The sequence below is a fragment of the Rhinopithecus roxellana genome, chromosome 2 (genome assembly GCF_007565055.1).
Source record: "Rhinopithecus roxellana isolate Shanxi Qingling chromosome 2, ASM756505v1, whole genome shotgun sequence".
In the NCBI taxonomy this organism is placed as follows: Eukaryota; Metazoa; Chordata; class Mammalia; order Primates; family Cercopithecidae; genus Rhinopithecus; species Rhinopithecus roxellana.
The window spans coordinates 80068954-80213132 of NC_044550.1; the positions used below are offsets into that span (position 1 = coordinate 80068954).

The following is a 144179-nucleotide window of genomic DNA, read 5'->3' on the forward strand; positions in this document are numbered from 1 at the left end:
GTTGAAATATTCATAGAATAACCTTATAAAGTAATACATAATTCCAAGCTGATAGAAGTCTGAGTAATTTTTTCTTTTTTCTTTTTCTTTTCTTTTCTTTTTTTTTTTTTTTTTTTTTTTTTTGAGACAGAGTCTTGCTCTGTCGCTCAGGCTGGAGTGCGGTGGCTCAATCTCGGCTCACTGGCAGCCTCCCTGGTTTAAGCAAGTCCCCTGCCTCAGTCTCCCAAATAGCTGGGATTTCAGGTGCATGCCACCACACCTAGCTAATTTTTTTGTATTTTTAGATGAGACGGGGTTTCATCCTATTGGCCAGATTGGTCTCAAACTCCTGACCTCAGGTAATCTGCCTGCCTCAGCCTCCCAAAGTCCTGGGATTACAGGCATGACCACCATGCCCGGCCCTGAGTAACATATTTTAAGAACATTCTTATTTGTCTGGCAAATAGTTTGCCAGATTCCCAAATGTCTGCCCCTCGCATTCAACTCTGGTCCTTGTAAATGCATGCGTAATATGTATGTGGTTTGAGAACGCAAATATATAAATGCTTTCTAAGCATCTACTTCCAGTTCTGAGTAAATAAGATATAGAATAAAGAGCATAACAGATTGTTATCCTGTTGTATTATTCTTTTTCCTCCTGGCTCAGCTGCTGATGAGCTATGTTGTCTTGGACAAGAAACTTGGCCTCTTAGTGATTTCAAAAGTTTCTTCCAGACTTTTATGGTGCCATGACCTTGTTTTAGCCTTCACTTAAAATTTCTGGAAATCAATTCTACTTTCTAATTCAAGTTCTCTGAGTGACTTTGTTGGCTGTGTACCTCTCAGTCACCAGATGTTTTCTTAACCATACTTGGCTCTGTTAGTATGATATAAAATAACCTCTGCTTTTTTGTATTAAATAATTCTGAAGCATTCCATTGTTCCCCTTGACAACAGTTTTTTTCTTAATGTTATTCCATGAAAATTTTAACTCACATGCTTATATTTATATATTTATTTGTTAAAATTAAACCATGTTGTTTTCAAGTTTTCTGTGTTCAGCATTTCATTTAAATTTTTTTAAAATTGTTTTTGAGTTATTTTCAAGATTTTCTTAGGAAAATACAATGGTTATGGTTCTAGGGAAGTACATCAGAATATAAAGAATACAGACTCTGGAATCTCTCAGACATCAGTTCACTCCAGCTTCACTAATCTCTAGCTGTAGGTCTTCAGCAAGTGATTGTCATTTAACCTGTAGCCTGAGGCTCAATTTTCTCACAATAAATGAGAGAAATTCTAGTATGTATCCCTGGGTTGTTATGAAATTTAAATACGGTTATGTGAGTAAAGGGAGTTTAACACAGCATCAAGCCCAAAATAAACATTTCGTAAGTGTTAGCTATTATTATTTAAATTGAAGTTATTATTTATTTTCCTCATTCTACCTCAGTTAATACCATGAAACAAAAATGATAGGTTTTAACAGATAATCTCTACTTTCTCTACAAAAAAGCAAGTAGTTCTTAAAGACTCACAGGTCAGATTAAATTCTAATTTTCTTGTAAGAAATAAGACTCAGTTTCATCAAAAAAAGAGTTTTCAATTCAGTAAAAACTGAGATGTACTTTGAGGATTGTAGCTTAACTAAAAGAGGCATAAAGCTTTCAGAAGATAATAGAGAGTGAATACAAGCTAAAAGAAAACCTGGGAAATTATTTAATAGAGACTTCTCAGGGATCTGAACAAACAGGAGCTTGGAGAGTAAAAGACAGGAAGAAGTGTTCAGAGTGTAATGCTGCAAAACAAGTTTCCTGAGAAGACTTCACTACCTCACCCATTCATTCACACATAAGTACACTCATCTATTTATTCACCTTACATTTATTAACAGAGCCTACTATGCACCATATTCCCAGCACTGGGAATACACAAATGAACGAGATAATAATAATATTTCTATGATAGCTAACGGAATGGGTTGCAATCATGGCATATTTTAAATGTTTTCCAGAGCTCACAATATTTACTCTAGCTAGCTATCTGATTTCCTGGGGTAGATAAGAATTTATTGTAGAAAGAATGGAAAGAGAAAGACTGAGTTAATATTTCAGTAACTGACCTTCAAAAATATGATTTTGGCAGGGCATGGCGGCATGCATCTATAGTCCCAGCTACTCAGGAGGCTGAGGCGGGATGACCACTTGAGCCCAGACGTTTGAGTCCAGCCTGGGAAACATAGTAAGACCCTAAAAAATAAAAAATAAAAATTTTTAAATTAAAATTAAAAAATATAATTACGCACTTGAACCTTGATTTAAAAGAGAGACTACTGGATTATAGCCCTCTGAGAGCCTAACAAAAGAAGCCAGCTAAGCCCTGCCCAGATTCTTGTCCCAAGAAATTGTGAGATAAATTGGTGTTGTTTTAAACTGCTAAGTTTGAGGTAATTTGTTATACAACAATAGATAACTAATACAGAGAAGTATTCCTATTTTTCACTGAATGTGTACTAATACCTAAATATCACTGATGTTATTTTTTTCGGTAGGTATTGTAAGATTTATGCATGTGTGACTAGTCACACTTAATACCTGCTAGCCAAACATATATTATGAACTTATGATTGCTTATCTATATATAGCTTGCATACTCAATATCTGTAAGAAAGCATTTTGTATTACACTGAAGACTTGCCTGAAAGGGTGATTGAGTTTTGCTACTTACTACAATGGAAGGAAACATGCAAAAAGTGAACGTTACCTATATAAAATTTAAAATCCCAAGATAAATTATTGGGATTTTACTTTTTACAGGAAGTTTACTTTAAAGTCTGGTTCATGTTTAGCTTTACTGAACACAGTATTTCAAGTTTGAATAAATTAGGTGATCAGATTATAACCAAAATAAAATTATGGGGTGTAGGTAAAATAAAACAAAATATTTTGTTGCCATAGCAAGCCAGGTGTATTTTTATAGAAAGGTATTAGAGTAAAAACACTAGCTGGCAAATGCACAGTAATTTCATGTTCAACAGCTTGCAGTAACATTAATTCTTGGTAATCCCTAGTAATTAAGATAACTGTTTTTTCCAGTCCTATCCATTCACAATATGAAAAACAAACTATTTCAACATCACTTTATATTTGTACTTAAGAACTGGCTAGAACAATCTTTAGATTAGAAAGTATTTACTGAGAACCATTTGTTTTGTTCAACTAATGCTTAATGAGTGTAAAGCCAGGTACTAGAGGTGGGGAATAAAATGGTAAAAGATGCAGTCCCTGCCCCAAAGAAGCTTTGACTCTAATTTGGCTCCTTTAATATCCTTTTATGTCCTCAGCTCTATACCAAGCCCTGCTGGTAATCTGTACTAGTGATATGCCAGGTTCTTTACCTAAAGAAATTTGACTGTTGATGGGGAAATGGAAATAAATATTCTTAATACTACTGATAACTCTGTTGAAACAGACTGTTCATGACATAAGATTTCAGAGAGAGAGACAGAGAGGTCAGTGATGGATGGAATAATCCAAAAAGTCTTATACAAGGACTCAAGCTGAGCCTGAAAGGATAGCTAGAGTTTAGAAAATCTGAAGAGGGACTATAGGAAATTCTGGGCAAGGAAAATGTTCCTGAGAAAATGAGTGGAGGTAGAAATGGAATTTGAATAGACTTTGTATGTTGGAGAAACACAAAGAAAATGGGTCAATGCAGAGAAGCAGGGTTTTTTTCTGATTAGAGTGGAGAATGTGGAAAATAAGAATGATGAAGGTACAGATTTCAGCTATAGATAATGTGTTTTTATTCTGAGTTTTCTCATTTAAAAGTTATGCTTGGAATGAGTATCATTTTCAGCAGAATCACTTGGCAATTTTAGTAATATGTAGAAGCAATAAAATTCTTCTCTATGTAGCGAAATATGTAAAATTATATTCTCTTCATAGCTGGTTCAACAAGTCTTATACAGATATTGTGAAAAGCAGATTGGAGAGAGAGATGAGACCCACAAAGGATGTGTTCATTTAAGAATAAATGGTTGTAATCAGTTTGTTGTTGTTGTTGTTGTTCGGTTGGTTGGTCAGTTGGTTGGTCATTCGGTCGGTTGGTGGGTTGGTTGGTTGGTAGGGTTGGTTTGGTTTTGTTTTGCTGTTTGCTTTTGTTTTTGTAAGCACTAAGATGTTAGATTATGCTAGATTGAGATATCATTGGATGACTACAGAGTCATCTCAGTCAAAAGTATCTGAGGTAATTACACTCAAAGTATCATAAAACAATTTAATGCATTAAAATAAAATACATTTAACACATTAAAATAATTTAATACGTTAAAATCATGTATGATACTTCAAGAAATGCACAATCCCATCATGATATAAAAGAAGTTACCTGCATCCTTGGTAGGTGTGCTGACTTCTCCCTTTTCAAATAAAAAAAAAAAAGAATTGAATAAGGGTATAACTTTGGCACAGGAATAATAGTTTGTGAAATCTAAAATGTGTGGACTCAGACGGCCCTGTTTTCATACAGGATAATGTAGCTGTTGCTAAGGGAGACACACGTACATCTGCAAAAGCAGATTTCATGTTCCACCCTCAAACGTCTGGCCTAAAATAGTCACAATAGCATGAACATGAATTGATGATGTAACCTCAACCTGTTTGAGATGACAAAATTGTTCTCTTAGTGGGAAGTGACTTTTATACCCCAAAATGGTTTTAGAAGAAAGAAATAATGAAGTAAATGAAATCATAGCATTAATACTTTGGATATAATGAATAAAGTTCTGAAATTAATGTTTAAATGAATTAGTGCATTGGAGAATGTAACATTGGCTTTGTGATTCTAATAAAAAGTGTATAATTGATTTTAGATTTGTGATTGTTAAGTTGAAAGGCATGAGACTTTACTTGGGTCAAAGGATTTTACTCCTCATTCAGTGATTGTATCTCTGGACAGTATAAAGAAATCAGATTTTAAAGTCTCTTAAAGGATCTCTGCTTTGATTAGCTTATAGAGATAGATAAGCACTCAGATAAATCAAATATTTCTAATATCCTGAGAAAATAAGGAAATTGAACTTTGCGTATTTTAAATGTGCTAGACTTCTCCTACCAGAATAATTTTCTGTGCTTTATTTTTGCTTTATTGTGTCTCTGATTATTTAAGAGGAAAGGAAACAACAACAACAAAAGCTACAGGTCTTCTTTGACAAAAAAGAAGAGTCTCAGAGGCTCATGGGAAGACTCTAACAGGTACTTTAAACTATTGACACTTCAAAGAATTGACTCTCTTAAGTACAAGTTTCTGGGTTGATGTTGCTTAGACAGCTACAAGTCAACTCAGTCAGGATTTCCAGGACTTGTTTTCATGATTACCAATTATTAAAAAATGAAGTCAAAGAGACACGTGCACACTTAGGTTTACTGCAGCACTATTTACAATAGCAAAGACTTGGAACAAACCCAAATGCCCATCAATGATAGACTAGATAAAGAAAATGTGGAACAAATACACCAGGGAATACTATGCAGCCATAAAAAAAGAATGAGTTCATGTCCTTTGCAGGGACATGGATGAAGCTGGAAATCATCATTCTCAGCAAACTAACACAGGAACAGAAAACCAACCACCACATGTCCTCACTCATAAGTGGAAGCTGAATAGTGAGAACACATGGACACAGGGAGGGGAACATCACACACCAGGGCCTGTTGGGGGGTGGGGGACAAGTGGAGGGAGGGCATTAGGACAAATATCTAATGAACACAGGGCTTAAAGCCTAGATGACGGGTTGATAGGTGCAGCAAACCACAATGGCACACATGTACCTATGTAACAAACCTGTACGTTATGCACATGCATCCTGGAACTTAGAGAAAAAAAAATAAAACTTATCCACACAGATTTGGTTACACATTTGGTGTAACCAAAAACTACCTGTTCCCCAAAAACTATTGAAATAAAATTCTAAAAAGAGGACTTATGTAAAATAAATGAAGTCTACCAGTGAGTATTTTTGCAAATATGAGATTCCTTGTGATTTTTCTGAAGAACTAAAACATAAGGCAAAAGATGTTGTATCTTATTACCTAACACTATGAATTAGCACATTTGCAATTATAACCCATATCGTATAGGATTACTTTTCATTTCACTTCTCAGGAAAATGCTCCATAAATGTCCCCTTCTCCCACACAAATATATATTCTTTACCATAAAAATGTACTCCCCACATTTAACAGACTCATCATACATGGTGTTTACCTGGTTTAATGGGTCAAATAGTGCCCCCTAAAATTCATGTCCACCCAGAACCTCAGAATGTGTGTGACTTTATTTGGAAATAGGTTATTTGCTGAGGTAATTAAAAGGATGGAGATGAGATCATACTGGATTAGGGTGTGCTCTAAATCCAATAAAAGTGTCCTTATAAAAGACAGAAAAGGATATCCAGAGGTACAGGAAAGAAAGCCGTATTAAGGCAGAGACAGAGATTGAAGTGATGCAGCCACAAACCAAGGAATGCCAGGAGCCGTCAGAAACTAGAAGAGGTAAGGAAGGATTCTCCCCTACAGATTCTGGGGGGAGAATGACCCTGCTAACAGCTACCCTTCAGAACAGTAAGAGAACACATTTCTGTTGTTTTAAGCCACCAGGTTTGTGGTAATCTGTTAGAGTAGTCCTAGGAATCTAATGCACCTGTTATTAATCATTACTAGTCCTTAGATGATGAGGCCCTGTTACATATACTTCAGTCAAATAATCATTTTGCCTTCTGAAGCTCTACTTGAGTGCATTTACTTATATTTAGAAATAAAATCATCTCAGAGATCAAATGACAAAATGCCCAAGACCTAATAGGATGTTTAATTTTATTACGCAACAACTCTGAAGAGAAACAAAAATCATTATGTGGATTATATCCAATATCTTTAATATGTCAAAACTTTAACTGGAAAGGGTGCTTTAATATGTGTTTTAGCAGTAATTTTCTTTTTGAAAAATTAAATTATGTATTTCTAGAATTCAGTTGGATTGTTATTAAATTTGTTATGTATTTGCTTCCAAATTGTTGTTTATATTTTGAACTTGTTTGAACTGAATCCTTTGACTTTTGCCACTTCAATTATTTTTAGCTTGTTAGCCTTTAATTACTTTCAACCTTTCTTGCAAATTAGAAAAACCAATGGAGCTTTCGAAAAAAATCTATGCCTAGTCCCTATGCCTAGAGATTCTGCTTTAATTATTTTAAATGGGGCCTAGGCAGCAATATATTTTTCAAATTCATTTTTTTCAGACTCCCTATGATTCCCATGTACACATAAAATTGAATGCTATTTGCTAAAACTACTAGCCTGCCAGATTAGCAGTGATTTTGTAGTAGATTGCATGAATTTGTATGCCAAGAGCTAATCTGACGGGCTAGCAGTTTGCTTTTATTAACACTACGTACTATTTAGAGATTTTATAAGACTTTTCATTAACGATAGGCAATGATTTCACACAGTGAGATTTTTTTTAAATGCAGGTAAAATAAATTATTGCAAATGCCACACAATTATAGTTTTTAAATTACAGAGCAGAAAGGAACTTAATGGACTATGGACCCCAACTCTTCTAATTCATAAATAAGATTTTCTAGAAATGTATGAGATCTGTTCAAAGTTAAACAGCTAGAAATTCACAGCATTAGACATTAAACCTGGTTTTCTAATAACCTATCCACTATATAGAGTTGTAATGATTTTTAAAAGCCCTACATTTGTCGTCATAAAAGCTAAGAAATAGAGAGGATGTAGTGTTTCACAGGTGGGTGAACAATTTTTTTTTTCTAAACCTTAAACTTCACTGGGTCTTTGTGTCTCATAGATAACTATTTCCTAGGTCAAAGGCAGAAGCATTATAAAAGTTCACTTAACAAAAAAGAATGACTGATTATTTAAGATTTGTATAAGAGTAAGTGGGTTTTGACCCCATTAAATTTAAATTACACTTTTCAATATGACAAATTAGCATGGGTTGCTGGCTCTCTCACCTCAAATCAACCCTGGAGAAACTGTAAAAGCAAGGGGGAAACATGGGTTTTAGGTATTAACAGCAATTAAAAAAGCCACAGGAGACATCCGTGGAGAAACTGAACACCATGTCTTGAACAGGTGTAAGGGTTATGGAAACCTCTGATTTGTAGTCAAGTTGAACAGAAGTGTGGGAAGCTGGGGATCCACTACTTGCAATTGGCATCTGAAGTGGAAGCCAGTCTGGTTAGACTGATCCTTTAACCTATGAGGTCTGCACTAACTCTAGGAAGTTAGTGTCAGAATTAATTAAAGTTAAATTGTAGAACACTCAGTTGGTGTCCACAGAGAACTGGAAAATTGCAGTGTGTGAAAACCCCACACATTTGGTGTCACAAGTACTGTTAGTACAGAAACATGTATTTTGCTTTTAGTGACAAATATAATTTAGGCAAAATATATGTATATATGAGTATATTGATGTATATGTATATACATATATAATACATGTGTGTATTATACACATGCCTACATATACCCAGTATGAATATATACCTACATAATAAGGAAAGAAGGATATAATATGCTGAAAAAAGAGTGATAAAAAAGAAGATACATTTATCATAAATGTCAATGTACCTAACATCCTCAGATATAGGTGGTAGCCAAGCGGTTAGGAACAAAGAAGCACTTGAATTTGGGATATATTTTGAAGGTAGAGCTGATGGGACTTGCTGGTGGACTAGATTTGGGAGATGAGGAAAAGAAAAGAATCAAGAATTCATTGAGATGGGGAAGAGGATGGGAAGAGCCAGTTGGCAAGGGATGGTAGATGCTGGAAATTAAGTATTCAGTTCTGGACTTGTTAAATTTGAGATGCTCATTTGACATCCAATCTGAGGCAACAAGCAGGCAGTTGGATACACAAGTCTGTAGTTCTTGGAGATGGCAGGAATGTAGGTAAAAATTTGGAAGCCATTAACATATAGATAACATTGAAAGTGATGGGACTGGATTAGATTGCCTAAGCACAGCATAAATAGAGAAGAAAACCAGGCTGGGGACGGAACCCCAAACACCTCAAAATATATAGATGGAGCAGAGAATACATGCAAGTGACGGAGCCTGAAGAAAAACCAGGGAGCTCTGAAGAAAACCAAGGGAATGTAGTGCCCCGAAAGCCAAGTACGGTAAGTTTCAAGAAGTGGGCAATCAGGTGAGTCAGATATTGCTGAGAATGTGAATCACATAAGAAGAGAAAATTAACATTAGATTTGGCAAAAGGGAGGTAGTGGCTGATATCAGTAAAAGCAGTTTCAGTGAAGTCGTGGAGAAATAAATCTCTTTTAAGCTGGGTCAGTGTAAGACTTATCACCTCCAGGTCAATAAATCAAATTCAGTTTTTGGACCAGCAAAACTGAGTGTGATTAGAACTACTGAGAGATGATTCCAGCTGGTGACATGCCACTGAGAGAATCAGTTGCCAACCCTTATGTATGCTATGTCATCTTTTGAAAACTCAGAGTAAAAACAGAAGTTTTAATATTATATTTTAAGTACACTGTGAGACTTTATGCTTACAGTAGACTTTATGGTTATCGTAATCTAATGGTAAAGTCCTTTGCCAAGTGAAGAATCTGCTTAAAACCAGTAATTCCTATTTTTTAAATAAGCGAAAAATCTTAAATACATCTTTTATATGTTATTTTTATGAATTATGCACTTGGGAAGCAAAAAGGTGGCCCAAAACACAGGGCAGTTGAAGGGCAGCTCCAGGCCTATAATAGAGGATAGAAAAAACAGAAGATGTGAGAGCAGAGAAAGTCAGGCTCTCCTTTCATACTCTCCATGGAATGATTTATTCAAGATTAAAACCTATGCACAGACATGTGATCACAAAGAAACACACATTCTATTTCCTGGGGTGCTGAATCAAATGGGTCAGGAAACAGGAATGCTCACTATAATCCATTAAAAGCCCTTCCTCTCTCTATGTCTCTTGATCCCTAATAAGGAAAAAATAAAAGAAAAAAGGAAATAAGAAAAAGTATCTAACTCACATATTCAAAATTTTTGGTCTTTCTCCATGATCTTCTGTAGCCCCCAACACATTCCCCATTCCTCAAACATATACATATTCTTTGCTTTTCTCATTCTTCTTTTCTGACCTGGACACAACTCTGAGAAAAGACTGAAAAAAGGCTCCCAATATGACCAGTGTGGGTGAAAAGACAAAGTTCAGTCATAATGAAAACAAACCTATAAACTGTGTCATCTTCGACAGTCCCTTAAGCCCCCTGAGCCTGTTCGCTCAACTATTTAAAACAGAAAAAAAAAAAAAAAAAAAAAAAAAAAACATTGATATGATTAACTCAATGGTCTCCTCTAACTTTTAATTTCTATGACTTTAATAAGTAGGTCTGACATTTCAGCAGTTTACAAAACAATTGGAATAATTTCTAACTTTATCATAATTCATGTATGCCAAACTATCACATCATTTTTTCATGTACTTAACAAAAATATTAAATGTCTACTATGTGTGAAGCACTGTGTTAGATCCAGAGAATGGAAAGATAGGCCCCTGCTCTTTAGAAGGCCATAACTGAATGAAGTTATATTTTCCAAACAAATACTTCCCAACATGCTGTCCATGCCATATCAGAGTTTTATGCCAGTTGTGGTCCATAAAGAGAGAGCAACTAACTCTTGAAAAAGGGGAGGGGATGGTCAGGGAATCCTTTGAAGGAAATTATGAAACTGGAGCCCTTTTAATTGATACAACTTTTTTTTTAATCTCACCCCCTGAAACAAAGCAAATAAACCCAAAGACTTTTTTTTTTTTTTGAGAAAAATCTTTGTTTTCTCTTTATTAATATATATGATCTGAAACCAAGCAATTCTAAAAATGAAGTTAGAAAAAATCATTCACAAGAAAGCATTGTTCATCTTGACATTTCATTCAGTTTTATTCGCTTGATTGAATCATAAGTTATAAGCTTTTCACAATGATAAAGCTATTTAAACTCAAGAAAGTAAAAACCCTATGGATTGCTCAGAATTTTGTAATTTTAGAATAACTTAATAATGTTATCAATTTCCAAAGTATGGATCTTTGCATCTCCAAACGTTGTCACAATGCCTGACGCATATTAGGTACCCCATAAATATTTGTTGAATTTAATTGAATAAGTAAAGAATGAATGAAGGAGGCCAGGTGCAGTAGTTCAAGCCTGTAATCTCAGCACTTTGGGAGGCCAAGGTGGGTGGATCACCTGACGTCAGGAGTTCCAGACCAGCCTGGCCAACATGGTGAAACCCTGTCTCCACTAAAAATACAAAAATCAGCCAGGCATGGTGCCATGAACCTGTAATCCCTGCTACTCAGGAGGCTGAGACAGGAGAATCTCTTGAACCTGGGAGGCAGGGGTTGCAGTGAGTTGAGATCACGCCAATGCACTCCAGCCTGGGCAACAGAGCAAGACTCTGTCTCAAAAAAAAAAAAGAAAGAAAGAAAGAAAAAGAAAAAGAAAAAGAATGGATGAATATGAGAGACATTGTCTGGAGAAGATATCAAAAGAGAGTTAACCAAAAGAGAACTTGTATTTAGTATTTTTAAAAGCAAAGGTTAAATTTGGCCACAGATTATTTTAAATCTCTCTCATCAAGAAGTAAAGTCTATTTTCCAACCACTTGAGTCAGGGGGCTGGATTGTGACTTACTTTGACCAACAGAATTTGCCAAATTAATGTTAAGTGATTTATAAGTGTTGGTCTCAACCTTTAGAATTCTATTCTCATCCTTGAACTCCTGCCACCACTGCATATGATATGGTTTGTCGCTATGTCCCCACCCAAATCTCATCTCAAATTGTCACCCCCACGTGTCAAGGGAGGAAGGTGATTGGATCACGAGGGTGGTTTCCTCCACGCTATTCTCTTGATAATGAGTGAGCTCTCACAAGATCTGATGGTTTTACAAGTGCTTGGAAATTCCTCCTTTGTTCTTTCTCCTGCTACCTTGTGAAGAAGGTGCTTGCTTCCCCTTCACTTCCTGCCATGATTGTAAGTTTCCTGAGGCCTCCCTAGACATGCAGACCTGTGAGTCAATTAAATCTCCTTTCTTTATAAATTACCCAGTCTCAGGTATTTCTTATAGCAGTGTGAAAATAAACTAATACAGCAAAAGAAACCCAAATTATCCTGCAAGAGATGACCTGTAGATAAGCAAAAGTATCCAGTCAACAGCCCCAGCTAACAACCAGACATACTCTCAGTGGAGTAGCCAGATTACTGCAGCCACACAAGTGACCCCAAGAAAAATCAGTAGAAGAACACAGATGAATCCAACCAAACTGCATAATCATAAGTAAGTAAATGGGTTGTTGTTTTAAGCCATGTCTGGGGGTGCTCTGTTATGCAGCAAAATAACTGATACAGAAATTTGAACACAGAATTGGGATGCTGACTTAACAAAATATAAAATAGGCATCATTGGATTTTGTACCAAGTCGTGAGCGGTGGCCAAAAACGCAGCAAGAATGAATGGAGAAGTGGTGAACAAACTGTTAGAGGTTCTGTGAGGCAGTGATTTTTTTTTTTATTGGAGTCTAGAAAAATGAAACTCATGGTATGTAGTGAGGGTATAATTGGTGAAACTGCTACCTGAAATAACTTGAAAGCTACATCATGTATCTAATGAATTGTGGGATCCAGTTAATGGGTTGTTATACAGAATATTGAAACTGTCAATTCTCTTCTTTGGGCTATCCATAATAAGGTATGAGACATAAGAGATTACATAAAGAAGGAGTTTTTCAGTTTGAAAATAGAATATACAGAAAACTTAGAGGGCCCAGAACTTAATGACTTAGCATATAAAATTGCTCCCCATGCCAACCCTCTTCAGCAAAAAATTCTTAAAGCAAGAAATGACCTTCCTTAGAGTAAAGATTATCTCAAGAGTGTGGCTGTAAGACTCACGGGTGTTAGCTAAGACCTCAGAAAGATTTAAGATTCTGCCTAGTAGACTCTCTCAATTAGAAAAATGCTTACTAAGAATTGTTAGGCTGTTTTTCTCCAGTAACTGTTGCTTAATTCTGAGAGAGCTCTGTTTCAAACCAAATCATGGATTTGAACTAAAAGTAACTAAGATTATTCAAATTGAAAAAAAGGACTTCAATTTTCTACAGTGATGGACACTGTATTGCATCATCCAGATCCCACTTCAGGAATAAAGGATTTATCATTTAATATTTGGAAATGTTGCTCTGGCAGACAGTCCTATGCTACAGCCCCCTTTGGGAATTGCCATAACTAAAGAGAGTACTTTGACCAAAGTCACGCCTCTCTTAAAGAGTCCCATATCCAATAACTGACAATTTTGTGTGTATAAAGGCCCAGCTCTTTCTCCCCAACTCAATCCAGCTTTATAACTACCCATACAGTTAGCTGAGTTCTCCATTCAGACTTCATTATAGCAGCTTATCATTTCCTTCTGCCCAATCTGGCTTTTTTTTTTTAATCCCTACCTCTCCACAGGCATTGATCCAACAAGCATTCCTAGCAAGTCTCCCACACACTAATTTCCGCCTAAGATTCTACTTTCTGGAGAACCCAACCTGCAAAATTTGGTACCAAGAGTGGGGAAAAGGGAAGTAGAGGTATGTGAATGTACATATATAAAAGTAGTCATGAAATGAGAAAGTCTTTGTTTTACATGTCAATTAATGCCTACTGCAAAGCAAGCATCACAGAAGAGTCAATAAGCAATCAGGTAAACAAAGTGATTCGGTAACGTGATGGCAACTATTCTGTCATCAGCCATCTAGTTCTGGTACAATGGACACCTGAACAGAGTAGTTTTGGTGTCAGGGATAAAGGACATACATGAGTGCAGTAGCATAAACTCCCATTTACCAAGGCTTATCTAGCTACTACCACTTCTGCATGTACAACCTGCCAATAATAAAGACCAGTGCTGAGTCTTCAACATAGTACCATCTCTTGAAGAGGCCAACCTGCCATAAGCTGGCAAGTTGACTGCATTAGACCACTTTTACCCAGTGGACCACTGTTACCTTTTAGATGAGAATGAAAACAAATTCTCGATATTGGTTTTTCTTTCCTGCTTTCAGCACCTTAATCTGCACCCCTCCCAAAGCGTTCACTGAATGATCTACCAGCATGTTATTACATATAATATTGCATCAGACTAAAGGACACACTTTCCAGCAAAGAAGGTGTGGGTACAGGTATATGACAATGAGATTCACTGGTCATATCACATATTACACCATCCTGAAGCGACTAGTTTAATAAAGCAATGGGATAGCCTGTTGAAGGCATAGCTGAAGCATGTTTGAATGAGATTCTTTTTTAATATAGAGCTCCAGGACACAGTGCACACTTCAAATCAGAAAGTTTTATCTGGTGCCAGGTCCCTAGTAGAAAGAATATTTTTCTCTGGGAGCCAAGGTGCTCTTGCTTCCTATTCTTCCCAGTGATCCATCTCAGGAATGTATACTTCTTATACCTTCAAGTCTAGGCTTTGTGGATTTAGAGGCACTGTTTCCCAAGGGAGAAAGTTTATACTAGAGTTTACAGCAAAAGTCCCATTGAACTATAAAATATGAGTGTCTAGGTATTTTGGTCAACTGTATTAAAGGACCAGTAAGCAACAAGTCATAATTTTGGCAAGGATAATTGTTCCTGATCAACAGGGAGAGGTAGGAGTGCTATTACACAATAGGGACAGGAATAACATATGTGATAACAAGTGGTACACTTGGGTATATTGTTATACCCCTTTGCCCAATTTTGATGGTAAATAGACAAGTGCAGTGACTCTGACCCCAGAAGGGCATGGTAGTCAGGGACTCAAACCCCTCAGGAATGAGAGTCTTGTTGGACCATGCTACCAACTATGCCACTGAGAACCACAAGTTCTAATTGAGGGTCAAAGCAATATAAAATGAATAATAAAGGAGGTAGAGAATGAGAATCAATTGCAAGACCAGTTGTAGTAATAGGGGTTGTAGTTCATTCCGATAATCTTTCTCTTCTAAGTTTGACCCACCAGAATGCTGGTGAAGTTATTTCCAAAACTTTTAGGAAGAAGTAGATACGAGCAATGTATGGAGTGGACTATGGTGGATCCTATGATTCACCACCCAGATTCTCCTTCGGGAATGAATAATTTATTATTCCAGCTTTTGAGAGTGTTGCTGATAGATAGTCTTCAGCTCTCAACCTCCTTAGATTGCTACATCTGAAGAGAACCACCTCATCCAAAGGCATACCCCTTCCTAGAGTGGCCTACACGTAATGACTGATCAACACTATGGTTTAAAGGTTCAGGCCTCTTGCCCCATCTTAAACAGTTTTGAGGAGTCATCTCATCTTTAGAATACTCTGTAGGGACAGTGGAGTCTTCTATTAAAACTGCATCACAGCTCAATTTCTCCCTTACCCAGTCCTACTCTCTTCCCTTCCCTTCAACAACTGTTGGTCCCGTGAGTACTCCCTAATAAACATCCTACACAATAATCTCCATCAAGGAGTTCATTGCCTATGAAAGCCAACCTAGAGGCAGACAGGAATCAGCTTCTAGGTTGAGAAAGCTATTTATCTGCAAGCATAGGTTATATATTATGGACAGTATTCCATTTCTTTCTTTCTTTGTTTTTTGTTTTTGAGACAGTGTCTCATTCTGTCACTCAGGCTAGAGTGCAGCCGGATTATCACGGCTCACTGTAGCCTCGACCTCCTGGGCTCAAGAGCTCTTCTCATGTCTGCCTCCTGAGTAGCTGGAACTACAGGCATGCACCACTACACCTGGCTAATTTTTTAAAAACTTTTTGGAGAGATGGGGTCTGGATTAGGACATTGATTGAGTCATCGGCCATGTGAGTAAACTCAATCTCCAGCCCACTCCCCTCCCTAGAGATTAGGCTGCCTCAAAGTCCTAACCCTCTGATCACATAACTGGTCTTTCTCCCTCTGTTGCTCAGGCTGGTCTCAGACTCCTGGGCTTGAGGGATCCTTCCTACTCCGCCTACCAAAGTGTTGGGATTAGAGGCATGAGCCACTGCACCAGGCCCACTATTCCATTTCAATTCAAACTACATACACTGCAACTCAAATCTAGCTCTAACCACCCAGAGTTAGTGCAGACCCCACAGTTAAGGATTCAGTCCTCCACAAGATTGTCTCACTTTAAATGCCAGCCACAAGTCCAGAGAGTCCCCAGGTAACACATCCCTCTGACTTGCTGGCTACAAATTTAGGGGTTTCCACATCCCCCTCAGGTTCAATAATCCACTGGAACAATTCACACAACTCAGGAAAGCACTATACTTAAAATTTTGTTTCATGATAAGGAATACAACTCAGAAACAGCCAATGGAGACACAGATAGGCCAAGGTCTGGGATGGCTCTAGACACACAGAGTTCATGCCCTCTCCTTGTGAAATCAGATTGTATCACATTCTTAGTACATCTGTGTATCACCAACCAGGAAATTCCACTGAGCTTCAGTGTCTAGAGTTTTTATATAGGGTTTCATTACACAGACATGATTAACAGGGTAGGTAATGGCCTACCCTATTATGGCCATGTAGGTAAACTCAATCTCCAGCCCACTCCACTCCCTGGAGTTTAGGCTGCCTCAAAGTCCTAACCCTCTGATCATGTAATTGGTCTTTCTAGTGAGTAGTCCACATCTTGAAGTTATCTAGGGCCTCCCATGAGCCACTTCATTAGCATAAATTCAGGTATTATGCAAGGGGCTCATGAACAACAAAGACATTTCTATCCTTTGGGAAATTCCAAGAGTTTAGATTCTCATTCCAAGACACCAGGGACAAAGGCCAGTCAAACATGTTATTATATAACAGACAAGGAAGAACCCCTTAGAGTACAACAAAAGCTCAGGGGGTAGAGGCAAAAATCATAGAAAACAATGGCTTAGGGAACCACTGCGATGGACAAAACTAGGCCCTAATCAAGCAACATTTCCTACATCTGAGTACAGGCCCTGACAACATGTGCTTAGCTTGACTCCACAATTTCATATACCGGTAACAATGGCAACTTTTAATTCACCATTCTCTGAAACCAGAAAATTACTTCAAGAAGCCACATCTGTTTTCAGGCTTGATGAAGATCATAAACTCGTATGTCAAACTTGATACAAAAATTGAATAAGACTTTGGGGGTTTTGGGAAGTGATAAACATAATTTACATGTAGGAGAAATACACTTACAGTTGATCTATGGGTAACACAGAGGTTAGGGATACAAAATCCCCCTCCCTACAGAGCCAAACAAAATGTATAATTTTTACTTCCCCAAAACTTAACAATTAATAGCCTCCTGTTGACTGGAAGCCTTACCAATAATATATACTGCTGAGTAACACATATTTTGTGTGCATTATATAATTATATATGTGATTAAGGTAAACTAGAGAAAGAAAATGCTATTAAGAAAGTCATAATTAGGAGAAAATATATTTACTATTCATTAAGTGGAAGTGGGTCATCATAAAGGTCTTCAACCTCATTATCTTCCCGTTGAGTAGAAGGAAGAGGAGGAGGAAGTGGAGGGTTGGTCTTGCTGTCTCAGAGGTGGCAGAGGTGAAAGAAAATTCTCATGGAAGTGAACCCGTGCAGTTCAAACTCATGTTGTTCATGGGTCAACTGTAATCGTGGCCAGGGGGTGGACTATAGTAGATGAAATGTGGCTAGTAATTTATTTTGGCTCCTCCCATCAAGAGGTAAAGTCTATTTCTCAACCCCTTAAATCTGAGCTGGCCTTCTGACTTTCTTCGACCCATAGAATGTGCTAAAAAGGATGAGAATAAAAGTCTAAAGTACCTTCACTTAGGGAGTGGCCTACTTCCCTATTTTCTCATCCACTAAGCAAGAACTGTCAGATTAATCAGAATTATCAGATTATCCCAAATTAATTACATTATCTTCTCCAACAAACAGAATAGGGAGAGGGATAAAAGCTTCCCTGCCAACCTGTCCCTCTAGGGAAAGGGTCTGCAAACACAGCCTTTGGGTCAAATCTTCCCAACCTTCTGTTTTTGTATGGTTGTATGGGAAAATAGCCATGTCCGTTTGTTTACTTATTGTCTATGGCTGCTTTCATACTACAATGGCAGAGCTGAACAGTTGTGACAAAGACCATATGGCCTGCAAAATGGAATATATTTACTATGTTGCTCTTTACAGAAAAGATTTGCCAACCCTTGCTCTAGAGATACTGGCTTGGCAAAACTTTATGACCATATCCACAATAAAAAAAGTCTTTGTAATGTGACCCTCTTCACATAATCATATATATTTTATATAATGTAATCTGAAACAAATGTTTCATGAAATAATACCTCATACTATATGTGATGCACTCTGACATTTTCTCTTCCGTTTTATACCACTTTTAAAGCTGATCAAAATTCACTAAATTGACTTCATAACTCACTAATGAATTGCAACCTGCACCTTCTCTGAGGCAAGCATATAGGGAGAATGGCTTTTCTCCGAGCTGCAGTACATAAGAAATGCTGAAAAGATGATAGCAGCTGTTTGCTTTTTAATTAATTTTCTATTAAAATATTCTACTGCAGTAAGACAGAAAACATATATTTAGATTTTCCTGTGCTCAATATTCATTTATTCAACAAAATTTCAACAATTATTTACATAATACCTATATTCCAAGTCTTTGCTAGGTTCTGTGGGTATAAAGGTGAAGAAAACAAACATGGAGATTAGACTTCAGTGGGGAAAACAAACTTGAAACAAATACAAAAACATGTAAGTACCAACTGTGATATGAAAAAAAAGTACTGAGTCCCATGCATTTACAGTGTGAGATGTGGATAGAAACTTACCTAGTTCAGAGCAGGATGAGGTTTTGTCTAGTTGGAATGGCTTTACTGGAGGAGTGAAAGTGGACCTGATAACTTCACAACTGAGGTGTTAACTAGGCAAACAAGGTGGGAAAGAGGAAGAGCAGAACCCAAAAGAAAGGACTAGCCAAATCAATTTTAATAATTACACAGCAAACATTATACAGCACCTACTATACTTCTCTAAGCACTTTACACATATTAATTCATAATTTGCCAGAACGAGGCAGATATAAAACAAAAATTCATGCCCCAAAGCATGACTAAACCAAACAATTGGAAGGCAACCTTACAGAACAGGAGAAATATGAGCTTTAGTATCAACTATACTTGTATTTAAATTTCTACTTATCTGAGTGATCACAAGCAAATTACCTAACTTTTCTGAGCCCCAGTTGCTTTACTATAAAATTAAATGTCATGAAAAATTAAATCAGTAATATATTGTACTATTGCCTGACATAAGTTAAACATCAAACACTAATTTTTTTATTTCTAAATCTTCCCCTATAGACTTGAAGCTCCTTGAAAGCATGTGGCTAAATCTAAGTTCATTATTAATTCAGAAAAAAAAAATTGTGGAGGGAAATTATACATATTGAACTGAAAAGACAAAAAGTAATTCCTTCAAAACACTAAGGGAAAATTTTTTTCTACATAAATGCTGAAACCAACCTCTTTATTATGAAAGAATGAGGGTAGAAAAGGTATTTTATGACATGCAAGGTCTCAACAATTGACCTCCAATTCACCATTTTTAAGTAGCTACTGTAGAACGTGCCGCACAAAATTAAGGGAATAAACCAAGAAAGAGGAAGACATGAAAAGTAGGGCACAGAAGAATCTACACAGGGTAGAGTCACAGAGGATTCCCATATGATGGTGACGGGGAGTCCCCCCAGACCTAGAGACGCATCAATCCCAACTGGGGAACAGCACAAGCTCTGAGAGGAATGTCTTCATAAAAACTGACAAACTATCAATGTATTGACTACCCTGAGAAGAATTTCAGGCTTCTGTAGAAAACTTGGTGGAGGATGAATTAATGAAATGAATATAGAAAACAAAGCAAATTTTAAAATGAAGCAATTGTTAACTCCATGAAAAACAAAAATTGTACACAAAAGGAAATATAAACATGGCTTAACTATGAACAATATTTACATATTTAAAACTATGTATACAATTACTATTCATTGAACCAAAAATTATGATTCAAGTGTATGGAAAGCATAGAGGGAAAGGCTATGTGTATTTCTGTGGAGACAAGAGAGCTGTAGCCTCATCTTCCATATTAGGAAGTCAACAGGAAGTCTAAAATTTAAAAAGCAAGAAAAGGTAGTACATAGAAATATAGCAGAAACAACAGAAGAAACAAGCTAAAAAGAATTGAAAGTGGTTGGGAGAGGGCTGGGGGTAGGGAGGATGGAGGACAGAACTGCTGCTTGTGTTATAAGCCTTACAGTAGTACATGTGCATTTGTGTGTGATAAATAAAAACTGAACTTTAAAATAATATTCAAAGTGCATGTTCACAGAACCCCTGAAACACCTCTGAAGAGTCCAGGAAAAATATTTGAAAACAATTTAAAGCTCAGTGGGAATTTCTTAGAATACTGGACACAGTACTGGATCACTCATTGTTGATAACAAAGCTTAAATGATTTTATATAAATGTTTAGTGGGGGGTCACTTGAATTACACTTATGTTAACACTATAAGGTATCATTTTCCCATGTTACAGATTAGAAAATAATGTTAAACAACTTACTCAAGAGCACACTGCCAGTACAAAGATTTGCATGTGGTTTCTATTCCCACACAGTACCAAAGAACACACTCAATTTTTCTTGAGTATGAAAAATACAATTCCAGGAGTCAAAATTTTTGCTCAAATGTGTAATATAAATTTCTTTTTCTGAAACTTATCCCTATCCAAAAACAAATTTTAAAAGTTACTCGTTAAACTATCTCTTAGTAGCATATTTTTCTTTGGTATTCATTCCACAGACACATTTTTATTTATTACTGTGCTATAATTTATTGTCAACCATAAGATTGATTACAAACTCACAACATAAGAAAAGTTAGCAGCAACAAAAGGATGCAAGAGCTGTAAAACTATACAAGATCATGAAAAATTATTTATGGGAAATGTCAGACAACAAATGATAATTGCATACTGATGATCTGATCTGAATAGAACACGTCCTGGGGTCAGATTCTATTTTTGATAAGCTAATTATTTAAGTCTGAAATTATGGACAATTCTTATAGTACATTAGCACTCACAAATTTACTTCGGGAAATGTCCTTAATAATGTGAGCAATCTATGATGAAGAATCTAGCTGAGAATTAAGACTTCATTTAGCATTTAAATAACTCCAAATAAATCAAACATTAATTTTGCCTTCTGACAATCTTTAACTTAAAAATTCTTACAAGGCTTTTTTTAAAAAAAATAAATAAATACAATGGGACAGGTGCGGTGGCTCATGCCTGTAATACCATCACTTTGGGAGGGTGAGGTGGGCAGATCGCTTGAGGTCGGGAGTTGGAGACCAGTCTGGCCAACACAGTGAAACGCCATCTCTACTAAAAATACAAACATTGGCCAGACATAGTGGTGCGCATCTGTAATACCAGCTACTCGGGAGGCTGAGGCAGGAAAATAACTTGAATCCAGGAGGCGGATGTTGCAGCGAGCTGAGATCCCGCCACTACACTCCAGACAGAGGAAGACTCTGTCTCTAGATAGATAGATAGATAGATAGATAGATAGATAGATAGATAGATAGATAGACAGACAGACAAAATACAATGAAACTTGCCTCAAAAACTATTTTTCCCACCTAACTAAAAAGCAACATGGTGGCTAATGCCTGTAATCCCAGCACTTTGGGAGGCCGAGTTGGGTGGATCTCGAGTGCAGGAGTTCAAGACCAGCCTGGCCAACATGACGAAATCCCATATCTACTAAAAATACAAAAATTAGCCAGGCATGGTGGCACAGCACCTGTAGTCCCAGCTACTCGAAGGCTGAAATGGAAGAATCACTTGAGCTCAGGAGGTAGAGATTGCAGTGAGCCAGGATTGCACCACTGCACTCCAGCCTGAGAAACACAGCCAGACCCAGCTTCAAAAAAAAAAAAAAAAGAATTCAAAAAAGTTTGTATAACTATTTTTGAAGAGTTGTCTCCTTACTCCCTACATTCCATGTTGTATAGTAGTTGGGAATAATAGAAACAACAAGAGGGAAAAAGCAATTACAAATGAAGGCAATGATTTCCTGGTCAGTAGGGCCTCCATATTGGTAGGAGATCATTTTCTCTGTCTCTGTTTGGGTCTTGTTTTTGTTTTTCCATCAGGGGTAACTCAGAGTTCTAAACTCTTTACTCCATGCCACATTCCTCGTGTTCCCTCAAGAGACTATTAAAGATAGAACAGTTGCTACAAGCAATTTAAGCAAAAGAGATTATTGAAATGAAAAAGATTTACTAGCACTCATAGGACTAAAGAAAAATCTGAACACACAGAATCTTAGCAAAGGTGAAAGTCCAATGAGTTCAAAACAGCATTACCACCAAATGATTCAGCTCCAATCACCTCTTGCCTCTAAGTATCTACACAAATTTAAAAGACTAAGAACTGGTTGGACTCATTTTGGTCACATGGAGGACAGCGAACAAAATCTAATTATTAGAGAGAACCTCAAAATTCAAAGAGTGAAGTACAGTGGGAATAGCTCCAACAAAAGGATAGTTGCTCAGAAAAAAACAAAAAAACAAAAAAAAAAAAACACAAGTACAGTTTTGTACCACATAACGATGTTTGTCAATGACAAACTACTTATACAATAGTAGTCCAAGGAGATTATAATGAAGCTAAAAAAATTCCTATCACCTAGTATTTACTATACTATACCTTTTACTGTTATTTTAGGGTATACTCCTTCTACTTGTAGGAAAAAAAAAAATTTAACTGTAAAACAGCCTCTCGCAGATCTTTTAGGAAGATACTCCAGAAGAAGAAAATGATAGCTCCATGCACTCTATTTCTCCTGAACAGCTTTCAGTGGGACAAGATGTGGAGATGAAAGGAAATAATATAGATGGTCCTGACCCTGTGTAGACCTCTTCTAATGTGGGTGTTTGTGTCTTAGTTTTTAGCAAAAGTTTGAAAGATAAAACTAAAAATAATTTTTAAAATAGAACAAAGTTTATAGAATAAGAATATAAAGAAAGAAAATATTTTTGTATGATTACACAATGTGTTTGTGTTTTAAACTAAGTGTTACTTAGCAAAAGAGTTTTTAAAAAGTTAAAAATATTTAAAGGTTTATAAAGTAAAAATGTACAGTAAGCAATGGTTTATTATTAAAGAAAAATTTTTTTTTATAAATTTAGTGTAGCCTACGTGTAGGGTGTTTATAAAGTCTACAGTTGTGTACAGTAATGTGCTAGGCCTTCACACTCACTCACTGACTCGCCCACAGAAACTTCCAGTACTGCAAGCTCCATTGATGGTAAGTGTCCTATACAGCTGTACCTTCTTTTTTATCTTTTAAACCATATTTTTACTATATGTGGGTTCCCTTCTCATTTCACACAGATGAAAAATTAGATCCAGAGAGAGATTAAAAACTTAGGTTTAATGTTATGTAGTCAACAAGTGGTATAGCTGAGATTTGGCTCCAGAGTCTGGGCACTCAACCATTACACAAAAGGCAAAAAAAATTGAAGAGGTAGAATTTAGCACTTAACTAGAAGCAGGGGTGAGGATGAGGAAGAGCTCAGGTATGACTCCTAGGATTCTGGATTCTGGATTTTACGTAATTTACTATACCTTTTCTATGTTTATATATGTTTAGGTAAACACAAATATTTACCATTGTGTTACAACTGCCTACTGTAATCAGCCCAGTGACATGCTGTATAGGTTTGTAGCTTAGGAACAATAGGCCATATAGCTTAGGTGTGTAATAGGCTATACTATCTGGGTTTGTGTAGGTACATTCTATAATGTTCACACACACTGATGAAATTGCCTAACAATGCATTTCTCAAATGTATCCCCATTGTTAAGTGACTGTAATCTTCATAGAGAAAACAGAAAAATTAAGCATAAACTCCATGAACATAACACTCATTCAATGAAAAAACTCATATGTATGTCTACCCACCCATTAGCCTTTCTCCTTTTGTAAAATAGGTGCTCACCTCTCCTGTCCAGACTGAATATCTCCTAATGCACCTTAAACCTCACATTTGCCAATCTCTTCATTTACCAAGTCTCTCCAGTAATTTCCACCTCTCTCTAAGAACTCCTTATATCACATATAAACATGCCAAAATCTTTCCCATGCTAAAAATCATTCCTTCCACTCTGATATCCCTTTGGCAAACCCTTTCTTCTCTCCTTTATGAACAAGCTTCTAGGAAGACAAGCCTACTACACTCTTGACTTCCTCATCTGCCGCAGGGCTCTGCTTCAGTTTGCACTACCCCACTGAAATTGCACTCTCGGGGCCATAAACAACCTCTTCACTGCCACATGTAATAAATACATTTGGCCTTTGTTTTTGTGAGCAAGCATACCATAGTCACTTAAGAGCATGAACTTTGTAGTCACTCTCAGAGTTCACAATCCTCGCTCTGACACTTACCTTAGACAAACTATTTTAGCTCTGTTTTCTTATCCATAAAGCATGGTGATAAAAATACCTTGTATCACAGACTCGTCTTGAAGAACTAACACATACAAAGTACTTAAAGCATTGCCTGAGATATGTCAAGTACTGTATGTGTTAGCTATATGTTATCATCATTTTATTAGATCTCTTCCTATGACATTTAATATTGTTAAGAATGTCTCCCTTGAAATCCTCAATTCCCTTGGCTTCTGTGATATTATTATCTTAAGGTTCTTGTACTTCTCTATTGCCTCTTCAAGTTCCTCTTCCTTTATCTGACTATTAAGTACTAATGCACCCGAGAATTATTCTTGGTTCTCATTCCTTTTCATTTAGCACATTACCCCTGGAAATTTCATCTACTCCCTTAACCCCAATTACCAATTCTGTCCTGTTTCTCTTTCCTTCTTTCTTTCTCTCCATCTATTATTTTATCTAACAAATATTCATTGAGTTATTCTGTGCCAGGCATCATGCCAAGCACTCTGGCCCAGGTTCCTGCTGGAGCTCCAGATCCACATAATCTATTTGACTTCTCCATCCATGTGCCTCAAAGGTACCTCAAATTCAAGATATCCAGAACTAAATTTATCACTCCCTCATCCTCCAAACATGTTCCTCCTTCTGTATTCTCTGACCCAGAGACAAGCACTGTCATGCACCAAGGTGGCCAATCCAGAATCCTAGGAGTCATGTCTGAGCTCTTCATCATTCACATCCGTGCTTCTAGGTAAGTGCTAAATTCTACCTCTTCAATATTTTTGCCTGTTGTGTAATGGTTGAGTAGCCAGACTTTGGAGCCAAATCCAGCTATACTTCTTGCTGACTACATAACACTAAACATAAGCTGTTTAACTTCTCTGAACTTCATTGTTCTCCTATGTAAAATGAGGAATGAACCCAGTTTACAGGACGTGATGAGTATTAAATGGAACAATTCACATATAATACATAGTGTCGATGGCTGTTGTGATACCTTGGTTCTTCTTAGTTTAAAAGAATTTAAACAAGAGACACACAGCAAAGAAGATGGAGCATAGAGTAATTTACTGCAAAAGAAAAAGTATATTTTGAAAGTTAGATGCAGAACAGACAGTACGCCATGAGATTGTGAGAATTCGGGGTGGGCTGCTTTTAAGGGTGAGAGGGCAATGACAGGAACTAGGGATACTCCGTTTATGAGACTCTTACATGATTATTCATAAGGGGGTGGGAAGAGGTGTTACTAGTAAGCATGTTCTGGGTGGTCTTCTGGGTGCACACACACAGTAGCTGTACATACTTGTTCATACATTGCATGTCTCATTAGCATCTTAAATCTCCACCCACGGGTGTGTTTTTTTACTATTATAATGAACAAAGGGTCAGTCTAAGAACAGGTAAAATCCAAATGTCCATGCTCTGTAGAGGGGAAATTCCCCGCTGCAGATATCTTTGTTTGACTGAGCTCAATTACAGTGCAAATGCTGAGGCTTATTGTGGTGACTGTACAGTCACTGTAGTTGCTGCATTGCAAGAACATGGTTACTTCCTTGACTACCTGTCCTGCCTCAATATCACTGTGTCTAACACAAAGTAAGTACTGAATAAATACAGATTATTTCATTTACATCTTCCCTACTGACATTATATTAAGTTCAAGCCTCTGTTCTTTCTTAGTTATCATTCTAACTGGTGTCCTTGTGTTCAGTCTCGATCTTCATGAACCCATTAGTCATACTATTGCCCAAAAATCTGATCTGAAACTCATTACCATAAAATAGAAATGCAACAAACTTGGAAGAGAACAGTATAGACTCTTAATTAATCACACATAGAGGGAAAATGATCCACAAGCTGGATCCATCTGAAAATTAGTATCAGGTTAATAGTAAAAACAAAGACTTGGAATCAACTTTCAGACAAAAATCATATTTCCCACCTATTGGCAAACTTCCTCCATAGCAAATGCTATTCATATCTATTCAGCTTGGCTTAACCAAAGCAAGCAAGTGGTTAAGATCATTTATTACAAGATGCCAGTTCTTGATTCTTTTTTGATCATGCACAACATAAAGGAGAATTAATGTTTATAACTATCTTCAATACTGAAGGAAGTCTATTACTGAAGTCAGTATTATTCCTTTCAGTAATCAAAAATTACTGAATTTTTATGGGAGTCTTACATGATTATTCATAAGGGGGTAGGCAGAGGTGTTACTGAAATTACTTAATTTTTGATAGGTGTATTTAAAATTCTGAATTGTCAACAACCTGGAGAACTTTGAGTCCTGAAAGGAATGCAGCATGAAAAGAAGATTTAGTTGATAATTTATTAATTTAACATAATAATTCAAGCATAAAAAGTTTGAGTAAGGTTAAACCATATTGATTAATAGTTATCATTTGATATATTATGGAAAACTTTTTGAAAAGAAAAGTTATACCACTGAATATTATGTTCCTATTCTAAAGGGGAAAAAAACTTGCAGCATGAGTTGAGAAAGAATACTTCTAAACCAGATAGTCTGGAACAAACCAATTTTATTTATCTACATAAACACTGATCTATTAGATATTAGCCTACCTTTTTATTTTCTACTGCCAGTAACAGTTTTTCTCATCTTGATTGAAATTTGATCAACCTGCGTCTCTCTAAATCACTCAGACTGGAAAAATACTACCCAAGAAAAGTATGACTTAGTTTGACCAAGTAAAAGAATTAACTTGAAAATGTGCAAATAGCTGGGAAATTTTCTGTTAAAAATTTAACCATGTTCTGGAAAAAAAGAAACACAACTGCATAAAGCAGCATTTTCTCTGTCATTAATTGAATCACACTTTCAGTCAAAAATACACACTAAAATTAATATCATTCACTCCTTAAAAACAAACAAGCAATATAGCTTTATTGATTATCAATGCAAAAGAGCTAGAGGAAATAGTCAGAACACCTTATTTTTCATAGTTGAATCAGATCTGCACTGAAATGAATCTGCAGTACAACACACATTATGGAATAACTAATATCTTCACTGCTGTTTTCTTTGGAAGTAATGTCATCTGTCATATAATCTCATCTTGGGCTATGTTATTAAGCTATAGAAGATAGACATTGGAAGATCAAGATTAGTTTTTTCACAGATGAAACCACAAAATCAATGAAGCATCGTTATTCATACAGAAATAGAAGGAAATATACAACTTTTACTGCTATCATACCCCAAAAAATGATGTAGGCCAAAAGGCAGTTTCCATATCATCATACAATAAATCCTAGTCACAAATTTATGTCATTGTGTGAAGGCATTTGAAAGGTTGATAATGGAACTTGTTCAGATTTTTTTAAGGGCAAAAGATTAGAGCCAACTCTAAAAAGAAAGGTAATTTTCAAAATTCTGTCTCCCTCTAAAATAAAATCTTATTTCAAAAATAATTTGTTCATACATAATTGGATTCACTGTACAATACTTGGAGCCCAAATCTCAGTAGATTTTATGGGTGGATTATTTGATGTGTATTGTAGGATAAGTGAAACAAGAAATTATGTTTACATTGTTGATCACAGAGATTTTTAGGATCTTTGAAAGGAGACAAGCAGATTCCTGATCAATGAGATTAAGTAACTATGTAGTCCTGAATTTGGATTGGAAATATAAATGTGAACTCATTATAATTTTATTTTTAAACATCTATCAAGACAGAGAGAGAGACAGAGAGAGAGAGAGATCATAAATCCCTCAGAAACAATAGAAATCACTCAGAAACAACAAAAATAAGGCAAATTTAGTAGCATCCAGAATAGAGTCATTAAATACTCCTTCTCACAAAGAGGAACAAGGATAATTTGGAGAAGTAGCTACTTTCAGAGATGGGACAGGAAATGTTCAAGATAAGCCTGTAACATCTTGTCATACTAGAGGTCCAGGAAGGCAATAGGGACTACTAGGATCATGTCATGAAGATTCAGGACTCAACCTGAATAAGCTCCTCCTGTACAAATATAGTACACTTTGAGCATCAATACGATTAATATTAAATTATGTTTATACCCATTAATTCTTAATAATATGAAAAAAGCTTATTTATTTTCTTTGAAGGATATTCCACCTTCCTTAGCTCTGTCTGAAATAAAGAAGTACACAAATCTAAAGATGTGTATATGTTTATTTTTTGTAGCAGCCAGGCTTTTAGCACAATATGAAAAAATATCATATTCAACTAAAAATAAATTTAAATCATGAATATGCTTACTGATGTATTTAACTTTTAATCCAACAAAAGCATTTTCCATAGGTGGCAACAGCAGAAAAAAATAGTGAGCACAATGTGATTAAAGAAATTTACATAAATTCATTCCTGTTGCTTCTATAAAAGTTAATAAAGTTAACAATTCTCTACAAGGTCAATCAAGAACTGCTGATGAAGTTTTCTGAAAAACTGCCTGAATCCTTTTAAATCTTTTAGATTTGGTCTATATCTATTACATTCTTTAGAAAAATTTTTAGCAATAATCAACATTTCATCTTATCGAGGAAAGAAACTTTGCAAGAAGCAGTAGTTTATCTTTCATTTGATACATTAAATCCCTTTCAAGTATACGTTGAATCTTTGGAGGTAAATTCAGTGGGGTGTTCCCAAGGGCAGCCTCTCAGTCAGTCCTATTTTCAAACCAAAGATGCCTGTTGTTGCCAATATATTGCTGTTATGTTTTGGCAGATGACTGTGGTAACATATTACTCCATCTAGTTAAGCAGGCTCTATTCAGCAGAGGCATGTAACTATTTCCTTTTGCATCATTCACCAACATTCATTTCTTAGCACAAACTTTGCTTCTCTTCACATTCCGTGCAATATGTGCTTGAGATCAAACATCCAGTTTTCAACACTATCATTATTGTCCCTACCATTTAAAATATCCTACAAGAGCAGTATAGTGCAGTAAAAATTACATGGGCTTTGCAATAAGACAAATCTTGGTTAGAAACACAAAATAACTTACTATATATATGACCTTGGGGAAATTACACACCCTGAGTCCATTTCATTGCCTGTAAAGTAGGAAAAATAATGCCTACTTTGCAAATTTGTTGTGAAGATTGATGTAGTACACACAGAAAGTACCTCCTCCCCACCCAATGATAAATACGAAGGCTTACAATAAAGCAGTAACTTCTCATTTTCGCTCTCTGAGCTCTATCTTTCTACACAGTAAGATCATGCTTTGTATTACTATTTTAATAATACCAACATGTCCTCCATGAGCTATTTAATCTCATACTCCACTCAATATAGTGATTGCTGATATTTTTCCTGACTCTTTGCTTTCATTCTCTTTCTGGCGATCCTAGGAGAACTGGTGTCAGCACAGAATTTCTGTATAGAATTAACCTGAAGCAACAATCTGGTGAGGAGACATTCAGAAAATTGTAAAGCTGGATGCATTAGCAACGTCTTGCTTCTTTACCTTGCTAATTTTGAGCCCCTGCCTTCTTGCTCATTTTGTACCTGTTCATTGGCTTTCTTTCATTCAGATCCTTGTATGCTCCTTCCTGATCTAGGACCTTTGCACAAGCTGTTTGACTGCTCCCTGGAAATCTTAAATTTCCTAACCCTGCTCAACCTTCTGTCTTTAGCTTAAATGATGCATTCTCAGGGAAACCTTCCTTATGTTTCCAGACTAGTTTAAGTTTTTTTCTACTACATTCATATTTTTTTCATAACATTTACCTCAAATTTTTTAATTAAGTAAAAATATTTCTGTAGGTGGCTGGCAAGATGGGTGAATACGAATAGCTCCAGTCTGCAGCTCCCAGCAAGATCAACGGAGATGCTGGGTGATTTCTGCATTTCCAACTGATGCACCTGGCTCATCTCATTGGGACTGGTTAGACAGTGGGTGCAGCCCATGGAGGGCAAGCCAAAGCAGAGTGGGCATTGCCTCACCCGGGAAATGCAAGGGGTCAGGGAACTGCTTCCCTGAGCCCAGGGAAGCCCTGAGGGACTATGCTGTGAAACACGGTGCACTCCAGCCCAGATACTACGTTTTTCCCATGGTCTTTGCAAATCACAGACCATGAGATTCCTTTGGGTGCCTACACCATCAAGGCCCTGGGTTTCAAGCACAAAACTGGGTGGCCGTTTGGGCAGACACTGAGCCAGCTGCGGGAGTTTTCATACCCCTGTGGCACCTGGAACACCAACAAGACAGAACCGTTCACTCCCCTGAAAAGGAGGCTGAAGCAAGGGAGCCAAGTTGTCTAGCTCAGTGGATCCTACCCTATGAAGCCCAGCAAGCTAAGATCCACTGGCTTAAAATTCTCACTGCCAGCACAGCAGTCTGAAGTCAACCTGAGACACTGGAGCTTTAAGGGGGAGGGGTGTCCACCATTACTGAGGCTTGAATAGGTGGTTTTCCCCTCACAGTGTAAACAAAGCCACGGGGAAGTTCGAACTGGGCAGAGCCCACTGCAGCTCAGCAAAGCCACTGTAGCCAGACTGCCTCTCTAGATTCCTCCTCTCTGGGAAAGGCATCTCTGAAAGAAAGACAGCAGCCCCAGTCAGGGGCTTATAGATAAAACTCCCATCTCCCTGGAACAGAGCACCTGGGAGAAGGGGTGGCTGGGAAGGCAGCTTCAGCAACTTAAACATTCCTGCCTGCTGGCTCTGAGGACAGCAGTGGATCTTCCAGCACAGCACTCGAGCTCTGCTAAGGGACAGACTGTCTCCTCAACTGAGTCCCTGACCCTCATGCCTCCTGATGGGGAGACACTTCCCAACAGGGGTCGATAGACATCTCATACAGGAGCACTCCGGCTGGCATCTGGTGGGTACCCCTCCGGGACTAAGTTTCAGAGGAAGGGACAGGCAGCAATCCTTGCTGTTCTGCAGCCTCCACTGGTGACACCCAGGCAAACAGGGTCTGAAGTGGACCTCCAGCAAATTCCAGCAGACCTACGGCAGAGGGGCCTGATTGTTAGAAGATTAAAATCCTCAATAAAATACTGGCAAACCAAATCCAGTAGCACATCAAAACGCTTATCCACCATAATCAACTCAGCTTTATCCTTGGGATACAATACTCATTCAACATATGCAAATCTATAAACGTAATCCATCACATAAGCAGAACCAATGACAAAAAACAAATGATGATCTCAATAGATGCAAAAAAAAGGCCTCTGATAACATTCAACACCACTTCATGCTAAAAACTCTCCATAAACTAGGTGTCCATGGAACATGTCTCAAAATAATAAAAGCTATTTATGACAAACCCACAATCAATATCATACCGAATGGGCAAAACCTGGAAGCATTCCCTTTGAAAACCAGCACAAGACAAGGATGCCCTCTCGCGCCATTCCCATTCAACATAGTATTGGAAGTTCTGGCCAAGGCAATCAGGCAAGAGAATGAAATAAAGAGTATTCAAATAGGAAGAGAGGAAGTCAAATTGTCTCTGTTTGCAGATGACATGACTGCATATTTAGAGAACCCCATCATCTCAGCCCAAAATCTCCTTAAGCTGATAAACCACTTCAGCAGAGTCTCAGGATACAAAATCAATGTGCAAAATTCACAAGCATTCCTATACACCAATAATAGACAAACAGAGAGCCAAATCATGAGTGAACCCCCATTCACAATTGCTACAAAGAGAATAAAATACCTAGGAATACAACTTACAAGGGATGCAAAGGACTTCTTCAAGGAGAACTACAAACCACTGCTCAAGGAAATAAGAGAGGACACAAACAAATAGAAAAACATTCCATGCTCATGGATAGGAAGAATCAATATCAAGAAAATGGCCATACTGCCCAAAGTAATTTACAGATTCAATGCTATCCCCATCAAGCTACCATTGACTTTCTTCACAGAATTAGAAAAAAATTACTTTAAATTTCATATAGAACCAAAAAGGAGCGCGTAGAGCCAAGACAATCCTAAGCAAAAAGAACAAAGCTGGAGGCATCACACTACCTGCCTTCAAACTATACTACAAGGCTACAGTAACCAAAACAGCATGGTACTGGTACCAAAACAGATATATAAACCAATGGAATAGAACAGAGGCCTCAGAAATAACCCCACACATCTAAAACCATATGATCATTGACAAATCTGACAAAAACAAGCAATGGGGAAAGGATTCCCTATTTAATAAATGGTGTTAGGAAAACTGGCTAGCCATATGCAGAAAACTGAAACTGGACCCCTTCTTACACCTTATACAAAAATGATCTCAAGATGGATTAAAGACTTAAATGTAAGACCTAAAACCATAAAAACCCTAGAAGATAACCTAGGCAATACCATTCAGGACATAGGCATGGGCAAAGACTTCATGACAAAAACACCAAAAGCAATGGCAACAAAAGCCAAAATTAACAAATAGGGTATAAACTAACGAGCTTCTGCACAGCAAAAGAAACTATCATCAGAGTGAACAGGCAACCTACATAATGGGAGAAAAGTTTTGCAATCTATCCATCTGACAAAAGCCTAATATCCAGAATCTACAATGAAATTAAACAAATTTACAAGAAAAAATCAAAAAGTGGGCAAAAGATATGAACAGGCACTTCTCAAAAGACATTTATGTGGCCAACAAACATATGAAAAAAAGGTCATCATCACTGCTCATTAGAGAAATGCAAATCAAAACCACAATGAGATACCATCTCATGCTAGTTAGAAAGGTGGCCATTAAAAAGTCAGGAAACAACAGATGCTGGAGAGGATTTGGAGAAACAGGAACGCTTTTACACTGGTGGTGGGAGTATAAATTAGTTCAACCATTGTGGAAGACAGCATGGTGATTTCTCAAAGATCTAGAACCAGAAAGACCATTTGACCCAGCAATCCCATTACTGGGTATATACCCAAAGGACTACAAATCATTCTATTATAAAGACATATGCACACGTATGTTTACTGCAGCACTGTTCACAATAGCAAAGACTTGGAACCGACCCAAATGCCCATCAATGAGAGACTAGATTTAAGAAAATGTGGCACATATATAGCATGGAATTCTATACAGCCACAAAAAAGGATGGGTTCATGCCCTTTGCAGGGACATGGAGGAAGCTGGAATCCTTCATTCTCAGCAAACTAACACAAGAACAGAAAACCAAACACCACATGTTCTCACTCATAAGTGGGAGTTGAACAATGAGAACACATGAACAAGAGAGGGGAGCATCACACACCGGGATCTGTCAGGGGGTGGAGGCCTAGGGGAGGGATAGCATTAAGAGAAATACCTAATGTAGATGATGGGTTGATGGATGCAGCCAACCACCATGGCACATGTATGCCTATGTAACAAACCTGCATGTTCTGCACGTGTATCCCAGAACTTAAAGTATAATTCAAAAAAAAAGAAAGAGAGAGAGAGAGACAGAGAGAAAGAAAGAAAGAGAGAGAGAGAAAGAAAAGGGAAGGGAAGGGAAGGGAAGGGAAGGGAGGGGAGGGGAGGGGAGGGGAGGGGAGGGGAGGGGAGGGGAGGGGAGGGGAGGGGAGGGGAGGGGAGGGGAGGGGAGGGGAGGGGAAGGGAAGGGAAGGGAAGGGAAGGGAAGGGAAGGGAAGGGAAGGGAAGGGAAGGGAAGGGAAGGGAAGGGAAGGGAAGGGAAGGGAAGGAAAAGAAAGGAAAAGAAAGAATTGTAAAGTTGAATTTGCAAAGCAGAGATGCTGTTTTTAGTTCTATCGTAGATGATAGGGACAGAAGGCAGGGAAATTCTGGGGAGAGGAGAGGGGGTTCCCATCCTCAAGCTGAAAAGCCTAGAACTGCAGCCCCAAGTGAGAAAATACATCCTGGTTTTCCCATTCAAATATTGCCTTTTCCAAAACTATCAGTGGCCTGCCCTGCCCCCATCCTGTGCCTTTAAAATCCCCAAAACTCAGACTGGAGAGAGAAGAAGAAACTGGATGTCAGAGACTACAGTTGGATGTCAGAGACTACAGTTGGATGTCAGAGAGAAGTGGCTTGACTTCAGAGGGACAGCTTGATGGCATGGCTTCAGAGAGGAGTTTGGCCAGGGACAGCCAGACTCCAGGGGAAGATTACCTTCCTGCTCCATCTCTTTTTCAGCTCCCCTTCCTTCCTGCTGAGAGCCACTTTCATCAACAATAAAAATCTCCTGCACTTACCATGTCCAATTCATTCATGTGACCGCATTACTCCTGGACACTGGACAAGAACTTGGGTGCCATGACTGCAGAGGTAAAACGTTGTTACATTGATCCTCCACTGAGCTGTTAACACTTAAGTCACCCATGGATTGCAAAACTAAAAGGCCACTGTAACACTTCTTCTGTGACTTCAGGGATCACAGACATCCCCCGCCCCCCGCCCCAGACACTTCCACAAGGCCCACAGGGAATTCTGCTCCTGCCAGAGCCCAAAAGCACTCACCCCAGCTCCTGCACTTGCTCACCTGTGCTCCGCCTCCTGCGAGGGGTGGAATGCAGTGGGACCAAGGGATTAGAGTCCACCCCTGCTGGCACCAAAGCAGTCAGTTAGTTCTAGCACCCGCGCACTTCAGTTCCCACACACGAAGGGGTCAGAGAAATATCCTGCTTCATAAATACAGGAACTTTTGTGTTGATGCTGTGCTTGCAAAGCAAATACCCCTTTTTTACATATATTGTATTGTTTGGAAATAGCTCTTCAGGAGGCTGATGAAGATATAAAGGACCTTAAAAACCCCCTTCTCCCATCACCTCCAGCCATCTTTTAGGCCATTGATCATTATCCTCTGTGACACTGCATTCTTAGACTACGTTATTATCTATATTGATATCCTTCTTTCCTCATAACCTATTTCTTCTTCCTCCATAATGTTTACCCTAAGAGAAATTACAAGTTATAAACTGTTCATTCCCCACCAACTAATTTTGACCAAAACGCAATTTTCTTTAATCAAGAGAGCCACATATATTGGTTAACGCTGGAGCCAGACTGCCTGTGTTCAGGCAGTTGCATGACATTGGGCAAATTCGTTTTATCCCATTTGTGCCTCTGCTTCTTCAGTTACAAAATGAGGATAAGAGTAGTCATCTACCTCCAAGTATTAGTGTAAAAATTAAATGAGTTAATAACTGGCCTAAACTAAGTGATATACAAAGGTTCGCTACTATAGCTGAAGTTTAAATGGTATCATCTTATACATATGCAGCATTTACATAGGCTACTTTTCTATAAGCAACTGCCTCACCATCGAGTCCTCTAGATATTCGGTAATCAAGTCCCATTTAGGTATTCCCCAAATCCATTGTTATTCAATTTGGATCAGTTGTATAGTGTTATTTTATCATTCATTCTATAAATATTTACTGACTACTTACTATGTGCCAGACATTGTGCTAGGAGTTGAGAATATAATGGTGAGCAAAAACAGGTATTACCCAACCTTTTGCAATGCTTGCATACAGTGGGAGAGAGCACCACAAATCCAATAATCATAAACAGAAAACATTAACTATAAAAAATGCTAAATGCTACAAGGTGAGGCACATGATACCATAAGAAAACCAACTTACCAAAAGCCAATTTTCAGAAAGCTAACTTGCCAAACGTCAGTTTTCCAAATGACTGATTCACTGAATTCCTAACGGAAAATTCACTGAAAGTTAGTTTGCCAAAAGCCAATTTCTAGAAAATCAATCTGATAAAGAGTAGTCTGCCAAATCATCATTTCACCAAATGAGCAATTCACTGAATTCCTGAGGATTTTTTGAAGTCTTAATTTCACAGAAGTTTTAATGCATCTTTTCATGATAGCTCTTTAACCCTGAATTTGACTGTCTGTCTGGGCTGAATGTCAATTCCATGTTCTCACATTTCAAATGCCAATCCCTTTGCTAATGCTCAGCGATCCAGTACTCCAATGTAAGCAAATGGTGAGCTTCTCACAATTACTGTCTTCAGAATTAGGCTTCTGCTTATCCCTGTCACTGCCAGAAAGACAGTTGCAAAGAACCATCCTAGACTAGGATGATGAATGGATTTTCTGCAAATTGTCTACTGCCAAATTTTCTTTCAGCAAATTGGTCATTTATGGAATTAACTCTCACTTAACTGTTTCTCAGTGAAATTGCCTAGAGCCAATGTGTTGAGAGCCTACAACTGGGGAATCTGGCCTTGTCAAACAGATAAAAGAAGGCATCACTGAGGAAAAAAAATAACTGAACTAAGGTCAGAAGGATAAATAAACCAGGCAAAAGAGAAAGGAAAGAATGTCTAAGCAAAGAGAAGAAAACATGCAAAGGCCACTTAGAGAGGAAGCAGTGGAATTATTGGAGTTGCAAAAAGGCCAGCGTGGCTGAAGTACAGAGAACAAGGCAGAGAATAGTGTGAATCGAGACTAGAAATAAAGTTAGGGGCTAGACCATACTGTGCCTTACAGACCATAATAAAGACTGCTGTTATCATTTTAAGAATTGAAATTCTTAATATATTTTAAGTAAGATATAAAATAATTAACTTGCATTTTGTCTTTTTTTAATTTTTGTGGGTACATAATAGGTGTATATATTTATAGGGTACATGAGATGTTTCAATATGGGCATGCAATGGATCACAATCATCATGTAAAATAGGGTATCCCTCCCTGTCAAGCACTCATCGTTTGTGTTACAAACAACCCAATTATACTATTTTAGTTATTTTTCAGTCTATGATTAAATTATTATTGACCATAATCACTTTGTTGTGCTATCAAATACTAGGTCTTATTTATTTATTTATTTATTTATTTATTTATTTATTATCCATTAACCATCCCCACCTTCCCCCAACCCTTCCACTATCCTTTCCAGCCTCTGGTAACCATCCTTTTACTTTCTATCTCATGAGTTCAATTCTTCTGATTTTTAGATCCCACAAACAAGTGAGAACATGTCATGTTTATCTTTCTGTACCTGGTTTATTTCACTTAGCATAATGACCTCCAGTTCCATACATGCTGCTGGAAATGACAGATTGTCATTCTTTAATATGGCTAAATAGTACTCCATTGTATGTAAATACCACATTTTCTTTATCCACTCATCTGTTCACAGACACTTAGGATGCTTCCAATTTTTGGCTATTGCAAATAGTGTTGCAACAAACATGAGAGTACAGATATCTCTTTGATATACTGATTTCCTTTCTTTTGGGTATGTACCCAGCAGTGGGATTGCTGGATCATATGGTAGCTCTATTTTTAGGTTTTTGAGGAGCCTCTATACTGTTCTCCATAGTGGTTGCACTAATTTACATTCCCACCAACAGTATATGAGGGTTCCCTTTCCTCCACATAATCATCAGTATGTTATTGCCTGTCTTTGTATAAAAGCCATTTTAAATGGGGTAAAAGGATATTTCATTATGGTTTTGATTTGTATTTCTCTGATGCTCAATGATATTGAGCACTTTTTCATATGCCTGCTTGTCATTTGTGTGTCCTCTTTTGAGAAATGTTTTTGCCCATTTTTTAAATCAGATTATTAGCTCTTTTCCTGTAGAGTTGTCTGAGCTGCTTATATATTCTGGTTATTAAGTCTTTGTCAAATGGGTAGTTTGCAAATATTTTCTCCTATTCTGTGGGTTGTCTCTTCACTCTGTTGATTTTTTCCTTTGCTGTGCAGAAGCTTTTTAACTGGATGTGATTTCATACGTCCATTTTTGCTTTGGTTGCCTTTGCTAATCAGGTATTACTGAAGAGATCTTTGCCCAGACCAGTGTCCTGGAGAGTTTCTTCAATGTCTTCTTGTAGTACTTTGATAGTTTCAGGTATTACATGTAAGTCTTTAATACATTTTGATTTTATTTTTGTGTATGGTGAGAGATAGGGGTCTAGTTTCATTCTTCTACATATGGATATCCAGTTTTCCCAGCATCATTTGTTGCAAAGACTGGCTTTTCCCCAGTGTATGTACTTGGCACCTTTGTCAAAATGAGTTCACCGTAGATGTGCAGATTTGTTTCTGTGTTCTCTATTCTGCTTTATTGATCTACATGTCTATTTTTATGACAGTACCATGCTCTTTTGGTTACTATAGCTCTGTAGTATAATTTGAAGTAAGGTAATGTAATTCCTCATTTTGTTTTTTTCCTTAGGAAGGTTTTGGTTATTCTAGGTCCTTTTTATTTCCATATAAATTTTAGAGCTGTTTTTTCTATTTCTGTGAAGAATGTCATTTGTATTTTGATAAGATTGCATTGAATCTGTAGATTTCTTTTGGTAGTATGCACATTTTAACAATAGTGATTCTTCCAATTCATGAACTTGGATATTTTCATTTTTTGGTCCCCTTCAATTTCTTTCATCATAGTTTTATGGTTTTCATTATAAAGATCTTTCACTTCTTTGGTGAATTCCCAGGTATTTTATTCTATTTGTGGCTATTGTAAATGAGATTTTTTTAATTTCTTTTTCAGATTGTTCATTGTTGGCATACAGAAATGCTATGATTTATGTATGTTGATTTTTGTATCCTGCAACTTTACTGAATTTATCAGTTCTAATCGATTTTTGGTGGTTTTTAGGTTTTTCCAAATATAAAATCATGTCATCTGCAAACAAGGATAATTTGACTTCTTCTTTTCCAATTTGGATGCCCTTTATTTCTTTCTCTTGTCTGACTGCTGTAGCTAGGACTTCCAATAACATGTTTAATAACAGTGATGAAAGTGGGCATCCTTGCCATATTCCAGATCTTAGAGGAAAGGCTTTCAGATTTTGCCTATTCAGTATAATACTAGCTGTGCATATGTTATATATGGCTTTTATTATGACATACTTATTTTATTATGGTGAGGTATGTTCCTTACATACCCAGTTTTTGAGGGTTTTTATCATGAAGAGATGTTAAATTTTATCAAATGCCCTCTCAGCATCAACTGAAATGATCATACTCTTTTGTCCTTCATTCTGTTGATATACTGCACTGATTGATTTACATATGTTGAACCATCCTTGCATCTCTGGGATAAATCCCACTTGGTCGTGATGAATGATCTTTTTAATGTATTGTTGAATTCAGTCAGCTATTTTATTGAGAATTTCTGCATCAATATACATCAGCAATATTAGCCTGCAGTTCTCACTCTCTTTTTTTTTTTTTTTTTTTTTTTTGTGATGTATTTTCTTCTCTATTATTTGGAATAGTTTGAGTAGGATTGGTATTAGCTCTTCTTTAAATATTTGGTAGAATTCAGCAATGAAGCCATCTGACCTGGGCTTTGCTTTACTGGAAGATTTTTGATTATGGCTTCAATCTCCTTACTTGTTATTGATCTGTTCAGGTTTGGGATTTTTTTTAATGGCTCTATATTTGTAGGTTGTATGTGTCAAATGTAGAATTTGACCATTTCTTCTGGATTTGGCAATTTATTGGCAAATAGTTATTCAAATAATTTTGAATATCCAGTTTGGTAGTATGCACATTTTAACAACACTGATTTTAACAATATTTAACTACTCATAGTAGCTATTAATAATCCTTTGAATTTCTGCAGTATCAGTTGTAATGGTCCTTTTACATCTCTGATTTTATTTATTTGGGTCTTCTCTCTTATTTTTTAGTTAATCTGACTAAAACTTTGTGAATTTGGTTAAATTTTCAAAAAACAACTTTTTTATTGATCTTTTGTGTTATTTTCTTCATTTCAATGTTATTTATCTGTTCTGATCTTTATTTATTTTTTCTACTAATTTTGAGTTTGATTTGCTCTTTGTTTTTCTAGTTCTTTAAGATGCATCATTAGGGTGTTTACTTGAAGTTTTTCTTCTTTTTTATTATATGCATTTATAGCAATAAGCCTTCCCTGTTAGTATTGCTTGTGCTGTATCCCATAGGTTTTGGTATGTTGTGTTTTCATTATCATTTTCTTCCACAAATGTTTCAATTTCCTTCTTAATTTCTTCATTGACCCACTGGTCATTCAGGAGCATATTGTTCAATTTCCATGTATATATACAGTTTCTTAAATTCTTCCTGTTACTGATTTCTATTTTTCTTCGTTCGTGATCAGAGAAGATGCTTGATGTCATTTCAATTTTTCTGAAAGTTTTAAGACTTGCTTTGGGACCTAACATAGAGTATTCCCTTGAAAATGATCCATGTGCTGAGAAGAGGAATCTATATTCTGAAGTCATTAGATTAAATATTCTGTAAATACCTATTAGGTCAATTTGGTCTATAGTGCAGAGTAAGTCCAATGTTTCTATGTTGATTTTCTGTCTGAAAGATCTGTCCAGTGCTGAAAGTGGGGTGTTGATGTCTCCAGCTATTTTTGTATTGGGGCCTATCTCTCTCTTTAACTCTAATAATATTTGATTTATATATCTGGGTGCTGGAATATTGGGTGCATATACATTTTAAATTATTAGATCCTCTTTATCTTTATGTCTGACCTTTTTTCTTCTTACAGTTTGCATCTTGAAATCTATTTTGTCTGATATAAACATAGCTACTCCTGCTCTTTTTTTGGGGGGGGGGGTTCCATTAGAGTGGAGTATCTTTTTTCATCCCCTTATTTTCAGTCTGTGTGTCTTCAACAGTGAAGTGTGTTTCCCCTTATTTTCAGTCTGTGTGTCTTCAAAGGTGAAGTGTGTTTCTTGTAGGCAATAGATCATTGAGTCATGGTTTCTTATTCTTTTTTTAGCCTCTCTGTGTCTTTGATTAAAGAGTTTTGTCCATTTACATTCAATGTTATTATTGATAAGTAGGGACTTACTCTTGCCATTTGGTTATTTGTTCTCTGGTTGTTTTGTGGTCTTCTCTTCCTTCTTTCCCTCCAGGCATGGTTTGGCTATGTCCCCACCCAAATTTCATCTTGAATTGTAACTCCCACAATTCTCACATGTTGTGGGAGGGACCCAGTGGGAGGTAACCGAATCATGGGGTAGATCTTTCTCGTGCTGTTCTCTCAATAGTGAGTAAGTGTCACAAGATCTGATGGTTTTAAAAAGAGGAGTTCCTTCCTATCCATGAGCATGGTATGTTCTTCCATTTGTTTGTGTCCTCTTTGATTTCACTGAGCAGTGGTTTGTAGTTCTCCTTGAAGAGGTCCTTTACATCCCTTGTAAGCTGGATTCCTAGGTATTTTATTCTCTTTGAAGCAATTGTGAATGGAAGTTCATTCCTGATTTGGCTCTCTGCTTGTCTGTTGCTGGTGTATAAGAATGCTTGTGATTTTTGCACATTAATTTTGTATCCTGAGACTTTGCTGAAGTTGCTTATCAGCTTAAGGAGATTTTGGGCTGAGACGATGGGGTTTTCTAAATATACAATCATGTCATCTGCAAACAGGGACAATTTGACTTCTTCTTTTCCTAACTGGATACCCTTGATTTCTTTCTCTTGCCTGATTGCCCTAGCCAGAACTTCCAACACTATGTTGAATAGGAGTGGTGAGAGAGGGCATCCCTGTCTTGTGCCAGTTTTCAAAGGGAATTTTTCCAGTTTTTGCCCATTCAGTATGATATTAGCTGTGGGTTTGTCATAAATAGCTCTTATTATTTTGAGGTACGTTCCATCAATACCGAATTTATTGAGCGTTTTTAGCATGAAGGGCTGTTGAATTTTGTCAAAAGCCTTTTCTGCATCTATTGAGACAATCATCACGCTACCTGACTTCAAACTATACTACAAGGCTACAGTAACCAAAACAGCATGGTACTGGTACCAAAACAGAGATATAGACCAATGGAACAGAACAGAGTCCTCAGAAATAATACCGCACATCTACAGCCATCTGATCTTTGACAAACCTGAGAGAAACAAGAAATGGGGAAAGGATTCCCTATTTAATAAATGGTGCTGGGAAAATTGGCTAGCCATAAGTAGAAAGCTGAAACTGGATCCTTTCCTTACCCCTTATACGAAGATTAATTCAAGATGGATTAGAGACTTAAATGTTAGACCTAATACCATAAAAACCCTAGAAGAAAATCTAGGTAGTACCATTCAGGACATAGGCATGGGCAAGGACTTCATGTCTAAAACACCAAAAGCAACGGCAGCAAAAGCCATAATTGACAAATGGGATCTAATTAAACTAAAGAGCTTTTGCACAGCAAAAGAAACTACCATCAGAGTGAACAGGCAACCTACAGAATGGGAGAAAATTTTTGCAACCTACTCATCTGACAAAGGGCTAATATCCAGAATCTACAAAGAACTCAAACAAATATACGAGAAAAAAACAAACAACCCCATCAAAAAGTGGGGAAAGGATATGAACAGACATTTCTCAAAAGAAGATATTCATACAGCCAACAGACACATGAAAAAATGCTCATCATCACTGGCCATCAGAGAAATGCAAATCAAAACCACAATGAGATACCATCTCACACCAGTTAGAATGGCAATCATTAAGAAGTCAGGAAACAACAGGTGTTGGAGAGGATGTGGAGAAATAGGAACACTTTTACACTGTTGGTGGGATTGTAAACTAGTTCAACCATTATGGAAAACAGTATGGCAATTCCTCAAGGATCTAGAACTAGATGTACCATATGACCCAGCCATCCCACTACTGGGTATATACCCAAAGGATTATAAATTAGTCTACTACAAAGACACATGTACACGTATGTTTATTGCGGCACTATTCACAATAGCAAAGACTTGGAATCAACCCAAATGTCCATCTGTGACAGACTGGATTAAGAAAATGTGGCACATATACACCATGGAATACTATGCAGCCATAAAAAAGGATGAGTTTGCGTCCTTTGTAGGGACATGGATGCAGCTGGAAACCATCATTCTTAGCAAACTATCACAAGAAGAGAAAACCAAACACCGCATGTTCTCACTCATAGGTGGGAACTGAACAATGAGATCACTTGGACTCGGGAAGGGGAACATCACACACTGGGGTCTATCATGGGGAGGGGGGAGGGGGGAGGAGGGAGGGATTGCATTGGGGAGTTATACATGATATAAATGATGAATTGATGGGTGCTGACGAGTTGATGGGTGCAGCACACCAACATGGCATAAGTATACATATGTAACAAACCTGCACGTTATGCACATGTACCCTAGAACTTAAAGTATAATAAAAAAAAATAAAAAAATAAAAAAAAAAAAAAAAAAAAAAAAAATAAAAAGAGGAGTTCCCCTGCACAAACTCACTCTTTGCCTGTCATCATCCATGTAAGACATGACTTGCTCCTTCTTGCCTTCTGCCATGATTGTGAGGTCTCCCCAGCCATGTGGAACTGTAAGTCTATCAATCCTCTTTTTCTTTCCAGTCTGGGGCATGTCTTTATCAGAAAATGGACTAATACTCCTCCTGTCTTCTTTTTAGTGAAGAAGATTTTCTCTGGTGATAAATTCAGTTTCTTGCTTTTTAGTTTTTTTTTGTATCCATTATATGTTTTTGGTTTGAGGTTACCATGAGCCTTGCAAATACTATCTTATAACCCATTGCTTTAAGCTGACAACTTAACACTGATTGCATAAACAAACAAATGAGCAAAAAGACAACTAATAAAGACTCCATGCCTTAATTTTATCGCCCTGCTTTTTAACTTTTTGTGGTTTCTACTTATATCTTTTTGCACTAGATCTTGAAAAGTTGTCATTATTATTTTTGATTGGTTCATAATTTAGTCTTTCTACTTAAAATAAAAATAGTTTATACACCACAGTTACAGTGTTAGAATACTCAGTGTGTTTCTGTGTACTTACTATTACCTTTTTATTTACCTTACTATTGCTTTTTACCTTCAGATGATTTCTTATTGCTCATTAACATCCTTTTCTTTCTGATTGAAGTGCTTCCTTTAGCCTTTTTTGTAAGACGGGTTTGGTGTTGATGAAATCCATCAGCTTTTCTTTGTCTGGGAAAGTATTTTTTTCTCCAAGTTTGAAGGACATTTTCACTAGACATATTATTTCACAGTAAAAGTTTATTTTCTCCAGCACTTTAAATATATCACACCACTCTCTCCTGGCCTGTAAGGTTTCCACTGAAAAGTCTGCTGCCAGACATATTGGAGCTCCATTGTATGTTGTTTCTTTTCTCTTGCTCTGTTGAGGATCCTTTCTTTATCCTTGACTTTTGGTAGTCTGATTATTAAATGCCTCGAGGGAGTCTTCTTTGGGTTAAATCTCCTTAGTCTTCCGTAACTTTCTTGTACTTGCATGTTGATATCTTTCTCTAGGTTTGAGAAGTCCTCTGTTATTATTCCTCTGAATAAACTTAATATCCCTTTCTTTTTTTCTACCTCCTCTTTAAAGCCAATAATTCTTATTTTTGCCCTTTTGAGGCTATTTTCTAGATCCTGTAGGCATGCTCAAATGTTTTTTGTTTTTTTGATTTTTTTATATTTTATTTTTGAGACGGAGTCTTGCTCTGTCACCCAGGCTGGAGTGCAATGGCCCAAACTTGGCTCATCGCAAGCTCCACCTCCTGGGTTCATGCGATTCTCCTGCTTCAGCCTCCCGAGTAACTGGGACTACAGGCACCTGCCATCTCGCCTGGCTAATTTTTGGGTTTTTTTTTTTTTTTTAGTAGAGACGGGGTTCACTGTGTTAGCCGGGATGGTCTCAATCTCCTGACCTCATGATCTGCCCACCTCGGCCTCCCAAAGTGCTGGTATTACAGGCGTGAGCCACCGCACCCAGCCTATTCTCTTTCTTTTGTCTCCTCTGACTGTGTTTTCAAACACCCTGTCTTCTTCTGCTTGATCAATTCTATTAAAAGACTCTAGTGCACTCTTCAGCATGCCAGTTGCATTTTTCAGCTCCAGAATTTCTGCTTGATGTTTTAATTATTTCAACGTCTTTGTTAAATTTATCTGATAAAATTATGAATTCCTCTTCTGTATTATCTTGAATTTTAGTTTCCTCAAAACGGCTATTTTGAATTATCTGTCTGAAAGGGTACATATCTCTGTTTCTCCAGGATTGATTCCTGGTGGTTTATTTTGTTCATTTGGTGAGGCTATGTTTTCCTGGATGGTGTTGATGCAAGTAGATTTTCTTCTGTGTCTGGGCACTGAAGACTTAGGTATTTATTGTAGTCTTCTCAGTCTGAGCTTGTTTGTACTCATTCTTCTTGGGAACACTTTCAGATAGTTGAAAGAACTTGGATGTTGTGATCTAAACTGCATCTGCTTTAGAGGGCACCCCAAGTCCAGTAACACTGGTTCTTGCAGACTCATAGGAGTAGCACCTTAATGATCTTGGATAAAATCCAGGGAAATTCTCTGGATTACCAGGCAGACTTTTGTTATCTTCCCTAAAGCCAGCACAGCAGTGAGTCTTGGCAAAGTCTTGCAGTAACAACTCCCTGACTATGGCTTATGTTCACTCAAGGTCCTGGGGCTCTACAATCAGCAGGTGGCAAAGCCAGCCAGGCCCTTGTCTTTCCTTTTGGGGTGGTGAGTTCCCCCAGGCCCTGGGCATGTCCAGAGGTGCCATACAGGAGCCAGGGACTACAGTCAAAAATCTTAGATGTCTATCTGGTGTTCTATTGTATTGCAACTGGGCTGCCCCTCAAACAACAAGATGTAGTCCCTCCCCTTTCTAAAGGCAGATAAGCTTCACCCTGTGCCCAACACCACCACAAGCCCATGAGGTGTACTTCCACATTGCCACCAATGTTTTCTTAAGGCCCAAGGGCTATTTAGTCAGCTTGCAGTGAATGCCACCAGGCCTAGGACTCCCCCTTCAGGGCAGTGGACTCACCTCTGACCCAGGGCAGGTCATGCCACCTAAGGAATGCCACCTAAGGACCAAGTCCTGGAATTGTTGACCCCAAGAGCCTACTTGGTGCTCCACCCTCTTGTGACTGTGCTGATACCTAAGATGCAAGACAAAGTCTCCTTTACTTTTCCTCTGATTTTCTCAATAGGAGTTTTGACCCATAACCACCAGAGCTGGGAATGTGCTGAGTCTCACCTGAAGCCAGCACATCCCAGAGTGTCACCCAAGGCCCCTGATGTAGTACTTGCGTATCACTGCTGGTTATTCAGGGTCCAAGGGCTCTTCAGTTAGCAGGTAATTAATTCTGCCAGAACTGGATTCTTCCCTTCAAGGCAATGGATTCCCTTCTGGCCCTGGGTATGTCTAGAAATGTCATCCATGAGCTAGAACCTAGAAAGGGGACCTCAAGACTCTGACAGTGCCCTATCCTACTATGGCTGACCTAGTATCCAAGACGCAAGAAAAAGTCCTCCCCGTTCTTTCCTCTCCTCTCCTCAAGTAGAGGTAAGGGGTCTCTTTTGGAGCTATGAGCTGTGCAGCCTGGAGTTAGTGGAGAGATGAGGCCAGCACTCCTTTAGTCACCCAACCTGGTGTTTTAGTAGGTCACATGTCCCTCCATTCCCCCGTCTTTGGGTCCAGTTTAGCATTAGGACTTGCCTAGGAGTTGCAGTCCTTGTGGCCTAGACTGCCCTTCAAGTGTATTTGGAGCCCCAGAGCACTTCATCCAGTGGTCGTGAGGCTTGCAGGAACTCAAGTTCAGACTGCTGGCTTTGGAAACTCCCTTCTGCCTAGGGTTGGTTTAAACACCCCCTCCTTGGGTGAGCATAAGCTGAGTTTTTTCCAGTTTTGTCTTCTGTTATAATAGGGCAGTACTCAGTTCAATGGCCCACAATTGCCCAGACTCCCTCTTCACAGCACACAGCAGTGCTCTCCACACCATACCGCCACTGCCAGGAGATGGAAAAGGGTGGCATTGCTGATTCAAGACTTGTTCCCACATCTTCTTACCCATTTCAGCCATACGAAGTTAAAACCAGGTACTGTGAGTGTTCACCTGATTTTTGGTTCTTATGAGGATGATTTTTGTGTTTAGTTGTTAAATTGGTGTCCTCATGGAGGCAACAATCAGTGGAGCCTTCTATTCCACCATCTTACTTTGCCCAGGACCCAAACTGGCATTTTGAAAAGATTTTGTAAGTGTTGTGGAGACTGAATTTTAAGTGTGTGCTAATTTAGGGTATTTTCTCAACTGGAAATATATTATTTCAGTAGCTCAGGAGAGATAATATAGTACTTGGATGAAGGGATAAGGGAAAAGTGAAGCAAAATAAGTCACTTACAGAGTTATTTAGGAAGTAGAAACAATATTTGTTATGCGGGTATTGGATATGCAGGTGAAGAAGAGAAAAGTGTTAGGCTAACTCCTATATTTCTGGTTTGTATAACTAAACAGTGGTGCTATTCCTGAAAAAGAGAACACAAGAATAATTGTATAATATTCTCTCTCAATATATTGAGGTATTTATATCTTCTTTCAAATTTTAAGTTATTGAGATATTAATATGAATTCAAGAATATTTTACACAATTTACTGCCTTGTATGTATGGATATGCAACTATAATATTTTTTATATTGCTCCATCATTTACTACTTAGTTTTCTTTATGCAACTAACTTAACCTTCCTGTGCTGTGCTCCAATGTTTTCAACCTTAAAATGGAAATTGTATTAGTACCTGCCTAGGAAGAACTACTTAGCAACATGCCTGCAATCTATCCTCTCTCTTTGCTAGAGGGAATGCTTTAGCAAAGAAAAAAGGTGACGTAGTTAAATCTTCTTATGAACATTCTGAAGACAAACATCCTGGAAAGCACATTAATTTTATTTGCTAGATAGTCCTAATCTGTGGAATGCCATTAGCAGGATTTACTTGGTATGTATTGATTGGTTACCATAAGTACACCTGGAATATAGGGATTTATGCTTCATTGTCCTGGGAAGTGTCATGTAAACTAGTAACTGAGTATAAAATGGAAAAGTGACATTCAGTTTTTTAAAAAACTGCCTTTTGTGTAAGTAATGTAGCCACCTGTATTAAGTCTTTAAGGACCTCATACATTCATCTATGCCAGAGTGAATCCTGACTCATCAAGAAATGACATGAAGAGCAGTGTTAGTGGTCCTGGGACTCTTAATGCTAAGTGTATATCTTGTAATTCCTTGTAAAAAATATTAGTGAAGAATGATGCAGGGTAAAGTTTTTAACTTTTGCGTGTCTGATTTGAGAATACGGTTTATTATGTTAAGATCACTGCTTCAGAAGGTTGTATGGGGATTAAATGATTTAATATTTGGGAAAGAGCCTAAAACAGTGCCAAACTCATTAGCTATTGTTATTATTAATATATTATTATAATTCTAAGGAACAATAAGAGCTATAGCTTATAAAGTGAATATCATGTGACAGGCATTTATGCTAAGTGCGTCCATGGATTGTCTCATTAATAATCCAAAACTCCCTATGTTGTATTTTTATTACCATTTTATATATGAGAAGCCTGAAGCTATAGAATATTTAATTTTCCCAAGGTCATATAGTCGATTTTGGCATCAACTTTTAAACCCAGGTGATCTAACTCCCCAGTAGAGCTCTTTTCCCTAATTCCAAGTAACACTGCCTTGCTATACTCTCCTGTCTCTGAAAGTCCATTGGAATGGCCATTCAGGTACTATTTTAGTACGATGAAAGTATAATTTATTGACTAGCACCACAATGACCTTAATATGTTAATGCAATTTCTAAATATATGGGACTTCCACCAAGAGAGTTACTAATGTCAGGAGAAATGAGAAATAAAGAAAACTACCTATTATTTTTATTCCGTTTCTCAGACTGTTATGATCCTCTGATACTCCACTGAGCATAACCCTCTATGCTCCCCCAAAAAGGGATATAAACTGTTATGTTATAAAACAATTAAATAAATGAAACTAAAGTTTCCAGAAAAATATCAATAGGCTTGGTGGGTTTCCTTTTCTCTCTGTGCTCCCAGATTATGCAAGCTATTTAATCTCCTTGTTTTCTTATAAATAACAATAAGGATAAACAAAGAGAAAAGAAGTACAAGGCAACTGTATAAACTTTGCCAACAGCACTAATTAGATGAACATATATGACCAAAATATTATTTTGGAATGTAAAAGAGGATTGATTTGATTTGATATTTAGGAATGACATAGGCATGCCACCCCCATATTACACAAATGAGCATTATAAGTTATAGGTACTCAAATTAGTCTTATTCTATTTTATTCATTTAAGAAATCATTTTAAAAACCTATAGATTGTATATTAAATAATATTCCCATGAAATTTTACAACCTACATAATATTGAGAATAAAGTGATTAAACAGGCTGGGTGCAGTGACTCATACCTGTAATCCCAGCACTTTGGGAGGCTAGGGCAGGTGGATCACCTGAGGTCAGGAGTTCGAGACCAGCCTGGCCAACATGGTGAAACCCTGTCTCTACAAAAAATACAAAAATTAGCCAGGCATGGTGGCCCATGTCTGAAATCCCAACTACTCAGGAGGCTGAGGCAGGAGAATCACTTGAGCCAGGGAGCTGGAGGTTGCAATGAGCTGAGATTCACACCACTGCACTCCAGCCTGGGCAACAGAGGGAGACTCCATGAAATATATATATATATATATATATATACACACACACACACACACACACACACACACACATACATACATACATAAAACAATATCCCTGAAGGTAATGCAGGCAAATGGAAGAAGATCATCTAATAATGTTACTCAGAAAGCACTATAGTGGCCATGTTTCTGCCTATTATAATTGCTTTTAGTCTAGATGTCAATCATGAACAATTTTTCCTGCCAAAGGGAGTAGATAGCCTCTGCCATTGCAGAAAACGAGTGCACAGCAGCCATATTAGAAAAATACTACACTTCAGTTCTAAGGCTATAGGTGTGCAGAGGTAATGACATTTCTGGAAATAATAAGGTCTTTGATATAAAACACCACCATTCCATGGCAGATTTGGAAGTGATAAGAACCCTCCAGTGGAATATTAGGAGGACATGGTAGAAAAGAAATCTAAATTGGACCAGAACGAAGATAAATACTTGCTAAAGAAGAAATGGAAATTGACATCATTACCTCATTTGTGAAGAACTTACATTTAATTTTATATATCTATACATAACTTTATATGAAAATACATGTTTGTTGTTTTTAAAAATCCTGATGTGAAGAATTTCTTTCCCTAAGTACTGTTAGAAAGAGATCCCAGAACTGAAAGGACCTATTCAGAGGGGCCATCTGCCATTGGCCCTTAGCATCTTGCACATTCTTATAGGGTATGCCAAGAATGCAAGGCCCTGACCACTTCTGGCCCAGACCATTTCTCAAGGTTGAGATTGTAGTAAGCAACCTTGAGTGAAAAAGTAATGCCTCCACCCAGAAAAAGAGCAGTCTTGCTTATTATTTGCTATAAGAGCTGTGGAACCCCAAGTTCAGTGTTGCTGTCTTATAACACGGCTCACCGCATGGCTTCCAGCTGGTCCTCTGTGTCGCCTGTATGAGAATGAGAAACAAGGCGAACCAATGCAAACATACTGATGCTCCTGCTTCTTACTATAATAAGTAATAATGTACTTCCTCTCTGACCCAGGAAACACATGTCTTCCATCAGCATGGATGAAACAGTAACAAGCTAACTTTTTAGCTTATGGGCATGGTAAAATCAAATGCCAGAACAGACAAACCCTGCCTGACTCTATAATAAAGATCCCATGACCCACAATAAACAGCATGAGGTAAAGAGCATATCTCACATGATCTGTTTCTAGCATTTAATAATTTTTACTGATTTGTTTCAAAAAAAAAGTCTCCAACAATAATACAAATTCCATTTAAAAATTTCACTGAGGCTCACTAAGGCATGACTCCTGAGCTATCAGAGGCAAGTAAACATTATTTTTCATGCTATTTAGGTGGTATAAGGTACGTGTCACTACATAAATTGTTGTTAAAATACTGTGAACTCCTAAAGGGCAAAGAGATAAGATGATAACAAGTTTGAGGAAAGGAAGATGTCTGTATGTTGAGGGAAAGCCAGGATGGTAGAGAGAGATTGTTGATACAAAGATATGATTGATGAATCAAGATATCACAGAAGGTGGGGAGGGATGGAAAGTAAAAAAAAAAAAAAAAAAAAAAAAAGCATCAGGATTAAGAAAAGGAAGAAAAACATTATACAAAACCTTTTTTTTCTATTGGAGAGGAGACAAATTAAGAGAGTTGTTATTACAATCCTCAATCTTTTCAATGAAGTAAGAATGAAGGCTGCTATAAAGAAATAGAGGCAGGTGTGGCATGCTTAGGCATTGGGGAAATATGAAATATTTAGAAATAAATATAAAACTTTGTTAATAGCAGTGAGGGCACACCTGAGTTTGGATAGCATGAATTAACAGTGTAACCACTTAGTCTTGTTTAGACTTATTCTTAACAAAATTTGAATAGTCTGGGAACTGAAGTAGGAGAGTTGTAATGTAGGGTTGACCTGTCATCGAACTATAAAAATCTAACCAAATTAGATAATGTCTGTGGCCTTTAACTACTAATTAGTTGAAATTCTGTTATTTGTCTAAGAAGGTCTTTTATTAATCTTATAATAATCTATACGAAGTTAAAGCTACTGTGAGACATATCATTGGTATCAAAAAAACTTGAAGTAGAACAAATGAGTCATTTAAATAACTAAAATATGCATCTTCAGTAAGCTAAGATTAATAAAGCAATTTATCCTTGAGATCTATCACTTCCAGATGACTTTATCAATAGCACAATATGAAACCTAATTATGAGATATATTAAGACAGATAATTTTTGACTAGACAAAAAAAATAGTACTGATATTGTCTATAAGTTCCACTAAAAGAGGACAGACTTTCTTTAGCTTTGCAATAATATACTTGTAGATTATATTTGAAGTTTCCATCACAAACCTTTAAAAAAAGTCTCATTATCTTTTTCTCTCAAACAATCCAATAAACAAACAGAATCCAATTTTTAGCTTTTCCACAAATCCCACCACTTTCTTCTCTTGGGCCCCTTTGTAATAGAGAAATTCTGTAATTAGCACTTATAATTTCATTATTCAGTCAAGAACAATAAGTACTTTCAATTTAATAATGCTTTAGTATCTTCAATGCGTTCATTAGAAATTTTATTTCCAAGAAACTCTCCACAAGTTTCTTACAACAGATGTGATAGTCTGTTAAAAGCACCAATGTAAAGGAAAATATTAATAGTTTAGAAAAATGCTGCTCAAGTCAGCTTCAGCTATAAAGCACTTTCATGTGAAAAGCAGTTCCAAGTGTTTATCACAAGTTTTCCGAGCTTTCTAAATGAGTCTAAGATGCAAACATGGGTAGTTAAACATCCATTCTCCTTATACCCGGATGAACTTCCTCGTAATTACAAATGACAATCCAAACTTCAAACTTTACCATTTCACAAAGGAAGAAAAAAGAAGATTAAGAAGGGAGAGAGGGGTTTGAAGTATCAAAGGATATGGTTCAATAAAATCCTACGTTGCTCATTTTTCTTTGCAAAACCACCAACTGATTAAAGATGAAGAAGACATTATTGTTTTGTGTCCATTATGCATCACATATATTATGTACACTAGAGTTTTTACTCTAAAGAACATCTCTGAGAAGAAGGTAGTACTGTCATTGTTTTGCAGATGAGTAGACTGAGGTCCCTGTAACTGACCCAGAACCACAGATAAAAGAGAAAGTAGAGTCAATCCAGTTTGGTTTGTATCAAAAATCAAGGCGATTACTTTACTAATCTGCAACTAAAAATGAAAGAGTACACAACATATAAAAACACGGAAAGATAATTGGCCTGCTTTGTTCCCAGTTCTTGGGTTCTTTGTTTGCCGCCACCACCGCCTACATTTTAGAGCTAAAAAGAATACTGCAGGTGGCTGGCAAGATGGCTGAATAGAAACATCTCTGGTCCGCAGCTCCCAGTGAGATCAGTGCAGAAGGCAGTTGATTTCTGCACTTCCAACTGAGGTACCTGGCTCATCTCACTGGGACTGGTTAGACAGTGGGTGTAGCCCATGGAGGGCAAGCTGAAGCAGGATGGGGCATCGCCTAACCTGGGAAGTGCTAGGGGTCAGGGAACTCCCTCCTCTAGCCAAGGAAAGCCGTGAGGGACTGTGCTGTAAAAAAACCGCATTCCAGCCCAGACACTACGCTTTGCCCACATTCTTCCCAACCCACAGACCAGGAGATTCCCTCGGGTGCCTACACCACCAGGGCCCTGAGTTTCAAGCAAAAAACTGGGTGGCCATTTGGGCAGACACTGAGCTAGCTGCAGTTGTTGTTTTTCATATCCCAGTGGTACATGAAATGCCAGTGAGACAGGACCATTCCTTCCCTTGGAAAGGGGGCTTAAAGCCAGAGCCAAGTGGTCTAGTTCAGCAGATCCCATCCCCATGGAGCCCAGCAAGCTAAGATCCACTGACTCGAAAGTCTTGCTGCCAGCACAGCAGTCTGAAGTCAACCTGGGATGCTCAAGCTTGGTGCGGGGAGGGGGTTCCGCCATTACTGAGGCTTGAGTAGGCGGTTTTCCCCTCACAGTGTAAACAAGTTGTCATAAAGTTTGTACTGCACAGACCCCACCACAGCACCACAAAGGCAGACCGCTTCTCTAGATTCCTCTTCTCTGGGCAGGTCACCTCTGAAAAAAAGGCAGCAGCCCCAGTCAGGGGCTTATAGATAAAACTCCCAACTCCCTCCGAAAAAGCACCTGGGAGAAGGGGCGGCTGTGGGCGCAGTTTCAGCAAACTTTCATGTTCCGACCTGTGGACTCTGAAGAGAGCAGTGGTTCTCCCAGCACAGCCCTCAAGCTCTGCTAAGGGACAGACTGCCTCCTCAAGTGAGTCCTGATTTCCATGCCTCCTGACAGAGAAACCTCTCAGAAGGGGTCGACAGACATCTCATACAGGAGAGCTCCGGCTGGCATCTGGCAGGTGCCCCTCTGGGACTAAGCTTCCAGAGGAAGGAACAAGCAACAAGCCTCCACTGGTGATATCCAGGCAAACAGGGTCTGAAGCGGACCTCCACCAAACTGCAGCAGACATGCAGTAGAGGGGTCTGTTAGAAGGAAAACTAACAAACAGAAAGGAATAGCATCAACATCAACAGAAAGGACATCCACAGAAAAACCCCACCCAAAGGTCACCACCATCAGAGACCAAAGATAGACAAATCCACGAAGATGGGGAAAAAACAGGACAAAAAGAGGCTGAAAATTCCAAAAACCAGAATGCCTCTTCTACTCCAAAGGATTACAACTCCTCACAAGCAAGGGAATAAAACTGGATGGAGAATGGGTATGACAAATTGACAGAAGTAGGCTTCAGAAGGTGGGTGATAACAAACTCCTCCAAGCTAAAGGAGCATATTCTAACCCAATGCAAGGAAGCTAAGAACCTTGATAAAAGGCTAGAGGAATTGCTAACTAGAATAACAAGTTTAGTGAAGAACATAAATGACCTGATGGAGCTGAAAACACAGCACGAAAACTTCAGGAAGCATACACAAGTATCAACAGCTGAATTGATCAAGCAGAAGAAAGGATATCAGAGATTAAAGATCAACTTAATAAAATAATGCATGAAGATTAGAGAAAAAAGAATGAAAAGCAACAAACAAAGTCTCCAAGAAATATGAAACTAGGTGAAAAGACAAAACCTATGTTTGACTAGTATACCTGAAAGTGACATGAAGAATGGAACCAAGTTGGAAAACACTCTTCAGGATATTATCCAGGAGAATTTAACCAACCTAGCAAGACAGGCCAACATTCAAATTCAGGAAATACAAAGAACACCACAAAGACATTCCTCAAGAAGAGCAACCCCCAGACACATAATCATCAGATTCACTAAAGTTGAAATGAAGAAAAAAATGTTAAGGGCAGCCAGAGAGGAAGGTTGGTTACCCACAAAGGGAAGCCCATCACACTAACAGCAGATCTCTCTGCAGAAACCCTACAAGCCAAAAGAGAGTGGGGACGAATTCAACATTCTTAAAGAAAAGAATTTTCAACTGAGAATTTCATATCCCACCAAACTAAGTTTCATAAGAGAAGGAGAAATAAAATCCTTTACAGAGAAGAAAATGCTGAGAGATTTTGTCACAACCAGGCCGGTCTTACAAGAGCTCCTGAAACAAGGACGAAAATGGAAGTGAAAAACTGATAGCAGCCACTGCAAAATCATACCAAATTGTAAAGACTATCAACACCATGAAGAAAATGCATCAATTAATGAGCAAAATAACCAGCTAGCATCATAATGACAGGATCAAATTCACACATAACAATATTAACCTTAAATATAAATGGGCTAAATGCCCCAATTAAAAAACACAGACTAGCAAACTGGATGAAGAGTAAAGACCTATCCATGTGCTGTATACGGAAGACCCATCTCATCTGCAGAGACACACATAGGCTCAAAATAAAGGGATGGAGGAATATTTACCAAGCAAATGGAGAGCAAAAAAAAGCAGGGGTTGCAATCCTAGTCTCTGATATAACAGACTTTAAACCAACAAAAATCAAAAAAGACAAAGAAGGGCACATCACAATGGTAAAGGGGTCAATGCAACAAGAGGAGCTAACTATCCTAACGATATATGCATTTAATACAGGAGCACCCGGATTCGTAAAGCAAGTTCTTAGAGAACAACAAAATAACTTAGACCCCCACACAATAATAGTAGGAGACTTTAACACCCCACTGTCAATATGACACAGATCAATGAGACAGAAAATTAACAGCTCTTGACCAAGCAGACCTAACAGACATCTACAAAACTCTCCACCCTAAATCAACAGAATATACATTCTTCTCAGCACCACATCACACTTATTCTAAAATTGACCACGTAATTGGAAGTAAAACACATCCTGTTTTAACTAAAAAGTACATATCCCTGGTTATACATCTTTGAGAAAGAATATGTACAAAGCCTCAGAAACAAGGCAGCAAAATATTATTTGAAATATTTGGTTGGCAATGTTCACATCAATTTAATAAAACTCTTCAACATATGTGTATATGTGTGTATGTGTATATATGTGTGTGTATCCAATTATGATAAAGGAAGTTAAAATGTGTAATTCCTAAGGCTTTATGACACACAAAAAACTTACCGCCTGTCAAATCTCTCCTTAAAATATAGATATATGTCAAATGAACATATATCTCTAAAACTTTTCATAATTATTGAGTTCTGAGTACTATAAGATATCATACTGGATTCCGGGTGAGGAGCAAGAGGGATGACACACATTATCCCTGTCCTCAAAGAACTTATATCCTAGTGCAGAATAAAGATATTTAAGAATTACAGAAAAAATATAATTATGATAAGTGCTAGAGAGAAATTAAGGATGGTATAAGGATACCTTGCAGAATAAGATCTATTTTGTGAAGTTAGGTAAAGCTTCTCCTGAAGATGGGATATTTGAGCTGAGACCTGAAAGCATGTGTTAGTGAGGCTACAGGAAAGGGACTGTGACAGGAAACATCTAGTGTGATTTTTAAAGCAGGAAAAAAAAAAAAAAAAAAAAAAGATGCATGTAGCTAGCACAACATTAAAGAATTTATCTAAATAGCTAGAGAGGTTCATTGCCGCCAGAAGCGATTCCTTTATTTCTATAAGACATTCCAAAAACTAATAGGATAATTTCTCAAAAAGAACTTTGAGGAAGGAAAATGCAATGTAAGCCAAGCATTGAGCTATGCACCTTGTGTGTTTTCTTTAATTTATTCTTACAACAAATCAAGGAAGTAGCTATTTACACACCCTAGTTTTATTCTCTCTATAATCTGCTATGCTAAAAAGTGTCTTGTGCACCAATTGTCACAGCAGACTTAAGAAAATAAGCTAAACATTATATAAACTCTCCGTCCTGCCTGCCCTTTAAATCTTCAAAACCTCTACATAAGCATTACACTATTATCCAGTTCCAGCCCCTTCCTTTTGGTTTAGCAAACATGAATTTTCAGACTGTGCAAACACCTTAATCACATGAAAATTAAAACTGTAACCATGCCATAGTGACCTCTTTTCTTGCTCTATACCCACATTACTGAAGTAACATTCTCCTCTCCCAGCCAGTCAATGCCTTGATTTTCTCCAACCAGAAAATTGTTCACCTCTCAACATTCAGCAATAGATATGATAATTCTAAGTTCCTGTTATAAATAAGTGAACAGGAGACACACAAGTCCAGGCTTATAGGTAGAAGGTAAGCGGATTGACCAAAACAAGAATGAAACAAAAAGTAATATTCTCACCTACTGTTTTCTCCTGTATCACATGTCGATAATTTTAGGCAGCATAGGGGGAACCATTACAGTTTTTATATGCCTATAAACATTTATGTCATTTTTTAGGTTTGGAGTCAGACCACCATTTCTTTATTCTGAATTCATGTTCAGCCAGTTATGACTGCGTTGGTGTTTTGAAACTTTTCAAAATCAAAATTCAAAACTCAAATTTTATTTGAATGTAACAAACAATAGGTAAAATATGTATAAAACAAAAAGATGCTTCAAACTCTTGTCAGGCAAGAAGGTAGAAACTTTTTGCCTAGATTTTGATCCATAAGAGGATCATGAAAATCTCTGAAATAGCAGCAATAATTGCTGCATGATGTCAATTAAGATAATGAATGATAAGCCTTGATTATCTTCAAGGTCTTCATAACCTCACATACTACTTTGTGGCCTTCACATGGCAGACATTTTGCCAAAAGGCATTTCACTCATGACTAATTTAAACCCAAGTTTGTCCTTGAATCTGCATTGACGTTGCACGTTTGTTTCATTATAGCTTCAATTATGAATTTAAAGCTTTTATCAAAGACTTTCATCAAGATTAACTTTATTATGCCCTTTATGCCTTTTGATTTTAGTTGTCACAAAAAGTCAAAATCAACTCATCCTCGCGACTCTAATCCCCAAACGGCTCTGAACATACCCTTATTTAACTCCATTTCTTATCTCTGCCCAACTCCTGAAATCTTTCCACTATGCTGAGACTCAGACAGTCATCAGCAAAATCACCTCAACATTCACTTAATTTTTACTTGATCAACCCTGTAGTCCTCTTGTCTGCAGCTTACTCAAAAGGTAGATGTTCTTTCCCTCAAATTCTACTGCTATTGGGTCTAGAGATTAAGAAGGTGACATTCTTGCTACTTGTTACTCCTTCCAGACTATTCTGTCTCCCTCCTCCCTAGAGATATCCATTTAGATTTTATTACATCAAACTATAGCACTAATAATCTTTCCCTGTTGCAGTGCTCAAACAATCCCCATGCCACTCTCCCTCTACCTCATCCCTTTAAGATTGTAGCTCCTGACTCACTGATACTGTCTCAAACCCTATTCCTGTCATAATTCTCAGTTGACTTCAATGTCCACATAAATTACCTTTCCAGTATGTTGTCACTCAGTTCTTTGACTTGATCTCCTTTAATGATTTTGCCCTCCACCCTATTCCAGCCACTTACTCTCATGGTCATAACTAAATGTCATTCCCAATAACTATAGCCCCTCCATCATTTCAATTTAAAGCATTCAGTTTTCTGAGCACCAACTCCTATCTTTCCAGCTCACTACCTCTAGTTGGAATTTAGAGAATTCCAACAACACTCTGACCTACCAGAACCTATAATTCGTTGATCCTAACATCTTTTTATTGTCCCTCACACCTTATATTATTTATTCACTTCATTTTTATTCAGCTTAAATTCCATGGTCCATCATAATCCCTCCCTTGCATACAGCCTAACTTTCCTGCCCTTGTCTTGCTTCTTTGTACTTGGCTAAAACACAACCCTGGTTCTGTCCAACTCTCTACCTATTCCATGCTTACACCTGTACATGTGAATGTGGCTGGAGGAAAACAAAATGAACAAATTGACTGGTCTCATTAACTTCAAAAGGGCCCTTAATGCTGGCTAGGAATTATACTTATTTCCAGTGTCCTAAACAACTATTAGGACTTATTTCCAGTGTCCTAAACAACTATCACTTCACCTCTCTCTTAAAACCTCCATCTCTTCCTCTGTCAGTCTCATTCTCAACTGATGATCTTGCTTTTCATTATACTGAGAAAATAGAAGCAATCACCACAGGCACATTCACTCACCTACAGTGAGTGAGTTTTGTTAATCCTCCTAGCAAAGGAAAACCACTCATTTGCATGCTAGATTCTTTCTTGCCTACTCAAGGGCATTGTCTCAGCAACTTTTCTTTCTTCCTCTAGTATCAATAATGTCTTCCTCTTCTAAGTTTTTTATCCATTAGCCCAACAAACATACCTTTTCTCTATTCTTAAAATAAAACTTTTGCTTGATCCTACTTCACTCTGTAGCTACCACTCCCATTTTTTCCTTTCCTTTGGCAAGTCTCCTTGAAATGATTGTTTACATTTGCTGTCACTACTTTCCCATTTTCTCCTGAGCTTACCATTAGGCTTTAACCCTCACCACTCCATCCAACTGTTAACCTTTGTTGTTAAACTCAGTGATCTATTCTCAATCCTCATTAGACTATTTAGCAATAGGTGACACAGCTAATCATCTTATTAGACTATTTAGCAATAGGTGACACAGCTAATTATCTTCCTTCCATGGCTTCCAGGATACCACACTCTCTTGGTTTTCCTCCAACCTCACTGGTTACTCCTTCAAAGCTTCCTTTGTTCCCTCCTTGCTATGGTCTGAATGTATGTGTCTTCCTGAAAATTTACAGTTGAAATCTAACTCCAAGAAGATGGTATTAAAAGGTGGGGTCTTTGGGAGGTGACTAAGTAATGAGGACACTGTCCTCATGAGTGGGATTAGTGCTCCTATAAAAGCAGCTCAAGGGAGCCCCCAGCTCTTTCCATGTGACCATGTGAGGACTCCACAACAAGGCACTGACATTAAAGAAGAGAGCTGTCACCAGACTTCGAATCTGCTGATGCCTTGATCTTGGATTTGCCCACCTCCAGAACAATGAGAAATAAATTTATATTGTTGATAAATTACTCAGTCTAAGGTATTTTGTTATAGCAGCTCAGATGAACTATGACACCCCTTTTCTCTCAAATATCTTAATGCTGGAGTTCTTAACTTAGAGCTAGTTCTCTTCTGCTATCTAATTTCTTTAGTGATCTCAATTACATCACGCCTGAAATACCATCATGTGTAACTTGAATTTTATCTCTAGCTTTAGAACTTTCCCTAAACTCAGGATTCATATATTCAACTAATTAACATCTTCACTTAGTGGTTTAGTAGACATCTCAAATATAATATAAGCCAAATGAAGTTCATCTCTCCTAAACCTGCTTCTTTGGCAGTCTTCACCATCTTGCTTATTGGTCACTCCATCTTCCAAAATGCTCAGATGAAAAACCTTGGAGTCATTCTTGACCTCTCTTTTCTCTCACCCTCCTTATTCAATCTAACAAATATTAAGACTGCTACCTTTAAACTATATTCGGAATCATAACACTTCTCTCCACCTCCACTGTTAATAGCCCTGGTCCAAGCCACAACCGACTATATCTCCTAGATTACTCCAATAGTGATTTAACTAATCTCCCTGCTTCTACTGTAATCTTCCATGCCTTCCTTAAGTCTCCTCTCAGAAAGAGATCTAGAATATTCTTTGTGGGTTTTTTTAACTTTTTATACCTATCACCTATTTTCAACAATTATCATGGGCAATTGTTTCTCAGTGAAACCCACAACCCTACTCCTACATCATTCTGGAGCAAATCTATAATATTTTATCTGTGAGTATTTCAGTATGTATCTCCAGATGATAAGGATTCTTTTAAAACATAATCACAATGCCATTATTAAACCTTTAAAAATTCCTTTATATTATCAAATATCCATCCAGGGTTCACTTTTCCTCAAGTGTCTCATGTTAATTTTTGTGTGGTTTTAAATTGAGATTCAAATAAGGTCTATACATTTTGATGGTTAAGGTTTTTTATTTTTTTTGAGACAGGATCTCATTCTATCACTCAGGATACAGAATACTGGTGTGAACACGGCTCACTGCAGCCTCAACCTCCTGGGCTCAAGGGATACTCTTGTGTCAGCAACCCTTGTAGCTGAGACAACAGGTCCACACCTGGCTACTTTTAAATTTTTTTTTTTTTTTTTTTTTTGAGACGGAGTCTCGCTCTCTCGCCCAGGCTGGAGTGCAGTGGCCGGATCTCAGCTCACTGCAAGCTCTGCCTCCTGGGTTTATGCCATTCTCCTGCCTCAGCCTCCCGAGTAGCTGGGACTACAGGCACCCACCACCTCGCCCAGCTAATTTTTTTTTTTTTTTTTTTTTTGGTATTTTTTAGTAGAGATGGGGTTTCACCGTGTTAGCCAGGATGGTCTCGATCTCCTGACCTCATGATCCGCCCATCTCGGCCTCCCAAAGTGCTGGGATTACAGGCTTGAGCCACCGCGCCCGGCCTTTTTAAATTTTTAAAAACGGAAATGGAGCCCCACTATTGCCCCGGCTAGTCTCAAACTGCTGGGCTCAAGCAATATTCCCACCTCACTTGAGGCCAGGAGTTCGAGACCAGCCTGGTCAACATGGTAAAACCCCAACTCTATTAAAAATACAAAAGTTAGCCAGGCATGGTGACATGCATCTGGAATCACAGCTACTTGGGAGCTGAGGCAGGAGAATTGCTTGAACCCAGGAGGTAGAAATTCCAGTGAGTCAAATGATCCATGCCAGTGCACTTTAGTCTAGGCAAGAGAGTGAGACTGTCTCAAAAAAAAAAAAAAAAATCAATAGGAATATTTCCTTTTTGTGTGGTATGAACCAAAGTACTATATTACACAAGTAAGTTTGTTTCATTTCATTTCATATTTTAGAGATTTCTTCTTTTTCCTTTATTGTGTTCTATAATTACGTAAAATATTTACATGGTCCTAAAATCAAACATGCAAAACAAGAAATTTTCAAAGAAAGTCATATGTTTTTCTTCCCTTATGTGTATCCTTTTTAGGGCTTATTCTTTCATTTTAAAAAATAAGCAAATACGTGTGTGTGTGTGTGTCTGTGTGTGTGTGTGTGTGTGTGTGTATTTCCACCCCCATGCCTTTGGAGATAAAAGATAGCTTCTTATAAATATCAACAGAGCTTCTTTTCCTACCATACTTTTTAAAATTAATAATATATTCTGAAGATCGCTCTCTCTTTTTTTTTTTTTTTTTTAAGGGACACAATTGTGTAAGTTTGCTTTATCAGCCATTCCCCTACTCATGGAAACTTCATTTACTTACAGTAGTCTTTGGTTACTACAAAGACTGTTATCATAAGAAGACTTGCACACATATAGTATATGTGTTTTCATATTTTTATCAGTATATTTTAAGGATAGATTCCCTCAGGTAACATAGCTGGATCACATGGTAAATGTATGTAATTTTATTATTGCCAGATTCACCTCTATATGAGTTATATCATTTTACATTCCCATCAGCAATGTATGAGAATGCCTGTTTCTCCACAGCCTCAGCAACAAAGCATGTGGTCAAACTTTGAAGTTTTTGTCTGATACATGAGAAATACATTTAAGCATAATTTTAATTTATTTATTTTATTAAAAGTGATGTGTATCTCTTCACATGGCCTGTGGCCATCTCTTTGTAAACTGTTCTAGCCCATTTTTCTATGGAGTTGCTGGCCTTTGGCCAATCTATTTTCAGGAGTTCTTTATATAGCAGGCATATCGAACTCCTTTCTTTCCTATGACTAACCTGCAAATATTTTTTCCTAACTTGTAATTTATCTTCTATTTTTCTTCTTTCCTCCCATACCAATTATTTTTATATAATAAAACTTTTCCATTTTTTTCCTTATTTTATCTGGATTTTAAGTAATAGCAAGGTTTCCTCACTTCTAGATTAAAATTAATTCATCTAGGTTTTCTAGTACTTGTACAGTTTTATTTCATTTAAATTTAAATTAACTTAAACACATTTAATTTTTCCAATTAAATTGTATATTGAACACAGGTTTAACTCCATGACAAAAACTACCTGGTGGCACTGTAGTTGTGATTGCATTAAATTTCCAAAAAAAAACAATAACTTATGAAATAATTGACTTCTATAATATTGCAGACTGATAATTTTAAAACATCAAGTCAAATCATGCCATCTCGCTGCTTAAAACCCTCCAATGTCTCTCTACCTCACTTGAAGTACAAGCCAAGGTGTTTGCAATACCCCATGCTATTTGACTTCTGTTCCTAATAGCCTTCCCTTGAAATCACTCCAGCCACACCAGCCACAGCAGTTGCTGGTTCTTCTGTGGGACTACTCTTTCCCCCAAATGTTTGCAGGGTCCTTTGGAGCTTTGCTCAAATGTCACCACTCTTAACAAGCATTTCTTGATCGTACTACTTAAAACTGTAATTACTATCACTCCTTTCCCTGAATTACTTTTCCTCATAGCACTTTATACCAACTAGCACACTATATGTTTTACTTATCATGCATCTTTGGATCATATTGAATGTAAATTCCATGTCCCCACAGAGAATTAAATTGCCAACAACTGTATTTTTTTAATTTAAAAAACAATTTAGTATTCTAACAAACTTTGTTTAGACCAACTCTATCTGAAGCAGATCTTGTAAGTATTATCACTACCTAAATTGCCCTTCCTTATAATATCAAGTCTCAGGTTACTAATCTAGTTAAGATGAAATATTTAGCATCAGAGAGATGCAGGCTCACAGAGGTTCACAACGCTTGAATTTAAATCCTAGTCTCCTTGCTTCTTCAGTTCTGGCTTTTGCCAGCAGTCTAAGATGCCTTCAATATTTAAGTCTCTCAAAGCAAGTTTCTTTTTATACCATCCCTCCAAAGTCTTTAGTGAAATCCACTATACACTGAGAAATTCATAACCTAGTCGAGGTACAGCTGTGTCAATAAGATGCCTAACTTTTCTCCACCTAGTTTCTCACCCGTAATTTAATGTGGGGAGAGGGTTTGCTTAATGTACTCAAACGTGGTAATGCAGAAGAATCAACTGGGGTCTACTAACAACACAGATTTCTGTGCCCTATCCCAATTAAAATTTTAATTAATAGATCTGGTAACAACTCAAAAAAGTCACCTCAACTTTAGGAGTTTCATTGAGAAAAACTAGCTTAAAGTCTATTAGATAATAGCAAGAATGCAATCCACAGGAAAAAAAAAATTGGTTTCTGTTATGTACTGAATTTTTTCCTCCCTCCCCCTACCAAAAAATGAAGCCCTAAGCCTCAATGGGCATTTGAAGATAGAACCTTTAAGGAGGTAACTGAGGTTAAATCAGGTCATGAAGGTGGGGCCTAATCCAATTGAACCACTGTTCTTATAAAAAGAGAAACCTGAGATCCTTCTCTCTCCTCTCATGCAGAGGAGTGGCCATGTGAAAACATAGCAAGAAGACAGCCATCTGCAATTTAGTAAAAGAGCACTCACCAGAAACCAACCCTACTGGCATCTTGATCTTGGACTTCCAGCCTCCAGAACAGTTAGAAGGTAAATTTCTGCTGTTTAAGCCATCCAGTCTATGGTATTTTGTTATGGCAGCCTGTGCAGACTGAGATAATTACTCTCTAGATTATTTTTCATAAAGAATCTGTCATAGCAATTCCAGTTGATAAAGGGCCCATGTTGGAATTTTTATTACACAGAATTCAAATAGATATATAAATAATCCTTACTTTTTAATCTTATTTAATAAATACTAGAACTAAAACCGTTATTTCTAGCAACCATGATTTATTAATAACTTGTTTCCCATTTACATCTAGTTAGTTAAGAGCAAGAATTAACGTGTAGTAGGCCTCACAGGCTGCACAGGCCACTGTCTATGCATAGTCATGAATCCATTTGCCTCTTAAAACATAATCCTGGCTGGGCACAGTGGCTCACACCTGTAATCCCAACACTTTGGGAGGCTGATGCAGGCGGATCACCTGAGGCCAGAAGTTCCAAGGCCAACCTGGCTAACTTCAAGAACAGCCTGTTGAAACCCCATCTCCACTAAAAATACAAAAATTAGCCAGGCATGGCGGTGCATGCCTGTAATCCCAGCTACTTGGGAGGCTGAGGGAGGAGAATTTATTGAACCCAGAAGGTGGAGGTTGCAGTGAACCAAGATCATGCCACTTCATTCCAGCCTGGGCAACAGAGTGAGACTCTGTCTCAAAAATAAATAAATAAATAAATAAATAAACAACATGATCCTGGAAGTTTTAATCTCTTAGTTCCTAAATATTATGGAGTTTGGGGTTTGTTTTGGTGGGGAAGATCAAACAGGGCAGACTAAAGTCACCTAATTGAAAGTACAGGCCACTCATGGCCAGGGTTGGTTTTTTAAGGGGTGTTTTGTTTTAAACTTTTTAATTTTGAAATCATTATAGATTCACAGGAAGTTGCAAAGATAATACAGAGAAATCCTCTGTACTCTTCACTCAGTTACACCTCAACATTACCTCTTATATAACTATAGCATAGTATCAAAATCAGGAAATTGATATCGATACAAAGTATGTATAGTTCCATGCCATTTTACTACATGTGTGGAGTCATGCAACAGTCGCAATCAAGGTACACAACTATTCTATCACCACAAGGATTACCCTCATGCTACCCCTTTATTAAAAGTTCTACTCATCCCTCTGCCTCTTCTATCTATACCTAGCCGTGGCAACCACTAATCTGTCCTTCATCTCTAAAATTTCCTCATGTTGAGAATGTCATACAAATGGAATCACATAGTGAGTTTTGAGATTAGTTTTTTTCACTTGGCATAATGCCCTTGAAATCCATCCAAGTTGTGTCCATCAATAGTTTCTTTTTATTGCTAAGTAATATTCCACAGTAAGAATGTACCAGTTTGTTTAGCCATTCAACCTTCTGATGACCACAGTTTGTTTAGCCATTCACCTACTGATGACCATTTTGAATGTTTTTGGTTGTTGGCTATTGCAATAATGCTGCTTTGGACATTTGCGTATATGTATTTGTGTGAACATAAATTTTCATTTTTCTGGAATAAATACCCAGTAGTTCAACAGTTTGATCATATGATAGCTGCATGTTTAATTTTTAAGAAACTGTCAAACAATTCTCCAGAGTGATTACACCATTTTGCATTTCCACTTGCAATGTATGAGAAATCAGTCTGTCTGCATCTCTGCCAGCATTAATGTTGTCACCATTTTTTATTTTAGCAGTTCTCTAATAAGTGTGTAATAATATCTCATGGTCTTAATTTGCATTTCCCTATTAGCTAGTAATGTTGAACAACTTTTCATTTGTTTGCCATCTGTATATCCTCTTCATTGAAATGTATCTTGAAGTCTTTTGCCCATTTTTAATTGGATTGACTTTTTTACTGTTGATTTTAATTTTTTATTGTGGTAAAATATAACCCAAAATTTACCATTCTGAAGTGTACAGTTCAGTGGCATTAAGTCCATTCACACTGTTGTGCAATCATCACCACTATCCATTTACAGAACTTTTCATCCTTTGAAACAGAAACTCTGTACCTATTAAACAATAACGCCCCATTTATTTTCTCTCTAGGCCCTAGAAACCTCTAATTTGACTATTCTAAGCAGCTCATATGAAGTGGATATTTATCCACATGTGAGCACTATCTCTGATTTTCCAAATTCTCACAAGGTAAAACCTGGCAGTCATCAAATCTTATAGTCTTGGGTGCCATCATCTTGGTTACATTAATTACCAACCTGAGTGGGTAGAGAGGAGTCTCCTGTCAGTTTCTACTTTGACCTTCTTCTCTTCGTATAGTAGCCCATCCCAGCCATATTAGCTTCCAGAAAAGGGACCAGCCCATGTTTTCTTTTTAGATTCATCTCAGAGTTAACTTTAAGGGTTCCTCAAGTGACCCATGTACTTTCCGCTGGTCTTTTCCCCATCCTTCCAGGGTCTCTTTTACCAGTCCCTTGACAAGTATAGTGAGTCCACCCCCATTCAGCTGTACACATGGCCATCTCCGGGGTCAGCAGCACTTGATAGGGACCTTCTCAGCTTGGATGGAGCTTGTCTTCTTTCCAAGTCTTAATCAGCACCTAGTTGCCAGGCTGGAAGCAGTGAACTGCTAACTCAAGAGGCGGAGTTTGAGTCGGAAGTCCTTTTAACCTAAGGGATTACAGGGTGGAGGATAATGCCTGTATATAATTTCTTAAGAATTGATCCTTGGTTTCCATAGTAGGAATATCCATAGCTCTGCCTGAATACAGGAGCCCATATAATAAATCGTAGGGAGACAATCTCAAGTCTTTTCTTGGGACTGTCCTAATCCTAAGGAGTGCTATTGGGAGACATTTGGTCCAAGGCATTTTAGTTTATTAGTTTGGTGAAATGCTTTTTGAGAGTTTGATTCATTCTTTCTACCTTTTCAGAGGAAGGGGGATGCCAAGGGGTATAATAATCCCATCTAATTTGTAAACCTTCCATAATTCCCCTTAACACCCTGGAGGTGAAGTGGCTGTCATTGTCTGAATCAATGTTTTTCACCAGGCCATATCTAGGTAAAGTCTGTTATAATATTATATTTTATATTAAATATATATATAATATATATATTTTTTAAAGTTATAATATTATTTTGACCACATTCCTGGGGGTGGCTGTCGGAAGGGGAAAGGCTTCCACCCAGCTGGAAAGGTGATCCACGATTACCAGTAAATAAATACTTCAGTCTTCCTACTTTGGGTATGTATGTGAAATCTACTTGAATGCTCTGAAGTGGTCTTAGTCCAAGAGGTCTTCCTCCTGTGAACTGTTTTCTAATCACCTCTTTGTTTATCCTTTGACAAGTTACACAACTTCCACATACTTGTTTAACGAGGGTATAAATCCCTATACACCCATAATTCTTAAGTATTGCATCATGCAGACTCTGGGGTCCCCAATGACTCCCTTTGGGGAGTAATACAGACATCAGTTCTCTCATCAGGGGTTTACTTATCATTTCTCTCCCATCAGGAAGTACCCATTTCCCCTCTTCACTTTGAGTGACCTCTATCCTGTCTAATTCTTCCTTCTCCTCTCTGGTAAACTAAGACCTTAATACTACCTTAGGGATGTCTGGTATCAGACTAAATAGTCTATAATTTCTTCCCCCAGGGAGGCTTGCCTAGCAGCTTCATCTGCAAACCTGTTTCCTACAGCTTCTCTAGTGTTCTCTTTCTGATGATCATTTACATGAACTATGGCTACCTCTGCTGGAAGCAGGAGACTTTCTAAAACCTGTTTCACCAGTTCCTCATGTACCAATTATTTTCTCCTGCTATTTATTAGGCCCCGCTCTGTCCAGATTTTTCCAAAAGTGTGTACCACCCCATAGGCACATTTAGAATCAGTATATATAGTCCCTTCTTGGCCTTCAAGGAGCTTTAGGGGTCAAGAGCATGTAATTCACAGGTTTGGGCTGACCAGCCATTAGGTAATTTACCTTTCTCATATAATGAGTGCTTATTTCCATCAAAGACAGCATAACCATTATGTCCCTTGCCATCTATCACTCCGGATGACCATCCACAAACAGTCTAATCCCATCACGTAGTGGAGCTTCCCTAAGGTCTGGTCTAACTTTGGCTTGGTATTCTATATCTAAGCAGTTACAGTCTGATGTCTCTTTGTTCTTGTCTCCTTTCCATAGGAAACTGGCTGGATTAAGGTAAGTAACAGGTGTTACCAAACAATCTTTTTCTAGTAATATGGCTTCATATTTTAGAATCTGAGAATCCAACAACCATCTCCCAGCTTTTTGATTTAATATATTCCTGACCTGGTGTAGGGTGTTTACTATTAGGGCCCCACCAAAGGGTAGCTTTCAACTCTCCTCTACCACCTGGGCTACTGCTTGCACACATTCAGATCACCCCTGAAAGACAGGATTGAGAAGCTTGGAGACAAAAGCAACAGGTTGCCTCTTCACTCCCCAGGTTTGAGTGAGCACCCCAAGAGCCATGCCCCAGTCTACTGTTACAAACAGATGGAATGGTTTCTCTAAAGATGGGAGGGCCAGGACCAGGGCTGTAGTGAGGGCCTGCTTTAGCTCTTTCACTGCCTGAATTTCCTCTGGGGGCCATTGCAAGGGATCAGGCTCCTCTTCCAGTAACTTGAGATACAGAATTTTGTCTTTTAAGCATATGAGTCAATCCATAACCTAAATAGCCGGTTAAACCTAAAAATTGTTGGAGTCTTCTCTTTGTCTTAGGCAAAGGCAAACCCACTATTCCCAATATTCTCTCTGGGTTTAATATCCACTTCCCTTCACTAATCAGGTGTCCTAAATATTTAACTTCTTTTTCTACAAACTGCAATTTGTTCTTAGAGACTCACAATCCCCTTTCTCAAAGAAAATACGGCAGGATTTTGGTGGTGTCTGATACCTCGGCCTTCCTTTTGCCAGAAATTAAAAGTTCATCCACATATTCTAACAACTGGGCCCTGGAAAGTTGGAATTCCTCCAGGACTAAGATTTGACAAAATAAGTTTAGGACTTCTGTGAAATCTTGTAGCAGAACAGTCCAGTGATACTGTTGTTTTCTCATTTCTTTCTTGCCTATGAACATCCAATTACTCTAGCACCATTTGTTGAAAACACTATCCTTCCTCCATTGAATGGCTTTTGAATCTCTGTCAAAAATCAGTTGGGTGTATTTGTGTAGGTCTAAGTTATTGTTGTCCATTTCACTGATCTATGTGTCCATCTCTCTGCCATCACCATACTGTCTTAATTACCCTGGCATATAATGAGTATTATATTTGATTAGTGCTATCGTTTGGCTGTGTCCCCACCCAAATCTCATCTTGAATTGTAGTGCCCATAATCCCCACGTATTGAGGGAAGAAACAGGTGGAAATAATTGAATCATGGGAGCAGGTTCTCCCATCCTGTTCTCATGATATAAGTTCTCACAAGATCTGGTGATTTCGTAACAGGCTTCCCCCTTTAGTTCAGCTCTCATTCTTCTCCTTCCTGCTGCCATGTGAAGAAGGATATGTTTGCTTCCCCTTCCACCATGAGTGTAAGTTTCCTGAGGCCTGCCAGCCATGCTGAACTGTGAGTCAATTAAACCTTTCCTTTATAAATTACCCAGTCTCAGATACGTCTTTATTAGCAGCATAAGAACAAAGTAACACAGGTAAAATGATCCCTCTCACTTAATTCCTCCTTTTCAGAATTGTTGTAGCTACTCTGATTTGTTTTTCCAAATACATTTTAGAATAATCTTGCCTGTGCACGAAGAAGAAAAAAAAAAACCTTGCTGGAGTTTTAATAGGAATTGTATTAAACCTGCATATCAATTTAGAGATCATTAACATCTACACTACGGTGAGTCTTCCAATCCTTGTACATGGTCATTTATTTAGATCTTTGATTTCTTTCATCAGTGTTTTGTTGTTTTCAGCATGAGTCCTGTACATACACTGTCAGATTTACACCCACATAGTTTTTATTTTGAGCAATTATCAATGCTATATTTTTAATTTTGGTTTCCATGTGTTCATTGCTAGTACATAAAAGTACAATTGATTTTTGTCTATTCTCTTATGTTCTGAAACCCTGCTGAGTTTTTTAGTTCTAGAAATTATTGTGTAGATTCCTTAGGACTTCTTTTTAACCATGTTTTTCATTTCATTTTTTAAAAGTTCATTTGTTCAAAAAATTGTTAGATTAAGCTGGGCACAGTGGCTCACACCTGTAATCCCAGCACTTTGGGATGCTGAGGTGGGAAAACCATTTGTGGTCAGGAGTTCAAGACCAGCCTGGCCAACATGGTGAAACCCCATCTCTACTAAAAATACAAAAATTAGCCAGGTGTGGTGGTGAGTGCCCGTAATCCCAGCTACTCAGGAGGCTGAGACAGGAGAATCACTTGAACCCAGGAGGTTGCAGTGAGCTGAGATCACATCACTGCACTCCAGCCTGGGCAACAGAGTGAGACTCCATCTCACACACACACACACACACACACACACACACACACACACACCCAAAATTGTTAGATTGTTTAGTGTTCTAACTGCTAGATATAGAGGTAACTAAGAAAATTACGGGGTTTGTTTTTGGACCTCACGAAGCTTAGATTCTAGAGGACAGAAAAAGGCTATAAACATATAATAAATGAGGAGAACGGTAGGAAAAGACACAAGAGTAACTTTATGGAGGGCCTTAAAGTCAACAGTAGCCATTTGAATTTTAAGATGATAAGCACTGGAAGATTTAAAATAGGGTAATGAGGCTGCTCTGCCTATGAAGTAGCCAATGGTATATTTTTAATTTTTAATTTTCTTTTATTCATTTACTTTCTTAATAAACTTGCTTTCACTTTGCACTGTGAAAAAAATTAAATGAAATAGGGTCATGAGATTAGCTTGGTGTCCATTTTAAGTCATTAAAACAAAAACCATATCAAAGTGGTTGGTATGTTTCTTTCCTGTCTTATTTTCTTTACAACTTAAAAAATGTATATGAACATAAATTTCATAAAGTCAGGGATTATTTGTAATTACTTCATATGATGGTTTATTAATCACAGTCCTCTCTATACAATCAGTTTGCTTTTGATTCTATAAGGTGGTATAATATAAATTTCCTAGGAGAAAAGTAACCTCACAATAATGTTATTGCAGTTGACCAACTCTAACCACTGCTTTTGGAACTGCCTTTTCTCTTTGCTGATCACAAATATAAACACACACACTTTTCATCTAATAGTATGATGGAAATAATAGAGACTCTAGAGTCAGACGTGATTATTTTTTTAACCTCCTTTGGCTTCAGTATCTTATCTATAAAATGCAGCTATTAACATCTACTTCCAAAACCCTGTTTTGAGAACTAAGGGTAAAGTATAATATATTGAGTTCCAGGAACACAGAGGTTGCTCAATAAACAATCACTCCCTATCCTGTGCTTTTTCTCTTTCATCCCCATCACTCAGCTCCCATTCTCAGATCTAACATATTTGTAAAACCATGTAATTAGCAATTGAGGCCTTAGACTAAAACTTTATACAAAATTTTAATGCTCATTACGATAGCACCCACTAATCCAATGATTAGTGGCATGACTCACTGCAAAAAAAAATCTTCCACAGACTTCTGAAAATATTTTAAAATGTTAAAAAGGACCATGGTATTATTACAGAATTTTTAGTTATGCTATAAAATAAATTTAAAGTTGGCCACTTTCAATTGAAATCTTATAAAAGAGAGTATTATACACATTTTTTTAACTAGTGGCAAAAGAAGGAAATAAGTTTTGAATATCTTGGTATAAAAACCTAATATTTCATTTCATACATCTATCATTCAAGAGGTATTTTTAAAATACAGTCATGGTGCTTTTGGAAGTCTAATACTATAACATTATGTAATTTATATGAATTAATAGCATTATGTTTTCTTAGACGTCTTATTTTGTAATATTCAATTTTTCAAGACCTAGTATTAACAGAAAGAAGAAAATGTTACAGACAGTTCAAAGTAATCTGTCAAGTTTTAAATTTACCAATATTTTTTTCTTGTCTACTTTGGAATAATCACTTCACTGGTACCATTCAGCTATCTTCATTCATCCTGTTAGTTTCCTAGCACAAAGACTAATTCCAAATTTCCTCCACTCCACCTCAAATCCACACTCCTTCTTAATACTTAATTCCTTCTTAATAGTTTATTTTCTATATTATTTTTGTCTTCCACTGTGGCATTATTCCCAGTAAAGACAAATATCTCTGTACCTGTACCTTCACCTCCTGCCTATTGGAAAAAGGAAAGTTCCAAAATCATTCTTGTCTCTAGCATGATGGATAGATCAATTACCTCAATTCTCTTTTATCTTCGGTATCTTCCTACAACTCAACTTGGTCTTAAGTTCCCTTTTACTCAGCCTGTCTCCTCTAAACCGCTCTTCGTAAGACTACCATAATCAACGTGTTAAATATGTTAGTATAATCGTGTTTGTAACTTGGTATATAAAAAAAAACACTCTAGCAAACTGAAGTAACAGATTTTTGTTCATTTTTCTACGGGACATTTTAAACAACCTATTTTGTCTGTATTACAGGGCCTTAATGTCTAGTTTCACAACTATAATAACCAAGCCTGAAGGGCGCTATAGTTAGGCAATATTTTCCAATATAAAGACCTCTGGGCCGGGCGCGGTGGCTCAAGCCTGTAATCCCAGCACTTTGGGAGGCCGAGACGGGCGGATCACAAGGTCAGGAGATCGAGACCATCCTGGCTAACACAGTGAAACCCCGTCTCTACTAAAAATACAAAAAACTAGCCGGGCGAGGTGGCGGGCGCCTGTAGTCCCAGCTACTCGGGAGGCTGAGGCAGGAGAATGGCGTGAACCTGGGAGGCGGAGCTTGCAGTGAGCTGAGATCTGGCCACTGCACTCCAGCCCGGGTGACAGAGCAAGACTCCGTCTCAAAAAAAAAAAAAAAAAAAAAAAAAAAGACCTCTGATTGAAGTTTAAACTCTTATTGTGAATCTTTGGAATCTGGCATGAAAGAGAACAAGCATGATTGCATCTGTTCTTCCGTATTGTAAACCATCTTCAAGTGTCAACATACACAATGAGTTTTGTGGTATTTCCACCTGGTTTTCTATTTTCAAAGTACTCTTTTGTATGACACAGGAATAAAAATACTTGAATTCTAATCTGCCATTTTCCTTACTCTCCTCACACTTTTTTGGACGGCTTATAATTTTCGATATGGTACAATGGCTCACTAACTGGTTTTTTGCTAGAGGCCTGCTACTGATACTGATGGCCGCTAAATGCCAGGTATGCCGCCGGTATTGCTCTTACTTCAATACCGACATCGCACGATAAAGGCAGCGGCATTTAGGCGCGCAAGCGTAATTCTTAATTAATGAGCCAAGGCAAAGTCTTCTCAATCCGAGTTTTGAGTTTTCTTACTTTTCCCCCAAATGCTCTTTTCCTCGGATTTCACATCAACAGCACTTTCTCGAGTTTTCACGAGTAACCTGAGGCAGGCGGAACCGACGGAAACTAGCCGGCGAGAATCCTACGGTCGCAGCCATCTGCGCAGCGTCCGCCGGGGACGCTCCGTGCGGAAGACCGCCTGTGACTCGACACACTCTCCAGTGACGCGGCAGTCGCCGCACCTGCGCGGCGGGGCGGGAAGGAGGCTCCGAGGGCCGGGGGAAGGGAGTCTACGACTCCGGGCGGAAGCTGGGGAAGCAGGGAGGGAGAGAGGGAAGAAGGGAGGAAGAAACGGGCGGAGGGGCGGTCCTTGCCAGAGGGGCGGTCCTTTCCGGAGGTTCCTAGGTCCTTCACTTCCTGTTTGCCGGCACTTCAAAATCCGGGTCAAAGGGTGTCGCTTCGGTCTCTTTTACCCGGCTGATCCCAGCACCCTCCGTGACAGCGCCTCCTGACTCAGCCGGCGGCCGGCTTCTTCTCACGATCTGCTGAAGCCTGGACGCCCACACCTGACCCGGAACTCGGAGGCGCGCTTCCTCCACCCATCGGCTAGCAGCCCCGGGCCCTGAGCTCCCGCCGACGCCGCTGGGGGTCCCGACAGGCCTCTCCACGCTGATGCTGAGAGGGATCGAGGGCCCGGGGCGGCGGCGGAGTACGGGCCTCTGGCGCCTCAGGCCAGCCGCAGGTGTCGGTTCTTACGCTCTCCAGGCTCGCCAGCTCTCGCCCCAGCTTGGATGGGTCTCCCTGCCCCATAAATGTGGCTGCTGAGGCGGCGGTGGCGGTGGCCTGTCACGCTGCTGCTGCGGCGCTCCAAGTTCACCTCCGCCCCGGGGCTCTCCTGCCCCACCTCGGGGCTGCCGCCACCCACTCCTTATCCTCTGGCCCTGGCCTTGCTGTGTGGCGACAATGGACAAGATCCTGGAGGGCCTTGTGAGTTCTTCGCATCCCCTGCCCCTCAAGAGGGTGATTGTGCGGAAGGTGGTGGAATCGGCGGAGCACTGGCTAGACGAGGCGCAGTGCGAGGCCATGTTTGACCTGACGACCCGGCTCATCTTGGAGGGCCAGGACCCTTTCCAGCGGCAGGTGGGGCACCAGGTGCTGGAGGCCTACGCACGATACCACCGGCCAGAGTTCGAGTCCTTCTTCAACAAGACCTTCGTGTTGGGCCTCCTTCATCAGGGCTACCACTCTCTGGACAGGAAGGATGTAGCCATCCTGGACTACATTCACAACGGCCTGAAGCTGATTATGAGCTGTCCGTCGGTGCTGGATCTCTTCAGCCTCCTGCAGGTAGAGGTGTTACGGATGGTGTGTGAGAGACCGGAGCCGCAGCTCTGTGCCCGACTGAGCGACCTTCTGACCGACTTCGTGCAATGCATTCCCAAGGGGAAATTGTCCATCACGTTCTGTCAACAGCTGGTTCGAACGATAGGCCACTTCCAGTGCGTGTCCACCCAGGAGAGGGAGCTGCGGGAATATGTCTCCCAGGTGACAAAAGTGAGTAACTTGCTGCAGAACATCTGGAAGGCTGAGCCTACCACACTGCTGCCTTCTCTGCAGGAAGTTTTTGCAAGCATCTCTTCCACAGGTAAGGGTCATTATCTTTCAGAATATCTCATAAAAATTCAGTATATGTCTCTCTTGAACACATACATTCACACTATGTTTTCCTACTGCCCTGAAAACATTCTTAAGGGAGAGCAAATCCTAATACCGTCATCCCAGATTTATTCACGTTCACTACCTTATTCAGGACGTCACTTCGTACTTTAAAAACAGGCAGCGTTCCCATTTTGAAGGTTGAGAACGTCCAGGTCTAAGACCTTTGGCACTAAACAAGTTACTTAATTACCCAGCCTCTGCTCAAGTTATTTGGAATGCTTTGAGGATGACAGCTACTGCAGAAAGCTTCCATTCATTAGTGACTAATGGTAGCGTGATGTTTACCATAGTATTTATTGTTCGTGTCTCTCTTCCTTTGTAATGAGTTTTTCCCCCATTTTTGTATTTCCTCATTTTTGAATTAATGGATTGTGCAGTTTGTTTTATTACTGGATTATCCCAGTTGACTATGAAGTTTTTAAATACTGACATTTTTTGTCTACAGTATCTAGTAGACAAAGGAGGGATACAGATAGAATGAGGGAAGGAAAAAGAGTACGAGGATTTAAATATTTGTTTTAGTGCCCATGAACTGCATTCTCAGAAAGCAGAGAAGGGTCACATGATACTTGCCTAGAAAATGCTTTCTCGCCCAAGAATTTTACCAGTACCTCTACCTTCCTTGTTCTGTCTTGGACCTTTCAGGTCTGAATAGATTCAAAACCATGTTCATTTCTGCTCTACTTGGTGCAAGCATTCTCCTTCATTTATACCACCAGTAGGGACTGTCTGGCTGTTCAGATGGAACTTGTGAGGGACGTGTCCTCTTTTTATCTTAAGAACCAGAAGTAAAGGTGGGGTTTTAACAAGCATTCTATGTTCTGATGAATTTAATATATTTATGAAAGAATTACGAACGATGTATTTGCAGTATCTGAGTTGGTTTTTCTTTTCTTATTATAATTTTACTTCTATTGCCTGTGTTGTCGTAACTGTTAGGTTCCTGCCAAATTTTTTCAACTGTAGCAGTAAAGGTACTTGTCTTGGATTTGCTTAATTTGTATCCAGTTTAAGCAAAGTCTCCCCAAAAGTCACCTTAATTTCTACTCTAAGAGATTTTTTAAAATCTTCCTTAGAGCAATGTAATGATGAATAGTTTTAAGTTATTCTGGAGGGTCTGAAGTGGGAGTTGAAATGATACTTAAGTGCCCCCAAAAGTCACCTTAATTTCTACTTTAAGAGATTTTTTTAAATCTTCCTTAGAGAGATGTAATGATCAATAAGTTTTAAGTTATTTTGGAGGGTCTGAAGTAGAAGTTGAAATGATACTTTATGTTTCTTTATATTTCCTTTCTGATTAGTGATTTACAAGTTAATATTTTAGCACAACAATAAGTCGATAGATTATGAAAAATTAAAGTAACTTATGGACTAACCATAGCAATATATTTTAGTATTCTGTCTATAGCATGAGTGATCATTGCTGCTCACTCTTAATCTTTCATTCCTGTAATTTAACATTCCTTGTAAATTAGAGTCTACGCATGAGGGTGTAGCATAATAATCCTTCCTAATTAACACCTTTGCTGCAATTACTTTTGGTTTTTTTTGTAAAGTGTTGTTCTTTTTAAATACTTGAACGTACTTGCCATATTCCCTTTTCTTTTTAATTGAAAAAACAGATGCATCATTTGAACCTTCTGTAGCATTGGCAAGCCTTGTGCAGCATATTCCTCTTCAGATGATTACAGTTCTCATCAGGAGCCTTACTACAGATCCAAATGTAAAAGATGCAAGTATGACCCAAGCCCTTTGCAGGTACTTCTTCATGACACTATTAATGGTAATTGTAGATTTGGGAAGAGGAAATACTTTGTATTTTGTGAGTAATGAAAAACTTATGAATGTTTAAAACTAAAATCATGGAATGACATATGTAAATATTCTCCAAATAGATTGGAATTGTTTACCTTATAGCGTTGACAGGCATCCCAATAATTCACAAATCTATTTTCAGTTCAACTTTAATTCCCAAAATATGCACACACATATGCAGATGCTGATTGGATTATCAGTATACAGCATTTCACTAATTTCATTGCTCATCATTGTTTCCTGCAACCTATTTTTCTTCTGCGTTTTTTTTTTTCTTCCTTAGTAAGTATATACTTTACTTTCTCTCTCACCCAGGCTCAATGTGTAATACACTGTTTGCCTTCGCCTGTTTGTATTTTTTTTCTTTCTCAGTTTTAAATCAGTTTCTCAGATTTGGCAAGATACAGAATTCTAATTTGATAGCCGTTTTCTCTTAGCATTTTAAAAATAATACTGTATTACCTTTGGGCATCTATTGTTGCCGGTGGGAAGTCACCTGTCAATCTGACTCATTCCTTTGTGAGTAGTCAGCTTTTCTGGAAACTTTTATGTTCTCTTTATCCCTAATGTTCTATAATTTTATTCTTACATTTCTAGGTATAATCTTAATATTATTGCCCTTCTCAGCACTTTGGCACTTTTATTCAGTCATTCATTCATTTATTCAAACCACACTTATTGAGTACTTACCATGAATGCCAGGCAGTGTTCAAAATGTCCTCAAACAAACTGAAAAAAATATCTGCCCTATAGGCTTACATTCTACTTGGGGAGGCAGACAGTAATTTAATAACACACTTCATTGATTCCAACATGTCTTCTAATTTCAAAGATGTTTAAATGTAGAAATGCCCAGTCATTCGTGTCCTAGTTAAATTGGCATGACTTTTCTTGCCTTGGTGGTACATAAGCTAATTATGCATCTTAAAATTGAATTTGTTTTAGATTTGATTAAATATAATAAGTAAAATAATTTAGTATGTTAGATAGTGATACGTGTTTGAAAAAAAGGCAGACAAAAAGAGGGATAGGAGTAGACAGGAAGGGGGACAGATTGTGGGGAAGTGGTTTGCAATTTTAAATAAGATGGATGAAGAAGTCTTCACTAAGGTAACCATGAAGTGAAGGCATGAAGGATGTGAAGAAGCAAACCTGTGGATATCTGAGGGGAAGAATATCAATACTGTTTTATAGTTCACTAATTTTCTCTTCAAAGGTGCTCATCTGTAGAGCTTACTTACTGAGTTTCTTTATTTCAGTAACTATTTTTTTCTAATTTAGTTTTTTGTGTCTGCCTGTTCTTATTTAATACCTGACTGTTTTTGTTTTTTAATTCTTTTCCTGTGTGTGTGTGTATATTAAGCACATTTAAATACAATATAAGGATTTGGACAAAAGGGTTTCTGTGCTCCTGTTATAAAATTATAATTATAAGGTAACGTATAAACTGAGGTATTCATATTGAGTTCTCAGCTGCATTTGTACTAACTTCACTCTCTATAACACAAACTCTAGGGACTTTGATTTTCTCCACCTTATCCTAACCCTTTTCACTTCATTGTTTAAAAAGGTCTTCCTCTTCTAGCATTTCTTCTTTCTTCTTGTGCTCTTAAACATAATTGAATCAATTTATCTGTAACTTTTACTTCCAGTTTCATAGTGTTCATTTCCTCTTTGACTTTCAGAAATTTGTGAAAGTGTTTTGTATGTAAGAGAAAACTCTTATGTAAATGTTTTTCCTGTTTTGTGACCTCTACCCCCATTGCTTTTAATTTATGATGATCCCCCTTGCTGTGTTTGATAATCTGTATTTTTATTCTCATCTCCTTGATATCTTTGTATTCATTGTTCTTGAAATTCTTACCTGACACCATACTGTTAGGAATTTCTTTCTGTATCTATTCTTTTTATTTTCTTCCTTCCCATTATTACCATCACTATCAATTCTGATCTGTATGTGGCTGACTTCCAAGTCTTTATGTAAAGTTCTCGTTGTTCATTTACTTTTAAGAAACTTTTACCTTTTTCATCTCTTCATAATGTAACTCCTTCTTTACCTTATTTAGCAGCAGCACACTTTTGTCAGTGTGACTGTAACAGCACTAAAGTGTCTTTCCCTTTGGGATGAATGTATTATAACTTGTATTTCCTCCTAGTAAAACAGATGCAGAGAATTATAGATTTTACAGCTGGAAGTGAAATTAGAAATTAGTTGGTCCATCACTTTCATTGCATAGGGTAATTGTAGCAGATTTTCTTTACATGACATAAACTATTTCATACTCACCACAGTCTTTTGAAATAGGTACTGTTATTGGCCCCATCTCATAGTTGAGGAAACTGAGAGGTTAAATTGTTTACCCAAGCTCATTCAGGTAATAAACAGTGAATCCGGTATTTGAACTTAAATCTGGCTCCCGGTTATGAGATAGTCACCCATGAAGACACAAACCAAGGTAGTCAAGTTTCTCACTTAGGGCCACTCTCTTAGAGGCAGAACTTATCTTCATGGCCTGATATTGGTGTTTATTTTTTTCTCTTTTTTTACTTAAATTGACACTAATTCTAGATATCTGGTCACAAACCTATAAGCAATTTTTAACTCCATCCTTTCTTTCATTCCCTTTGATTAACATAATGAATAAGTCCATTGGATTATTTCTTTAGGACATTTCTTAAAATGACACTTATTCTATCCCCACTGTCCTGAAGAAATCAGGCTTTCCTCGTTGCAGTTTTTTAGTTCGTCTTTTTGCTAGCAGTGACTTACTTTTCTTATCGTAATCATCTGGACTCCTGATTTTTCTCTTTCAATCAAGACATTGTAGTGACTTCCACTACCTACTAAGTTGAATTCATATTCCACTTCTTGGCATTCAGTCCTCTTAATGTTCAAGCCTCTTCAAAAACAGTTGTAGTACCCAATTTAGGAATTTTTTTTCAAGATGTATTTGGAAACTAGTTTTTACCTATTTTTTTCTATGGGGAGTTGTACCCAGTTTTTGTATTACATTTCCAGTATAGCCTGCGTGATCCTATTTACCCATAATCTACCTGAAGTAATTACTCTTATATAGAAAATATAACTGAAAGGGATAGTGATATTTGTTTTTACCATCCTCCTCCCACCTTATACCTCCCCGTGCACTATACTTTCCCAGACATAGCAGTGATCATGTTTACAGTCATTTTCTATAATCCATAGAAATGCAAATGTAACATTAAAATATGAAATAGGCCAGGTATAAGTTAAATGATAGAGAATGGGATACATAAGTACCTTCTAAAAGAGAAAACTGATCATGAACTCCAGTTCTCTGTTGATACAAAGAAATTGGAATCCAGTCTTGTTTGATCTGATTTTTCAAAAGAAGCCTAAAATCCAGTTTTCTATGTGAAATTTCCCAATGTTTTAAACATTGGGACAAATAAAAGGGAAGGCTGCCTATAGCCTGCAAGCTGCCATGTAAAAGTGGAAATTGGTGTTATTCTCCATAAATTACAGTTAAAGCAAGACCATTATGGTGTCTTTCATAATTTTGCCAGTTTTACTGTTATGGTTTTAAAGTTGCATGTATTTTTCTTTAGCTATATAAAGAAATGCTTTCACTTAGTTAATAAATTTGAGTTCCTACTCAGTGGCAGGCACTAAGTGCTGGGAATCCAAAGGTACATGAGAGATTACTGCTGTCAAGCTCACAATCTAATGGAGGAGACAGGTCGTGGAGTACGTAAATAACAAGTATATAGTTAAATGTTATTTAAATAGTAAGATATTAAATCAGTATACTAGGGTTAAAAGAAAGTGTCCTTAGAATTCAAATTGATAATCACTGATACATGGTGAATAAGATTCCTATAGTTAACCATAAAAATACTTTATCCTGCAGTGCCTACCTGTACCGGAGAAGAAACAGACATGTGCAAGTCCAATCAAATTGAAACAGAACAGACATGTGCAAGTCCAATCAAATTGAAACAGAACTGGAATATAATTAAAGTGTGGCAAAAAACATTGCATTCTGTACTGGCAGAGCTTAGTTTAAATGCCAGTACTATTATTTGATAATTGTGTGCTTGTTGACAAATTTCCTAACTTTTCTTCCCTTTTTAAGGACAGAAACCATACCTTACTGTTATATTCTCAGCACCAAACACAGTACCTGCTATATAATACACAAATCTTTATTTCATGAATGCTTTCTCACTTAGTCTGTTTGGGCTACTGTAAAAAAATATCTTGGATTGGGTTATTTATGAACAACAGAAATTTATTTCCCACAGTTCTGGAGGCTGGGAAATCCAAGGTCACCATGCCTGGCTAATTTTTGTATTTTTAGTAGAGATGGGGTTTCACCATGTTGGCCAGGCTGGTCTTGAACTTCTGACCTCAGGTGATCCAGCCGCCTTGGCCTTTCCAGAGTGCTGAGATTACACGCGTGAGCCATGACGCCCGGCCTTCAGTTGCTTTCTGAAAGAGTTGTACCAATCTTCATCGTGGTAGAGATCTAACTTTAGGGAGTGTCTCTATCAGATCCCATAATACTTTTTTTTTTTCTTTTTTCATTAAATTGGTCAAGCAGATTTGGTGTCTGATGAGGGCCTTTTCCTTTAGATGCAGCTTTCTGTGTGTCCTCACATGACAGAAAGAGCAGGGGTACCCCCTTCAGCCTCTAATCCCAGTCACTAGTCACCTGACAAAGGCCCCACCTCTTAATACCAACACATTGGGGATTAGATTTTAACATATGAATTTTGGAAGGACACAAATATTCAGACCACAGCAGCTTCTGATCTGTATAACATCTGATACGAAGTTAGTTTATAGGTGGTCCGGAGATTGGCATACATGAAATAAGGTAAAGAATGGAAGCTTTTGAGATGTAAAGGCAGAAATGGAAAGGATGACAAAAAGGCTGACTGAGTAATGAAGGATAATGAAAAGCTATGGCCAAGTGGAATTTTCTATTCTCTGTGCTCTCACCCTCTCTCAGTACTCTCTTTAGACTGAACTAAATGGAGTTCTGGCCTTGAGACCTGTATTCTGGTGAGCCCTGTCTGGTTCTTCTCTGACAGTGTGACTTCCCATGATGCAAAGAATCCACAGAGCCAAGATGCACTCACACATACCCTGCCTCTAGATTACATCTTTTTTATGTCCATATTTACATATATGTGTTCACATGATTTTCTTTTAAACTAAAATCGTTTTTTTAAAAAACTACACTAGTATTTTTTTTCCATCTTCAACAATTTCTCAGCTCTTTCCATTTTAGATTCCTTATGGATAGATTCATGTACATCTATCTTATTATTTCAAGCTCTATATAGTATTCCATAGTATCAGTACCATAGTATCTTTAGCCATTTCCTTATTGACAATCATTTAGGTTGTTTGCAGTTTTTCTATACCATAAACAGTGCTACAGTGAATATCCTCCGTATACAAATGCAAGTGTGTCTCTGCTTTGCTACTCTGTATAAGTAGAATGGCCACAAAATTTTATGAGAATCACTCCAACAATAGTTGGAAGATGTGGAATAGCTGTCAAGGACTACGTTAATGACTTGTCACCATCATTGCTGGAAAGGCCAGAAAAACAAGAAAAGAAATAAAATTTGTGTAGAGAATAGAGGGAACATACACATAACTTGTAGTTAACCTGCATTTGGACTGGGACCACTCTTAATATCCAAATGGACATTTTAATCTTAAAAGCAAAAACCTTAATAAAAATAACATTCCAGCATTAATGTAGATAGTTGTATAACAAAACTGTTGTGAAAATAACCGTATTAATGAAGATGTCAGTCCTTTGGCCCGGCGCAGTGGCTTACACCTGTAATCCTAACACTTTAGGAGGCTGAGGTGGGCAAATCACTTGAGGCCAGGATTTCAAGACCAGCTCAGGCAACCCCCTTGGCAAAACCCCAGCTCAGAAAATACAAAAATTAGCCAGTTGTGGTAATGCACACCTGTGTAGTCCTAGCTACTCAGATGGCTGAGGAGAGAGGGTCGCTTGAGCCTAGGAGATGAACTTTATAGTAAGCCGACAGAGCGAGACTGTGTCTCAAAAAGAAAAAAATGTTAGTCCTTTTAACATAGTAGTTGTTATTTTAGTAATGTTTTTATGTCCTTAGTATTTATATTTGCATTTTGTACAATCAAGGTATTTATTTATTGCCACATGTATTAACATTTGGTGGAAGAGAGGCATTCACAGTATTTCCAGTGTTATAGATTAACTCATTTAATCTTCACAACAGTGCTGTAAAATAAGCATGTTTATGTATAATTTACAGGTGAGGAAACAGACACAGAGAGGTTAAATAAGCTATATAGGTATTTAGGGTCTCCTAGCTAATAAATGGCGAATTGAGATTTTTAAACCAGTCACTCTGGCTTCAAAAACTCATTTTTCCCCCTTCTATTTTATTAGTATATAATCCCAAAAATAGGACTACTAGGTCAAATTATATGAACATTTGCTTCAGTTGCTTTCTTTTTTTTTGGAGACAGAGTCTCGCTCTGTTGTCCAGGCTGGAGTGTAATGGCATGATCTCGGCTGACTGCAACCTCCGCCTCCCGGGTTCAAGCCATTCTCCTGCCTCAGCCTCCCGAGTTGCTGGGATTACAGGCATGTGCCGCCATGCCTGGCTAAATTTTGTATTTTTAGTAGAGATGGAGTTTCACCATGTTGGCCAGGCTGGTCTTGAACTTCTGACCTCAGGTGATCCAGCCACCTTGGCCTCTCAGAGTGCTGAGATTACAGGCATGAGCCACCACGCCCATCCTTCGGTTGCTTTCTGAAAGAGTTGTATCAATCTTCATTGTGGTAGAGATCTAACTTTAGGGAGTGTCTCTGTCAGATCCCATATTACTTTCTTTTTTTTCCACTAAATTGGGTTGGTATTCAAGAAAAGCACTCATTGGTGCAAAATGAGGCCTTTATAATATTTACAGACTTAGTGCTCTTTTATATATTTGAAGTTTCTTTTTGTTGTCTTCGTATAGTAGGATTTTGAAAAAGATAAAGATACCTCTTTCACAATTCAAAATATAGGCTTTTTAAACAGTACATTTCGTATTAGATTGTAGTCACCAGGAAGGAGGAATCTTGGTTCATATTCATATATCTTAGTTCAGATTACATTTTGGCTGCTCTTTTTAGAGTAAATTTGCCTAATAAATTCTTGATGCAGGTTGAGCATCCCAAATTTGAAATGTTCGAAAATCCAGTACTTTTTGAGTGCTGACATGATGCTCAAAGGAAATGTTCATTGAGACATTTCAGATTTCAAATTTTTGGATTTGAAATTCCCAACCAGTAAATGTAAAATGCAAATAATTGAAAATCCAAAGCACTTCTGGTTCCAAACATTTCAGATAAGGAATACTTAATCCATGCCACTATATAGCATAAATTTTAAGTTTTGCATTTATGCAAAATAATTTATCAGAAATTATTTTTATGGAAGTATGTTGAATAGGAGAAACTATCAGTTTACAAGATTGGAAACTCCATGAGGACAAGCACCTGTTACATTCACTTCTACATCTTGGTCAGTGCTTTTCCTCAGCAAATTCAGTAAATGTTTATTCACAAAGTGAGTGGTTATCTACTGTAACTCTTGTTATCTCTAACTCAATGAAAATATTTTCAATAATGATTGTTTCGTTTTCCTTCAATTTCAGAATGATTGACTGGCTATCCTGGCCAGTGGCTCAGCATGTGGATACATGGGTAATTGCACTCCTGAAAGGACTGGCAGCTGTCCAGAAGTTTACTATTTTGATAGATGTTACTTTGCTGAAAATAGAACTGGTAAGTGGGAGTGTGGAAATCTATTAGAATATATAGACTCGTAAAATCAATATTTTTATCCTTGGGTGGTATCCTTGAAAGCATCTAATTTTGAGTATGTTATTTTTGGTTTGTTTGGAGTAACAGTTTTGAGTAGGCTTTAGAAATTGTTTTAAATGTCATTTAAATATAAGTAATTACTCTGGGCATGGTTGCTGACCCCTGTAATCCCAGCACAAGGCGGGCAGATCACTTCAGGCCAGGAGTTTAAGACCAGCCTGGCCAACATGGCAAAACTCCATCTCTAGTAAAAATACAAAAATTAGCTGGGCATGATGGTTCATGCCTGTAGTCCCAGCTGCTCAGGAGGCTGAGGCACTAGAATCACTTGAACCTGAGAGGCAGAGGTTGTAGTGAGCCAAGATAGCACCACTGCACTCCAGCCTGGACGACAGAGCAAGACTCTGTCTCAAAAAAAAAAAAAAAGGTATAAGTAATTAAAATAATTTTTTCATTTTCAGATATCCAATACAAAAACATTCTTTCCATTATCTCTTGGGTCCACCTAATCAAGCTTTTACCACTATTACTCTACCAAAATTACCTTTGACACCAGTGCTTTCCAGTGTTGCTAAACTCACAAGTCATTTCTCAGGCCTTTTCTCATTTGACCTGTCAGCAATATTTGACACAGTCAGTCACTCCCTCTTGTTTCCAGGACATTATACTCTCCTGATTTTTGTCCTCCTTCACAGGCATATCAGTCTCCTGTACTTACTCTAACTTTTAGAATGCCTTACAGTTCAGTCTTTGGTCCATTTTCTTCCCAGTGCATACTCACAGCATAGGTGTTCTGTGGCTTTAAATAACATCTCTAATTTGATGACTGCCAGATTTATATTTTTAGTCCATTTTTCTCCCTTGAACTCCATATTCATGTATCCATCTATTTTTACGTGAATGTCAGATTCACTTTGTCTACAATCTTACTCCTGATTTTTCCCTCCCAGACCTAGAGGCTCCTCTATCCTTTCACTTGCTCAAGCCAAAAGCCTTGAAGCTATTCTTATCTTTTTTTTTATTCTCTCTCAGCCCATATCCTACAAATTCTACTGACACCACCTTTAGAATATATCCAGACAGAATCCTACCACCCTGATCCTACATCATCATCCCTTGCTGCAAGATTGCAGCAGCCTTTGTACTCCTGTTCTTGGCCCCCCGTACTTATCACACAAGGTCTTGTGTATTCTGGCCCACTTTTTCTCTAGTCCCATCTCCCACTGTTATTGCCTCGGTCTCTTGCTTCACTTACACTGTCCTTTTTTCTTCATCTGTAGCACACCAGCCTGAAGCCCTCAAGGCCTTTGCAATGCTGTTTGCCCTGCCTGTAATGCTCTTATCCCAGATATTTGCAAGGCTTATTCACTTCCTTCAGTTTTATAATTGGATATCACTTCTTTCATGAGGCATTTATTGAACACTATGTAAAACAGCAGATTTTTTTGCTACACAGCATTCTCTATTCATCATATCCTGCTTTAAATTTCTTAATAACACTTACCACCATGTATTACTTTTTATTGTTTCTACCTACCCTCTAAATGGTAAACCCGGTATGATAGAGATTTTTTTTTTATTTCGATCCACTGTTGTAGCACTAGTTCCTAGAACTAGGACAAGTAATAGTATGTGCTTAACAAATATTTGTTGAGTGAATTGAATGAATGGTGGACTCGGGAGCTGTCGCCTTGTAAACATAATTTGACAAATTTTTATTTCGTTGGGGAGTTTTAACAATTGGGTTAGGCCAATTACATTACCCTTGATCTCTGTCACGTTGTTATTTCCTAACTTCATCCTTCTCCCAAAGTTTAAATACATAAGTTTTGTTAGAACTTTCCAGGAAGGGGACATTCATATAAATAATTTTTAGCTCTAAGAAAATAACCACTGTTGGATTAATGATTTTCCTACAAATTCTTAAGGTGGTGTCTTGTCTTATTTTGAAGGTTTTTAATCGACTTTGGTTTCCTCTTGTGAGACCTGGTGCTCTTGCAGTTCTTTCTCACATGCTGCTTAGCTTTCAGCATTCTCCAGAGGCGTTCCATTTGGTAAGTTGTGACATAAGCTTTCCACTTTGAAAAAGCCTCATTTTGAAAATTTAGTTTAATATTGAGTCACATTTTTATGTAGTAAAAATATTGCAAGTTAGTCCCAAATCTGTTTTCATGTAGCTTTATGATTTCCTAGAAAACTGAGATTGTGAGATTTCCCTCTAAGAATGTATTTTCGTGTCTTATTCAAACTACTCCACTTGCAACAACTACCAGCAGTTGAGAGTTACTGTTCACATGGGAGATGTCACTGATGGATGTCTGTTGCACAAATGAACAGTATAGAAGGATTAAAATGATTGAAAAGCACTGCTTTAGAATTTTGAAAGTATGAAAACACATCAGTCTTTGCAAGCTTTTCATTCACTCTCAGCCTACATCCTACAAATCCTGTTGACCTTTAAAATACATCTAGAATCCTACCACTTTAAGCCAGCTGAATCATTGGCTTTTATTTGATTTCAGTTATTTGATTATCAGTTACTGCAGATGAGAAATGACAAATTGTAATTTTGGTCAACTGTCCGTTGACCACCGTAGGGCATCATAGGAAAACAGTGCGTTTGTGTGGGTACTTAATTCTTCCAAAGTCTAATCCTGTTTTATAGGACTAGAAACTCATTATCAATAAACCCACAATGGAAAAATCTTAGGAATACTGATTCACCATAACAAACGTCAGAGAAGACTAATGAAGTTCAGAATTCCGGTTGTTTTTATTTATCTAGAATATATTCACATAGGTTGCTCAATGTCTCATTTCCACTGAAGGAAAGTCCACAGGCTTTGTAGTAAGTAAACCTTACTAGCACGTAATTACATTACATATTACCACTTAGGATGCATGATTTCTGCAGTTAATTGCCCTAATTTTGGTGAGTTTAATCATCAAGCAATAACCTTATATATGTATAATAGAAAACAAAACTCAAACTTGAAATAAGATAGCAGGTGTACTAGCAAAGTCTTCCAAGAAAAAAACATCAATTATTTGTCCTTGTCTTCAGGCACAATCATGTGTAAGACATTTGAGAAAAGGCTTTGTTTTCCACATTTTTTTTAACTTTTAGATTCAAGGAAACGTGAAAGTTTGTTACATAGGTAAACTCGTGTCACATGGGTTTGTTTTACAGATTATTGCATTACCTAGTTATTAAACCCAGTACCCAATAGTTATCTTTTCTGCTTCTCTATCTCCTCCCACTCTCCCCGCTCAAGTAGACCTCAATGTCTATTGTCTCCTTTTTTGTGTTCATGAGTTCTCACCATTTTGCTCCCACTTACAAGTGAAAACATGAGGTATTTGGTTTTCTGTTCCTGGGTTAGTTTGCTAAGGATAATAGCCTCCACCTCCATCCGTATTCCCGCAGAAGACATGATCTCATTATTATGGCTCCATAGTATTCCATGGTGTATATGTACCACATTTTGTTTATCTAGTCTGTCACTGGTGGGCATTTAGATTGATTCCATGTCTTTACTATTGTGAATAATGCTACAGTGAATTCACGTGCATGTATCTTTATGGTAGAATGATTTATATTCCTCTCAGCATATACCCTGTAATAGGAATGCTGGGTCAAATGCTAGTTCTGCTTTTAGCTCTTTGAAGAATCACCATAGTACTTTCCACAATGGTTGAACGAATTTATACTCCCACCAAGTGTATAAGTGTTCCCCTTTTTTTTGAACCTTGACTTTTTAATGATAGCCATTCTGGCTGGTAGGAAGATGGTAGCTCATTGTGGTTTTGATTTGCATTTCTTTGCTGATCAGTAATATTGAGCTTTTTTTCATAAGCTTGTTGGCTGCATATATGTCTTATTTTGAATAGTGTCTGTTCATGTCCTTTGCCCACTTTTTAATTGGGTTTTTCTCTTGTAAATTTGTTTAAGTTCCTTATAGATGCTGGATATTAGACCTTTGTCAGATGCATAGTTTATAAGTATTTTCTCCCATTCCATAGGTTGTCTATTCACTCTGTTGATAGTTTCTTTTGCTGTGCAGAAGCTCTTAAGTTTAATTAGATCCCGTTTGTCAATTTTCGCTTTTGTTGCAATTGCTTTTGGTGTCTTTGTCATGCAAACTTTGCCCATTCCTATGTCCAGGATGGTTTTGCCTAGGTTGTCTTCCAGGGTTTTTATAGTGTGGGGTTTTACATTTAAGTCTTATCCTTGATGTAACGAACATCAATACAAAAATCCTCAACTTGCAAACCAAATCCAGCAGCACTTCAAAAAAGTTAATCCATCATGATCAAGTAGGCTTCATCTCTAGGATACAAGGTTGGTTCAGCATACACAAATCAATCGCATAAACAGAAATAAAGACAAAAACCACATGGTTATATCAATGGATGCAGAAAAAGCTTTCAATAAATTCAACATGCCTTCATGTTAAATACTCTTGATAAACTAGGTATTAGAGAAACATGTCTAAAAATAATAAGAGGCATCTGTAACAAACCCACAACTAACATTATACTCAATGGGCAAAAGCTGGAAGCATTCCCCTTGAAAACCAGCACAAGACAAGGATGCCCTCTCTCATCACTCCTAATCAATATAGTACTGGAAGTCCTAGCCAGAGCAGTCAGGCAAGAGAAAGCAATACGGGACATCCATATAGGAAGAGAAGAAGTGAAACTATTTGTAGATGATATGTTTCTGTATCTAGAAAACCCCATAGTCTCAGCCCAAAAGCTCCTTCAGCTGATAAACAACTTCAGCAAAGTCTCAGGATACAAAGTTAATGTACAAAAATCACTAGCATTCCCATACACCAACAGCAGCCAAGCTAAGAGCCAAATTAGGAAGGCAATCCCATTCACAACTGCCACAAAAAGAATAAAATACCTGGAAATACAGCTAAGCAGGGAGGTTAAAGATCTCTACAATGAGAAATACAAAACAGTGCTCAAAGAAATCAAGAAGACACAAACAAATGGAAAAACATCCCATGCTTATGGATAGGAAGAACCAATATCGTTAAAATGGCCGTACTGCCCAAAGCAATTTACAGATGCAGTGCTCTTTCTATCAAACTACCAACGACATTCTTCACAGAACTAAAGAAACACTATTTTAAAATCATATGGAACCAAAGAAGAACCTGAGTAGCCATAGCAATCCTAAGCAAAAAGAACAAAGCTGGAGCCATGACACTACCCAGCTTCAAATTATACTACAGGGCTATAGTAGTATATTAAAACAGCATGGTACTGGTACAAAAATAGGCAGATAGACTAATGGAACAGAAGAGAGACTCCACAGACAAGGCTGCACACCTATGACCATCTGATCTTGACAAAGCTGTCAACACAAGCAGTGGGGAAAAGGCTTCCTCTTCAATAAATGGTGCTTTGACAACTGGCTAGCCATATGAAGAAGATTGAAGCTGGACCCCTTCCTTACACCATATACAAAAATCAACTCAAGATGTTTTCCAAATTTCTAGGTAGGAGATTCTCTGACATAACTTTATCATTCATTCTAATGTTTATTGCCCACATTGAGGACATTCCTTAATCTCGTAGTGGGTAAAGTGGTAGTTAGATCACCTGTAACTCCAAATAACTCAGTAAAGAACTTGGGCTTAGGAGTTGCTAAGTATGAGCAATAATCTGGAATCAGCATCATAATTCATTATACATTGAGAATATCTTAGGGCAAACCAAAGTTGATGTTAGAATATGTGGTGTTATGGGTCAGGTTGCTTTTCTCACGCATTTTACCCAGTAGAATAAATTTATTTTAAACAGATACCATGGCAGATAGTAATAATGGAGAAAGAAAAAAAATCAAAACTTCTAATTAAATAAGTTTTAAACATTTCCTCAAAAACTTTAGTATTATAATAATGTAAAAAAACATTTAGTTTCACTTATTCAAAAAAATCAACTTTCACACATTTAGAAGGTAATAGCCTGCTTGGAAGTTTATTTGTATAACTGTGAAAGACCAAGTCTTATTTGCATGTCATGATAGTGTTGACCATTTAGGATATGCTAATAGACAACCATATAACCCGATTACAAAGACCTAATCTACTTTGACAGATTTGGAATTATAAATTTAATAATCACTTCTAAAATGTTTGCCTCTTCTGTCTCCCTTCACCTTTGAGAAAACAATTTAGATTTCTGACTTCTAGCAAGAGAATATCTGATAAATGTGGCTTTATGCGAAAGAAGTGTAATTCATATTTGCTTAGAAATGTAAAGGTGGTAGCAATAGAATGAACTCACTAGGAACTGGTAGTTTTATGGTCACATCAATGCCTGTGATGGAGGTAAGATAAAAGAAGGTAGTGCAAAAGCTACAGTGTGATTTAAGCACAAATGTAAAGCAAGACAGAGCAGAATGGAAATAGCACTGTGTTGTAAGACTATGATTGTTCTTTTTGTGGGAAGGAAAGGGAATTGATGAATTATTACTATAATTGCTGTTATTTCTGTTTGATGGTATGACCCTAATAAGTTATAACTTTGTTTTTTACCATGAGTTAGCAACCCCAAAATGTTCTAGAAATAGAACAGAAAATACCTTTTACCATAAGAAGTGTACATATGTAGTATCAGATTATAATTAAAAATTAATTGAAAAAAATATAGTATCATGCTAATGGAAAGAGCCATGTCTGTAAAATAGAAGTTGTTTCATTTTAATAACCTCCTAAAGATATGATTGGCTCTGGATTGATTGACTTTTTAGTTTAATTTTACAATGAAAGAAGATGGTTGTGCTGATGATCAATATTAACAATATTCTATATGTTTATGAGCGATGATCATTGTAGATTTCACTTTTATTTTTAGCCCCAGTCCTTTAAAACTAACAGAAGTTTCTGATGCCATTTATTTTTAGAACCATCTCATCTTTTGGAGGGTGGGAAATGGGATTTGTTAGTAAGAATAGCCACTCTAACGTAAGGCATAGTCTCTGTGCTTATCTAAAAGTAATCTTATTACCTGAGCTGCAATGTTAGTTACACATGTAAAGATTTTCTTGAAGTAGACTTTAATGTGCAGTGTACTTTTAATTCTTTCAAGTAAAAAATTTAAAATTCACACTAGATGGAGCTCTTTAGCTAATTCTAGGATTGTTTTTCAAATGTTTATTCCCATTGAATGATCTGATAAATATAATAACCCTAACAATTTCAACCTACAGCATTTTTCAGAATGGTAGCAATGACTAAGATTCGTATTTTATACCTTAGTTTATGTTTTAGATGGTAAGGATGAGGAGAGGGGTCATATATGGGATTGCAGTCATATGTGACTTCGAAAACTAGATTTACCTTGATATTTTAGAAATGTTTAACTTAATAGAAAAACTCTGTGACTGAACATACAGAAAAGTATTTGCTGATCATATATTGTTTGTATTCTGTTTGTAGGCTAGAGAATGTGTTACCAATTTGTATAAAGTCAGCACTGTTTATCCTTTTTTCCTCTTCAGATTGTTCCTCATGTGGTTAATTTGGTTCATTCTTTCAAAAATGATGGTCTGCCTTCCAGTACAGCCTTCTTAGTACAATTAACAGAATTGATACACTGTATGATGTATCATTATTCTGGATTTCCAGATCTCTATGAACCTATTCTGGAAGCAATAAAGGTATGATGATAGTTGTACCAATATTTGTGGAGTTGTGTTATATTAGTAAGGTGAAACATTCTTATAACCAGCTACTCAATTTACTATTTTATGGTAATGGGCTTTTTGTTTGAAAAATACAGTTAGAATCAGGTTTCATTTATGCTTAGGGAGTAACTGCTTTCTTGCTGCTGTCACCATTCTAAATTAATAACCATATTTCTTCATTTCTGCAGTGTCATCAATTATAAGGCATATCTTTAAATTTATAATAGCTTTTTGGGAAATTTGTTTAAAAAGAAATGTTACGTTAATGCGTGCATCAGATTTGCACCCCAATATTAGAAGTGTTAAAGTATATGTAGAGTATGTCTTAGAATACAGGAAATGGAGTTTAATAAATATTTGACTTTGATTTCTTCCCCTTTTTAATTCTTTTTTTTTTTTTCTTTTTGAGACCGAATCTCGCTCTGTCACCCAGGCTGGAGTGCAGTGGTGCAATTTCTGCTCACTTCAACCTTTGCCTCCCGGATTCAAGCAATTCTTCTGCCTCAGCCTCCTGAGTAGCTGGGACTACACAGGCACCTGCCACTACACCTGGCTAATTTTTGTATTTTCAGTAGAGACAGGGTTTCACCATGTTGGCCAGGCTGGTCTCAAACTCCTGACCTCAAGTAATCCGCCTGCCTCGGCCTTCCAAAGTGCTGGGATTACAGGCGTGAGCCACTGCACCTGACCTCTTTTTGAATTATATTTTTGCTGTGGACTGTTCATCAGTGTTTAGAATCTTTACTTGAATTATTTGTGGAGTTATACTGTGTTTCAATTTTATATGTAAATGGATCTAAAAAGCACTTTTTTTTTTGGACAGTCGTGCTCTGTTGCCCAGGCTGAAGTGCAATGGCATAGTCATGGCTCACTGCAGCCTCTACATCTTGAGCTCAAGTGACCCTCCTGCCTCAGCTTCCCAAGTAGCTGGGACTACAGGTGCACGCCACCACGCCAGGCTAATTTTTTATTTTTTGTAGAGAAGGGGCCTCACTGTGTTGCTCAGGCTGGTCTTGAATTCCTAGGCTCAACTGATCTTCGTCCTCCCAAAGTACTGGGATTACAGGCATCAGCCACTGTGCCTAGCCTGAAAAGCACTTCTGTTTGTGTTGAAGACTGGATCACAATAAACATACTTTCCTCTCAGTAAACTTACTGCATAATCAGTGTATAGCAAAAGAATTGGAGAACTGAACTCAGCCAAACTTAATCAGAAATTATTAGAAATCAATCCTATTGGTGGTTTTTTGTTTTTTTGAGATCTGAATTTCAATATAAAGGTCTTATCTTCACTTCTGTATCTGAGATGGATTAAAAACAGTTCTTTTTACTGTATCATTAACTAAATCAAACTTATTTTGGTTGAGCTCAGAACACAGACTGTTAAGCAATTAATATATATTGCTGGTGTGACACTTTGACACTTCAGAAATAAATTATGTACAGGAGCATTGTGGCGTGGATTTGATGGTAATATTAATCTCTTTCTACATTGGATCCATAGATGATAGTTGCTGCACTTGTTAATTGATTGCCATTCTTTAGTTCGTCAGAGTTTTTCATGTTGAAAATTCTGATAACTCATATAGGCTCAGAAGAAACAAGGGGCTCGCTCTAAGCCCAAAGAAAGCACTCTTAGCTGTCAACAACAACAACAAAAATTAGAAGATTGAAACTCCTTCAGAAAATGTTTGTTTGCTAAGGTCTAAGTGCCAGATGCTAATAGCAGTCCGGATAAGCCCTAATGATTTTACCAACTTCCCTTAACTCTCCAGTGCTCTATTCATTCTTGAAATAATTTACACATGAAATGTTATCTCATACTTCACCAAGTTGATAAGAAAAATCCGTATGTTGTAATAATTTTCTATATGGGTAACATGAGATTAAGTTTTATTTTTCTTAAAGGTCATTGTGCATAGATGCTTTCATTTCTCATTTCTTAATTACTTTGCGATTTTATTTCTAAGCGTTAATACTGAGTAAATATTAGTATTTAATGAAAAGGAGACATTTTTATTATAAAATTTGAAAACAAATTGTTTGCTTATGTTTAACTGTGTGCTAAAATTTAAGTCTTCATTCTACTGCCTTTGAATAGCACTGCAGTTTATTCTCTGACCCCAAAGTTTTATAAACATTTTGCTGGCATGTAGAGAACATAAATAGTTCAAATGTGACTTGAATTTCCAGCTTTTGAGTATTTTTCAACTTGATAAACTCTGTTATTAGATAGTATTTATTTTTGCCATACAGTTAAATTTGATATTTTGATGACTAGCCAAGTACTACCAGTTACTTCAAAACTAAGCGGGGGGAAAGAAAGTTCAAATGTCAATGTAAGAATCTTAATGCTGTTAATTAAACAACAAAAATAATTTTTACTTTACTCTTAAACTGTTTTTCTTCTTTATGACCTATAGGATTTTCCTAAGCCCAGTGAAGAGAAGATTAAGTTAATTCTCAATCAAAGTGCCTGGACTTCTCAATCCAATTCTTTGGCGTCTTGCTTGTCTAGACTTTCTGGAAAATCTGAAACTGGGAAAACAGGTCTTATTAACCTAGGAAATACATGTTATATGAACAGTGTTATACAAGCCTTGTTTATGGCCACAGAGTAAGTTTAAATTTGAATCTTTTCATTTTAACTGTAGAGGTTGATGCATGCTGATGAAATATAAGATGATAGAATTGTCTACACATTATTCCATATAAATGGCATAAATGTTAACTTTTATTGCCTTATTCAGAAATGAAATTGCTATTAGTGCTCAGAAACTATGAAAACGTTAACATTAGGCTGGGTGTGGTGGTTCACACCTGTAATCCCAGCACTTTGGGAGGCCGAGGCAGGTGGATCGCCTGAGGTCAGGAGTTCAAGAACAGCCTGGCCGACATGGCAAAACCCCATGACTACTAAAAATACAAAAAGTAGCTGGGCGTGGTGGCGGGCGCCTGTAATCCCGGCTACTCGGGAGGCTGAGGCAGGAGAATTACTTGAACCCAAAAGGCAGAGGTTGCAGTGAGCCAAGATCGTTCCATTGCACTCCAGCCTGGGTGACAGAGTGAGAGACAGTCTCAAAATAAGAAAAGGTAACATTAATTCTGCTTATTATTCATTGCATTTAAATGCCACTTTAAAGAAATTACTCTGGCGATTTTTTTTTTTTTTTTTTTCTTTTTTTGAGATGGAGTCTCACACTGTCACCTGGGCTGGAGTGCAGTGGCGCGATTTCAGCTCACTGCAACCTCCGCCTTCTGGGTTGACGCCATTCTCCTGCCTCAGCCTCCCGAGTAGCTGGAACTACACGTGCCCGCCACCATGCCCAGCTAGTTTTTTGTATTTTTAGTAGAGACGGGGTTTCACCATGTTAGCCAAGATGGTCTGGATCTCCTGACCTCGTGATCCACCTGCCACGGCCTCCTAAAGTACTGGGATTACAGGCATGAGCCACTGCGCCCAGCTACTCTGATGATTTTTAACAGTGTAAAAGAAGGATTGATTGCACCTATTCCAGAGTTTAAGTGTGCTAGAGTACTTCACTGTTATTATCCTGTGAGACTAAAATTTTTTTAACCTGTATGTGTTTTGAGGGAAGTCATATATAATTTTATCTGCCCGTTGGTATTTTGTTGTCAGATCAACAACTTTGTTGCTGTTTAAGAAGTGTAAGTTCTGCTCTACCCCAGGGCAATAATTGCTGAACACATGTATAAACAGACATGTTTCTTTCCCCTCTTAAGAATTTTCTTTCAAATCCGTTTTCTTTTGCACCTAAGCAAATAGGAAATCAGAAGTTGTTAGTTATGTGAATGCTATCTGCAAAGGTACAAAATAATGATAAACTCTTCCTGAAGACAAAAACATGACTGAACTTTTCTCCTGAATACCAATAAAGTATTCATAGAACTTGCCCAAAGAGGTTTACAAATTGAGTTCTAAGCTTTTCCAAGTTGTTACACCTGCCCAGAGGAATCTTAAACTATCAAATGTCAAATATGGCCAGGCGCGGTGGCTTGCACCTGTAATCCCAGCACTTTGGGAGAGTGAGGCAGGTGGATCATGAGATCAGGAGTTCGAGACTAGCCTGACTAACATGGTGAAACCCCGTCTCTACTAAAAATACAAAAATTAGCCGGGCATGGTGGCGCGTGCCTATAATCCCAACTACTCAGGAGGCTGAGGCAGGAGAATCACTTGAACTCGGAAGGCAGAGGTTGCAGTGAGCCAAGATTGCGCCACTGCCCTCCAGCCTGGGTGACAGAGCGAGACTCCATCTCACAAAAAAAGAAAGAAAGAAATGTAGAATTCGCTTTATTTTATTGTTGGGCCCCAGATGATAATACCAGCACTCAGGTGTCTTTGGTTTCGTTTAGCATTAAAGAATCCCCGTCTTACCATCAGAGGTAATCTAGTCCAGACATCTCCTTTTACAGATGACACAGAAAACCAAAGCAGTTGCAACAGCAAGAGCAAATAAAAGGTTATCTCTTACTGAACAGTGGCCAATAATATTATCTCTGAATAGGAAGACAGCACATTTTATTTCTTAAGTAATATATGAATTCATAGTTTAAAAATAGTTAAATTTTATGTAGAATAAAAAGCAGACATTCCCGTTTCCAAAGGTAATTTTGTTAACAGTTTACATTGTTCCAGACCTTTTTTGGTACAGTTGCATGTTTGTATTTAATATGAAAGCAAATGCATTTTTTTAAAGAAAATTTGCAGAGAATCCTATTTATGTATTATTTTCCAGCCACTTGCTTTTATCATTCAATAATTTGTATTTGAAATACTCCCATGTTGGGGCAATACAGATCCGTGTCATTCCCAGTAAATGTGTATGCCATCATTTATTTATTAAATACTCATTAAATTAAACGAGTATTTAATAAATAATCCTTTAATAATGCTCCTATTGATGAATAGTAGGTTGTTTTGCTTATAATTAACATCTCTCTGTCCTTATACAGATATAGAGGATTTTTCTTTGAATATCCGCCATATCTTTGAATATCCTTTGAATATCTTTCAAATTGCTCTCCAGAAAAGCTATAGCATTTTGAACTGTGATACTAATATAAGATTGTACCTAGACCCTGTATCTTTAGCAGCAAATCAGCCTTTTTAATTTTTTGCCAATATGAAGAAAAATGCCTCTTTTAATTTGCATATCGCTGCTAATTATAGAGTTTTTTCCCTCTCTTATTTTTCTTCATTCATTTGTGTTTCTCTTCCAAATAACCTGTTCTTTGTTTTGTACATCTTTTTGTTGGGTCTCTTTTGTTTTCGTGTTGATTTATATATACTCTGGATGATCATGCTTTGCTACATGCTTTTTTCCAGTCACAGTTCAAATTTGTGGGGTGTTTTATTTATAATTTTTTTTATTTTATGTGTCCCAGTCTTCTACTTTTCATTTATAGCATCTGGACTTTTGAAGGCCTTTACCCTCTAAATTTCTTCCTTCTTTATTTTAAGTACTTCAGTAGTTTTGTATTTTATATCTAGCTCATTAGTTCTGTGGTATCTGTGATGGTGTATAATCTTATGTAACTTCATTTTTTACCAGATGGATACCCAGTTGTCCCTTTACTTTTTTTTTTTAAGTAGTTTATCCTTTTCCCTTGCTGTACTCTGAATGACTTTATAATGTGTTTTAATGACAGCATATTTTTTTATTTCATGAAGATTTGAAAGAATTTAAGTTGTCTACTTATGTTATAAATTACTGGCTTAACCTATTTCTATTTGCTAATCCAGAAAATAGAAATAACATGTGATAGCACATAGTCCATTAGCACACTTTACAGTAAGTGTTAATTTATTGTCATTCTTCCCTTCCTTCTTTACTGTTAGATAAGTAACTTCCTCAGGAAAAGGGCCATAGGTAAATAAGTTTTACTTTAAGGACAATAAATTCTTGAACTAACTTGCTTTTAGCTTTTAAGAAATGCTTTTAAATGGCCAGACACACTGGCTTATGCCTGTAATTCCAGCACTTTGGGAGGCCGAGGGGGCAGATCATTTGAGGCCAGGAGTTCGAGACCAGCCTGGCCAACATAGTGAAACCCTGTCTCTACAAAAAGTACAAAAATTAGCTGGGCACATTGGCACGCGCCTGTGGTCCCAGCTACTCAGGAGGCTGAGGCACAAGAATCGCTTGAACCTGGGAGATGGAGGTTGCGGTGAACTGAGATTGCGCCACTGCCCTCCAGCCTAGACAACAAAAGGAGACTCTGTCTCAAAAAAAATAAAAAACCTTTTTAAAAATGCATGTGTGTGTGTACACACATATACATAAATCATTATATTCTCTTTCAGTTTCAGGAGACAAGTATTATCTTTAAATCTAAATGGGTGCAATTCATTAATGAAAAAATTACAGCATCTTTTTGCCTTTCTGGCTCATACGCAGGTGAGTATATGTGTATAGTATGTTTATGTTAACTGTGTGGTAATATTCATTAAACTTTACATTATACCTAACCTTTTTAACTGATGAAATAATATAATAGATATCTCATCCGTACAACAAATACACTTAGAAATGCTAAAGAGATACTGCCTAAAATATCTAGATATTTTTCTATTTTCAGGATATGCCCTAAGTTTTTATATTTTTCTCTTGCTTCCCATTATTGTAGCTGAATATTATGCTGACCCATTGATCTAGAAATTTTTACAAAGAAAATATGATTTCCTATCCAATAAATAAGCTCCTTCATGAAGAATTATTTTTGAATGCATCTTTGTTTCCTGATATTAAATTAATAGATTTGTACAATAATGAGCAACTAAAATAATATTGTGTTGCCTGGGCTTTTTTCTCTTTTCTTATGTATACCCATTCATTATAACTAAAGATCTCTGCAGTTCTGTTTATCTGTTAAGTTCTAGAGCTTAAAATTTTGTGGTGATCTTTTATGTCCACACATTAATCCGGGGTCATTAATTTATGTTAATGGCACCAAGGTGGTCATATATAGTAAATATTCACATTTATTAAGAGACACTATATGCAGTCAATGGTAAGCATTAAAGGAAGAGTCTTGGTCAGGCGCCGTGGCTCACACCTGTAATTCCAACACTTGGAGGCTGAGGCGGGCAGATTACCTGAGGTCAGGAGTTTGAGACCAGACTGGCCAACATGGTGAAACCCCATCTCTACTAAAAATACAAAACTTAGCTGGGCATGGTGGCACACGCCTGTAATCCCAGCTACTCAGGAGGCTGAGATAGGAGAATTGCTTGAGCCCATGAGGCAGAGCTTGCAGTGAGCGGAAATCATGCCACTGCACTCCAGCCTAGCCGACAGACCGAGCCCCTGTCTCAAAAAAAAAAAAAAAAAAAAAAAAAAAAAAAAAAAAAAAAAAAAAAAAAAGGAGTCTTTATGTTCAAAGAACTTTTAGTTTGGATTTTGAGCCTATACACATGAATTACATATATATCATTATTTATAATATGTTATTTTTCTGGTTTTACTTTCATTGCCTTTATCTCACAGAGGTCTAAAGGAGTAGTAGTTAGGGCCAGAAGAAACAATAGGTCGAGAATTGATGGGATTCAGTTGATGGGAATGCTTTTGTTTTCTTTCTATAAGCTGAGAAATATGACAAATACAACTTCTTAAATGGAAAGAATCTAGACAGGATTAATATGAGATGATAGTAATGGCCTATGAGTAGTTATATACTAAGATAATTTTATTATTGTTTATCTGGGGAAAGTATGTTCACAAATTAAATTTACCATATCAAGACCAAGGGAAATGAAATGAAAACTATCTCCTTCCTCACTCCCTGTTGTTTCCTCATAAATTGATTTTTGTGCTTTCTTTATCACTAGTCTGTATTTATTATATATAAAATATATATGTTTATATGTATATGTAGGCAGATATATACTGTATTAACTTAAAATCTTAGGGGAGGTTTCCCTGCTCCTCCCAAGAAAAGAAAAATAGAAATTAAAAAGAGCCTGATTAAATTTCTGTCACAGTTGAGACTCTCTCTGGTAGCAGCCTGACAGATTATTTTAGGCAGATAGATTTTCTCATATAATTGAAAAGTCCTTTTTTCTTATAATTAATAAAACAAACTTATTGAACATTTACATTTTTTTAACCCCTGGTCTAAATCTTTTATGTCTTAATCATCAAAAACAGTCTATCATGTAATAAGGTATATCCCCATTTTACAGATGAAAAAAACAGGCTTACATTACCTGTTCAGGGTCATGCAAACAAGCAGCAGGATTGAGATATGAACCAAACAGCTCTGAAGCCCATGTTTAATGTAGGCTAAACTTCCTTCCTTCAGAATGCTGTAAACCCTTAATTTGGGTAAAATTTTTCTTAACTGAGAACTTCATTGTTATGAAGTTATGCCACAAATAATCAACGTCAAGAGAATTCCAAAGTTTCAACTTATAATCACATCTTTGAGATGCCTTTTGAGTTCTCTTTTGTCATGGCAAAATCTAGGATTTGAACCTGGATCGCTCCAGAGTCGACAATTTAATCACTAAACAGCTTCTATACTTAAAAAAAAAAAATTAGCAAGGGTTTCTGACCAGTGTACTCACAATAAATGCACATTTATGACATGTATCTACTCAAGGAAATTTTTGCCTAAAGTAGGTATGCATGACTCTAGAGTATTTCCTTTATTACTTTGTTCAGAATATACACTAACAAAATATACATTAATCTTTTTTAGATTTGATTTTTATCAAAAAATTGTGGACTCAAACATGTGACTGTCACAGAGGGATGATACCAGGAGCTTTATATCGAGAGTTAGACCTGGGTTCTATCTTAATGCCCTGTGCCACTCATTGAGCTGTATGACCCTGGACAAGTCACATGTTTCTCTAGCTCTCAATTCTGCTCTGCAGAGTGAGCAGTTATGACTAAAGATTACCTAACTTTATTTCCAAACAATTTTATCTGTCCCTGAGTTGCCATGTCTGGCCCTTTTGGCTGATGCGATGTTAACTGTAAATAATCTTTGTTAAACACTATATATTAAGATTTCAGTTACTTGGTTCATGCTATAAGAATCACTTCCTTATATTTTCTCAATTGCTATTAAAAGAGGGAAGCATATGCACCTCGGATATTCTTTGAGGCTTCCAGACCTCCATGGTTTACTCCCAGATCACAGCAAGACTGTTCTGAATACCTCAGATTTCTCCTTGACAGGTAAAATGTATTCTTAAAATTGTGATTTGAGTGTTGTCTTTCATAACAGTTTAATTCTACTTAATATTGCTTTTACCTTTAAAAACATATTTGAAATGTTACTCTTTAAAATACTATTGCATTTCTTGTATGTTTTTTATATATTGTTTTTGTTTACCTTTTTTGAATTTTCTTCCTTGAGACCAGCTGTTCTCAAAGTGTGATACGAGGACCCCTGCAGGTTCCCAAAACACTTTCAGGAGTCTGTGAAGTCTTCTCTTTCCCAGCAGCATAACTGTGTGAGGCCAGATTTTCTTTCTATATTTCATCCAAAAAACATATAACAATAGAATGCAGAGAAGATATGAGACTCCAGCTGTCTTCTATTAAGCCAGATACTTAAAATATTTGCAAAATGTAAAACACTGCCATTCTTACTTTTTTTTTTTTGGTTTTAGAAAATACAACTTTTTCATTTTTAAAATGTTACTAATATTAAATAATGGGTTTATTATTGTTTGTTAAATGTTAATATTTTATTTTCTCAGTTCTGACAGTAAATATCAATAGATATAACCCATATAAAGGAAATCTCTTTGTTTTTTAATTATTTTTAAGAGGTTAAAGGGGTCCTGGCACCAAAAAATTTAAGAGCCACTCCTTTAGACCAGTTCATAATTGTATGGGTTTGGTATATTTTATTGTCGCCTGACCACTTAATTAATAAAACCTGTTATCATCTGTATCTCCCTGTCTTTGTTCTGCTCTGTGGAATGACTAGTAAAGTCAGTTGGGCTTGGTATGTGCAGCCTTCCTTCCATTCAGCTAAGAATCTATTCAGTAGTTTATTTGTGCCTGACTTTCTATGAGATGTCAGGAAGACAGAGATATATAAGACAGTTAAGGGACGTTTATAATTAACTGCAATGTAATACGTGCTATTAAGTAGCAGTATGAAGAAAGTGTAATGAGAATCTAGAGTAGTAATAGCCACCCAGCTTTTTTTCTGCATTCTCAAGCTATTCAATTTTCTTCTAATTAAAACAGGAAAACCTGATTTGTTTACATTAAACATTAAATTTGATTAAAATAGTTTATAGAAGCCACTAATATTTTTAAATAGAAATGACATTTGAAGTTAATTTAAGTAGCTATATAATGATATCCTCTCCTGCAGGCTCCATGAAGAAGAAAAGATCTTGAAAGTTCAGTCCTCACACAAGCCTTCTGAAATTCTGGAATGCAATGAAACTTCTTTACAGGAAGTAGCTAGTAAAGCAGCAGTACTAACAGAGACCCCTCGTACAACTGACAGTGAGAAGACTTTAATAGAAAAAATGTTTGGAGGAAAATTACGAACTCACATATGTTGTTTGAACTGCAGGAGTACCTCACAAAAAGTGGAAGCCTTTACAGATCTTTCGCTTGCCTTTTGTCCTTCCTCTTCTTTGGAAAACATGTCTTTCCAAGATCCAGCATCATCACCCAGTACACAAGATGGTGGTCTAATGCAAGCCGCTGTACCCGGTCCTTCAGAAGAACCAGTAGTTTATAATCCAACAACAGCTGCCTTTATCTGTGACTCAGTTGTGAATGAAAGAACCATAGGCAGTCCTCCTAATGAATTTTACTGTTCTGAAAACACTTCTGTCCCTAACGAATCTAACAGGATTCTTGTTAATAAAGATGTACCTCAGAAACCAGGAGGTGAAACCACACCTTCAGTAACTGACTTACTAAATTATTTTTTGGCTCCAGAGATTCTTACTGGTGATAACCAATATTATTGTGAAAACTGTGCCTCTCTGCAGAATGCTGAGAAAACTATGCAAATCACAGAGGAACCTGAATACCTTATTCTTACTCTCCTGAGATTTTCATATGATCAGAAGTATCATGTGAGAAGGAAAATTTTAGACAATGTATCACTGCCACTGGTTTTGGAGTTGCCAGTTAAAAGAACTACTTCTTACTCTTCATTGTCAGAAAGTTGGTCTGTAGATGTTGACTTCACTGATCTTAGTGAGAACCTTGCTAAAAAATTAAAGCCTTCAGGGACTGATGAAGCTTCCTGCACAAAATTGGTGCCCTATCTATTAAGTTCTGTTGTGGTTCACTCTGGTATATCCTCTGAAAGTGGGCATTACTATTCTTATGCCAGAAATATCACAGGTACAGAGTCTTCATATCAGATATACCACCAGTCTGAGGCTCTGGCATTAGCATCCTCCCAGAGTCATTTACTAGGGGGAGAGTGTCCCAGTGCAGTTCTTGAACAGGATTTGGAAAATAAGGAAATGTCAAAAGAATGGTTTTTATTTAATGACAGTAGAGTGACATTTACTTCATTTCAGTCAGTCCAGAAAATTACAAGTAGGTTTCCAAAGGACACAGCTTATGTGCTTTTGTATAAAAAACAGCATAGTACTAATGGTTTAAGTGGTAATAACCCAACCAGTGGACTCTGGATAAATGGAGACCCACCTCTGCAGAAAGAACTTATGGATGCTATAACAAAAGACAATAAACTGTATTTACAGGTAAGTTGGAAATACTTTATTTGTTGAAAATATTAAACAATTGACAGATAGTTAAATGAGTACCCTCATTTTGAAATCTAACTTACAAGTTTTTATGAAACTCTGAAATGTAGGTCTGGATTTACATGAAGTATTCTCTACCTGTATAACTAAATTGCCTTTCTAATATTGTGACAATTTAAATGAAAAGTGGCAATCAGATGTAATGCAGAAGATTTTATTTGTTCATTACAAAAGATGGCTCATTATGAAATCATGCCATACAAAATACAGAAAGTTTACAAAAGTCGACATATCCTCCCTCTTCCCCTTAGTCTCACCCACCAGAGGAAACAACTGCTAAATGTGGTGTTTATGCCCGCAAGACCTTTGTGTAAATATTTTAAGGGCTATTTCTTGATATTTAGGTGGATAAGATAAAAAAACACTAAAAGGTAGACTATGTAAAGAAAAGATATTCATATTCTTTGAGGATGTGGGCAATAAAACCAAGGAGATAATAGAACAATTGTAAATCAAAGCCAAGGAATGGTTTTATATGAGATAAATTTATTCATAAATATACTTTTTTCAAGGAGTTAGTGATTTTATTACTTAAAGGCTAATAAAAAGTTAAAATTCTTGCTGAAAGTATTTTGTTGTTGTTTTTGAAACTTGCCAGTTCTCAACATACAGGGCTAGCAGTAAATTACAGGTGAAATTCTAGGTATATTAATTGGGTGGTCTAAGTGATTTTGAGTTTGAATGAGTACATTTAAAAAATTTTGTGTTTGAAAGTCACTCCTGAAAGATACAGATAGAATAAGAAATGAACCACTATAGTAGTGATTTTTAGAGGGAAATTTTCTCAAAAGCCTTCAAATATACTGCATTATAAAATACTCATACATTTTTAAAGAAATATAGCAATGTTCTTGAGTGACAAAAACAATGAAGTTTACAGAAAAAAATAGAAAATCAGAATATTTGTTTGAACTGATTACTGAAGACTAACATCTAGTCAGATGGCTTATGATCAACATACTAGAAATAGATTGTATTCAACTGTGTCCTTCTTACTAGATATCATATAAACATTAGTCAAAGGAGAAATATGGGTTTTGAAAGATAAAAAACTACTCTCATTTCTGTGATTAGAATCCCAAATGCTTGTATAGCCAGCCATAGCAACTACTTGTTTGTAGCTTAGCTCCAAGTGATTTTCCAGTTTATCTTGCCATATACCCCATTACTTTCTGATTATACAATATTTGAGCATAAGGAACTGTTCTTATTATTTTAAGACTCGTATATTACTTTAATATAAAGAAAAAGCACTCTGTATTTTGTTAATTCAGTTTTTCAGTTTTATGCAGTTGTTCTAAATTCCGTCTTAAGTTTCATGTTGACAAGTTGTTTAATGCAAGAAAAGATACCGCCAAATTTTACATTAAGGTATTTTCCTTATTAAGACTAGGTAGTAAATCAGTTTCACTATCAGAGTACCCTTTTAAAGCAAAAATACAATAATAAGTATTCAATTTTTTTTTTTTTTTTTTTTTTTTTTTTTTGGAGATTGTCTCATTCTGTCACCCAGGCTGAAGTTTAGTGCCGTGATCATGGTTTACTGAAGCCTTGAACTCCTGGGCTCAAGTGATCCTCCTGCCTCAGCTTCCTGAGTAGCTAAGGACTATAGGCATGTGTCACCATGCCTGGCTAATTTAAAAAAAAAGTTTTTTTAAAGATTGTCTTGCTATTTTACCCAGGCTAGTCTCAAACTCGTGGGCTCCAGCAGGCCTCCCTCCTCGACCTCCCAAAGTGCTGGGCCACTGCATGTGGCCCAATAATCAACTCAATTAGGAACTTATATTTAGATTGTGATTATTTACATGTATTTATTGATTGATTGACACAGAGTCTCACTCTGTCACCCAGGCTGGAGTGCAGTGGCTTGATCTCGGCTCACTGCAACCTCCACTCCTGGGTTCAAGCAAATCTCAGGTCTCAGATACCCAAGTAGCTGGGATTACAGGCATACGCCACCATGCCTGGTAAAATTTTTTGTATTTTTAGTAGAGACAAGTTTCGTCATGTTGGCAGGCTGGTCTCAAACTCCTGGCCTCAAGTGATCTGCCTACCTTGGCCTCCCAAAGTGCTAGGATTACAGGCATGAGCCACTGTGCCCAGCCTATTTACTTTTAAATACAGTGATTGATAAAGGCTCAAATTATGAAGTTTTTCATACCATTTAATCAGATCATTCTGGTATTTTAAGTACATGTTGAGAGACTACGTTGTTTATTCTGTTATGTGAATGCACACGTGCTCATAATTACCAGGCAATAGAAAACTATAGTGTTGAGATTATGTATACAGCAGTTTCCAGCTATCAATTCTTAGTTTTAAACACCTGGAGCATGTACATGTATGTTTTCATTCTATCATTTTGTTTTTATATCCATTTTTCAGATATAATTCTTATATGTTATGCTTTATAATAGATTACTATGTCTGGACTATAGATTTAAGAAATAGCATTATACCTATTTATAAAACAGTTATAAAAACTTAAATTGTAAAAGTAAGGATGTGAAGTGAACATTTTGAGTTCCTCTGCTCTTGAACAATATTGCTAATGAATTTAACATTTTAGTACATATCAGGGTAGCTGCTTTCATTTTAATACTTCATAATCACATTAGAAACTCACCTTGTGATAATTTTAAGAAGCTTTTTTTAGGATTTCATTTTTACATTTTAGGATTTCATTTTTCAATTTTAAATCTAGCCACAACCAGATTTACAAGTGTTAGAAAATGTTGCTCTTTTGAGTATTGGCAAGATCCGTGGTTTTGAAAAACCCAGGCAAAAAATCTTATATGACAAACCATTTTCTACTCTGTGTAGCATAGCCTGACATTTGGGAAAACAATGCAAATTGTGGATTTCAAAGTAAATTTTTGAAAGGACTTTTATCTTCATATATTTCTTTCCCTTCAGTCCAGCTTCCATTAGGAGTATCTCCATTGTTTTAGTGTCTGGAATATAAAAACTAACCCTTTGGTTAGGATACAGTGAGAGATTGTGTAACACATCATCCTTGCATGGTCCAGATTACCCACCCATCTGTCCCGCATCAGCCACAGACCGCTTCCTATCTTTTCTTGCTTGGTTTATTTCCTTTGTTTCTTTGGAGGAGGTAGTAGTTCTTCTTAACTTCTGAATTATTTTCTTTTTCATACATTCAGAAGAGTATATTCAATATGTACGTGCAGTTTTAAAAAAAGGATTAATGTCAACAGTTTCACTTGAATGAGAAATATAAATATACTAAAAATTATTTGTCTCAAGGAGCAATAACTTTCCTGTGACTAGATCTATAGTCTACTACTGAAATTAGAATTAACTTTAGTACTGATATAAATTTGTGATATAAATTACACATTCTATGATAATCATAATTTTGACATTGTACACAATGTTCTTACCTATATTAAGTAAAATGAAAGACAGTTTTTCCTATTTTTATCCATTGTCTAAGCTTATCATCAGAAAACAGAATACTGCACATTTTTTTCTGTCAGCCATATATTTCTATAAATAATAAAGCAGAAAAAGAATATTACTTTTTTGGGATGCTGTATATCTTGAAATACAATATAGGTTTCATGGGTACACATGCAATGGAGTTACTAATTTTATATTTTATGTCATTCGACATAGTTTCTTTAAGGGAATCACTGTACAAAAACGTCTATGCAAAATTTGCCGTATCTTTTAGTGGCAGAAGTTCAAGGAGAACTTCTTGAACTCTACCTTATATGTCTGTTCAGTTTTAATTCATTAGGGAACATCATCTATGTATCTGAAACCGTGTGTTGTTTCCCAGATACAGAGTCATAGTTTCATTGCTTGTTTGGATAGTTCAATAGGTTATAAAGCTAGAACAATGAGGATTTGTGGCTTGGGGTGGGGGGGGTTGTGTCTGTTTCTGATGTTACTTATGGCACTTAATTTCAATCTGTAAAACATTTGTAATTCCTACTTTAATTTTATAGATCAAGGATAAATTAATATATATATCACCTTAAAAATACTTTGTAGGTAGACATTATACCAAAGAGCCAGCAATTGTTGTAAATGACACTGTAGATCACAAAAATGTTTTTAAGAAATATCCTGCAAATTAAGTTCTAAAAGCCTTATCAGAGACTGGTTAGTTAAGCCATTTTGTTACAAGGATTTATCAAAGGTCCCTTTCAGCCATAAAAATAGGTGATTCTTGATCATTTTGCGTACTGGGACTTGAACAGAAGATGCTGTATGCTACTGAAAAATAAAGTATCCATAATGTGACAGATAGGTGTCAGGGTATGCCTAGGTCTTTTCTTCGTAATGAAAAATTGAGCATTTTGTGAAGAGGGAATAATAATAAACTAAATCATTTTAGCTAGAAATTATAAAATAGTATTACCTTGCCAGATGGAACAAAATCGCTAGGCCTTAAGTTGAAAAATCGAAATAATAGTGTTTTTGTTATTAATGTTAACTGTATTTTGAAAGCCCTTCAGGATGATTATGCTAACAAGTTCAGGTATGCTGTGACCAGTAACTTTTAGACCTTATTTTTACCAACCCCATTTGAAATCTGTAGATACTCTCCCAGAAAATTAGGCACATGCCAGAATATTTTGCATATTTTTCCAAAGAGTCTGTGGGTGCCAGTTTTAGAATCCAGTTGTACACCTTGCCAAATGAATTTGCCAGTTTTTTTTTGTTTTGTTTTGTTTTGTTTTGTTTTGTTTTGTTTTGAGGTGGAGGAGACGCTCTGTCTGCAGTGGCCAGATCTCAGCTCACTGCAAGCTCCGCCTCCCGGGTTCCCGCCATTCTCCTGCCTCAGTCTCCTGAGTAGCTGAGACTACAGGCGCCCGCCACCTCGCCTGGCTAGTTTTTGTATTTCTAGTAGAGACGGGGTTTCACCGTGTTAGCCAGGATGGTCTCGATCTCCTGACCTCGTGATCCGCCCGTCTCGGCCTCCCAAAGTGCTGGGATTACAGGCTTGAGCCACCGCGCCCGGCTAATTTGCCAGTATTTATTCACATTTGCTTCCTTTGAAGCTAAGCACCTAATAGTATTCTAATATGAGATCATTAATATTTATTGAATACCTAATATATGCCTGGCATCTAGATAAATATGACTGATTTCTGATAAAAGTTTTCCTGATAAGGAAACGTTTTAGATATTACTGTGAGGAGGTAGGCTTCATTTTACTTGTCAGTGTTTTTTGAGACCTGTCTTATTATTTATTGAGAAATAGTCTATGGAAAGGGCAGAAAAAAAATTCATTCTTCTTCCTTTATTCATACGTTTAACTGTAATCACCCACTTCCAAAATAGCCCCAATTGCTGGAGAGTAGATAATCTATTGTGATAATCTTTGAATTCTATGTTAAATATATTAGAAAAGGATCTATTCCAATATGTTTTAGGGGGTTGCAGGAACTGTAATATTTTCTTAGAGAAATTTTTTTTTTTTTTTTTTTTTTTTTTTTGAGACGGAGTTTCGCTCTGTCGCCCAGGCTGGAGTGCAGTGGCCGGATCTCAGCTCACTGCAAGCTCCGTCTCCCTGGTTCACGCCATTCTCCTGCCTCAGCCTCCCGAGTAGCTGGGACTACAGGCGCCCGCCACCTCGCCCGGCTAGTTTTTTGTATTTTTTAGTAGAGACGGGGTTTCACCGGGTTAGCCAGGATGGTCTCGATCTCCTGACCTCGTGATCCGCCCGTCTCGGCCTCCCAAAGTGCTGGGATTACAGGCTTGAGCCACAGCGCCTGGCGAGAAATTTTTTTTTTCTTAGGTGCTTTAGTTTCAAAGTTATTGAGATTTGAAGAATGCTTATACGGATTAAGGTAGTTTTAAAATATTTCTATAGATGATATAACCATTGTACTTAGCATTTTAATTTCATAAAAATTATTTTTAATTTTAGGAACAAGAGTTGAATGCTCGAGCCCGGGCCCTACAAGCTGCATCTGCTTCATGTTCATTTCGGCCCAATGGATTTGATGACAATGACCCACCAGGAAGCTGTGGACCAACTGGTGGAGGGGGTGGAGGAGGATTTAATACAGTTGGCAGACTCGTATTTTGATCCTGAGAGAGTCCAAAATGCACTGGTCACGAAACATCTAATACTATGACTGTTAAAATGTCACAGACTATAACAAATATCTATCTTTTATTTTTCATTAGACCCTTATACTTCAAGAGAACACATTCAGTGCTTGTTTTTATTTTCTTGACACATTTATTAACAAAATGCATCATGGAAAAAAAATCTACCTCTTAAAATTCCATTTGCTTTTATGGTTAGACATGCTTGACCAAAAATGTTCAGAAGAAAATATGTACCTGGTCCCTAATTAAGCTGCATTAAATTTGGTAGAAGCATTTAAATGGTCTATCTTCAGTTTTACTGAACAAAAAATGTAATTTATTTAGCATTCTTTATAAAAGAATTGATGCTAGAGGTAAAAAAAAAAATACTTGTTTTTAAAAAATCCTTTACGTCTTGTGTAATTATCCCATTATTAAATTCAAGTTTTTAAAAATCAACTGGAGATGATAAAGTCTCTAAGGAAGGCAATAACAACATTTATCAAGATATAGTACTTTTCAGTTTTTGTGTAGTGTCTTCGGCATCACTGTATCTGTATTTCAAGTACAAATGTTTTTAAAAAGGATTCTTTATACATATGTGCTGAATGGATTTTAAGAAAGTTGCATGATCCTGTAAGAGCAACATTTTTACCTAAAAAATGCTAACTTTGTAGTATTTCTAATTGTTCAAGGATTTTAAAATTCTATTTCAGGGAGTATATCTTCTGTGTGTTTTGAAGGAGGTGAGTTCTGTATGTGCCTTGCAGTACTGTAATTCAAAAATAGGAATCTTTGGCTGCGAAATGTTTTTTTGGTTTTTTTTTTTTTTAATGAAATGTTAGGAAGTAATTTTTGTGCTAACATTAAAATTATAACTTTTTGAAAGGTAATAGATTTTCCAGAAGTAAAATCTGATGGTTCTAAATCAATCAATGTGATAGTTCATTTTTAACTCTTAGAAGAATTCAGAGGAAATGAACCCAGCTAAGTATAAAATCTTTCTTGATTTTGTTACTTACTCCTCAGAATATTAAACATTGATCACATATTTTTAGAGTTGTACATTTGAGTTTTTTGTTTGTTTCAGTCATATGTTTTGCACCGTTGTTTCTATTTTCATAGTTCTAGATAAAATGTTAAAATGCCAAACCCTACCTACCTTCCTACACTTTCTTTTGCCAGGAAACTGGAAACATGTCAGTTCTCCTGGTTCTTGATTATACAGTACTCAAGAGTTATCCCAGTTATCCCCCTTCCTAAAGGTTTTAACTTATCCACAGTTGTTCATTGTTCTCAAGATTGGTCTCATATTTATTTTGAAAACATTTTAAGGAAAAGAATGTTCTTCGATGATTTGGGGTTTATCTTTTTCCCAAGCTTTTATGGCAGTGGTTAAAAAAACAGAAATCCTCATGTTTATTCCACTACCTCCCATTCCTAACCTGTTTCCAGTCACCAGGAAGATTAGGAAGGCGGATTAGATTAAAAACTGAAAATTCTTTGCGGATTTAATCAAGGTTCTCCTCCTTATAAATGAATGAACCAGTTATCATGCTTTTCTGTGGTCTTCTTATCCCAATAGTGAATTTCTGAGCTATCCTGTGTATTCAGTTATCCACTTACTTGATAGCAACTTATGATCAGATTATATCAGTCTTGGCATTTATTGAAATTGGTAAAGTGACTTAATACTTGATAGATTGATATTGGGCTAAGATGCTTCTAGCAACTTTCATAAAAGCAATTAGACTTACGCAGCTTTATCTATGAATATCAATCAGGTCTCTCAAGGATTTTATGTATCAAGATAATATGTATTGACTTTTTTAAATGATAAACTGAATTCTAGTTAGAGTCTTTCCTTGGGATCTGCAGTGGGTTGGTTCCAGAACACCATCCCCCAATATTAAAATCCACAGATGCTCAAGTCCCTTATTTATATAAAATAGCACAGAATTTGTATATAACCTATGCACATCCTCCCATATACTTTAATCTCTACATGATGAGATATGATTGCATAGCACTTACATTGTGCTATGTAGTTGTTATATTGTTTTTTCATTTGTGCTATTTTTTATTACATTTATTGGTTTTTTAAATTTTCTATCCAAAGTTGTTTGAATCTATGGATACAGAGCCTGAGGATATGGAAAGCTGACTGAATATAGTAACACTGAGAGTATTCAAATAACTTCATACCAGTACCAAAAACTTGAAGACTTCCTTTTAACATTAAAAATATAGTAACCTTTTACATGATTTGTTGAATTCAAAATATTTGGAACCAGAATAATCAGAAACTTCATTCAAAACCTGTGCAGCTGAACTTTTTTTAGTAAGGTAATACTCAGGACTGCTCTGATTCTAACAGATCCCTGTGACGTAATTACAGATTTATTTGTCATATTAGGTCTTTTCTTTCTCCCATATTCCTAACCCTTGTGCTTAGCTCCAACTCTTGTGAGATTTAACTCTGAAGACTGAGTAGAGTGCTGTTGCTGTTTGTCTTTCCTTTAGTCCAGAGTAATCAGTTTAAATGAAGTTGCTTATTACTGCTAAGAAGCATTAGGCTTCCCTGCTAGCAAAAATGAAAAACTGTAAACCTGAGTCTGTTTCTTTCAAAGATGTTTTTTGACACAATTAAAGTAAAAAATGGTTTAGAGATACGCAAAGAAGGAAATATATATGATGTCACACAAGCTCCGATAACCTATCCACTAAGCAGGTGCCTATGCAACTCTGATTTGTGGCATTAACATATCTCAAATTGGAAGAAGGATTCTAGCTCATTCTCCATTCAAGCATCTTCCCACTGCCTGCTCTCTTCCAGCTAAATAATCAGAGAAGCAGGGCAGCATATGCCTGGAGATCCCTGACTTTTATCTCCATACCTTAAATTGTTGATAGATCCTTTGGATGTAGAGATAAAAATCCATTATGATGTCTAGAGGTATCAGGGGGTCCATGTGAAAGGTTCAAACACCCTATTACATATAATGCACATTTGGAAAGAATAAAAATTTTCAAGCTAAGTCTTAAGTTCAAATCTATAATTTTTTTCTCTTCAGTTCTGTTCTTTGTATGATAATATTCACAAAAGTAGTTGTCTTCTTTTCACATACTACCTCTTTAAAGCTATCATCTTATAATAAGTGGAATTGGATGCTTATTGTGCACCCAGCACAGTTTAGGAAAAAAATAATTGGCATAGTTTCTCCAGTTACTGGAAATCTTCATTTTGATGCTTTGTACTTTGTTCCAGGTCTTTAATTCTCAGTCTGTCTTTTCCTATGATTGTGTACTTCACATGATACATTCCATATAAAGAGCTCTTTTAAAATGAGTATTTCAAAAATACTGTACATTTATAGTATTTTTTCTCATACAAATGCGATAGTTTATATATCCTTTCATCATACATTTTTCTAATGAGTTTAGATTTCTGAAACTAAATATTCCTGAGGTAGAGAAAAGTTATTCACATTTTACAAAAACATACTAGGAAATGCTAACTGGTTGTTGTTAGCAACTCAGTAACATCACCCAGAGGAGTAAGGTTAAATCTTAGATAATGCAAACCTATAACTAAGAAGTTAAAGTTCAACAGTAAGGAAATTTGAATTAAAGGTTGCTATCCCAAAAAAACAAATAATTCTAAAATATAAGCTGTTTCATATGTATATTCTTAAGTTTTATCAAACTGTTATGTATCTTCAGTGTTAGCCTAAGTTAATATTCTTAGAGTGCTTTTTTAGAAGTGAACGAACCTTAAAATGAATGGGGGATTAAAAAAACAAACTGCTTTAAAAAAACTAGCTTGTTTTTAAAAAAAAAGCTTTCCCATATGAAGAAATTTGTATATAAATAATTTTTAAAGAAATGATAATCAAGATTTTCATAAAATCAGCAATCTAGGTTTCACAAATTCAAAAGAATTTATTACATAAAACCATAAGCCCCACTGTTACATAACCAGTGTGGACTTAACATTAAAAATAGAATCTAAGAAGTCAGCCAAGTGTATTGCCAGCTCTCATCAATGTCTGTTATGACCTGCACTTGTTTTTATCTTCATGGAGCTCATGTTTTCATGTTTTGCTTGTGTTGTTGACACGCGCACGTGCACACACACACACACACATACACCCCTTGATTTCAAGGGTGAAAAATTTAGCCTTTTCTGGCCAGATCATCAGTTTATAACCTTGCATTTCATGTTAAAATCACTTGAAGAGCTTTTTAAAAATAATACCATGCCCAAGCCTCATCCTAGACCAATTACATTATGTGGAGACTGGTCATCAGTGTTTTTTGAAGTTCCTAACATGATTTTATTGTGCCACCTGGGTTGAGAACTGGACTACAAAAGGAATTTTTTTCCCCATAGGTCTTTCGTTCAAGGGGATTATTAACATATGTCGAGAGTCTGCCGTGTGCTGGCAGATATTTATGTCTTTTTAACTTATACTAGCCCTGTAAGTGGGCTCATACCCATATCCTCCCTCACCTCTTAATGGACAAAGAAAATAAAGATTCTGATTAAGGAACTTGCTCAACATCGCGCAACTAGTAAAAATCAGAGCTGAGATTTTAACCCAAGTCTTCAGAGCTCCAAAGTCAATACTCTAATGGAGCACAGGACTTAAGCAAATTACCTATTAACAAAAGCTTAACAATGAATTGTGTAAAATGAAATATCAGTGTTTCCCTTATCCTTTTGCACTCCAAACATGATTCCTTAAGAGAAAAAAAGAAAAGAAAAGAAAAGATCTACTTTGTTAAAACCTATATGTGATCATCTAAAGGGTTGAGAAATGTGGTTCTTAAACTCATTTGTTATACCCGCTTAGTTTCTGTTTGCTTTACTAGGCTTATCTCTTCCATTCTTGCCTTTATGCCCTCTGTCGTGCATACTGGACTTTGCATGACGTTTTTTCACACAGCACCATATACTTGCCATCTCGAGACCTTTGCACATTCAGGTATCAGGATAGCATACCTTATGCTACTTTCTCTTCCCAGCTTTCAGCAGACTAATTAGTTGCCTCCTACCTCCATATGTTCATATCTTCTCATACTGACCTCCCAAGCTGATTAGTCTCCCCCTTTATCCTGAGATGTGTATTGTGCTTCCCTTTGAGAAGGCCATGGCTTAGCAATGGGGCTAAATTAGCACTGGAGTAAAGGCTAAGCCTTTACAGTATAAAGTTTACACCCAACAAAGATTAAAAGTAGGTCTTAAAAGGATCAAATTCTAATGCTGGTTAAATTCTTTAAGTAATTTAACTGCATACAGAACAAATTGCAATCTCTTTAAGGAAATGCAGTGAAGTAAAATTCATAATATCCAGCATCTGATCAAAAAGTATGAGGCATTCAAAGAAGGAAAAAAATCCAGAAATTATGGAAAGAAAGGAATTTGTGAAGTAGGAGCTTAAAAGGAATGTAGAAAATCATGAGCACAGTGAAGAGAAAAATGGAGGATCCAAGAGTCAATTATCCAAGAGAAAATTAAAAGCACCTAGAGGAAAAGAATATGAGGTCAGGAAACAATACACAGCCCACAGGTCAAATCTGTCCTGCGTCCTGTTTTTTCATGAGTAAAGTTTTATTGGAGCACTGCTATACCTGTGACATATTGTGTATGGCTGTTTTTACACTACAGTGGTAGAGCTGAGTAGTTATGACAGAGACCATATATATTAGTCTGTTTTCATACTGCTATAAAGAACTGCCTGAGACTGGGTAATTTATAAAGAAGAGGATTAATGACTCACAGTTCTGCATGACTTGGGAAGCTTCAGGAAACACAATCATGGCAGAAGGTGAAGCAGGCTTGCATTACAAGGTGGCAGGCAAGAGACAGCAGGGAAAACTATCTTATGAAACCATCAGATCTCGTAAGAACTCACTATCCTGAGAACAGCATGAGGGAAATCGCCCCCATGATCCAATCACCTCCCATCAGGTTCCTCCCTCAACACGTGGAAATTACAATCCAAGATGAGATTGTATATGGTGTAACCATATCACCATACAGCCTGCAGAGCCTAAAATATTTACTATGGTACATAAAAAAATTCTGATCCTTGATATGGAGAAACAAAAGACCAGTCATTTTATCAGAATATGAAAGCTAAGGATGGTGGAATGGCATCTAAAAAGTGCAGAAGGGAAAAAAAGTAAACCTAGTGAACACTCACTATATCCAGTGAAGATTCCTTCAACATGAAGGTGAAGTAGATATTTTTAGACAAAAGCTGAGAGAAATTTTTTCTCAAATATTTGCACCCACAAGATAGGTTAAAATTCTTCAGGCTGGAGAGAACATACCAGGTGGAAATGTGGATCTACAAAAAGGAAGGAAGATTTGGAAATGGATTGGGCACCATTGACTCAATTTACAGAAGAAAGCAGGGACAGTTTTGGGAAGCTCAAGACACACTGTGCCCATGAGCAGCAATTTGGACCTCCTGCTGCATCCACTGTGCATCAAACACACACTGTACAGACCAAGACTCCTAGGAAAAGAAGTATAAACATGGACTAACACAGAGGTGGGCAAACTACAGCCTCTGTCCCAGCCACCTGTTTATGTAGAATCCAAAGTAAGAATGTTTAACTTACACATAAACTTCTAGAATTGAGTTTAGCAAGTCTCCTAAATACAAAGTTAATATACAAAGTTCAAGGGTATATTTACACACCAGTGACAGGTATTAGAATAAGACATTTTAAAATATTAACAATAATGTAAAACAATTTTTTAGACATCTAGAAACAGTTTTTTAGAAATAAAAGATGCATAAGACTGCCACACAATACCACAAAACATTATTTAGGAAATTAAAGAAGACCTAAATAAATCATGGCTTGGAAGACTCAATTTTATAAGTACTCAAAATAAATAGTTAACTTTTCCCAGTCTATAGAATCAATGCGATCCCAATCTGGGAATTCTATTTTGTATTGAGGAGCTGATTCTGAAATGTAAAGGGAAAAATTCCAAAAATTGTCAAGAATCTTGGAAATGAGGAACAAGGTAGAATGACTTTCTTTACAAGATAAAACGTATAAGGCTAAAATAATTCAGATGAGGAGACTTATCAGAAATAGGCCCATACTTACATGCATATGTGATTTATGACAAAAATAATGTGACCATCCTAGTTGTTTGAGACTGAGGCTGTTCCCAAGACATAGAAATTTCAGCTAAAACCAAGAAAGTCCCAGGCAAACTGCAATGACTTGGCCCCTAGACAAAGGTGACACTTCAAAGCAATGTGAAAAGGATGGTCTTTTCCATAAATTTTAGTGGTACAGTGGGTAATCATGTAAAATAAAAGAAACAACCCTTACTGCACACTATATATAAAAAATACATTTCAAGTGGATTTTAACTCTAAACTGGAAGGCAAAATAACACTTCAAAGAGATTACTTAGAACATCTTCAAAATCTAGGTGTATGGTTAAGATTTCTTAAACAGGACCAAAAAATCCTTAGTCATGAAGGAAAACAGTGATAAAATGGATTACATTAAGGTGAAAAGCTTTTCATCAAACACTCCATTAAGGATAAAATATGGACCAGGTGTGGTGGCTCACACCTGTAATCTCAACACTTTGGGAGGCCAAGGTGGGAGGATCACTCGAGCTCAGGAGTTCAAGACCAGCCTGGGCAATTTAGTGAGACATCGTCTCTAATTTAAAAATAAATAAGAACAAAATACAAAGCCACAAAGTGGTACATCTGTGTAAATCATAAGTGAACGTATAAAGAACTGCAAATCAACATAGAAAACTCATAGAAAAATGAGCAAAAGACTTGAGCAGGCACTTCCAAAGAAAAGAAATTTCTAATAAACATACAGAAATGGGCTGAACTTCATTAATCACCAAACGTCAATTATACACCGTTAATGCTCATAGAATGAATAAACTTAAAAAAAAACTGGCAATATCAAACATTGGTGAGGATGTAGAAAGTTAATTCTCATATACTACTTACAGGAGTGTAAATTGATAAAACTACTTTGGAAAACTGGCACTATCTTCTAAAACTGAATATGTGCATACCGTATTATCTGGTAACTTCACTGCTAAAGAGAGATGCTACAAAAATGTGTGCATAAAGCACATTTAAATGTGTACACAAAAACAGTTTTAAATGTTCAATGCCGTATTATTCACAGTAGCCTAAAACTTGAAACAACGAAAGTATTCATCAAGAACAGAATGGATAATCTGTGGATATTCATTTTTCTTGCTGCTTTTAGAAAAATATAAATTATGGATGGACATTCATATATATTAAATTCCTTCACAGCAGCGAAGATGAATGAGCTCCAGATACACGTCACATTTGAATTCCACAACCATAATACTGAGGGAAACACAAAAGAATGCCCACTCTTGCAGCCGGGTGCAGTGGCTGAAGCCTGTAATCCCAGCACTTTGGGAGGCTAAGGTGGGTGGATCACGAGGTCAGGGGTTTGAGACCACCCTGGCCAACATGGTGAAACCCCATCTCTACAAAAGTTACAAAAATGGCCGGGTGTGGTGGTGGGTGCCTGTAATCCCAGCTACTTGGGAGTCTGAGGCAGGAGAATCACTTGAACCTGGGAAGCGGAGGTTGCAGTGAGCCTAGACTGCGCCATTGCACTCCAACCTGGGAGACAGAGCAAGACTCTGTCTCAAAAAATAAAATAAAATAAAAAGAATGCACACTTTTATGATTCTATAAAACAGGCAGAGCTAGTTTGTGGTACTGGAAGTACAGATAATATTACCTTTGGAGAAAGGGAGGGAGAAGTGGTCAGAAAAGATCATGAATAGGGGACTTACGTGGTATGATTAATGTTACTTGTTTTTTACCTGGTTCTTTGTTTACCAGGTTGTGTTGATTTTGTGATTACACGTGGAACTATCTACTTATAATTTTGTGCTTTCCTCTATGTCTTTTTTACTTCAAAAACAGTATAAATTTTTAATTATAACTGGCAGCTCTATTGAGTCTAGCCTCCCAGAGTTTTCATTAGAAAAGGAAAGTAGTTAAGCTGTTGGAAGAGTCTCAGTGATGGATGATGGGCCTAAAACAAGAGAGTTGCAGAAAATTGGACAGGATGAAATGAACTGTTTGTATATATCTAAATTGAGTATCCATTTTTTAATTTAAATGTCAGCTACTCTGGTGCACTAGCCACATTTTAGATGCTCATGAGCCATGAGGCTCATGGCCATGATAATGAACAGCACAACTCTAGTGATAAGCCATAATGGTGATAAACTACATTTGATCATTGTATGCCTCCTTCCCATCCTGTCCATTATTTGGGGACCCTTTAAAAATTAAACACATATGTTATCTAATTACTGAAATAAATGAAAATGCTACGAAAAAAATCTGGGCACCTATCTTCCTGGAAACTTCAGGCTTAATTCCATTTAGAGAATGGACCATCTGTGACTTCTGAAAGAAGAACTTACAATATTATTAATGGTTTCCCCTACTGTTAAGACAACAGACCAATAAACTTTTTTTTTAAGTTGCTGCTATTGTCCACTTATTAACCAGTCTGTCTGCTTGCTAGACCCTATTAGGACATCTTGTCTTCTTTTTAAGTTTATTTCTTGGGTCTTGGTTTATACTCGGTCCTCCACTTCCTACCACTGATCCTAGTTTTTTTGTTTTTTGTTTTTTGTTTTTTGGGGTTTTTTTTAGACAGAGTTTTGCTCTGTCACCCAGACTGGAGTGCAGTGGCACGATCTCGGCTCCTGGCAACCTCCACCTCCCAGGTTCAAGCAATTCTCCTGCCTCAGCCTTCCGAGTAGCTGGTACTACAGGGACGGACCACCACGCCCAGCTAATTTTGTGTATTTTCAGTAGAGACGGGGTTTCACCATGTTAGCCAGAATGTTCTCGATCTCCTGCCCTCGTGATCCACCCACCTTGGCCTCCCAAGGTACCGGGATTACAGGCGAGATGAGCCACTGTGCCCAGCCGATCCTAGTTTCTTGAAACACACAATAATAGAGGTGAATATTTTTCAGGATGCCTGTCTTGTGATTGTTATGATCTTGATATCAAAATCACAATATTTCAGTACAGAGCACTAGCACTGCTGACCTTCAGTTTCTCCAGGATGATCTATACTTGGCTAAGTCCAAGATACATGTTTATAAATACTACTTATCTGTATTTTTGGCAGCTTATATTTCCAGAGAACTTCATTTTTAGATGTGAATGATAGGCTTGACCTTAATTTGGTTCTGTATGGAGCAGTTTGTTCTCAAACCATAGTCTAGTGTTAATGAGGAAAATTTTGAAATCGAGGCTCAGAACATGAAATCAATGATACACCGCTGTGGGTTTCTGCTGAATAATTTCTTGAATTGGGTGATTTCCACCCTCTTGGCTTTCAGTAATAGCAGAAGCAACTACAGAAGCAGATTAGCCAGTAGACACAAGTTTATTACTTTCCTCACTCATGGCTAAGATGAATGCAAAACCAAAAGTAAAATAATAATAACTTGCTTCTCAATCTTCACTGCCTTAGAATAGAGAAAACATTATAACTACCCTTAAAATCTGGCTTTGGAAAGTGATTGTCCAGAATATTCTATCTTCAGCAAGGACTCAGGCTGCCAATATAAACAGGCCAGCAATTGTCTGGAACCATTATTCCATATTCTACTATCCTTTTTGGAACATCGTGATTAGGCCATCATGGTTACGCACTTACATAAAGAGCTAAGTTTGTGTTAAATATTAGAGGCAAAATAATAAATTGGCTGCCATTTGGCAAATAAATTATCTTCCCAGATCTACTGTTGACTTGGAATAAATGCCTTAAACAATTCATATGTCCATTTTCCAGGCAATCCAGCTATCAAGAGTTCACCATGATGGAGTGGGCCAGGCTGTCCTAGTGCATATAGTGCCTCTATGACAATTAGAAAAAGGCACCAGCCCCATTAGGACAATCGAAAAGAAATAAATGTCTCTTGCTCTAAGCTAATGAAGTCTATACCAAGAGGCTTGATGCAAATCAAGACTGTATTTCTTGAGGGCTGAATTTCAACCCCTTTTCAAACATCATCATCTGGGTGCCCTTTTTCGGGCAAAACTTATACAATGTATACCACTGTCCTGAATGGGCAGTTCTCAAAGACAAGATGCTCAGGAGACAACCGGAGTTTACTTGAAGTTTAAAGAAGGTAAATATAATAACTGTCAGCTTTAATGGAACAAAACATAATTTGTAAGTATATAAATGATTCAGTGATTGTCTCAGGGAAACCAGCTGCATTTGTAAGTCTGTCATGTAAGTTTGTTTATCATTAAGAAAATATTTCTTAGCATCTACTATGTGCTAGGTACAATGCTAGGTAGCAAGGTTATGAAGTTGAACTTGAACAAAGTGGACACAGCTCCAACCCTCTATTTTGTAGCTCAGAGTCTGGCAGGAAAGGGAAATAAACCAGTAATTATAGTCATAGGGGAAATATGAGGTGCTACGCTTACACACGGCAAGAGCAAATATCTAAAGGGGTCCTAGAAGCCTAATAATTATATATTTCACCAGATTTCAAGAGATATCTTGTCATAGTCACTTGATAACTGTTATAGAACTTATGGTCTGTTTTCAATTTATTAATCACAGCTCCTGCTGCCCATGACATTGCAGAAAATTACTTACAACAGGATAGATCCATTCTGGCTATAGTGCAGCAAAAAGTGCATGAGTATTGCTTATCATTTCACAATGAGCCTCCTTCACTGGCATAGAAAATGAGGAGTATGTACTCTACAGAGGCCTATCTCCCAGGCATCCTTCATCAGTAATCCTGAGCCTGTAATTCCCTCCTTAGGACCTTGGTGTTAGGAAGAAAATGACTCAAGAGATGGGGAAGAGGAAAGGCAATAAGGAGAGCCAACACTTATGGAGTGCTAAAAATAAACATCCCTATACAGTTATCTATCACTGTCTGCCCCACCCAGAGTCCATTCCATAGGAAGCATCCCACCAGATGCTGCACCTCCCTTCTATTGCTTTTGAATCAGGAAATACTGGCCTCAAAGACAATCCATTCAGGGCATGATCAACAAGCCAGGACTTCTTTTTTTGCTCTAAAAGATGAATTTGGACAATCAGGAATCTCTACAAGTAAAATAAAGAGACATAGAGGATTACCTGTTAGTGGTGGGTGCTAGTTCCAGGTGACTATATAGGCTGGAGATTAAGCCATTGGAGTAATTTGTAAAATAAGGAAGCTGGTTGACAGAAGGAGGACAAAAAGCAGACCTGGAGAGAGGGGCAGAAAAAAAAAAAAAAAGAAAGAAAGAAAACAAGAAAAAGAGAGACAGAGAAGGGGTAATTCTTAGAGACAAACCAGTTCCTCTCCTCCCTGGTTGTCTAATTCTTCCTTGGTTCCCATATATTTGTATTCCTTAATAAGCCTTTATTTCCTCTGAAGTTATTTCAATGAGTTTCTAATATTTGCACTAAGATAACTTCAACTAAACCGATCAGCTAGGTGGTTTACATTTATAATTCTTTCAATACAATCACTCTAACAGGTATCATTATTCCTAGTTTACACACCTTAATTGAGGCTAGGTGAAATAAAGTACATTGGCCAAAGTGAAACAGCAACTGTGACAACTGGTAAAGAAAAAAAAAAAAACCTAAGGATCATATAAATACATGGAATTGTCTTAGAAAACCACTTTACCCCACTTTTCCCACCTATCCCTTCCTCCACCAAGTTGAGTAGGTAGAGCTACCAATATCCCTTGACACAGGTACGTACGTGATTAAGTACAGAGAAAACTGGTATACGCTTCTATGTCTTCTTCTCCCTTGTAAGCCAGCATTAAAGTTTGTTTTAATGACATTTCATCTTAACCAAAATGCCAAGCATTGATTCTCTCAGATCATATATTCGTAGTGATAACTTTCCTACCATGTGAAATCACTGAAAACACAAATCCAAGATCGACTTATAACACCAAATGTTTGCCCTAGAGACACCTCAGAGTCTGCTGCAGGCAATACCATTGCTGCAAAACACAACTGCACATAATAGAAAGACAACAGAGTTACTATGACATCTTAATATACCCTTATGATAGAGGGCATGGGCAGGAGAAAGATTAATTTAGCAAGATACAGCACTTGTGCAAATAAGACAGAGTCCTAAAGCAAAATATTGGGATACTTCCCTTCAAAAAAAAAAAAATGTTTTGAGCCCAGAGTATGCTCTTGACACGAGACATTTTTAGAATCCAATGATAACCCTGTAATTTTTTAAATTATAATTTATGTATTTTCTTGAATTTTGAAATAAAAAGCCTGGAAAGAGATCTCTATCAGATCAAATCGTCTATGATTCCCACAATGTGGCAAATAATTTCAAATATATATATTGGATTTTTTAGGGCTATAGCATTTGGAAATGGCAGAATACAACAAGTTATAAAAATGTCAATTTGTGAAGAATAGGCACTAGGCTTTTTAGAGAAAACATATGATTCAACTGTGCCTTAATCTATTTAATTACAGTACAGAGGTAAAATCCATAGAGGAGGGATCCCTTTGTTTAGCAATTTTCGTTTTATTATTATTGTTGTTGTTGTTGTTGTTGTTATTTAAAAATAGAGACAGGTTTCACCATGTTGCCCAGAGTGGCCTCAAACTCCTAGGCTCAATCAGTCTACTTCACCCTCCCAAACTGCTGGGATTACATGCATGAGCCACTGTGCCTGGCCACTTTTAGTTATATTTAAATTCCTGTGGACTTCTTTTGGCATTTATTTACTTCATGGACTCTTTGGCCTTTAGCATGATGCATTTTTGTAACCTCTGTTTAGTTTGGTTGGCTGTTAAGCCTATGATTTTTCAGGGTGGGTTCATTATGTTTATTAAGTATAACCTGGTGAGAAAACCCTTCCAGGGTCTTTCTCATAAAGATAACACGAAGTAGCCAGAAAAATCACAACCATGTTTATGATTTTAATAATAAGAACTTGAAAACCAGAACAAAATACAGAACTTAGTCCCAAGGGATGACTAAACAAGTCATCAATTTATAGCTGCTATCATTTGTTGAATCAACTTTAGTCTTTGGAATTTCATGATTTTTGTTTTCTTGTGAAACCAAAACAACAAGACATACACAGCATTAATAATTTGAATAGTAGGAATATATTACACATAAGAATTATAATAAAAAAGAGAATTTGTATGCCAAAATGAAAAAAAAAAAAAAAAGAACTGATTGCACTAGGGAGTCAACTAAAAACATCATGAAGAAAATTAAATCCAGGTTCTTCTTTAGAGATTTCTTATAGCCAAAAAATAATCTAGTATTCAGTTCAAATTGCAGGCAAGCAATAAAAACCTCAAAATCAATGGTGAGGGCTAAAATCTAATAACAGGTGTGCTATAGTTTTCTGCTGAAACATTATTTTTCTTTCTTCAGTCCCCCTTTTCTATTAAAGAGAAATCATAGCGACACCGATTTATTCTCAATATATATTTTAGTCTTATTATACTTGGCCTGATTATTTGCATAAAGCATAAAAAGAATAGCCATTGCCCACATAGGATCCTTTTAAAGTTGGCTTTGCTGGAATTTTTTCATAAGGGATTTTGGATTAGACTTTTAAAAGCCTCTCAAGGCTAGCAAGTCGTATCAAGGATTCATTATGAGAATATGCATGTAATACCTGTACAAATGGGGTGAATTCCTTTCTTCTTAAATTCCCCCAAATATCTTGACATTCTTGGGCCTATAAGAGAGTGACATCTTTTTTTGTGTGTGAGACAGGGTCTTGTTCTGTTACCCAGGCTGGAGTGCAATGGCATGATTATGGTTCACAGTAGCTTCAACCTCCTAGTCTCAAGTTATCCTCCCACTTCAGCCTCCAGAGTAGCTGGGACTTACAGGTGCATGCCACCACGCCCAGCTAATTTTTTTTTTTTTTTTTTTTTTAAGATATGGTCTCACCACATTGCCCAAGCTGGTCTTGAACTCCTGGGCTCGAGCCATCCTCCAGTGTCAGTCTCTCCAAGTGCTGGGATTATAGCACTTTGAGCCACTGTGGTTGGCCTTATTTTTTTCTTTTAAGACAAGGTCTCACTCTGTTGCCCAGGCTGGAGTGCAGTGGTGTGGTCACAGCCCACAGCAGCCTCAACCTCCCATGCTCAAGTGATCCTCCCACCTCAGCCTCCTAGGTAACTGGGTCTACAAGTACGCACTACCATACCCAGCTCATTTTTAAGCTTTTTTTGGTACAGATAGGGTTTCACCATGTTGCCCAGATTGGTCTCAAACTCTGGGCTCAAATAATCCGCCTACCTCAGCCTCCCAAAGTACTGGGCTTACAGGCGTGAGCCACTGTGCCCACCCAGAAAGTGACATTCTTTACTTACCGCGAGGTCAGGGACCCTGTAAGATAACTGTGCAGACCAGGTATCAGGCCAGTCTTTCTCTTTATATTGGCTTTATAATTTCAATCTCAGTCTTTCAAAGCAGTCTTGCCATATTTGAAAATATAATATTCCAGTCACAGCCTTGGTAAAATAACCAGTGCTTCTAATGTGTCCTATAACAAAAGAAAATAGTTTCTTGTTGAACTTATTCAAGTAACTATATTGAAGTAAAATAAGAATGCTTATGAATACTTTCCAAATCCTGGAGAATTCAGGTAGAGAGAGAAAGGTAAATTTTTCAATTTTGCTTGCAAAAGAATACCAATTACTATAAGATACAAATTGCTCAAAAGACAAGTTTTCTTGATTCTGAAAAACAAAATATAAAAAGAATCAGCAATATTTCAAAGAAAAAGTCATAAAAATCACTTTATTCACTCATCAGTTCAGTCCCGTGTACTTCTTGTTCTGCTTGGTGTCGTGTTAGCAATCTTCATGAACACGTCATTTTTTAATTAGAGTTCTGGAAGGTTTTATCTAGTTCGATGATATCATTTCCAAAGTTACCAGAAGCCTGTATTCAAGAGCACTTGTCAGTCTTTTCACGAAAGTAATTTTGGACTGTAGTTGGTTGCCAGTGCTTTTAGATAAGAATTCAAAACAATAACTGTGGGTGACAAAAACCTAAAAGAGTCATGGTTAAAATCTGGTGAAAGTTCCCAATTGACAAGGAAATTTAGTTATTTCTATTACATGCAGCATTTTCAGATAATAACCAGAATCATAACTGATAACATCACATCAGGACTATCAGATTTTAATAAGTTTCACATACTCTTGAATATTCACATTAATAACATAGCCATACAAATATAACTTTAGAAAAGATTTAACAAAACCACAATTATGACTACTAATATTACATTATATTACTATGAATCTGCATACTTTTATAACATTGACATCAATAACATACTGATAAATGTAACTGAGAAAATTTGGTATTATTTATCATTTGACAATGCCTCCCATACAATTTACCAAATAAGTCAAATCATTTGCTCTCTCTGTAAGATGAGAGATATATTCTTTGAAACTCTCCAGGGGCCCAACTAGATAATCTTAAAATTAAGTTTAAGCCAATAAGGCTTAACTTAGGATTTTGATCCTGGGGAAACCTGCCAAAGATGTCAAAAGATTCAAAACAGTTGACCATAACAGAATCACAGCTTATTGTTAAATAATAGTTGTTCATTTAATCAGAGTGATAATCAGAAGACTTCAGAAGCAATACAAAAAGTTGCATGAATGTAAAAATCAATCCTTTTAAAGCTTCATTTTCCTAATCAAAAATCTAACACAGATAATGTGGGAATTATCTTGATAAAAACAAGTTTCAGAAAGGAATAGATTTCAGAATTAGAAATTGAAACATCAGCCAGGCTCACATCTGTAATCCCAACACTTTGGGAGGCTGAGGTGGGTGGATCACCTGAGGTCGGGAGTTCGAGACCAGCCTGACCAACATGGAGAAACCCCGTCTCTACTAACATTACAAAAATTAGCAAGGCATGGTGGTGGGCATCTGTAGTCCCAGCTACTCAGGAGGCTGAGGCAGGAGAATCACTTGAACCCGGTGGATGGTGGAGGTTGCGGTGAGCCGAGATCACACTACTGCATTCCAGCCTGGCCAACAAGAGTGAAACTCCATCTCAAAAAAAAAAAAAAGAAAGAAAGAAAAGAAAAGAAATCAAAACCTCTTGCAGTTTTCTTAAGATCAAATCAATAATTTAAGAAAATCTTGCCGTTCTAACATAGGAGACCAAAATTTCTAGTTTCTTATTAATGTACTTTTAATATCAAAACTCAATCTTTAGGAACACATAAATAATTTCCTTTTAATTAAAGCCAATTGGATCACATACAAAATTTATTTCATAAAGTTTTTTCAAGAACTTTATCATGACTTAGTGCACCAATGACATGCTTGGACTTTCTGCTCTGTGCTATGCTTCCTCTTTCTTCAGTAGCCATTCATTTTAGTTAAGATAGAAATTTATCATATAAGATTTATTTTCCTGTAAAATCATTCCTCTCTTTTTCACTTTTTTAAGCAAATGTATAGTGTCATATCCATAAATTTCTTTACATCTCTCTTTCCTATTACTGGTTTCTTTTTATCTTATTTCTATTTCTTTCCTAAATCCATATTTTGAAGCAACCTTTAAATAACCTGGAAATTACATAAAATTATTTTTTTCTCAATAAAGCCCACATTTTAATGCCATCTTATAATTATTTTCCAAAAAAAAAAAAAAAAACGTACTTTTCTGGCCACATTTTGCATATGAAATTATATAAAAATCAGAATTTTCAGGCCGAGCAGTGGCTCATGCCTGTAATCTCAACACTTTGGGAGGCTGAGGCAGGCAGCTCCCTTGAGGCCAAAAGCTTGAGACCAGCTTGGGCCGCACGATGAAACCCGTCTCCACTAAAATTACAAAAATTAGCCCAGTGTGGTAGTGCATGCCTATAATTCCAGCTACTGGGGAGACTGAGGCAAGAGGATTGCTTGAACCCAGGAGGTGGAGGTTGCAGTGAACCCCCCCCCCAAAAAAAAAAAAGAATTTTTAACTCTTAGTAACCTTACATTTTAGCAAGCAATTTTAAACTGTCACATCTCAGTATTTTATAAATGAGAACCATTTTATAATTTTCAGAAACATGTTTTCTTATAATTTTTTATCTTAGTTGGAAATGACCCAGATATTTAATGAGCATCTATTATTTAATTTAACATAACTTTAAGATTTTAAATTACAGGAAAACTCCATTTACAGACATTTATCTCATTTACAGTTACCTAATCTATTAATTTTTACCAGTTTCCCTAGATTATTTATGGGAACTGAGATATTTATCAAAGCTAGTCACCATTTCAAAATACACTCCTTTTAGCCATTTTTATAATCTGTGAACATTAAGTGTTCACTTAAGAAACTTAAATATAATGGTATTTGGCAGATAACTCAGAAAGTAGTTGTTTTTATTAAATCAACAATATTGAACTAGTCTTATTTAGCAAAAATTTGTTCAAGTTATACGAACTTGGAAAATAGTTGGGCTTACTCATTTATAGCACTCATTTGTTTATAAGCCAATTTGATACCATGTAGACAATATACAAACACAGACATGTACACATAAATGTACAGACACAAATAAATATTTTCTAGCTTTGATTTTAAGATTTTATTCAAGAGTCAAGTAAAACTCACTTTTAAAAGGATAGTTGAATTAAATTGTGCTTCTTAAATGGAATGAATTAAGTTTATTTGCCTCAAATGGTTACACCTCTTACTGAGCATAGCAAATTTACTCTCAAAGCATAGAGAATTTAGACTTTCCAAAATGCCAATGAAGTTTACATCTCCAAGGGACTGTGTCCTTTTCAGTAGGTTATGCATTTGCACATCAACACATCTAAAAAATTAATGGCAGTTTCTTAACACCATCAAATTTTCAGTTAACATCCAGATTTCCAAAATTGTTTTAGACAGTTTCATTGTTATAGAGTTTGTTTGTATCAGGCTCCAAATATGGATGGTCCATATATTGCAACAGAATGATATGCCTCCTTGGACCCTTTAAGTGTATGGCTCTTGCTCTCTTTTTCTTTCTTCTTCTTTTTTTTTTTTTTTTTTTTTTTTTTGAGATGGAGTCTCACTCTTGTCACCCAGGCTGGGGTGCAATGGCGTGATCTCGGCTCACTGCAACCTCCGCCTCCCGGGTTCCAGCGATTCTCCTGCCTCAGCCGTCCAAGTAGCTGAAATTTCAGGCGACTGCCACCACGCCCTACTAATTTTTGTATTTTTAGTAGACATGGGGTTTCGCTACGTTGACCAGGCTGGTCTTGAACTCCTGACAGCAGCTGATCCACCCTCCTTGGCCTCCCAAACTGCTGGGATTACAGGCGTGAGTCACCGTGCTCGACCTCTGTTTTATTTTTCTTACAATTTTGTCATCATTGTCAAAGAAATCAGTTTCCTTGTTCTATAGTTTCCTGTAGAATATATCCTGTAGAGATTATAACCAGATGACTCTTAGTAAGACACTTAAAATCTTACTTGCTATATGGTTATGCTTCTAATTTGATACAGAGTTAGATTCATTTTTTTTTTTTCTTAATTTCTATTTTTAGGAGTTCTCTGCGTGTGTGTGTGTGTGTGTTTGAGACAGGGTCTCACTTTGTCACCCAGGCTGGAGTGCAGTGGTGCAATCTCAGCTCACTGCAACCTCTGCCTCCTGGACTCAAGCAATCCTCCCATCTCAGCCTCCAGAGTAGCTGGGACTACAGGCATGCAGCACCATGCCTGGCTAATCTCTCTATTTTTCTAGAGATGAGGTCTTGCCATATTGCCCAGGCTGGTCTTAAACTCCTGAGCTCAAGCAATCTGCACACTCAGCCTCCCAGAGTGCTAGGATTACAGGCATGAGCCACTGTCCTTGGCTGGAAGTTGTTTTTTAATATAATTTTTATTTTAAAATTGTATAAAACATACAAGAATCCAAAATAAAAACCTTCAAAACAAGTTATATTTAAAGACAACCAATTTCTATTCCTTCTCCATTAGTAACCATTTTGTTTAATTTTGTAGTTGATTCTCTTGGCCAGAGGGAATTCTCTTGTTTTTTTTTTTTTGTTTGTTTGTTTGTTTTTGTTTTTGTTTTAAGTATATATGTAATTATAGCCCTCCCTTAGATACATGGTAGCACATTATACATTATTTTACCCACTTTACCTTTTTAAACATATATCCTGGAACTAATTCCATAGTAGTACTGTTAATTCTCACTTAATGTTTTTGATAGGTTCTCGGAAACTGCAATTTTAAGGGAAATTATGTATAATAAAACCAATTTTACCATAGGTTAGTTGATGTAAACAAGAGATAAGTTCCTACAACGTATTTCTTGTCAAAAAAAATTAGCAAACTTCTAAATAAAGATCCAAAACACTTCTAATATTAAACATTGAAATCAATGTGAGCTATAAATACATTTAAGAAACATTATTTTTAAAAGGAAGATAATTACCCAATTTTTGGTGAATCAGTGAGTGATAGCTGTCGTTGTGGTAGTGGGTTAAGTCAAGGAATAAGTATTTGCGAGGAGAAAATTGTAAAGCACACCTTCCACTACATAGTTCAAAAACAAACAATAATAAATACAGCGGGCTTGCTGAGTGCTTTTGCATTGCATGATCTATCGTGATGCATTTGCTTTTGGTTTTTTTGAGACAGAGTCTCACTCTGACACCCAGGCTGGAGTGCAGCAGTGCGATCTCAGCTCACTGCAACCTCCGCCTCCTGGGTTCAAGTGATTTTCCTGCCTCTGCCTCCCAAGTAACTGGGATTACAGGCATGTGCCACCACACCCAGATAATTTTTGTATTTTTAGTAGAGACAGGGTTTCAGCATGTTGGCCAGGCTGGTCTTTCTGGTGATAAACTAAGTTTTGCTTTAATCAGGAGTAGGCCAAGGCTGCTTTCCAGCAAAGCATGACTCAGCGGGTTTGGAGTACAGGCGCACAACCCCCCACACTAGGTAACCATGCCATGTGAGGTACATTAGGTGATCGATCACCCATGTGGGTTTGTGGTTGGCTCAGAGTCACTATTGTCTGTAAAAGGTATAATTACCCTGCTAATGCTGTACATATAGCTCACTTGTGCCCAGAGAGAGAGTAAAGCCCTGTCAAAATTGTCTATGATTCCTCAAGTGTTTTTCCAGCTACCTGCCACTCACCTACCAACTCCTCTCAGACTTCATTCAGTTAGAATCTAACATAAGTCTGCACATATTTCAGCCATTATGGGCCACAAAGGAGGGTTACAAGTGTCAAGATAGTTTTTGTTTGTTTTTGTCTTGAATAGGTAATACATTCATACAGTTTAAATATTTTTTAAAAAATTAAATGAAATGTCTTTCCCTTATACCCCCATGGGCAATACCTTTATTTCATTTCTTCATTATACTTCCAGAGTAATTTTATGCACATGTTAAAACTCATTTATGCCTAGTGTTCCATTATTGGAACACTAAGCATGTGGGAGATATTTACATCCTACTGCTCAAGGTCATTGACAAGGTCTGATAGACCTGATTGCAAAAATTCAAAAAAATTGCAACCTCAGGCATAAATGGGTTAAGATAGATATACACATATACTCTTTTACCCTCCTTCTTTACACAAGTATTACCATACCCTTGCACATTGCTCTACTAATCTTTTTTTTTCACTCAACAAAAACTTAGACGGTTTTCATATTAAAACAAAAAGAACTTTCCTCCCCTTTTTTTTGGTAATTGGCTAGTTTTCTATTGTAAATGTGTATCATTATTTAACCAGACCACTTTCATAAACATTTAAGTAATTGATAATATTTTACGATTACAAACAATGATGCTACCTTGAATAAGCATAATTTTGCCTGTCTAAAGTGTATTTGCCACTTAAATTCCTAGGAATGGAACTTCTGGATCAAAGGCATACATATTTGTAATACTGATAGGTACTATTAAACTGCCCCCTACGAAAGCAAGAAAATGTACCTTCCCAAGTAATGCATGGTAGAGTCTGTTTCCTCTAGCCTTGCTAACACCACGTGGTGTGTAACCTTTGGATTTTATTCAGTCCAACAGCTTGAAAAATAACATTTCAGTGTAGTTTCCACTTTCATTTATCTTCTTGTGAGTGGGGATAAGCATCTGTTTATGTATTTGGGGCCCTATATTTCATGGGATTGTTTGTTCATATCCCTTGCCCATTTTTCTATTGGCTTGTTGTTCCTTTATAAACTGGTTAGAACTCTATATTGGGGGCAGAACCCTTTGCCTGTGATTTGGGTTGTGAATACTTTTCTCCATTTTTATCTACCTTTCATGCATATTTCTATTTTACCCATGGTGTTTCTGCCATGCAGAAGTTGTTGTTGTTGTTTTGTAATGCAGCAAAATGTAACAATCTTTTTTTCTGGTTTCTAGATTTTCTGGATTCCAGTCACAGTTAGAAATGTCTGGAGAAGATAAAATTTAATTGTGCACTGAAAATATTTAGTAAGTTTGGGGGAAAAGAAATATTTAAAAGACTAAGAAGCACTGGTAGATTATGGAGTGTTTGAAAGCCCCACTTTCAAGGTGTTGCCAGAATAAAAGGTTAGTGGAAAGGCCTCACTTGTTCTTGTGTTGGTTTTAGGCAGAGGTAGAAACTGCCAAAAAATTAAAGGCTAGCTTTTTTTTTTTTTTAATTGATGGGTAATACACATATAGTAAATGGAATAAAGGGCACTCATCTTAAGTATCCAACTCAATAAATTTTCACGTATGTATATACCTGTGTAACTACCACACAGATCAAGACACCATGAATCCCAAGTTCTTGATCACCTGGTAAATGGAAGAAGAAGGGATATTTAGAGTGAGTTGGAGAAATTTTTCTCCAGTGCAATGGAATAGGGAGAGTAAAGGGAATGAGGAGTCATGGGCATCAACTCAGTGCTGTTGGAGGAACCTGCAGGAGTCTGGGGAGCCCTAAGATCCTCCCCAAATTTTCTCTCTTGTTAGAACTGATTCACATAGAAGAAAAGAAAAAGGTATTGAGAATCCGAAAAACAGGACAAGGTGGCTGAGATGTCATCTCAGGCCTAAGTCTTGGTGGGCAAAATAAAAATAACATTATAGGAGTGGATTGAGATGTGGCTGCTGCATTAGAGACGATGCGCATTTGAAGATAAAATTTAGGAGAACTGACTTACAGTATTGGGCTGGCATTTAATCCTTTCTTTACTCTTTTCATAATCTCCCTTTCTTATTTGGTTCAAACTAAATTTCTGGGGGGAATGAAAGTGGGGTAGAATAAGAACAAAAATAAGCCAAAGAAAAGGTAAGGCACACAGTAAACCTTCATTCACCTCCCACCTTCTATTCATATTCTTCCAAGTTTTTTTAAAATATAATTACAAGCTTCACACAGGTATAAAGAGACAAAGGGGTATAAAATGAAAAGTAAAATTATTCTCCTATCTACCCCACATCTCATGCAAGTTGGAAGGGGAAACTCCTTAGTCTTAATGTTTCCTTCCACGTGGAGATGTGATATTCCTGGCCTCTCTCCATTCCACAATGGAATTCACTTTAAAATGTGGCTTCATCTGAGTAGCAAACTTCAGGGAAAATAAAAAGCCAAACCCGTGCATTCCTGGCTCAGCTCCTTCCTTTCTTTCACCTGGGAGCTGGCACCCCGAGGGAGAACATGTTTGCTGCTTTTCCAGGTGCAGGCTTTTCCCAAAATGTGGGAAGGGCTGCCCTGGTTCAGCACTTTTATAACTGCCTGGATAAAGTTCCTTCTACTAAAGGAACTTATTATGCCTTTTAGCTCTCACAGCAAGTCATGTTCTCGAACTTAGATTTTATTAATAATAAAGTAAACATTTGAATCTTCTATCAACCTTATTCCTTGCCTTATTCCTTGATTTGTTCAGAAACTGAATGTGGAAGAGGACCGGCTCTCTTCAGAGGCTTCAATAACACCTATTTATGACTGTTTGAGATTTCAATTCAAAAGAATATACTTACAACTCTATTTCTTGATGTGTCAGCTTTTGGAGTATCTATTGGTCCTACTTTGTAAATAAGGAGGGATCTAGCTCACTAACTAGCTACTTCTTCTCCAAAAACTTGTTATCATTTTTTAGTTTTAGCTCTACCACTGAAACTGCCTTTACAGAAATTTTAACAGCGAGAAAATTATGACAGTGAAAGAGATCTAACCTAACCAACTCCATCCTGTTTCTAACTTCCAAGGTGTCCTTGTTCATTCCTGGGTGTAGGCCAAACTCACTTTGGGAGGAACTTAATTTATAGTTTAACTTTGAAACAAAGATGATAACACCCCTTTCCTGAAACAAGCCCTCTTCTTGCCTGGGGACCAGGCTGCCTTTGTAGGACTAATAAATTAGCTATAATATTAGAAATCATGGTTTAGGAATCATGCAGCTAGAAGTCACAAGATTCAAAACCTCCTCAATTGTTCCTAGGGATAATAACACTATTAGAAAACCTAAGATTGGTGCTCAAGTTATTTTTCAGACTCTGGCATCACCAAGATTGATGAAAATGGCTCATCTGATCTTGTGGTCCCCACCCAGGAGCTGACTCAGTGCAAGGGGACAGCTTTGACTCACTACGATTTCATCTCTGACCCAACCAATCAATACTCTCCACTCCCAGGCCCCCTACCTACCAAATTATCCTTAAAAAACTCCAGTCTCTAAATTTTCAGGGAGATTGATTTGAGTAATAACTCTGTCTTCTGCATGGCATGGCTGGCCTCAGGTCAATTAAACTTTCTTTACTGCAATAGTGTGGTCTTTGTGCAGCAGGCAGGAAGAACTTGTTGAGTGGTTACACCACTGGTAATCTTTGTAACTTTAAAGAACTCTTAATCTTCTATTTTTTGTATCTACTTCAGATAGTATTCTCAGTGCTCCAATTTATAAACTGAGCAATTAGTTCCCTACATTTTGCTCCAAAATTTCCCCTCTACCACCTTCCAGTTTATTAGCTCTACCTTTAAGTCTTACACTATTAATGTTTATAATATTTTTATTTTATGTAGACTTACACATAGGTACATACATGTAATTATTACAAATAAACGTCCTAAAGTTTTTCTAAAGGCCAAAGCTGAAAAACAATTATGAATATTTAAAATATGATGATTCAGGAAATACTATTCTTAGCAGAATAATTGACATACTAGGGCCCACAAAGAGTGAAACATAATCATAGGTCAATATCGCATACTGCTTGAATGAACTTTTTCCAAAGTCAAAGCCAAATGGTTATTCTCTTCTTACATCCCATCAATTGTTCAATGCCATGCCAGATTTTTTGTTCCTTCATATTTAGACAATGCATTTTGTACAGATTATTTTCCCCTGTTATATTAGTCTATTCAGGCTGCCATAAAACACCACAGATTAAGTAGTTTAAACAAAAGAAATTTATTATCTCACAATTTTGAAGGCTAGAAGTTCAACATCAAGATGCCAATAGGGTCAGTTCCTAGGGAGGCCTCTCTGCGTGGCTTACAGACAACCACCTGCTCAGTGTGTCCTCACATGGACCTTCCTCTATAATGCATGGAAAGAGAGATCTCTGATGTCTCTTCCTCTCCATTAAGGACACTAGCCCTATGGGATTAGGACCCTACCATCATGACATCATATAAACTTAATTACACTAGTAAAGGCCCCACCTCCAAATATAGTCACATTAGAGGTTAGGACTCAACTTATGAATTTAGGAAGCAGGGAAACAATTCAATCCATAACACCTGTGTTTGTTCAAAATCTACATATGTAGTAAATACTAAGATAACAGGGTATTTATAGAGGTATTTGCCAATTCCCTAGAATAGGTTATTCTAGAGGTAAGCCCCTATTCCATATATAGAGAAAAGTATTCATTTACCAAGAGTCTGGAAACGTTAGAATGCCCTAAAACAGGGCCCCCAAACCCCAGGCCATGGACCAGTACTGCAAGCAAGGACAGTACAAGCAAGGCATCATCAATATTTATAGCCACTCCCCATTGCTTGCATTACCACCTGAGCTCTGCCCCCTGTCCGTTCAGCAGTGGCATTAGATTCTCATAGGAACATGAATCCTACTGTGCACTGTGCATGCAAAGTATCTAGGTTGTGGTCTCCTTGTAAGAATCTAATCCCTGATGATCAGTCTCCCATTAGTCCCAGATCAGATCATCTAGTTGCAGGAAAACAAACTCAAGCCTCCTACTAAGTCTACATTATGGTGAGTTGTATAATTATTTCATTATATATTACAATATAATAATAATGGAAATAAAGTGCACAATAAATTTAATGCACTTGAATCATCCCAAAACCACCCCCACCCCCGATGCCTAGAAAAATTGTCTTCCACAAAACTGGACCCTGCGGCCAAAAAGGTTGGGGACCACTGCCCTAGAACTGAACCACGGGCTTGTCTCCTCTGGGAAATAGCATAAAGTATTATAATTCCCAGGCCAAATTACTCCTGTGCTCATATTAGAGACAAACCAAATTTTTACCTGAGACCTACAGCTTCCCACTAGATGACCCATGACTGGGGCAATTGTTCCTGAAGGCACTAAGGATTATGCTGTGGGTCTTTGTCTTAGCTTTTTTGTGTTGCTATAACAAAACACTTTAGAATGGGCATTTATAAACAACAGAAACTTATTTCTCACAGTTCTAGAGGCTGGAAGTCCAAGATGGAGGCACCGGCATAGTCTGTGTCTGGTGAGGGTCCAATCTCTCCTTCTAAGATGGCACCTTGTTGTTGCACCTTGGGAGGGGACAAATGCTGTGTCCTCACATGGCGGAGGAACAGAAAGGCAAAAGGGGAAACCTAAATTAGTTCCCTCCAGCCCTTATATAAGTCACTAATCCATTCATGAGGACAAAACCCTCAAGACATAATCATTTCCCAAAAAGCCCCTCCTTATATTACTATCACAATGAAGAGTAAGTTTCCACATAAATTTTGCAGAAGACACACATTCAAACCATACCAGCCTCAACCTCCCCACTCCATTGCTCCCACATCGTAGTTAAGTCTGGATAGATACTCTAACCTGTATCCAAAAGTGAAGAGACGAGGACTCAGGTGAGGACCCAGGTGAGCACTCTCTTCATAAAACCAGAATAAAAGGCATCTTAGACATGAACGCATCCAGAGTTCTTCTCTTTACAATCAAGAAAACAAAAACCAAGCAAATTTGGACAATGGGTTTACATCCAAACTACACAAGGTTCAATTACATTGGAACCCAGGATCTCTGACTTTTTTTGTTGTTGTTGTTCTGTGTCCTGTACATGAAACAATGATGACTTTCAAGTCTCCTTGATAGCAGAGGAACTCTAGATTTCAGAGAAGCTGCCTGATTTTTATGGATGAATATCCATTCACCCACAATAAGAAGTGTAAATTTTGTCTCTGTTCCAAAGTTTGATATCTAATTACCGTCAGGAACTGAGTTGGACAGTGCGAGCTGACAGGTGTTCATGTGGCCAATTAAGACAACACGCCAAGCTGAAAGTAACCATTAAGCTTTTGTTCACTGACTGCAATTGTATAAGCAAGAGGCCAACAGGACAAAACACCAGCTCCCTCATGTTCCATTTTCCCCACAGAACAGCTCCAGGGGGATCATCAGATGGATCAACCCAGAATGGGGGATTCACTGACTGCCTTAGGAATGGGAGATGAGTTGGGGACAAGGAGTGGAAAAGTACTGAATATTGAGTCACAGTGTCACAATGGAGACAAGTGTCTTGATAAGGAGACCTCTGAAAGGAGGTGTTTAAACTAGGAATGTAGAAATGCATAGGAGCATGGCCAGTCTGGGAGGCACTGTGTCCTTGATTGCAACTGCCTTCAGACCATGCACCAATTGTGGTGTGGGAAGGACAGCTTCCCCCATGAGGCCTGCCACATAAAGCCTTTGTAATCGCCTGTGGTTGGGACAGAAAGATCACTGGTAGAATTTTGACCTGGAGTCAGCCTCCTCAATGACATATGGTGACATACCTGTCCCCAGATGTGTTCACAAATAGTCTATAAATCCTTATATATGACATTTGCTTAATGTATATTTTAAGTACCATAGCTGACTATAGTCGGAATAAAGCTAATTATCACCAAATTTTCTCCACAGTAAATTGTCTTCTCATCCATCATAAGGGTCACAGTCAACACTCCTCTAACAAAAGATAGGTTAGCAAGAAAAAAGCATAACAAATTTATTTCAAGGTTTTATGTGACATCAGAGTCAGAAATGAAGACCCAGGGAAGACTATTTTTATGCTTAGGCACAATGAAAAATGGACAGCCATGAACAAATGTGATTGGACAAAAAGGTAGGATCCAATGGTAAGAGACAGAAGGGGAGACCTAGCAAGGCCTGTCTGTTCAGATGCTTCTTGGCCTCTCTGTGTAGCATTCCTTCCTCCCAGGTATGGGACGGGACCCCTCTGGAACAAGGGTCTTATGACCTACAGTAAGATAAAGCAGGCCAGGGAATTTCTTTATGGCCAACTCCTACACAGAAAGACAGGAGGAGGTTAGAGTAATACTCCTGGGTTTTATTACTTGCTTTGGGGAGAATGGTTCCATTTTCTATGATCCACCTTACGGAAGATAAATTCTAGTTTCCATGACTTGCTTCAAGGGAGAAAGAAGGATGGAAGACAGGATGATGGGAAAGGTCAGAAAAACCTTGGTTCTAAGGTTGCTTCTAAGGCCTTCCAACCTCCTTTGGTTAAAAGTACTCGGCGGCCGGGCGCGGTGGCTCAAGCCTGTAATCCCAGCACTTTGGGAGGCCGAGACGGGCGGATCACGAGGTCAGGAGATCGAGACCATCCTGGCTAACACAGTGAAACCCCGTCTCTACTAAAAAATACAAAAAACTAGCCGGGCGACGAGGCGGGCGCCTGTAGTCCCAGCTACTCGGGAGGCTGAGACAGGAGAATGGCGTGAACCCGGGAGGCGGAGCTTGCAGTGAGTTGTGTTCTGAGCCCCAACACCACCAAAGATGCTACAATTAGACATCATTATGCATTAATGTGCCTGCTTTTCTGTGCTCTAACACAGAGCTGGACACAACTGTGAGAACTCACTCAATAAATACATGTTTAGATTTCTTTTGTTTGTTTTGGTTACTATAAAGATCTGAATATAATTAATGGTGTATTTCCTTTGCTTGCACTATATGGCTTTCAATTTTACCTATTAATTTTATTATCCTATTCATTGTATTGGTTTTAATTACAATCTCCTCAAATCTTTCTTGGTAGAAGTAAATGTGGTAGAAATGAGTAAGATAATTGAACACAGATTATTACAGTAAATACAGGTCAATTGGAATGTGAAATGCTATGGCTACTCCCCAAGGAGATTTCATCCTAAGAAAAGACATTCCAGATACTGTAGATAAATCCCTCTTCCCTATTCCTGCCTCCAAACCCCACCTGCTTCCCTGCCCTCAACACATTTCCTAAACTAGGACAGGTACATGTGGGAAAAACCAAGTGGAAAAGGGAAGCAATTCACAGCCTAAACCAAACCAAACCATGTTTCCACCCATTTGTTGGACTTTTAAAAACTTGCTAAAGCAAATTTAATTCTGCAAATGTGTATTTTAAAAGGTCAGGTATTGAATGTGGGATGGAAATTGCACTGCCATGCAAGATTGAAGTGTTGTGTGAAATTGCAACAATTGTGCCCATTAACAGAAAAAAATATTCTCTGTAGGGTCTCTTTCCAGTACTGAGCCTTGGTTAGCTGACAGTACTGGAATGTGCTAGCCAGGGTACTCTGCTGCCATGTTACCTGCCACATCTTCAAAGCTGGAACATCACCAGCTATGCCTTCCTACATTCAGTGTGTTTACATACCTTTCTCTATCAAAATAAACACCATGCAGAACGTTAACAGACTGGATTAAAGTGGAAATAGGCATGAAGCTGGGGGCAAGCATTAAGCATCATCTTTCTGCTTCTCCCCAGCTGTATCACAGGCTTGGAACACTTTAAATAGGCTTGAGTGGAAAAGATATTAAAATTAGCTTTGAATTTTCTAGAGTTTTTTTTTGTTTTTGTTTTTGTTTTTGTTTTGTTTTTTTTTGCTGATTTCAGATACTTCCAGGCATTATTTAAAAGTAGACTCCTGGTCTTTTCTCTCCCTGTGTTTCTTCTCTTTTCTTTTCTTTTGATAACTGATTTAAAAGTTCTTTCTACTACCTTGCTCACTTTTTTTCTTACCATTCCCTTTACCATTGTTTTGACCTTTCTCCTATCTAGCTCAGTCTGCTTTTTGTATGCAGGCAGCCAACAGGATACAAACTGTAAAGTATGTTTGGCCTGACTTACTGTTTCCTTTCTGCATGCTTGGATGTAGAGAATAAGAATCTAAAAGCATAGGTTTTTCCAGCTTCTGAAAAAAAAATCCATGCTATACAGGTTAGCCTAAAATTTTTAAATGAATGCAGTTGTCCTATGTTATACTTTAGTCACAGACCCTTTGAACAGAGCCAAATCCCAGCTGCACCAATGTCTTCTTGGCTGGATATGAACAGTGCCATTGCCTGGGTTCTCATTGCTTTTCTGGCCCAGATCAGCAGATCTTCCCACACCCACACCCAGTCCTGCCCTTCTCCTGGAGTGTAAGGCAGGAAATAATAAGGCCTGAATAAGGAAATAAAGGCCAAGACACTATTTTAGTGGCCTTAGACTCTTCATCAACCAGCAACACTAATGGCCCCTGGTTTCCTTCTAGCCGTTCTTCAGGACCATCAGTAGCACAGTCACTGCTTCAGCCTCTTTTATTTGTGCACACACACAAAAAAATTATCCTAAATGATTGCTCAGTGAATTCTGCTTTCCGTGTGTTTCTTTTACTAAGAAGGACAAAATACATACATGAGGGAAATACATTGCCATCATTCACCCATGACTATATAAATGAATATTATGGAATATTTGCAATGTATTAGGATTAACTGTAGGATTATCTTTTTCAAAGGAAATGTACTAAACTTAGTCATAAGCAATGAGTCAGTCTCATTCCAGAAATCATTCAGAGGTGCCATAGAGCAAAGGTAACAAGAACTTCTTCATGGAAATATGCCAAAAACAATATATAGTATAAGAAACTACTCCAGACTATTTTATGCCTAAATGTAAATAATAAGAGCAATATTATAAACTGTGGAAAAGAAGAAACTTAAATGATAGTGCTAGTAAATGTTATCCATCCCAGTAGAACTACAACTTGCCAAGGCTTAGGGAGAAACTGTGTAACTGCTACTGTTACTAATAAAGAGGAGGGAATGGCATTTTCATGCAGGCAGACATGCTATCTATATATGTATGTGATATCAGGAAGCAAGGAAGACAGACAGCGTCATCCTTATAGTAAGCATCCAGGAAAACAAGGTTCACAGACAGGGCCTTGGAATCTATGCTTCTTCCCAAAAAGAAGAATCAGTTTTCCATTTGAATCTGCCATCAGGACACTTATTATCCCACTAAGAATAATTGCCTTAGTCACAATGAGGCACATAACACAAAGGAACAAGGGAAACAGCAACCAGTCTCAGGTTTCAAGATCAAATCAAAGCAGTGTGGTGAATAGGGCAGGGATTTCTGCCTGTTTTGTTCATTGATATGTCCTAAGTGCTTATAATGGTACCTGAACATATTAAGTGATCAATAAATATTTACTAGATGAATGCATGGTGAATGAATAAGCAATGATTCAACATTATTCACACTGAAGGATGAACTATTTCTTGGAACATGTAAGCATTGGACATTTTGCAAAATTTTTCAAAGTGTGGTAAGTAGCCTCCTTTGTTTGCTATTCAACTACCAAATATTTCATCTAAAAATATATTTAAAGCAAGGACATAGTATAGTTCATGTCTTTGAAAAAAAAATAATAAATAAGTATTCTGGATCTACTATGTGCAAATCATTGTAACCTGTAAGGGTATGAGCTCTGATATAAGAAGCGAATCACAGGTATGAGACAAAAGAGAAATGATATACACAAAAGATGATGAGCAGATTTTGGATACCACAAAGAAACAAAAATGACCCTTGTTTTAACCATCTGGGCCTTGGTAGGTAGTAACCAAAATCTCATATCGGAAACCTACTCTTCCGGTTTTAATATTTTTTCTACTTGGTTAGATTGTATCAGTGAGGATTTGGTCAAGAAAACAGAAAATCACTCTAGGTATTTCAAGAAGGAAGGGATTTAACACAGAGAATTAGAGCCCTTACACAAAACCACTGTCAGGACCAGGAGAAGAAAAGTCAAGGAAGCTCTTCATAGTTTTCAGGACATCAGGAAATTCAGAGATCAGAAGAAACCTCTGCTAATGATCTCAACTTCCTGCAGCCCCAAAGTGGGTGATTTCCAGAAGAATACCTAAAAACTTCGGGCAAAGTCTCATGTCTGCTCTTTGCTGAGTTTGTTTATCTGCTTGCCCACAACTGCTGAGTCAATGATGGCTTCTCTTTTGCCTTCAGTTCTACTCCAAATCTCAAGGAGTGCCCTCCGTACATGGAACTTGAATTAGAAATCTGGTGACAAAGCAGTTTGGAAAATATAATTCCCAGGCTTCCAGATCCTACAAGATAAGGGGGAAAATAGATGGGAGTAGGACTGTTGCTAACATTCCAACAAAACTCCAGCACAAAGATTGAGGTTAAGTCTATCATCAAATGTAA

General features: G+C 37.2%; 1 protein-coding gene across 1 annotated transcript; it reads left to right on the forward strand.

The window, feature by feature from the left end:
* The first annotated feature begins 74322 nt into the window (after positions 1-74322).
* USP38 (ubiquitin specific peptidase 38) lies at positions 74323-112436 on the forward strand. The gene is made up of 10 exons (XM_010356725.2): positions 74323-76049; positions 77746-77881; positions 85635-85764; positions 87756-87857; positions 93323-93481; positions 95932-96125; positions 99837-99930; positions 102611-102717; positions 103874-105236; positions 111205-112436. The coding sequence occupies exons 1-10, from the start codon at positions 75368-75370 to the stop codon at positions 111364-111366; spliced, it is 3129 nt and encodes a 1042-aa protein (XP_010355027.1). The 5' UTR covers positions 74323-75367; the 3' UTR covers positions 111367-112436.
* Positions 112437-144179: the final 31743 nt, after the last annotated feature.

Bases quoted from the DNA above. Each gene is read 5' to 3' on its own strand.
- USP38 (XM_010356725.2), top strand. From the start codon at position 75,368: ATGGACAAGATCCTGGAGGGCCTTGTGAGTTCTTCGCATCCCCTGCCC. The intron at 93,482-95,931 runs GTATGATGATAG...TATGACCTATAG, and splicing joins CTATTCTGGAAGCAATAAAG to GATTTTCCTAAGCCCAGTGA. The intron at 96,126-99,836 runs GTAAGTTTAAAT...ATTCTCTTTCAG, and splicing joins GCCTTGTTTATGGCCACAGA to TTTCAGGAGACAAGTATTAT.